Source organism: Amblyomma mixtum, chromosome 7 (genome assembly GCF_055824585.1).
Source record: "Amblyomma mixtum isolate Tamu chromosome 7, ASM5582458v1, whole genome shotgun sequence".
NCBI classification, from domain to species: domain Eukaryota; kingdom Metazoa; phylum Arthropoda; class Arachnida; order Ixodida; family Ixodidae; genus Amblyomma; species Amblyomma mixtum.
Window position 1 is genome coordinate 145168899 of NC_143018.1, and position 144179 is coordinate 145313077.

The following is a 144179-nucleotide window of genomic DNA, read 5'->3' on the forward strand; positions in this document are numbered from 1 at the left end:
AGTCATAGATGCACAAAGAATGGGGAAGACCAAATCTTTCCTAATCACCTTCGAAGAAGAGAAAGTACCACGCAGAGTAGTCTTGAGCGGAATCACTTTCAAGTGCTTTCTATACAAGAAACGCTATGAGGTCTGTTACAAGTGCGGAGGACTTGGCCACCGCTCGGACGTCTGCGACAGTGAGGTGACCAAGTGCCGCGGCTGTGGCATGACATCGCCCCCCGAGGGGCACCAATGTACACCGCAGTGCCAACTATGCGGCAAAGAACAATACACCGGGGACAAGAGGTGCAAATATCTCTTTCGCACCCCTTATATTGTCAAGAAACGCCAATGGGAAGCCAAACAGGAGGCTGAAGAAGCGAAGCAAGAATACCGAAGGAACAGCCGCTCCCGTAAGAGATCCGGAAGCAGAACGAGGTTTCGGTCAGAGTCCTTCCCCCGGCTACAAACCGGACAGCAACAGCCACGCAAGGAGCAAGCTGCAAAGGTGAGCTGGCCAACTAAAGTTTCCCAGGACTCCGAGACAGTTAAAGAATTAAAAGAACTTATTAAACAGGAGGCAGATCAGATTAAGACTTTAACTGATTATATTAAGAAGCAAGAAGAGCGGATCAAAATGCTAGAAATGACAGCTAAACAACCCGAGGAAAACAAACCGCAACAGGAAAAGGCAATGGCGCCTATGCAAATGGAGCAGGATAAAAAGGTAGAGACAGCGAAGGTTGAAAAACCCCCTTCAAAAAAGAAACGTACCAAAGAGTCGGATCTTGAGACCAAATTCGAACAACTAAACGACAAACAACAACAGGATATGAAACTACTGAACGGAACACTAATGCAATTCATGAAACAATTCACAGAAACGATCAGAGTAGAATTTGCAAAGCGAGACGCTGCTCTCACGGCGGAATTTGAGAAAAGGGACCAATGGATATACGCAGAATTCCAAGCAACCAAAAATGCCTTGGCCAAAGAACAATAATACTATCTGGCAGTGGAACTGTAGGGGCTTTCTGCGTAAACGGGCCGTTTTACAATCGTTCCTTGCAAACGGAGACAAACCCGAAATTACAGCATTACAAGAGTGCGGGAAAAACGCGAAGCTGCCCGGTTACAAATCGTACCCGGGCCGACGGGACAACACGCAGGTTGCCACCCTTGTCAAACGCAACGTTACCGCGCTGCAGCACGACACAGGGCACGTCCAATTAGATCACACTCTAATCGAAATGATAGCGCGTAAGCGGAGAGAGAAAAGCCTATTCGTCTTAAACGTATACAGCTCTCCGAAACAGAGAAAGGATTGCGGCTTCGACAGGCTATTCGCAAAAACGAAACAGATAGCGGGCAAAAACCATATCGTCATTGTCGGGGACTTTAACGCTCATCATCCCGCATGGGGATACAAATATACGCAAATCAAGGGCAGAGAACTCTGGGACAGTATTCTGCACAATGAGCTCATCTTGATCACTGACCCCATCAAACCAACAAGACAGGGCAATAGCGTGAGTAGGGACACTACACCTGACTTAACTCTCACCGGAGGCCAAATCACGGCAAGGTGGTGTAACACGGGGGAGGACGTAGGAAGCGACCACAAAATTATTGAGATCGTGGTAGAAGACGGACCGCCCACACCGAAACCGAAAAGGACGCAGCGGTAAATTGGGATCTATTCAGGGCGAACCTTCATACCCGAGACGCAATCAGGGACATAGAATCTTGGGGCACAGACATTCTCGCGGCAGTTAAAGAAGCCACCGAAGAGGTGGAAGCAGACGAAACGCAAGAAGAGGTAGACAGGCGTATGATAGGCCTGTGGCGCAAGAAAAGGGAGCTAGAAGAAAAACTTGCTCAAAACAAGGGGAACAGAAACATACGTAAGCTCCTAGCCAAACAGAATAGAGATATCGAGGAGCACGCGCTGAACTTAACCAGACAAACCTGGGGTAGTATCTGCGAGCAGATGAACCGCAGAATCAGCAAAGCCAACACGTGGAAAATGCTCGGACATCTCTTAGACCCGGACAAGACAAAGTATGAGGCACGACAACAACTATAGAAACTCGTATATAAATACGAAGGTACTAGCAATCAACTAATCTCTGCAGTGAGGGACAGGTACTTGAGGTGCACACCACCCACACCCCTCCCCGAGTACAAGGGCGCAGAGAATCCTCTTCTCGATGGGCCCATCACCATCGGAGAGGTTAGGGCGGAGTTGAACATACTCAGAACTAAAACTGCGGCAGGTCCAGACAGAATCAGCAATCGCATGCTGAGGAATTTGGATGATGCATCAATTAAAAACTTAACAGCGTACATGCAGGAATGTTGGGACAAGGGCCGGATCCCACCTTCGTGGAAAGAGGCCAACATAGTCCTTATTCCAAAACCAGGTAAGAAACTAAGTCTCGAAAACCTGAGGCCCATTTCGCATACCTCATGTGTAGGTAAGCTAATGGAGCACGTTATTCAAACGAGGCTAAACAGATTCCTAGAAGAACAAAAGCTTTACCCCGACACGATGATCGGATTCAGGACACATCTTTCTGCATGCGATGTTATGCTTCAACTTAAAGAACAAGTGCTAGACAACGAAACAGATGATACCAGAGTAATAGTCGGCCTTGACGTGGCCAAAGCTTTTGACAACGTTGACCACGCAGCCATACTAGAACGCTTAGAAACTCTAAATGTAGGGGAAATGTATACAACTACGTGAAGGACTTTCTTTCAAACAGAATAGTTACTATCAGCCTAGGAGGGAAGGAAGAGAAAGGCATAAGGCTGGGCAACAAAGGTACTCCCCAAGGCTCGGTCTTATCACCAACACTCTTCAACATTGCAATGATTGGCTTACCACAGAAATTCGCGTGTATAGAAGGGCTCAACCACACAATATACGCGGACGACCTCACCCTCTGGGTTACCAGAGGCAGTGACGCGCACATCGAAGGTACCCTCCAAAGAGCGATCGAGGAAATTGAGTCGTACCTAAAACAAATAGGACTCAAATGCTCTGCCGAGAAATCGGAAGCGCTCTTCCTCGGCCCACAAAAGAGACAAAGAAAGCCCTATGAACATGGGATAACGCTAACAGTAAACGGGGACAAAATACCCTCAGTGGAGATCATTAGAGTACTGGGTCTTAGGATACAGACAAACGGTAAGAACACCGAAACGATACGAAAATTCGGATCGAGTGTAAGCCAGACGTGTAGGCTACTCAAAAGAATAGCAAATAAACACGCGGGAATGAAGGAGACGAACCTATTAAGACTAGTTCTATCATTTGTAATCAGGAGAATCACCTACGTGGCACCATACCTACGGCTAGCCAAAGCAGAAAAAAACAAGATTGAAATCCTAATTAGGAAAGGCGTCAAAACCGCTCTGGGCCTCCCCCCGTACACATCCACCCAGAAAATTCTGAACATGGGGATTTCGAACACACTAGACGAGCTCATTGAGGCTACCAGAGTAGCGCAACAACAACGACTCCTACGCAGCCATTCGGGGCTAAAAATACTAGAAAAGCTAGGCTTCGAACCTCGAGCGCGGCTCAAACACACGGAGAATATCCCAACAGACATAAGGAACAAAATCAGAATCCCACCACTCTCAAGGAATATGGATCCGGTACACCATGAGGGTAGGCGAAAGGACAGAGCGAAAGCTCTGCAGAAAAAATTAGCCAATAGACAGGACGTGGTTTACACGGACGCGGCGGAATATAAAGGCAGAACGGGTTTCGTAGCCCTAGCGACCAGGGAAGGCGGAGACCGAGTCTCGTGCTGCAGCACCCAACAGAGAGATGCAACAGCGGCTGAGGAGGTAGCCATTGCGCTGGCTTTAACTCAACGGAATGTCAGGGTGATTATAACAGATTCCAAATCGGCTATCCGCAACTACAACGCAGGCAGGGTATCTGTCGAAGCAGTCAAAATTCTTACTGCCGGCCCGACACCGGCAGAACTAATTAACCTTGTTTGGACTCCGGCCCACGAGGGCCTCCGGGGAAACGAGACAGCGCACGCATTGGCCCGAGGACTCACACACCGGGACCTCAATGCGGTCTCGTCGAGCAGAGAGCCCCTTCAGACGAGCGAGGAGCTGAACACGTACCAAGATATTCTTAGCCATTACAGATTAGGAAGACAGACATTACCTGGAGCATGCAAGGGCCTCAGCAAAAAGGAAGAGGTCATATGGAGAAAGTTACGGGCGGGAGTTTTTCCGAAACCACTCGCACTAAGCAGATGGCATCCGGCGATCCAAGACCCCAGGTGTAAACAGTGTAATGAAATAGCAGACATGATCCACATGGTGTGGACAAGCCCTAGCCACAACGAACCAGACAGGAATATAGAGTCCTGGGAGGCTTTAATGGCCAGCCAGAAAGAAGAAGAACAAAAAGAAGTCATCCGTCTGGCCCTGGACACCGCTGAATCCCAAGGGATCCCAGCCTGCTGAAAGGGGAGGAAGATGACGGCAGTCAAGACTCGTCTTTTTCGCCCTCTGATTCCTTGACGGGTGCAAATAAAGTTATTTCATCATCATCATTAATATGTCATTGCTTAAAGCTAAATGGTTAGAAAAGCAGAAGAAAAACAACCACATGCCGCCGGTGGGATCTGAACCCACGACCTCCGAATTACGCGTCCGGTGCTCTACCTCTGAGCTACGGCGACGGCTGTCAAACCTTCTGCTTTCGGGGGTATTTACGTTTACAAGTAACCTAACCTTGAGAGTGTTCATCAGCGCCACCCACGTTCATAAGCAGCGGACGTAGAACGTCCTGATTTACCGCAGGTGTGACGTAGAACATCATCGAACGTAGAAGTTGGAAGCTCTGTGAGAACCCTCTTATGCTTCATATGGCATCAAGGCTGCCAGAATCGATGCCCTCGCTAAGCAATTAAGCAAACAAGGAAGGGGTAGAGGGGCTCGTTGTAAATATGACAGAAGCCAACAGCCACAGAAACCAAGGGGCACAGGTGATTTTTTTAAATAATTTATTTATTTTGTGGTGTTGATCAATTTAGAATATTACTTAATATGTCATCGCTTAAAGCTAACTGGTTAGAAAAGCAGAAGAAAAAACAACCACATGCCGCCGGTGGGATCCGAACCCACGACTTCCGAATTACGCGTCCGGTGCTCTACCTCTGAGCTACGGCGACGGCTGTCAAACCTTCTGCTTTCGGAGGTATTTATGTTTACAAGTAACCTAACCTTGAGAGTGTTCATCAGCGCCACACACGCGCCACCCAAAAGAATTTTGCTGAAGCCTCTAGGTGGTCCAGCTACACAAACACATTCCAAAAACACAAAGCAAATGCTGAAAATTAAAAACTTCCATCTGGAGCAGGCATTAATGAGGGCGACAGTAGCCTCTGACACAGCAGGAATTAAATAAGGTATTATGTTAGGCTAAAAAGACAGCACCAGGCCCAGATAACGTGTTTTACATTACGCTTGCCCATCGCTCTGAGAAGCATTGTTGGAATTCTTCAGCAAAATATGGATCACTAAGACTATACCTGATGAGTGGAAAAATCACTCATAGCACCTTTTCTGAAACGCAGAAAACTACAAATTCTGAGCAGTTACAGAGGAATAGCTCTCACCAGCTGCATTGCTGTGTGTTTCGAAAGTGTTGTAAACATTAGACTTACCTTCGTAGTTGAATCCTGGCAACTATTACACGTACGTTCATTTGGAGTTAAAAAACCATGCTTAACCAGTGGTCACCTTTTCCACCTGGAAAACACAATCCGGGAGGCGTTCATTCACAAGCAGCGCAGTATCGCAGTTTTCTTCGACCTGGAGAAGGCCTATGATACCACGCTGAAGTTCGGCATCCTCCGTGACCTAGCAGAGGCAGATATCCACGACAGGACGCTGAACTGCATGAACGACTTCCTGGCTAACCGCACATTCCAAGTCCGCCTAGAAGCGACTCTTCATGACTTCACCCAAAAGAACGGCGTACCGCAGGGGTATATTCTAAGCACGACACTCATCATATTAAGAATGAATTCGTCAGCTAAAGTAATACCCAAGTTCATAATATATGCGACTTATGTAGACGACCTTGAGATAGCATGCATTTCCTTTAGCACATCTACTTGTGAGAGGCAAATACACTAAATATACTGGCTGTATTTTCAGAGAAATATGGCTACAAGTTTTCTCCTGAAAAAAAAAAACCATTGATGTTCTGTTCTCATTGCGACGAGGCTTACAAGTCGTTCGCAGTCTGTCCCTAAATCAAACCGCACTAAGAACTGAGGAAGAACACAAAATTTTAGGCATCACTTTTGAAAAGAAAATCACATTGCTACGAAACATTAACAACCTTAAAAAAAAGCTCCTCATGCCTTCAATGTCTTAAATTTTTCGCATTTGCTGGTTTCATAAAATTTTCTACCATGAGTCTCTACATAGTGAATTCATTATGTCGCCTAGTTACCGCTCCTCACGTGTCGACCATGGCAACAAGGTTGCTCTTCCTAATTGCCACACTAACACATTTTAATGTTTATTCTTCCCAAACACATCTAAAGACTGGAACCACCTTCTGGCTGAGATCGCATCCACATCAGATTACACTCTTTTCAGGCAAGCATTGTTCAATCATTTTTGTGATGTCACCTAGGAGTTTATTAATGCCTTTTTTTTCCCTTTCTGCCGTTTTTTTTGTTATTGTTATTCATGTCGTGTTGCTTTTCGGCTTACTTTTCTTGTGCAATTATGTTCGTTTTCTCGCTGTTTAGCCTTTCACGCTGTATGATTTATTTTGTATTTTGTACTATATACCTGCCGCTTTCATGTTCGTTTGTTGGTTTTTGGAACCCACTCCCCTCCACAATGCTTCGGCGATTGAGAGTATGCGAAATAAATAAATAAATGTGCGCTCGGCAAATGGGGGGAGGGGGGTCGGATAGAGCATGCCTTTTACAAATCTATCGCTCTCTGGTGCGATGGAAGCTGGACTACGAGTACGTAGTATATATTTTAGCAAAAGCAGCCTAAGCGAAACGATTAAACCCTGTTCATGGTCTCACTATCATCTGGAGCCCACAAAACATCGCCGGTAGCTAGCCTTTGCGTTGAATCTAATGCGCCCGCTCTAGAGGATCGAACAGTCGCACTTACATTCACATCCGTCTCAAAAATCTATTCACTTCCCCGAAACATCTCTGCCATCCCATTGTCACCAAGGGTCCATCCAAAAGATTATTCATCCAACAAACCACATTCTGTCAGGCCATTATCACTGCGCTTTGAAGATAAATGCGAAGAGTTGGCAGTACTAGATGCCGTACCGAATATTGCACAAAGATATGAATATTCACCACCACGATACAGCTTCCCTTGACTATGTGACTTCACACTGGCACATTTACATAATAAAAAGAAAAGCGACATGAGCAAATACTAAAAGAATTCTTGCACTACAAGAAAAATATGACACTGCACTGAATTTTACACTGATTTTTCAAAAACAGAAACTCATGTTGGAAGAGCAGAAAATCAAGAAAAAAATGAAAAACTGATGCGACAACGAGAATGCGCATCGGTTTTACTGCCGAGTGTTATGCCATCTTCGTAGCTGTACAACAAGTAGTAAAAAAGAACATCAAAAATAGTATCATTTACAGTGATTCCCTGAGTATGCTCAAAGCACTGCACTTCAGAAGTGCCGCTGAACGTATAACAAGAAGCATCATATGTAAGTGAAAATCAGAAAACAAACATCAAATTAAATTCTGCTGGGTTCCTAGCAATGTTGGAATTGTAGCTAATGAGAAAGCAGATGCATGCTGCTGCACAAGCCCGGAATGGTCACATGAAACAAGTGAACATAACAGACAGAAATTCTTCGAGGTTAATGAAGAGTAAACTCAGATATAAGTGGTAAGTCAAAAGTAAATGACGTTTTAACTTCAAGTTGAAAACTAGAAGAACTAGGAAAAAATACTTCACAATTATTTACATTTAAAGCATTCCGTTACATCGTTGTTGCTTTTAGGTGATCCAGCACTGGTTGATTTTTATGTATTGGTAAGTTTTTTTTTTTCCAAGAATGTACTTTTAGAGAAACTAAGCATGAAAAGCTTCACCTTCAAAAAAACTCTAGCCTTGAGTTTGGTGCATCGTAGCCTATGTTGCTCTTGCGCCATTCAAATCAGTACAACTAACCATCTCAGAAATCTAATTATTGTGGCTGAATTGCCTAATTACTAATCAGCATAGCTATAATTAACTATGCAGGCATCACTATAGGTTCCTTGAGATACCGCAGCAAGTCAAGCACCACAACACATTCGCCAGGTCCGTACTTATCTCGCTCAAAACGAACGAGCGTTTCTGGTGTATGGGCAGCCCACTGTTGCTCATATGCACGGGTACTGCTGACGGCATGCGAGACTACGGTGACGTAATCGGGTTTTGGTAAACCTTTTCTTGCTAGGCTTAGGAGCGGATGAGCCGCATGTTTCCGGATTAAAAATTGGAGGGGACACTCAAGCTCCGCCTGACGCGATAGCGTTAATGCGAAATGGTCCATTCTCAACTTTCCGTTCGTAGATTCCAAGGAGTCCACTAATTCCTCCTGGAGCAGCACAGAGCCGCGGTTAAGCGACGCGCAACTGCACTGCGATAGCAGGTGCTGCCGATGGTGGGACGATGATGGATGGTGGGACGATGGTGGGACAATGGCGAGATGATGGTGGATGTTGGGACGAAGGCGGGACCATGTTGGGATGAAGGTGGGAGCAACCTCTCGCGACAAATCATTAATTTCACTGCCACCTATCACTGTGGTCAGCTTGCTTACAATCCGGTAGTTGATTGCCACCTGGGCTTGGTAGCCATGCTAGGTTGCTTCTCTGGCGATTTTGTGCTCATAACGCCGACTCCGGATTTCCTGCAGGATTGGAGCCTCAATGTTCTCGTGTTAAAACCATTCCGCTCGACCCCATATCATGTACGATGGCACTACACCTAAAGAGGCTCAGGTGGTCTAAATTAGTACGAAGTGCTCCACTACGGCATCCTTCGCAGACAACGCGTCGCTTCAGAACTTTATGCCGTAGAAAAAATAAATTTAAATTGGTTTATTGGTTTTGGAGCTTTAACGTCCTAAAGCGACTCAGGCTATGAGGGACGCCGTAGTGAAGGGCTCCGGAACTTTCGACCACCTGGGGTTCTTTACCATGCTTTGACGTCGCACAGTACACGGGCCTCTAGAATTTCATCTCCATCGAAATTCGACAGCCACTGCCTGGATCGAACCCGCTTTTTTCCGGTCAACAGCCGAGCGCCATAACCACTGAACCAGCGCGGCGGAAGATTTGAGCTATAAGGACTCCGGCAATAATAATTTTTTTTACCGCCACAGGAAGTTCCACCCGATGGAAAGAAAAATCGCATTTTGTAGCAGCAAGATACGACCTGCGCGTATGGGGGGGGGGGGGGGGGGGGGAGTCACTAGACCGTGGCAAGGAGCAACGCATTCTAAGTGGGAGTAATGTGTAACTAGCGGCTGAATGTCTTATAAGTAGGGGATGCTTAAAAAAATTACGGGATTGCACTTAAGTCTGCTTAAGAGCGGAAAATGCGAAAGCCTCTCGCTTTCCTCTCTTTCTTCCTCCCTTTGCAGTCGCCGACTGGATTAAGACGAATTGACGGGACTGCTGTTAGCTCATCTCCAGCCTCTCAAAGATATTCTGAGGCGCTACGATTAGTGAAACGTGGAAACGTGCGGCAGAAACGTGGAGGCTAACAAAGAGGGTGCAGCTTAAGGACAACGCAGCGAGCTATGGAAAGGAAAATAATAGGTGCAATGTTAACAGACCGGAAGCGGGGGGAGTGGGTGGGAGAACAAACGCGAGTTAATGACATCCTAGTCGAGATCAAGAGGAAGAAGTGGGCTTGGGCAGGGCATGTATTGCGAAGGCAAGATAACCGCTGGTCCTCGAGGGTAACGGAGTGGATTCCAAGAGAAGGCAAGCGTAGCAGGGGGCGGCAGAAAGTTAGGTGGGTGGATGAAATTAAGAAGTCTGCGGGGATACGGTGGCCGCAGCTGGCAAAGGACAGGGTTAGTTGGAGAGACATGGGAGAGGCCTTTGTCCTGCAGTGGGCGTAGTCAGGCTCATGATGATGACGATTAGTGAACCTCCGCTACCGGCCACCATATTGGGATTATGTATAGATTGCATCATCGCATTTATCAAAGTGAACCTCAGTGAGCCCAAGCAGCACAGGTAATCGGCCCAATATTGGATAATGCATTGGCAAAGGCCGGCTCTACAAAGGAGCAGAGTGAAACCATCCATTTGCAACACTGGGCTGATTACTTGTGCCACTTGGGAGGCTGGTCTTTTTTGTACTTCATTTACTACGTACATTGCTATGCAAGTTGCAGGTTGAATTCCAATGAAAAAAAACAAAAAAAAACAGAAAATATAAACGTAAAGGCAAGAGTAAACGTCGGCTTTAGCATGGCATAGAATCCACTATGTCGTCATGTCTCACGCGAGAGAGCCACAGTAGCGCAAAATCATATAACGTTCACTCAAAGTGTAGCGTTTCGTAACACGTCGAGCAGACTCGCGCAAAATGTCGCTGCACTACATTTTTGCATCATGGACCTTGAATGGAGCCTGCTGTCTTATCATATCAGCCTTGCTGGGACGTGCGAAATGTCTGAACAGATCTTGACGCGTGTTGAACTATTGCGTTGTTCATTTTATGTCTCTTTGCGTGCAATCGTTCACGGCAGTACCTAACCGCGCTATGACAGGCTAGCACAAGTCCTTTTCCGCTCGCTCTAGCAGCAGAGAGCGGAGACCGGCGCATGCACCGGCAAGTATGGCAACTATGTTGGTTCGACCTGTCACTCTCGTGCTGTCGGCGTGCAGCGCTTGAGTCTCAAGGCCGCGGTACGCACCTGTGGCCTCTGGCGCATCGGCGCCAACGTATACGCGGCTTGCCCTATTCCAAGCGCGCGTTCACCTATTCTGGCTCGTCTGCGCTGCTTTTGCACAGCCGGCATCTCTTAGGAGCGAAATAACGAAATATCCAGCTCTGCGAATCGGAAATTCGCCAAGAAACAGCCAAGCGCTTTTGCTCACTTTAAAAGCTTTAAAAGCAAAGTTGCTCCCAATAGGAACTAATATCGACTAATACCTAAAATGCGCCCTTCATCGTAATGCGATTCTTCAGTGATCCGCGCTTGAAGGTTATGCAATTCTCTACATTTCCATGAATCTAAAACCCCTGCAAAATACTTCCTGAATTTTCAACTGTTAGATGGAAATAGTCCTTCACGAGGACAGGCCATTACATTCTAGAATATATCTACTGATAGGGCCGCTAGAAACAAATTGCGTGGTAATGTATATACCGTGCTCACTGAACTCCGTGCCCTCATTTCCAAACTATTGCAAAATATTTTATTTTTTTATATCCTTTGTGGTTCACAAATTAGAAGCATCTCCCTGCGCTACAGAAAAAAAGACGCAAAGACGCGGCCTACACAAACGCTGGAGCTCACTCAAAATTTAATGGGAGCACGGCAGCAAACTATTCAGGTGAATGAACAGGTTTCTCTCTTTTTTTTCCTGTGAGCAGAAGCCATGACACAAGAACACGCTTATTACAGAAACCAGGGAACGATACTGCGTGAGCATGTCTAACGCAATGCACCCTTTATGGGTGTTGTTTGCTATAATTATAATATTAATAATTTGTTTATTTCCACTTGGTACAAGGAAATGAGCAGTCGTGACCATGCTAATATATAACCTTAAAAACAACGTATCATGCTAGCTAGAATGGCATGAACCTATCCCATTAAAATATGTGTGCGCATAAATATGGAAAGTTCTAGCTCACATCAGAAACCTCATGTTCACAACCACTGTGCTTCCGGATGACCTAAAGGCTGCCAGCGTTTGTCCCATTTACCAAGAGGGCGACAGAAACGAAATTACAAATTACAATCTAAGAGCACTTACTGCTGGGCTAGTTGGTTTGGTTCATAATTAATTAGTTTTAAGGCGCAAAAAACAGACAGCACACATAGGTAGGGGACAGGACAAAACGCCACGTCCTGTCACCTACCTATGTGCCTTCTCTGTTTTTTGCGCCTTAGAACTATTTAAATGTGTACAAATTACAGACCCATCTCTGTTCTTCCTATTTTATCTAAAATATTTAAAGGCGCCATCACTCGCAGATTACAAAATTTTTTCGCCAAATATAGGGTCATAATTGATTCACAGTACGGCTTTTTGAATAATAGATCTACATAAAAAGCACTGCCAACAATTAAAGGCAAAATTGTTGATAATATTGAAGCGAGAAAATACACGCTTTGTTTTCAGACTTCAGGAAAGCATTTTACAGCGTTAATCGTACTGCTCTACTTCATAAGTTCAATGTTTTGGCGTGCGTGGCATTTCCTAGGTCCTGTTTTCTAGCTATTTAGCTAACAGTTTTCTGTATGCCCACATTAGGTAATAATTCTGAGAACCTACCGATCACACAACGTGTGCGACAGGGCTCAATCTTAAGGCCGCTCTTATTTATAACTTACGCTCATGATATATCCAAAGTAAAAGATTCGACGAACATGTTAAAGTGCATTGATGACACAAACATTTTCTTTCAGTGATCGAGCTCTGTGCACACTTGTAGCCAAGGCAAATGCATACATAAATAATCTTCAATCCTGGTTGGTGGATGAAACTGCCGTTAAATCTTTCAAAGACACACTACATATATTTTTGGCCTATTGACACTATAGAACACCGTGTGCATAATGTTCAATACGTTAACTCTGCGATTGGAAGAGTTGCCAGTCACAAATTTCTTGGTGTTTGGTTCAACGGGACACTGTCTTTGAATACACATATTTTCAAACTTGCTTCCAGTCTCAGCAGAACAGTTGGTTGCTTTTACCCACTGACTGGCATTATACCTACATGGATAAAGATACTAATATTATGTACTTCAACATTCTCGCAAGGGAAAAACAGTTCGCATATGGTAGCGAGGTGCTGGAACTAACTGGTGAGCGAATACGTCTATTTAGGGCAGAAAGCGACCGGCGATCCGGATCATGATAGGGAAATAACTAAAAGAATAAAAATTTGGCTGAGCGTATATGGCAGGTTCTGAACGAAAGACAGTTTACCAATATTCCTTAAGAGAAAAATATACAATACCTGTATATTCATGGTACTGAACAACGGGGCAGAAACGTGGAGGTCAACAGACTGCGACATATTACTAGCGTTAAAATGCACGCTAAGGACAGAGGTCAGAAACACACAGGACAGACACTTCACTTCAACACCCGTTTATTGTACACGCATGTGAAGAAATCACTATGCACATTGGCGAATGCTCGATACAGAAAACATATTTTTTTAACACGATCGCTGGTTATCGTTGCCACGCAGAGTACAAAAATAAAACGTAAAATCACAATATATTGAAGCGCGTGCTTTTTGCCAGGTCTGCAATTTATTTACTCGTGAGGGCTATTGGAGGGGTGCTCACGCAGTTCTCTCCTGCTTTATCGATACAAAATTCCTCAGATATTTCCCTATCGTCTTCTGCTTATCGGACCGCTTCAACATGCGAGTGCAGCTAAAAAGAGGGGTGCACTCTTCCTCCTCTATTTCGCCATCTTTCTTTGTTTTGCCCTTGCGGCAACAGGCCGCCAAATGGCCACCTCCCATCAGAGCTGCGACTGTTGTTCGATGCTTCTGCAACCTTTCGCTCAGGCACCGGCCCCTCTGGCCTTTGTAGCACTTGCCACAAGACAGTGATATAAGGTAGACCACTCCATTGATGCAGTTGAAAAACCACGTGGCATGCTTGGTTCCGCAGGCTATGGCTTCCTTGGCGCTCTTCACCATGCGGCACATCCTGGTCATTTTGAGCGGCGCCGAAAAAGCGGTGCGTACGCCGCACTTTCCCGCCACCTTTTTGAGGCGATGGGAGAGGCCGTGCGTGTACGGCACACACACAGCATGTCCCTGGGGACCTGCGGACGGAGTCTGCGGATCAAAAGCACCAACTAGCCGAACTTTATTCTTTAAAAACGGGGAGGCAAAGGGAAAGGGTTCCGCTGAAGTTCAGAATAACGCTGCGATCTATGGAATGAAAAATGATAGGTGTAACCTTGAAAGACCGGAAGCGGGCAGAGTGGGTAAGGGAATAAGCACGGGTTAATGACATCCTAATCGAGATCAAGAAGAAAAATGTTGTATAGAAGGGGCATATGAAATCCGAAGGCAAGATAAACGCTGGTCCTTGAGGCTAACGGAGTGGATTCCAAGAGAAGGCAATCGTAGCAGGGGGCGGCAGAAAGTTGGGTGGGCGGGTGAGATTAAGAAGTTTGTGGTGATAGGGTGGCCGCAGCTGGCGAAGGACAGGGTTAATTGGAGAGACATGGGAGAGGCCTTTGCCCTGCAGTGGGCGTAGTCAGGCTGATGATGAGGACGTTATGTATTTTTAATGTGAAGTATTTCTTGTCTCATGAGCGGCGTGCACAGGACCTGTCGACAGAGTGTGTCGGCAGAGCTTGTCCACACGAAAACAATCAACGAAAACAGATATTCGCTGGCATTGCGGTCGAAACCAAGGCCACCTGTGTGCCAGACGAGCACGCTACGCATACGCCACGACGGTATTTTTTTCTTTCTTACATGGAAGTACATCTACCCTAACAGACTTCAAGCGCGACTAGACCAGGTGGCATCCCCGAACACATCACGCACAGTCAGAGCAGAGTCCTGAGATAGCATCCGGCAGGACGCTGCCTCCTGGCGTCAGATCGAAGCGAACACTTTCCCTCGTCTCCACAAACTTCACCTCATACACCGAACCCTATACCCTGGCACATGTTCATGATACCAGGCCCGTCCAACACTCTTCCACATTTGCAGCGATGCGAGACGCAGCCTAAACACTTACAGACGCAGTACACGTCATTTGAGACGTGGGAGGCGGTGCGAACCAACGATCGTATAGAGGGCCAAAGTGCCGTCATGAAACAGGTCCGTCTGACAGCTCAAGCCAGAGGAGCCCTGGAATGAGGACCCTACCTAAAAATTCTCAAGAAACATTCCCCTGATTTTAATCATTAAAATTCCTGCTCTCACTTTGCCCGCACATCAAAATTCCTGGAGGCACACACATGAACCGAATAAAAGCAGCTGGGCAGGAGGTTGATTCTGCGCAGCAAATACCACCGACGCCCCAGCACGCTTCTCTGTGAGCATAGACTTCGATGAATGAGGCGGCTCTTCGTGGTGATCTGTCATGTGGTTCTTCGAAGGCTACACAGGCCCATGGTGACTAAAAGATCACGTAGAACCTTATAACCTTCTGGTTTGGTTTATGGGGTTTAACGTCCCAAAGCGACGAAGGCTATGAGAGACGCCGTAGTGGAGGGCTCCGGAAATTTCGACCACCTGGGGTTCCTTAACGTGCACTGACATCGCACAGTACACGGGCCTCTACAATTTCTCGTCCGAAGAAATTCAACCACCGCGGCCGGGATCGAACCCGCGTCTTTCGGGTCAGCAGCCGAGCACCATAACCACTGAGCCACCGCGGCGGTTCCTTATAACCTTCTATTGTAGGGAAAAATCTTATAGTATGGGACGTAATCCCGATGTCCTTTTTGAGAGTCCGTTGAAGAATTTTCCGAGAAAACACGAGATCACGGCAAAACACAAAGCAGTTATCAATAGTTTCTAGCTGCTGACGCAAACGACCGTTCACAGACCAGGGCACAAAAGTTTCTTTTTCACGGAGCAACGTTCTGACAGTAAGGTTGACGTGTGAAGTTTAAAAAAGAAAGTCTTTTCGGCCGATTGAACACACATCCGTTGCATCCGCCGTAATACACTGTTGTCACCGTAGCGGTGGCCAAGTGGTGAGGATCCACCTCGCATGAGGAAGGTGCGGGGTTCGATCCCCACCGGCGATACAACGAGTACAAGCTTTCCCTTCTCCTGGTGCTTAGCTTATCTGGGATGACATTATTTGAAAACGGGTCTTTGACCCCACCTTCAGTAGTCGAAAACACCTTGTTCCATGGCGCTTTTCCGCCATGGAACAGGGTACATGGAAGGTACAAGGTACATGGAACAGATGCCCTTGAGCCAAAAAAATTTATCATCAGTACACAGTTGTCTAGAAAGGAGAGTTAAGGCGGACAATACAGCGGTACAGGAAAGAACGTTTCAATCAAAACTTTTGTCTTCTGTCTTCTATATAGACTTTATAGGAATTCTAAGGAAAACCGTACAGTGAGGAAAAGGAATGTGTCGGCTACTTCTTCGCAAGTTTTCACAAACTCACCGCGTAGCTTGAAACGCCTTGTAAGGTCATTTGGCGCAAAAAGATGACACATAGAAAGGCAAACTGCAGTACCGCGCGACATCGTGCCACTTCGGGGAAATTTTCAGGAGAAATGATCCAGTGTGAAAAGTGGCACTCAATGGGAAATATACCAGGTATTTTAAATATTCAAAATATATCATTTTCAATAAAGAGATTACTATTGCGGCACGTTAATGCCGCGAATCATTGTGGTGTTTGTTTTCTCATTCTTCATAGCTGTCGGCACGCCCGTGTAACAGTTCTGTTTATGATGCAAGAAATGACCAGATTTATCTTGATTGATCGCATCCAGGTGGAGCCGAGTCTACGTGTTGTTCCAGAATGTTCTAGTAACTTTGCACGCTTGATCTAGAAAGTTCGCTCTCAGCTTTAAATTCAGCACAACCTAGAGCGGCCGGCAATCGGTTCCACGACCGCTGAGCACGCCAGTTTCTACGCTCCACCGAGTAATTCAGTTCTTTGCGGGCTCAAGTCAGCCCAAATAAACAGTTTTGTTTAGAAGCAATTTTCGCGGTCTTCCTGCTCTCCGGACTGCAGTCACCATTACGGGATATTTGGAGGGGGTGGTAACGAATTTTCCTGTCGCCCTCAACCCCTGAGGGCCACCAAAGCAACCCGAGCCGTCTCGAAGAAGCAGTTCCCTTGAATTGCCGCAGTGATTGCCCCAACCGAATACGAAGTGCGAAGCAGCCATTGTCTCCAGGGGCATTCACCTAATACCGAACTACTAACGGACCGAACGCGGACAAAGAAGGACGTCAACCACAGCTACGAAACCAGCACCCATTATTTTCCACCAGCGCCGACTGCCGACCACGTTCAACGGTTCACCGGCCGAGGATCCTGAAGAATGGCTGGAACTGTCTGACCATGTCGCCGTATTCAACTGCTGCGATGGCCAGACAAAAGTAAGCCACGTTTTCTTCGCCCAAGAAGGACCACAAAAATTTGGTTAGAAAACCACGAAGCTTCTCTGGAGACGTGGGAATCTTGCAAGCGGTAGTTCAAGAAGGCATTCACAAGCATCGTCAGGAAAGGAAGAGCTCGGCTGCTTCTACAGTCACGCATCCAGTACTCGAATAATAGAGTGACCGCGTACGTAGAAGACATGAAGAGCTTTTTTCGACGTGTCGATCCTGGCACGACGGAGAAGAAGGTGGAGCTTGTGGTGCTTGGTGCGAAAGAGGCACTTTTCGATGATCTGATCCGCAGTCCACCGAAGACGGTCGCTGAATTCGCCAGCCAAGCAGCCACAATTGAGAAAACCTTGGAAGCACGAGCCTGCCATTTACGTCGACAGCTCCAAGTGTCCTTGACTACCCTCTCGGATGGCACACCATTCGGAGGAAGCCTGCGCGATGTCATCCGTGAGATTGTGCAGGAAGAGATGCGTCGCCTGTTACCATCTTCCAACCAGCCTCAAGTACCGACCCTTGACTAAACCGTCCGCGAAGTGCAGAATGCGCTTAGCTCCCAATCATCCACGCCTCCTGCTGCAGCTCCAGCCTTGACCTACACAGCTGCAGTACGCTGTCCTCCGGCCCAGCGACGCCCCCTAAGGCCACCTCTTCGACGTGAACCAGCTGTACCCGAACGCCGTCCCCCTGCTCTCGCCCGCTCGGCCTAAGAACGATGTCCAAGCCCAAGGAAATGCGACGCCTGGACTACTCCGGACAACCGCCCATTGCTTCGTTTGCTGTGAAGCCGACCATTTTCTTCTTCACTGTCCGCACCTACGTATCGGTCTTCGCGGATTTTCCAATGTCGCACCACGGCCACGCTTTGGCCAACGTCGGTCAGAAACCGAGAAGTACCTGCGTCGAGAGGAGTATGCGCTGAACCGCCTTGCGCACTCACCATCGCCGTAAGCCTCGCGCTTTGCGTCGCCATGCCGCACCTACGCAGCCTCGGTACTACGAGGAAGGTCTCCCATACACCGTCGGGGAAACTAAAAACAGCAACCTCTAGAGGTGAGGTTGCTCACTACCTAAACGATGAAAATCCTTCCTACCGCTTGAACGACCCTACCGCTTGAAGACACTGCCTCCTACACCCGACGCCACATACAATGACACGACGCGAACCGTCTTCAAAACTACGCCGCTACGCCCTGCCCACGATTCACATACACGACGAAGCCGTCGCCCGATGCCGAGGACGACGGGCAGCACAAGAGGCAGAACGTCCGAATTAGGAGTGGTTATCGACGGCTCGAAAGTTACCGCTCTAGTCGACACAGGAGCCGATTACTCAGTGATTACTGGAACATTCGCTGCGCAGCTGAGGAAAGCCATGACCACTTGGAACGGCCCAGAAAATCGCACCGGAGGGGACCATCTCAATTCGCCATCGGGACAATGCATAGCGCGACTGTCTGTCGCGGGACATACCTATCCTGTGACTTTCGTTTTTCTACAGTAATGTTCCCTCGAAGAGATATTCGGCATGAAATACCTTAATTAGCATCAGACGATCATCAACCTGCGATCCAAGCTTATCACGCTTTCGACGGACGAGGACATCCCTTTAATGAGAACTCTGGAACATCACGCTGCCCTGAATGTCCTGGTGGAACAATTGAGCGTTGCACCCCGCTAAAGCGTCATGGTCGCCGTAGGCACCATGAAAGCCGATAACACTGAAGCCATAATCGATGTGAACCCGCAGTAGCTTCTATACCGACGAGGAATCGGCGTCGCAAGAGGCATCGCACATTTCCGCAATGGCCAGGCTGAAGTATGGCTCACTAGCATGAGCGAAGAATACCGGCATATTAACTGAGGAACAACGATTCCTTTCATCGACGAAATATCCGACGGGCGAGACTTTTTCGCCCTCTCCGACCCATCCGTAGAAGATTCGCCAAGCATAGCATTTAACCTACCGGCACGCCCAGCCTATTCGCCAGAGCCCCAACTAAATGTCGCTGCGAGAACGACAAGACATACGTTACGAAGTGGAAGAAAAGTTTCGCGACGGCGTCATCCAGCGTGCAAAGAGTCCTTGGGCGGAGCCTGTTGCTGTAGTGAGGAAGACAGCGCACTTAGATTCTGCGTTGATTACCGCCGCATGAACAGAATAACGGAAAAGGATGTCTACCCCCTCCCTCACATCTACGACACACTGGACCGACTCTGGAATGCCAAGTATTTCTCATCGATGGACCTCAAGAGCGGCTACTGGCAGATTAAGGTCGATGAAAGAGATCGCGAGAAGACAGCATTCATCATTCTGGATGGCCGCTTCGAGTTCAAGGTGATGCCATTTGATGCCTAATCCGCACCACCGATATTTCAGCGACTAATTCATAGAGTTCTGGCAGGCCTGAAGATGCGTCGTTTGGTTCTCGAACTTTGAAGAGCACCTAAAAGGCTTCGAACAGTACTAGGCGCAGTCACGTCATCCGGCATAAACTTGAAAGCAGAGCAGTGCAACTTTCCCTATGAAGAGCTGCTGTTTGTATGCCACATCGTTAGCAAGGAGGGAGTACGCCCAGACCCTCAGAGAACAGCCGCTATTGCACTGTTTCCAACGCCAGCCGATAAGAAAGCTGTGCACATATTCCTCGGACTGTACGCGTATTACCGACGATTTGTAAAGAACATTTCGCGCATTGCCGAGCCTCTGCCCCAATTCACAAACACAGACGTGCCATTTAAGTGGGAAGCGCCGCTAGCGGAAGCCTTCACGGAACTTCAATGTCATTTACCATCCCCTTAGATACCAGCGAACTTTCATGAAAATGCCGAGACAGAAATTCATACCCTCGCAAGCAGCGTGAGCCTGGGACTAGAGAACGAGCGGAGAAGGACTGGAGAAGGTAACTGTATACGCTAGCCGTTCCCTGTCCAAGGCGGAGGCCAACTATGCGACAACTGAGAAGGAGTGCCTTACCATTGTCTGGGGTACGTGTACGGACCTACCTGTACTGACGACCGTTAAAGGTGGTCATCGATCACCACGCACTTAGCTGGCTTTTCAGTTTGTAGGACCCCTCCGGCCCCCTCGGTTTGTAGAGCCTGCGGCACCAGCACCTTGACGTCACTTTTTATTGCACTTTTTGACTTTTAGAATAGGGGTTTCCTCTACGCAGTGGCACCTGGCTTGGGTCTATTGACTGCAGCGCCATTACGGCATAGAGAAGTTATAATAAAAATAAACTAATTGAAATAGTTTTGTTACATATATCTGGTCACTTTTCGGTAGCTTTAAAGTCGCATATTATAACCAAAAGAAACGAGCCCTACAAGGAACGCTTTTTACCTTTTTTTATCGTTTGTCGCGTGCAGCACCATCTCGACCGGAAATCCCAGCGGCAAGTCTCGCTAATGAAATTATTTTTTGTTTTGTTTAATTCCGCATACATAAAAATTACCCAATAAATAAAAAAATTCGAGGGCGCTTAAGCTTCGCCTTCAAGACTGGAACGCGACAGCGTGTTGCAGCGCTGCCAGGGAGTACACAGAGCGCACCCTCCCGTCCGGCGCGACGCCTTACCTTGCCCGTCGAACAAAATCACTTGGAGTCTCTAGGCCTCTCGATGCAGCCCGTCCGCCGTGCGAAAAGATCACGAATGGTCTGCAGTGACGCTGCTGCCTGGAGGAGGAGGATAAACTATTTCCGCCGACAAAAGTAGCGAATGGTGTGAGGTTAAAGCGCCATCAATTGGCCATGAACCCGTGGCGTTCGGTGACTTCTAGGGCTCTTGTCACAGCCCGGATCTGTGTGTCCGAGTCGGAACTGAGCAATGCGGCCTCCCACTGGTCTGGATTCGAGAGCCACAAACATCGAGGAGGGGTGTGCCGAGGGCGATCCTAGAGTATGGGGAATACAGTGGCATATTGACCACATACTTGACTGGAAGGGGAGTAGAGCGTTGGGTATATGCGGGCATATATCGCGGGGTTGGGGAAGGTGTTCGTTTGGAGTTGCCTCCACGCAACTTCTTGGGGTTTGGTGAGAGAACTATGTGCGGGGGGATATAGAAGCCTACCTAAGCGGTAGTGCGTGGCTATGTCATGAAATATAACCATATGATCTCTCGCCGTCCGAAGGACGGGTGACACCACATCCCGGTCGACGAATCCTCGGGCATAATTGTTGGCCACCTCGTTCCCGTTCCGTGGATGGGATGAGTGCGCAAGGACACAGAGCAATTGGATGGGCGGAGTTGGAGGTTGGTGGAGTGGAGGAGAGTAGGGTGACAGTGGAGTCCCGGCCTTTGGCGAAATTACGAATCGCAGATTTAGAGACGGCCATCGCCAAGGCTTTGGCCGTTTCCTCGGCCTCTTCAGACTATCTGATGGGAATGGAGCACGCAACTAGCGGCCGTGCATAGTAGTTTAGAACCGCGAGCGAAAAAGCATCGCGATCAGGGTATTCGGCGGCGTCGACGTAGACCGCTGCCTGATCTGTGAAATACATTTTGTGCACTGACTTAGCCCGGTCCTTGCGGCGAGTGAGATGATACTCTGGGTGCATGTTTTTAGGAAGAGCGGTAACGGTAAGGTTACTGTGGATATGGTACGGAAGCTGGGCCTTGTCGGCGACGGTCCTTTCGAAGCTTATTTACAAGCTTGTCGAGTATGTGACGTCCTGTGGAGATGTGGGTGAGACGCTCGTACTGAGAAGTGAGATGAACTTCCGAGAGCTCCTTCACAGTGTTGTAAACCCGTAATGCCAGTAGTTTATACGTGGGAATCCGGTGAAGGAGATGAAGGCCCGTCTTGTAGGCCTGCCTGTCTAATAAGGCAGTCAATGCGGTCTCGTTCCTGGCGGTGTTTTTTTTTTTTCGCAAATAAAAATTATTACCCGAAAATTTCGACGCATTATCCATAAAATCACTAGAAGGTTTCAGAATTGTACATTTTACGGGAAATTCGTGAGTTTGCCGGTTTATATGTACTGCTGCTGCTTTGTAGGGGACGAGGACTTGTCAAGCTGCTATCGCAGCTTTTTGCCTCCCCTCCCCCGTCTTTGATGGAAATAAATGGAATATATGAGATCTCAGCCGCCATTTTGCTCTTGTATAGATTGTACGTCACTGGCATGGCATAGAGGCTGTCGCGTCTGATTCGCGAGCCCGTTTCCGCTGCTTTCAGAAAACAAAAACTGAACAAAACAGAGGCGTTGTGCACCTGCGCCATGCACAAGTGTGCATCACGTACTCTGTATCAAACGGCCAGTTCTCTGCGTACTGTGCAGCATCGCGTGGAATCCAAGCGCTCTCCAGTTTTTGCAGAGGCGATGTCGCAGGTATCACTCTTTGTTGCTACTTCAGAAAAAAAATTTATGGTTTTTTCTTTGTAATTTATTATTTTCTGTATTAGATGTTATTTCCATGCAATGAAATTTTTCAGATGCGGAGAGCTGAACGAGGCGGAGCAATAATTATTATACGTAGGCTCTTGTTTATTTCAATATATAGGATATCTTATCTGCTTCCTTACTGAAATAGTGCGGCTGAAGTTTTACTTAAATACAATATACCTTTTGAGATGTATAGAGGTCGTAGAGGCGGAGTGTATATTATGCCCGCGTCCTCACTGCACTCCAAAGATTTGCCGAAGTTTTATCAGCCCCAGCATGCTGCACTGAAGGAACGCCGTTCGAATGCCTTCCTTGCTGGATGTTTCGCAAAATACATCGAAGGCGCCTTATTTGTGCAGAAAGTTTTTGTGCACTAACAGTTGCTGTTCAACATTCAACCAAATTATGCATGAGGCAACACGTATACCGGTAGCTTTCCAGAGGTAGTATTTCATTCTTTCCCACTCTACCAGTCATAGTTGCTGAAGTAAGCAGATACAAGCAAACAAATAAAATCCTACACGCGCAGTATCTCAGTGGCGCGCGAGCGTATTACATCGGCGAAACCGCGCCGCTATGACCTCTCCCTGGTGGTCTGGAACTTTAAAAGTTCGGGTGAAGTGATATATGTTGTGTCAGTGCAGGATGCTCTTCAGAATTGCTAAAGGTGTACGATACCTCTACAAATGTGAGTCTTTAGGATACAATTCAGGCGCAAAAATTCGGCATCTTTATCATGTAGTATGTAGCCCCTATTCTCTGAGGGGCCTTTTTAGCTGAAGGCTGCTCGCTTTCGCACGTACTTACCGACCACCGTGTCGTTTGTGTGTTCCAACGTATCGACAACTTTTTAGCCCCTTTTAAATATTAACCCTAACTATAGCTTAACAGGTGGCGAGCGATATTTTAGCGTCTTATGTCTTTGCCACTTTAAATTTTACCACTGAAAACTCTTGTTTGCGGTTCTTAGATTGGATGTTGTCCTGCCATTAATGATCCGGACCAACTCTGTCGACCATGTATGCCTAGGACTAAAAAGGAGCTCCTGCCCTGTGATTCCCGCCACTCGAAGCTACTTAAAGAGGGGGATCGCGCCTTCAGCATTTAGGTCTTGCCAAATACTGCTTCAGTTAGGTTCAGGATAGTTTTCTGCACAAGTCGATCGCCTTCGGTCTGTAGTTATCCGTCTGCCCTTCTTCCTTGACGTCCTTGCGCCCCAGTCCGAGCTCTCTGCTGGAGGACACTCCGAAAAGGCGGGAGTTCCAGAGGTTTGCAAGAAAATTTGGTGCGAAGGTTCTTTTGTGCGGCTTGTAAGCTGCCTCGTTTGCACTCATCAACCAAGAAAGATAGACCAAAATTGGCTGTGGTTTAGCTCTGGTTAAACCTGGACGATTGCGAAAGCATCTCCATGTAGCCATACAGTGTTGCGTCAGCTACGTTGCCCACACTGTCGTTGTTTCGCGTGCTGTTGCACGACCATACTGCGCATGCGCGAGGAGCAAGTGACGTCACTACGGACGCAAAGCTGGCGTGCCGCGCCACGCGCGCTCGCCTTCCTTTCCTTAAAATGATCAGAGTGTAAAACGTTGACAACGCGAACGCCAATGAACACAAAGAACGCCGACGGCCTATGGCTTCAGAGCCGCGTTTCTGCCACAACGTTGTGAATGCTAACGCATGCAGCGCACACCTGTCACTACCGCTACTCAGCTTAAAGCATGGTTGAGGTGTCCACTGTTCCAAGAGGACAGTTGTGCACCTTCCCTCTGGTTCAGGTGTACACCGAGATGTGGACACCACGCGCTCACCTCACGCTACGTACATCCTAACATAGCACAGCTAAACCACTGCCAATTTTGTATACACCACAAACCACGCAGATGGCGATGCGTAACCGCTACTGCGCATCAGAGAGGGAGAGAGAGAGGGGGAGACTCGGTGCGCCGGCGGCGGCGGCTCCGGCGGCGGCCCCAGCGCGCCAGCTGCGCGCCGTGTGACGTCACCCGCTCCTCTCGCGTGCGCAGCTTGGTCTTTCCAGAGCTCCGCGAAATGACTCGGCGACTAGCGTAGTGTTGCTTTCGCAACAAAAGAAGGATGCATGTGGCACCAACCACAGAAATTAGTTTGCGTGTTGCAGAGCGCATGAGATTGCGCTCAACTCACGGCAAGGTATATGTAGGCCAGAAGGGCCGCTGTATACCAAGCGAATACTAGAGCATGCCAGCAGCTTAGATGCAGCACGTGGAGAGGTTGTCACTAAACACTACAAGTCTTGCAGGCATGACGACGTAGCATTCACGCTGCTTTTCATCCAAACAAAGAACATCTGGGGTGCGAGGGAACTACAGAAACACGAAATTCTTGAAGCCTTGAAGACAGCGAGAATTAGCCCTGATAGATGTGTAAATGGCGAGTTTATCCACTGGTAAAGTAAACAACTGGTATTCATTGCCTTGAGAAGATCATTGTGAGTTTCATGGCATTGTGTGCATGGTGCGCATACGCTTTGTTGTAAAGGAGGGAGGTGCAGGCGTAATATTTATTTATTTATTTAGTAAGGAACCCACAGCGCCGTGGCATTACAGTGGGGGGGGGGGGGGGGAATGTACAACAAAGAAGCACACATGACACCTCCGCTCGCAGGCAGAGTTACAAGCACAAAACTTTCACCATGTACATCTCACTTCAAAAGAACACATCACAATCGCATCACATCATTAAAGAACGAAAGAACGCATCATTGGATGTCACACTCACAACATCGCTCGGTAGTCTGTTCCATTCTCTAATGGTTTTCGGAAAGAAAGACATTTTAAACAATTCAGTTTTGGCCGCAAATTCGCGGACTTTAAAAACATGGTCAACACGGTTGGATCTATAGAAAGGCTCCTGCACATACCTTTCGCGTTCAACCCGAACAGTTGAATAATAAACAGCATGAAACAGCTTCAGACGCAACTTCTTTCGGCGCGTGTCAAGCAATTCCCAGTTGAGTGCATCCTTCGTACGCGATGCACTGTAACGAGCCCCGCGTGTGCCAGACACGAAACGAGAGGCAATGTTCTGCACCCTCTCCAACTTATCTTTATCTCTAGCAGTAGGCGGGTCCCAGACAGTGCACGCGTAGTCCAGAACCGACCTGACATAAGTCTTGAATAAAATGTCACGACATGACAGTGGAAAAGTGCTTGCATTTCGGCGAAGAAATCCCAAGTTTCTGCATGCTTTAGCAGAGATATAATCGACGTGACGGCGCCAGCTCAAATCAGGAGTAAAATAAACGCCTAGGTATTTAAATTCGAATACCTGTTCTAACATTGTGTTCCTAATAACATATGAATACACATCAGGGTTTTTCTTTCTTGTAAACTTCATATGGACAGTCTTGGACAAATTCAAATTCATATTCCATTTAACGCACCACTCTGAGATTCTGTTCAAATCTTCTTGGAACATTTCCGCATCTCGATCACTAGTGACAACACTATAAAGAACGCAGTCATCCGCAAATAACCGCATTTGAGATACTATTCCGTCACCAATGTCATTCACGTAGAGCAGGAACAATAGTGGTCCTAACACGGAGCCCTGGGGAACACCAGACACAACCTGCACTCTTTGAGACTCGGCGCCATTCATAACCACAAACTGCTGCCGTAAACATAGGTAATCTTTTACCCATGATACCACTTGAGGGCTAATATTGTAAAAAGACATTTTTTGAATTAGTAAAGAGTGCGTCACGGTATCAAAGGCCTTTTTAAAGTCCAAAAACACGCAGTCCACGCTAAGTCGCCTGTCCAGTGCCTCAGCCAAATCGTGCGCAAATTCAGTCAGCTGCGTAGTACACGACAGGCCCCTTCGAAAACCATGCTGACGAGGATTAAACAATGAATGTGCGTCCATATGTGCTGCTATACTGGTGAACAAAATATGTTCGAGTGTCTTGCACGCAACTGAAGTTAGAGATACCGGTCTATAATTTGATACAGTGTTGCGAGGGCCAGATTTGTAGATTGGCACAACACTTGCAATTTTCCAGTCATCTGGAAGGCAGGATTCTTCAAGCGATTTTTCAAAAATTATCTTTAAGTAGGGTGCAACCGACTCAGCACACAGTTTGTAGAATTTGTTTGGCAAGTCATCAGGACAACCAGCCTTAGCAATCTTCAGATTCTGCAACAGAGACTGTATACCGTTGATGCTGATCACAACATCATCCATAACACTCGCCACTGGCTGGAAACTCGGGGTATTCATATCAGCATGTTCGATTTCAGAGCTGAAAACAGAGCTGAAATATTTATTAAAGAACTCAGCTTTTTGTGCATCATCCTCAACAAAGGTGTCACCAGAAACAAGAGGTGGTATAGTTACAGAGTCTTTTCCATTTCTCTTTACATGTTTCCAAAATTCCTTTGGATTTTCTTTTAATTTCGTCTCCATTGAAATGCCAAACGAATTCTTTGCAGCTGCAACAGCAACTTTCATTCTTCCGGCAATTTCCTGAAGCTTGAACCAATTTTCACGCGTCGGATTTCCTTTAAATTTAACGTAAACACGTTGCCTTTTGCGCGTAATACTGCGTAGCTCCCGAGTAAACCATGGTTTGCTTTTACTCCTCCTCTTCGTTAATATCCATGCCGGAACAAAGCACTGCCTCAGTTCAAACATCTTATCCTTAAATCTAGACCATAGTTCAACCACTCCAGAGTTATCGGCATGCGTTTCAAAGATCGATCGGTACTTATTCAACTGGTACTGATTAAACGGTACTGATTAGTCAGCCCTTGTTCCGTGTGCGTCTTTTCTGTGTGCCATGCTTCGCACAGTTTTGGTGATTAAAGAATGTCGAACCAAGTAGCCCCCATCCCACTTTTCTGGACAGCGAGGACATATTTAGGTTGGCAAGTATCAGCTGACCAAATACTTTAATAAAAAAAGATTACTCTATCTGACAAAGATATTTTGTAAGCTACAAACGTATCACTGCAAACACTCGTTTTCGGAAGAAATCTTTCTTACATGAGTACACAAATTTTTTCATTGCGAATCGCTCAAGCGAATTATACACTCCTGTTCAGTTCCAAACCGTGGTCATGGATTCAGTTTCGGTCTTGAAGTCGAAACTTTGGGTCGTGGAACGGGAAGAAAGGAAGTGGTTTGCTGGTTTATAGGGTTTAACCTCCCGAAGCAATTCAGGCTACGACAGACGCCTGAGGGGAGTGCTCCGGCATTACTCAGTACACGGGCCTCTAGCATTTCGCCTCCATTAAAACGTGACCGCGTCAGCCGGAATCGAACTCCCGTCTTTCGGGTCAGCAGAAGAGCTCCACACCTCGGTTGAAAGAAAAAAGGTGATATTTTTAAATCGAATTTTCTCAGCGTCACATACGTCTTTCCATTCTCGACAAAGATGAACGTTGTGACAAAAAGGCAATCAGGCAATTTGGTACTCGAAAGAAATACTGAATGGAGTTGTAATCAGTGTCCATCTAACGCTTTGCTACGCGTTCACTCTGCTTGGTAACTGGGCGAGAGTAACACTGGAGGAAAAAGCGCTTTCATGAAACTGAGCGACATAATCACAGGGGAAGATTTCGTACCTGAATCTGACGTGATTCGTGGCAGCATTAGCGCAAAGGAAACGTTTTTCCCCTCTTTCATTCCTTTCGCAAAAATCACCGCACTCCAGCTTAACCGGATGTGTGCCCTCCATATGCGGGTGTAGACCACGCCCATGATAGAAAATTTTAAAATAACATATCCTTATGACACAAGGGTTCGAACACCTGGCACAAACGTTTGTTCGCGCAAAAAGTCGACCAACGTTATTGCCGCCTCTTGCTTTTGCGATCGTGCTGCGGATTCCTCTGATAGAACATATTTCCAATCTCGATGCAGCGTTCGAGCATCCAGAGCTTGACAAGAGATGAACTAATTTACAAGGAAAGTGTACACGGCAGAAAATCTAACTTCGGAAGTGACTTCGTTAAAAATTTTCCTTCTTAAAAGGATAACCATAGCGATTTAAAGAAAAATCTTTGTTTTCGAAGTTCGGCGTAGTTTCCCCACTCAACGTCACTACGACCATCTACATCGTGAAGGCACGGCAACTTTGTGTTTTAAGTGAGGCGCTTTGTGGCGAATCGTCAAGGCCTACGTGGATTTAGCGCAAGCAGTTTCCGTCGGGTCTTTGTATCTTTTGAGCAAAGTAAATGGCGCACTAACTATCTCATTTCTCGGTGGGCACCTCAACCGTGCCGTAAGTGCAGGGTGAAGGTAGGAGAGTTAAGAAGAAAGATAGAAATAGGTGCCGTAGTTGAGGGCTCCGGAATAATTTCGACCCCCTCTTCAGCGTACTTTCAACAAAGCGTTTTAACTCGACAGCTTCAACGCTCTCTTAGGCAGAAGACCTGGCGTCGGCGTTGGCATGGCTGGAAAAACCTAATTAGTCGGGGGATAGTGCCGTCGAAAACTAGTTTAGCTGAGCAGAAGAAATATAGTCAAGCGGAATCGAACCGCAGTACATTGGATCCCGAGCCGAGCGCGCAGCCTCTTCACCACAGAGGAACATTTCTTCAGTGGTACAAATGGAGGCCTGGTACGCGCACCTCAACCGCAGAAGTGAAATACATTAAAACACACTAATGGGTCACAAATCAGTGTCACCAGTTGGAAAGGCCGATGATGTCTAATAAAGAAGTACGTGATGGCAATAAGTGTGTCGATATCTGCGAAGGCTCCTGCTAGGGCATGTGCCGTGATGCAACGAAGGCCTTTGGTTCAGTTCATCACAGTACTCAGTTTTCATAGTTGTATGCCAGTTAATTTCTTAACCCATTCCTCTCTCATTACCGACTAGTTACATGCATGACCGTACGCAGTCAGGGTTCTTTCGAAATATTACCAGGCAATCTATTCAGATAAAGAATAGTGCAGGGAGCACACACCAACGGCGGCTGGTGGGAGCAATGGAGCAAGTACTCGCTGCAGCGGCTCGAGTCCCCAGAGGACGGAGTGATGGTCAGCATCGGTAACTTGGCTCCAGGTCTTTCTGGAGATGCGGCGACAGCTCGACCAACAGCTCCGGAAGGCGGGGTCGCCGTCAACGAAATACGGTTCTGAGAAGTGAGAAGTTGGGTCAGAGTGTGCGTCTCGCGGTCTTCATACTCGATGACCGTCGCATACTCGGCTTCAAATGTTGAGTCATCGCAGATGTGGAGTTCAGCTCCTCATTGTTTGCCTTTGAGCGCACGCAGAGGCACGTTAGTTGGATAAGTGTCGGGTTATTGGAAGTTAGAAGAGCACTTCACTCTTTTATAAGTCGGGTGTTCTGCGCCCGGCGGGCCCTCCGCTTGGGCTTCAGCCTCTACATGGGGAACCATGCCCAGAGCCCTCGGAAGCTCCAGGATTCATTCCCACTCCCTCTTCCGCGTTTCGAGAATGGGCCAAGGGCAGGCATTGAAAGACGGTTATAAGGGGCTTTAATGAGTGCACCATAAACCAAGATGGAGTCCAGAATGTCCCAGCGCGTGTCCCCTTTCGCACACTCCCAGCGGTCTTCCTCCTCTTTGCAAGCTGGGAAGCGAAGACGATGAAAAAATTCAACAGAGAGGGTTCATATTTGCCTCCCATTTTTATCTATCGGATATGTATATTGTCCAAGTGAGTCTCTTTCCTACTGGGTATTTAGCATGCCATCGCTGCTACCAGCATAAAAGAAGACTGTTAAATACTGTAAAATGGTTTTGATACAAATGGATATGCGTCAAGAGAAATAAAACCCAGGTTATATGTTTCCGCAAACCTCAAAAACAAATTCTTGTTACTATCCCTGTATTTTTGTGTATTCCTATATGCCGCCTTAGTGATTGCCTAGTGGCAAGGGAATACTTCCAGTTTGGGCAGGAAGTGACAGCAGACCTGAATCAGTAGAGCGAAATAATAGGAATAAGAATGGGGAGAAGAGCATATCGCATGAGGAGGTAGAGAGACTAATGAATACAGGAGAGGTCTGCCTGGACATATGGAGGCAGGTTCTCTCAAATCATGAATGCCAGTTTGTAACAAACGTGTATAACAAACGCGCATAACAACAAAAGTATACAAGAGCTGTGTCTTAACGGTGCTCACCTAGGGGGCAGAAACGTGGAGGCTAACGAAAAGGGTTTATCTCAAGTTAAAGACAACACAGCGAGCTGTGGAAAGTAAAATGGTACGTGTAACTTTAAGAGACAGGAAGGGAGCGGAATGGGTCAGGGAATAAACGTGTGCTAATGACATGCTAGCCGCAATCAAGCGCAATCAAGAGAGTACAGTCGCCCACTAACATGTCTAGAGCACTCGAACGGAGCACTGGGAAGTGCATTTCCATCATTTGGGACTATCATCATCATCATCAGCTTGATTACGCCCACTGAAGGGGAATTGGCTCTGCACGTCTCTCCAATTAAGCCTATCCTTTGCCAGTTGCTGCCACTGTATCCCCGCAAGCTTAAGAATGTCATCCGCCCACATACCTTCATGCCGTCTCCTGCTACGCTTGCTCTCACATGGAATCCACTCGGTTACCTTTAAGAACGAGCAGTTATCTTGCCTTCGCATTACACGCCCCGCCCAAACCCATTTCTTAATCTTCATTTGGACTAGGATGTCATTAACCCACGTTAATTCTCTCACGAGATCTACCTCCTTCCAGTCTCTTAACGTTGCAGCTACAAGTTTTTCTTTCCATGGCTCACTGCGTGGTCCTTACCTTAAGACCTTTTAGACAGCCTGCACGTTTCGGCCCTCTAGGCGAGTACCGGTAAAATACAGCTGGCTATACTTTCCTCTTGAGGGATATTGGTAAACTGTCGTTCATGATCTGGGAGAACCTGCCATATGGGCTGCAACTTATTTTATTCTTCTATTTATTTCCCACTCATGGTGCGTATCACCGGCCACTACCTGCCCTAAGTAGATATTCTCTTACTACTTCCAGCACCTCGCAACCAATTGAGAACTCCTGTTCCCTTGCTGGACTGTTGAACATAACTTTGGTTTCCTGCCTGTTAATTTTCAGACGCAGCGTTTTTCTGTGCCTGTGTAACTCATGGATCATGGTTTGTTTTTCATCTCCTGAGTGACTTAGCAAGGCAATGTCATCAGCCAATCAAAAATTTACTTAGGTACTCTCCATCAACTCTGATCCCTAACTGTTCCCAGTCCAGGCCTCGGAAAACCTTCTGTAAACCAGCGGTGAACAGCATTGGCTACAAAGTGTCTGCTTGACGCCCTTCCTTACTGGAATTTTATTACTAACAGAGCCTCTAGCAACATATTATCGTGCGTGCACATTCTCATATACCATTTTCATGCCTCCAAAAATTGAATCGGGGTCGCCAGGCAACGTCCATTGTCAGAAATACAAAACGGAGCACTCCATTCCAACGCTCCCGACAGGTATCTGGACCTGCACAACAGCAGATGTTCTCTTTCCGGGCTGCCTCCAGTCTCCAGAGTGCAGAGCCCTTTCAAATCGTAAGCGCTTGGCGCAGCCACTAAGGAAACAGCTGCCCGATTTCCGATTCGCTGTTCCATTTACAACGTTGGCATGATGTGGTGCGACGGCAAATCTGGCGCGACAGGTTACGTGCGTTTGGCGGCGGAGCCAAAAAAAAGGGCTGACTTCGTTGGAAACGAGAGCTTTATGCGCCGATTTAAGAAGATGCCGCAAGCACAGAAATTGAAATTGAACTTTATTCCGTCGAGGCGGAAAGGGACTCGAACAAAAGTGAAAGCATGTCACTTGACGCGGTTCGAGCCCCCCTTTACAACGCATACAGCAGTTGCATATTTACCTATATAGCAGCATAATTAAGACAACATGCACACATAGCCAGTGAATCAAGATTTTCTTGGTTGAAAAGAAAAATTAGTTGCTCGCAATGTACGTCATTCTTATTTTGCCCAACAAAAACATATCTTCATCATATCAACATTAGCATAATACACTTGAAAGAAAAAAAGCACCATTATACAATTCATAGCGAGCATAACCATCGCTGTTGTGTAAAAAAATTCTTCAGAGTTTAGGTGCTAACACTTTCGATATTTATATCGTGTTTATGGCGATAATTTAACAAGGCTGGGTGTGAATATTCGTGCATTTGACGGCTGATCGTTGTGCGCATGAATGGAATTTTTCAAATTTCAGAAGAGTAGAGAGTTTCGCTTGTTGGTTTACTATCATATTGAGAACAGCGCTAGCACAGGACGGAGCGAGAACACAACACAGGCGCTGACTAGCAACTGACGTTTATTTCAGAAATACAGATATATACACATACTGCAACTCCGCAATCAAGATAAACAGATTCAACAAGCTGCGCGAAAAGATGGCGAAGAAAAAGGCACGAGCTCAGGTCATGACGAAAGAAACTTAACTAGAGATGAACAGGCAAAAAGGTGAACTGGGGTAACAACAGGGTGACGGGGTGAAAACAAGCAAGAGAAAACAATAACAAGGGTAAAAAAATTCCTATCTGCTACAGGTGCACTTCAAGGATGAAAAGAAGGGATGAAATGAAAGTAAGTGACGAGGTAAATGGCACGTGCTCATTTCGAAAGGAGGAAAAGGGGCGATAAACTGGACCAAAAAAAAGAAACGATGAATTGGTGAAAACAAACGAGAACAACACCAACAGAGGTAAAAAACAGATCGGGGTGGCGGCTGGCGAGTATCAGGACTAATGCGCAAGGAAAGCGATTTCTTTCCAAAGTAATGAGATAGGCGCCGCACTGACACAATTGTGATCTTTTTTTATTGATGGTAAAAGCTTTCAAGATTTATCGAGCATGCTGGCTGAAATATTTCTTGATGATGCGGGTTTTGTAAAGCATGGGAGAGCATTCGCATTTGGTGCGGTGAATGATTAAGTTGGACCCCGTAGTGGCATTTTGAGAATTAGCGTGCTCGCGCAACCTTTCATTAATACATCTTCCTGTTTGCGTTTCGTAGGACCTGCCACAGGAAAGCGGAATTTCGTAGACAACATTTTTCTTACACCGCACGAATGGATTCGGCTGTTTTTTTTTTACATTCGTTCCGTTCAGTCTCTTCCCTATCCACACGTTTGCACAGAGCACCAAGTTTGTTCGGGGCAGAAAAAATTACACGAACTCGGACCTTAGCACCTATCTTGTCGAGCTTGTGAGACACACCATGCATATAGGGAACAACGACTGTGCGCGATCGATCGATGTCCGTATCATCATCATCATCATCAGCCTGACTACGCCCACTGCAGGGCAAAGGCCTCTCCCATGTCTCTACAATTATCCCTGTCCTTCGCCAGCCGCGGCTACCATAATCCCGCAAATTTCTTAATCTCATCCGCACACATAATTTTCGGCCGCCCCCTGCTACGTTTGCCTTCTCTTGGAATCCGCTCCGTTACCCTTAAGGACCAGCGGTTATCTTTCCTTCGCATTACATGTCCTGCTTGGGCAGGGCATGTAATGCCAGGTTGCGCAGCGGGTCCTCCGGGAAACCATCGGATCGAGCCGGCTCACCTGCTAGTTGAAGCTGGTGAAGACTTGGTGTTGGCAGCATCTGAAGAGGGCGTCTTTGAGTGCGGACGTGCCGATACCTCGTTTGATAAGCTTCGAGTTCGCGGAGGTGAACGGCAGCACGCACGTCTGCGAGCGGGGTGCGTACTGCCAGCAGATGTGGCCTAGGAAAGACGCAGCAAAAGATCCAGGAAGCAAAGCTTGAAGTAGCATGTCGCTGAGACCAAAGACAAAGCGACTGAACGCTGTGGCGAAGGCTGTTAAGAGAACGGCACCGGCGAAAGCAGCGAAGAAGACCAAGCGCGCTGCCCGGTTGGAAGAACAATAGTGGGTGAATGCGGCGACATGCCATGTAACCAAGGGATGTGACCGATACCTATTAAAGAAGTGCGACTAGCACCGTCTATTACGTTCTTAGACAGGGCTAAGCCAGTCATGCAAAGCAATGTGTGCTCACACGTACCCTGCAAAGCAACGCGTTGGAGTTAGCAACAGCGCTCTGAGAGGAGAGCAACAATATATTTCAGTAAACGAAGGGTACAGGATGAATGTTTGAAGGAGTATTTGGCGGTAATCATATTTATGTTATTGTTATCTTTACATAAATGAGAAGAACGTAACACCGGCGTTTACATAGCCTCGACTAATTGAAGAAAAAAAATGTATTCATTTCAAATATTTGCACTCATGAGAACGCTGTATAACCAAGCTGTGGGGGAAGCCTCTGCTAATATGCGAGAAAATATCTATTTTACCCAAACAGTATTGTTATAAAATATTGTATAGTGGCTCAGCGCGACGTGGAGCCCTATACGTTTTCACTCCTCAAGTGATCAAATTAGGGCCCTCACATGCCCTTCAAAGCTTTAGAGAAACCATAGTGTTGTCTTCCCACTCTTTCGCAACCGTATCAGCCGAAACACTGCCTGTCGGAACCGAACCATCAGACGCCGCAGCCGTAGCGACGAGGCGCGCGCCGAGCGGTCAGGAGGCGAGTAATGGCGGCTTGATCACGTGATCAGCGTGTATAGGGCTGTTTGCCTAATATGCGGTCATCGACTTCCAAGCGTACTTCCATCTCCGATTAACTTTGGCCCGAGTCAGTGCTCTCCTAGACAGGAAACTGTATAAGGTGCCACAATTTCAGGCACCCTCCACCAAGCCAGGCTCCTCTACCGGTGCTACCCTCGACTGTTTTCGCTCACCCCGAGGGTGCTTCAAAAGGGTTAAATGTCGGGCTAGTTGGTGTTCCGACTTCTACGTTTACGTGCTTCTGCGTGCTTCTACGTTTACTTCAGGCTACTTGCCCACACACAAGAATTCTTTCACGACGTTAAGTCCGGGCACTCTATGTTGAAGTGGTTTGTAGCGAACAGAAACCGCTAATAGCTGTCCTTTATGCCATCATCTATGCGTTACTAAAGATGACAAAGCTTTGGCTACCAATTATGTGGACAGATTGCCACAGCCCCATGAAGTAGGGACACGAGAAGACGCGCAAGACAAGACGGGCATTGACCCCCAACTATTTATTGCATCGAAACAAGAAGCACGTTTTATAGTTCTCTGCGTCCGTGTTTCATAGCGCTGTTGCAACCTGTCGAAGAAAACAATGAACCAACTAGCCGAGACCAAAATCCTCATTAAGAGTGTGGGCCCCAAAACATATCAATGCATTATGTAAGGAGCATATTCCAAATGCAACTTTGGTGACGCTTGCCTATCGCTATTCAGTATTTCCCGCTAGAAATTCCCAGGTTGCAGGGTTTACTAGCTCTCTGGTGTCGAGACTAGTTCAGATCCTTTCCGCCGACCGTTCCAAAGCGGGTTTATCTGAGCATAGGCTTAGTTCGCACAGCCGGGGGCCCACGTGAGGCACCGAGCTCTTCGGAACCTAAGCTAACGCGCAGTGGCTGAGTGGGACGCCTTTCGCACCGAGTGGGAGATCGTGCGGCCTGGCGGCTTTGATTACCTGCTGCCTTTTGAAGCGCGAATCACAAGTGGCGAGCGTAGACACCTCCATACCTGCCAGCGCATCCGCAAACGAGCAACATGGGCTACGGCTGGCACACCATGCCGCGAAGAGGGCGGTGTCAACTCCCCGAGAGTCCGCAACAACTACATGATGGAAACTGGCTGAACCAATCCAAGCGCAGGTAACGTACGCAAGTGGGTAGCCGCAACTTCACTCAGGGCCTCAAGCAGACACGCGGGACCATAGCCCAATCCACCCCCCCCCCCCCCCTCAGCACACGATATGCGTTAAAGTGGTGCATCGGAAATTGGTCCGCTTGAGTTCTATCAATCAACGTGAGAAGACAGCGCGGCGTGTGCCGCGTTAGCGTTTCACACTTTATACAGTTTCCGCCCCCTGAATTTTTGGTCGAGGTTTAGAATAGTGTGTGAAGCTGACGCCAGGCTATATGGCATCAGCTCTGCTGAGGGATTCGTGGTTGTGTGCGGGGAGGGCTTCTCTGGTATCTGTAGTGTTCAAGGAATGCACAGTGGCACGTCTATCGAAGAGGAACTGCGTTCGCACTGCTGCATTTACTATGTTACTCATTGTTTCGTGAATTTGAGAAGAACATTATAGCACATGTCGGTTTAGAGTAACTGAGCGTGTTCGTTCAACTGCAGTGTTTGGGCAAGTGTATCTTTTAATTGGCGTTAACGACCACTTGCACTCACCAGTTTGGTTTGGTTTATGGGGTTTAACGTCCCAGAGCGACTCAGGCTATGAGGGACGCCGTAGTGAAGGGATACGGAAATTTCGACCACCTGGGGTTCTTTAACGTGCACTGACATCGCACAATACACAGGTCTCTAGAATTTCGCCCCATCGAAATTTGGTCGCCGCGGCCATGATCGAATCCGGGTAATTTGCCCTCAATAACTATTTATGCAGTGCTGCACCCTTACTGCATACTCATAAAATCCTAGGGGTACCGTCCGTGGTTCAGTATTCTCTTGGCATTCTCATCTTTAAGTTCACGAAAGGATCACTTCCCACTCCGTTAATTATTAGTATCCAGTTTCCTAGGCGAAGTTTCACTCGCTTTTCTTGCCAAAACATTTTCTTGCTACCCAAGCCTATAACTAACTACGGCAAATTCACAATAAATATTTCTGCTTCATTTCGTGGAATTCATTACCACTTAGTATAAAGCAATCATCTAACATTCATACTTTCAAGCGGTTTCCGTACTTTACTTCTACCAAATAAATTTTTCCCTTTTTTTCCATAGGGCGTACGGAGCACTCTCTTGAATCGTTCTCCTCTATGCATTTTGTACATTTACCCTCCTTATGTCTCGTTTACAGTAGCATCTGTTTGCTTTTACACGTGTCTTGCTAATTATTTTTGTAATCTGTTTTTATTTTATCCGCTGTTGTTTGTGCATAGGGATTTTCTGTGAGTTTGTAACAGGAGGTCCCCTGTGCAGCCTTTTGCTTCGACACCTCCTCCTATATTTAACAAATATGTGTATGTATGTTAAAAGAAACTGATTCTGATTCTGAAAGAACTGGCGCACTGAGTTTCCTACATCAAGCATGGTACTATTAAAGATACAAGGAAATAATATTTACTCAGGTTAAGTAGCGCAGACGAGCGATAGGTATTCCCTCACCAGTAAAAAAAAAATAAAAAAGCAGACTGCTGCTGCACACCGCCCATTTAAACTTCAGGCGTCGCAACCGAGTTTGTTTATTATCGGTGGCGGCGCCCCCTTACTCGCCCATCGGAGCACCGCTGTCATCGTATCGCCGGCCCGGACCTCAAGGCGCGGCTTCTATAAGTTATCACCGCGATAGCTTCAAACATTACAAAGTTCCGTGCGTGGAAACCGGCTACTCAACGCCGGAGAGAGCAACAGTGGCTTGAAGCCCGGGCCAGCTACAGGTGGCGGCGTCAGAGATAAAGTGACTGAAAATTTTAGGATGCGTTCTGATTCTCTAGACGTCCGACAAGACGTCCAGTGTGACGTCTAGAAAGCCGTCTACATGTCTACATATTGGAACGTGTCTACATCACGTGCCGCCTTGCGGCATACAAATTGAACTAAAATTTACGAATAATTGCACTCCGGTGCTCTTGAAAATTGTTAACAAAAGTTGGAAATTTGTTGTTAGTAGTTTGCTTGTTTTTTGTTTGTTTTTTTGCTGCAATAATGGTGTGTTCATCGCTACCGCTTTAGCAGACGATCTCACCCGCATAGCAGACGATCTCATCTACACGATTTCCTTCCTCGTGATTCACACTTATAAGCTGCTGTAGCAATCGTTGGTCCCCAAAGACTGCTTTATTGGCCGCCAGTTCTTATAAAAATCAACTTAACGGAGTGACTCACACTTGAAAGATGGTGCGTCTCTGTGCCCGCGAAGAGCGCGGCTCGCTCAGCTCCGACTGCACCGCCATCTTTAGGCAGGAAGTTAGCCTGCATCGATCTTGACTGCGGCAAAGCAGTCTTCTTGGACGGCTTCGTGAAAAATGGAGCGTGTCTCAAAATGGTAGCTGTCCGGCAAGACGTCCAAGTAGACGTCTACTCGGGAGTATTGGAAAGCACCCTTACAGTACCGCAAAAGTGCTAGTTCTGCTGACAACAGCCGGCAGGTGCCATTTTCCTTCCAAGCCGCCAGACCGGCGCCGTCGGAATAGCAATTGACCGCGGCCGTCGGCTTGGAACTAGGTATAAGTTCAGCAAAACTTGAAGATTTCGTAATTTTTGTTCAGAACAATACCAGCCGTTATCGTGCGGTGTGCGGAAAGTGCGAAAGTGTGTTGGTGAAGCAGCGAAAAATGCAAGGCGTCTACACTCGCACATCATCGTTTCGGTCGCCTCGTCTTCTACTTGGAATGGTGTTTACAGCGACTGGATCTGAAAAGCAAAACAGGCCGTGTGGCCTGCCTGTAAACAGTAGGGGCGAGGATAAGGTGTCTTTCGTGTAGTCTTTGGATTTCGAAGTGCAAAGATGCTTGGAACTGCACTCGATATCTGTTTCTTTTTAAAACCTACACTGGGCTTCTCAAACTCACTCGCCACGAAATGTTCCTGATTTCGTCAACAAAATAAATAGAAAGTATTAATGCAAAAGACATCGCTAATACTTGGTGTCGATAATTTTGAAAGGAAGTGAAGGAAGTGAGGAAGCAAATGATGCTTAGTCGCGCACACAAAAGAAATGTAGTTAATTCGCCGGCTATTCTAGTAAACAACGGCATCAACCGCTCTTTAATAAGTCTGCTAGGAACTGCGGGAACAGTTAACTAAAATAAATAAATCTAAAATGTCTCCCTTCGGGTAGTTGAACCCCGATGAACCTATAAACCCATAAAATGTGCAAGTAAATTTCAGGTATATTCACATTCACAATAAAAAACCAACAATGAAGAACAGTGATCGCACACTCGCGCGCACATGCAGTCACGCGTGTCCATACTATGTGTATTTTTGTACGACTTAATACAGACGGGTTTGTTACCGGCTGGCTACCTAGTTCTCTTAATTTGTGGGTTTCGCAGAATACCACAAGCAAAAAGGATGCGGCCTGATGTCGCGAGCGCACGCCATACTTTGTTAAAATGTATACATCTGTTCCACTTATGCTCACCATGCACGCGTTGCCTATTTCCTGCCTCTAATTCGCGGCGGAACAAAGAGAATGTGTAACATATAACTGAACCCGCTGAGGAGCTTTTGCTTTTCCCTGCGAAGGGCTGCTTTGTCCTCACGTTGAGGAAAGGGCGTTGCGCTTGTCTGGCGTTAGCAGACTGAGTGGTCGTTCGAAACCGGGCTTGGCCCGCAAGGGGCACAGCGGGGTTTACGGAGCTTCTCCCAAACGTAAAGTAAGCCGAGCGCCAGGCCGGGGGACGCTTGTACCCATTTTTACCGGTGGGTGCCCGGCGGTGGGTTTCGAACCAACCACCTCCCGCAGCCGAGACGGGCGCTCAAACCACTGGACCACGACTCGGCCTTGCCCGATCATTTTTTCCTTCAGGAATTCGGAAAAACGCTTTTCCAGACTCAGTCTTGTTGCTAAACCCAAATACACAGCAGCCAGGCATGATGCCTTGGAATTTTTGGCATTTGCGCGTCCACGAACAGACTGAAAAAAAAAAGAAACTCCCGCAGAAGGCATGTATTCCGCCCGTGCGCTTGGAAGTGATATGGCAGCGCGAAGTCACGTGACCCGCATCAGGTAGACAGTGCGCCGGCGGCACGCGGAAAAAGAATGCGATACTCGAAACATTTTTCAGTGACTCTAGTCGGAGATCAAGAAGCGCACAGCAATGGAAGATCCGATCAGGAACGAAACAGGAAGTAAGCGTCTTTCCTCCTCCCTTTCAACCCTACCGCACCCGGCTGCCGGGGAGACGATTACACAGACCCGGAATATCGAGCTACCATGGCAAGGCACTTTGCTGTACACCTGCAGGAAGCGTACTCGGGACCCCGGACGTCTTACTAGCAGCTAATGACAGCGCACAGTCCTTATCTGCCGCCGTGTCATCCCCTTTACTATGCGCACACCGCTTGGCCTCGATTTTTAAACATTAATAATAAACTGCCGGCTCCGATACAAGAACTCAAATTAAGTGTGGGCACTCAAAAGCATTCGATCTGTAGAACGAACACATTGGCCAGTAACTTTGAATACACTGCATCGTCTTTTTATGAAGTATGTCACAGCGCCGCTTGAGCCCATCGTTCAATGAGTGGAATCAGCAGGGAACGAAGTGCGCAGGGAGAGGGAGTCCTTGGGTGCGAAACTATAAGGATAGCACAAACTTTGCATGCATAGATAGAAGCTTTTATAGAAACAAAAGAGCAGAAGTAGGTGTCAAATAAAAAGAAAATATGTGAAATCACTTTTTTTTATTTCATTCAACGATATCAAAATCGCGAGGGCAGCAATAAAAGCTGCCCATTACCACCTTGAAAGAGGCAGTTGCTCCTTTCTTTTGACAGGTTGAATTGGAATTCGAAAAAAAAATTTTAAACCTGAAAAAAAAAAGAGACGTGCATACCTATGATTAACGCGACAGTCTCCTCATTCCCATGTTGCATATAATGTAAGTAAACTCACTCTTGCAAGCTTCTTTCAAAAATGTGCAAAAATACAGATTCGAAGCAAAGAGATATTAAAACAAATAGAGAAAATACCCTTTCGTGCACATATTGCACACTGCCATACAACCTAACCATTGGAATACCACTGGCATTTGTATAATACACATACTCAAGAACGCACAACGCTTAGTTTCATTTCACGGAGGCACCTGCCGCCAACCGTACTCGCAGTATGTGCCAGTGGCGCATTCACCACGACGTTATGGCCAACGGTCGACGCCATTGTCTTTACGACCACCTTTGTGGCGTGTTGCTTCGATCTTGGCTTGTATCTATGTTAGAAGCGATGTGCTGGAAGCGGTAAGGGGATACGTCTATCTCGGGCAAGTGATACCGCTGACTCGGATCATGAGAGCGAAATCACTATAGCAGAATCACAATAGCAGTTTACCAATATCCCTCAAGAGAAAATATGCAACAGCTGTATCCTGTCGGTAGTCACGCATGGAGCAACAACGTGGAAGCTAACGAAAAGGGTACAGCTTAGGTTAATGACAACGCAGCATTAGAAAGCAAAGATTAGGTCCCTGGCCAAGTCAAAAACAAAACGAAAAGGATGTTTGGGGTCCCGTACGAGACCCTTGTTCACAATAAGACTGTCCCGGAAACGAGCGGCTTATATAATCGGCTTCAAGATTCCTCATAATCTTTTCCGTAGATATGATGAAGCGTGTCTTGATTCTTGTTCATCGTGTTCGCAGCGAGCTATGGAAAGAAAGTTGCTAGGTGTAACTTTAAGAGACCGGAAGCGGGTAGACTGGGTGAGGCAACAGACGCTGGTTAATGACGTCCTAGTCGAAATCAAGAGGTAGAAATGGGCTTTGGCAGGACTTGTAATGCGACGACAAGATAACCAATGGTCCATAAGGGTAGCGGAGTGGATTCCAAGAAAAGGCAAGCGTAGCAGGGGGCGGCAGAAAGTTAGGTGGACGGATGCCATTAAGAAGTTTGCTAGGATACGGAGGCCACTGCTGGGAAAGGACGGGGTTAATTGAAGAGACATAGGAGAGGCCTTTACCCCACCGTGGGCTTAGTCAGGCTGATGATGGTGATGGTATTAGATATTGGAGTAGAAAACACTACTTTTGCTCACGGAAGTATCACTCTTGGAACGCACCCACCGCAAAAATATCGCGCCACTAATGTTCTACGCTACCCCCCGAATTTGATATTTTCAGTTAGTGTCCTGAGAACATAGATGTTACGAGAATTTACTGCGGTTCCTTTCTAAAACGCTGGTAACCTTAGCTAATAGAAAAAAAGCAATAGCCATAACTGTGCCCTTTTTCAGGAAACTGTTGGACACTTTGCTGAGGATGTCGTCATCGAGGACCTCGTGCTCAAGTCCACTATACAAGACCTCGAGATACCAAAGGTGGACTTCGCCACCTTCCTTAAAGATGCGTGGCGGAAGGAACCGGACATGACGGCTGTCGTAAGTTGAAAAAAGAGCAACCTTTAACTATTTCTTACAATTTCTGGGCTTGGGAGGAGAAGCGGCCACTTGCTTCGCTGCCTACGCGCAATTGCTGTTCATGCTGAGAGCTGTGCGCAAAGGAATGCAGGTATTTTGTGCCCAGTGATGATCGCCGCAGCCAACGGCTGTCCTAAAATCTTTGGCAGCTTACTGCTGCCTAATGTGTGTTCTGAAGGTGAATCCATATCTAAGAGCTGATTCTCGCTGGCGCGAAGTGCGGAGCAATCTGAAAGCCCGCTTTAGTTGCTGCGTAGGTTCCCTACAAGCTGCCGCGGTGTTCAGGAAATTGGTAAAGCAGATGGTCCAGTATGGTGAAGGCTTCACGCTAAAGAAGATCGCAGAGTTCTGTCTTGGTTGCAATGTGTGCAGAGCATTGGCACTATGGTGTCCGCTAAATGGATGGAAGAGAACTTCAACGTGACGGGGCACAAAGGCCAACTGGCTCGTCGAGTAATCCAAGGCTAGCCAGCCCCGCATTCATAGGGTATGGAGCAGCTCTGCGGGTCCAAATATTAGTAGGCAGAAACCAAAGCAACGTTCAATAGTCGCGAAAGGTAACAGCAGCTTACAAGGGGCAGCGAGATGCTGGAAGTGGTAATGGAATTCGTCAACTTGGTCCAGGTAGTGGCCGCTGATCCGTATCAAGAGAGGGAAATAACTATAACAATAAGAATGGGACGGAACGCGTTTAGCAGATTCTCTCAGGTCATGAATGACAGTTCACCATTATCTCTCAAAAGAAGAGTATGTAACAGCTCTATCTTACCGGTACTCACTTGTGGGGCATAAACGTGGAGGCTAACGAAAACGGTCCAAATTAAGGACAGAGCAGCGAGTTGTGGAAAGAAAAATGATCCGGAAGAACTCTGAATGGGTCCGAGATCTAACACGCGCTAATGATGTCCTAGTCGAAATCAAGAGGAAGAAATGGGCTTGGGCAGGGCATGTAATGCGAAGGAAAGATAAGCTATGGTCCTTAATGGCAACGGAACGTACTCCAAGAAAAGGCAAGCGTAGGAGGGGGCTGCAGAAAGTTAGGTAGGCTGATGAGATTAAGACGTTCTGTAGGATTTGGTGGACGCTGCTGGCACAGGAGAAAGTTAATCGGAGACATACGGGACAGGCCTTTGTCCTTTAGTGGGTGTAGCCAGGCTGATGATGATGATTATGATGATGATGCGCTATTATTAGCGCAACCAACCCAAGCGCAGCCCTACGGCTACAAAGGTATACATTTCAGGGAAACTTCGTTGTTGGAAAATTCGTCGACGTTCAGGTTTTGAAGACGGTACCACCTTCTCACCGGAATGTTGCTCTTCCAAACGAAACGCAGTCGCCAGCCCACGGCTTCGTTTCTATATGACTGAACATGTGACCAGGTTTATCTGGAATGATCGGAGCCGCCCTTACGGACTTATACGGTATTTGAGATGAGAGTAGGTTACTGTTGCGGCAGATCTGAGAATTTCTTCGTCAGCTTTAAGCTGAGCGCTGCCGAGAGCGGTAGTGGTTCTGCGCCTACCGGCGAGCGCACATCCTTCTGTCACCGTCGCCGATTTCTTTCTGATTCCAGCCACCAGTTCTTCCAGTGAACAGCGTTAAAGTTCGACGCAAAACTGCCAGTCTTTGTTCGTACGTGCCTGCCGTCACAACTACGTGAGAATACTTTTCGTATATCTGGGAATATAAAATCCCACGATTGCTCGGGTCACTGGATGATTTGTTCCTCCTGGAGGAGGGTCATCCCAGATTGTTTGAGCTGTCTCGTCCGTGCTCCGCTATAGTGATCCTCGGTAGGAAGAAGGCATTACGATGGGATTTTATGGACCATACAAATCAAAAGGAACTAGAAAGTGCCTCAGGCCGCTAACAAGAGTACGGCAATTGAGGAATGAAAAGACTCATCTCAAAACGTTGGCTAGCTGTCTGAGCTGTCTGGAAAAGAAAACACGGCAACATGGCAAAACACAACGGAATGATCAATTATTTCTGGCTGCTGACACAAGCGTCGGTTCACAGACCATGGCACAAAAGTTCTTTTTCATGAAGCGCCACGTTTTGACAGGTAAGCTTGACGTGTGAAGCTTAAAAAAGAAAGTCTTTGTGGTCGCTTGAACACACATCTGTTGCACTCACTTTAATACACTGTTGTCTAGAAAGGAGAGGTAAGACTGCCAATACATCGGTACAGGAAACAAAGCCTCAATCAGAATTTTTGTCATCTGTCTTCTGGATAAACCATACGGGAATTCTAAGGAACAGTGTAGAGTGAGGAAATGGAATGTGTCGGCGACTTAAGAAAAACCCCACAAAGCCCGCTCGCTCTTATGACCAGTGGGCGCGAACAGAATACGCAAAGGAGCACTTAATCGTCTGTCAAACGCAGCAAAGAGGAAAGGGGGGTTTTGTGTTTTAAAAAGAAAAACCTCGAAGCAGGCTGGTGAACAAACAAGTGTCGAACACCAGCTCCACCAGCCTCCAAAGGGAGAGACAAATTGTCTCGACGCATAGGCCTCCATCGAGAGCACCACAAAAAAGTCGCAAAAATTTTGTGAATTGCCTGTACTTTTTTCCTTGAACAATGCAACTCCTGCATGACATATATAAGCCTCGAAACCAAGAAGACATTGCAAACGTGTGCTAGTGCAATCAAGACAGCTCCCTGCATATCCAAGTCTGGGTTTGTCGCCTAACTAACGAGATCTAAGAACCCCAGTAAGGCCCACATTACGATACTGCTGAAAGGGAACCACAGATACTGTAAATATTCGGAGGCCCACCTGATGCCGCCAAAAAAGCTTGGTTTTCTACCCCAATGACCTACCAGAACCTCTTTGACTTATCAAGGCTAAGAGACGCACCCGAACTATCTGCTTAGTTACACGCAAAGCCTCGAGCGCACTGTTTTTATCAGAACAGAAAAGGGTGATACTGGAACCTATAAATTGCCATATTTTTGATGATACTACAATATAGGGGCTCAGTATATAAAGCAAATAGCAAAGGTGATAGCGTGCAGCCGTATCGAACAGCTGTTTTAAGTGGAATAGGTTTGGTAAACTTTTGATTAACAATCAATCTTGTAGTGGCCGCTTTAAACATAGTTCTATGCCTTTGAGCAAGACATTGCCAATATTTTCACTCCTTAGTACTGCAAACAAAAAACCATCACCCACCTTTTCAAAAGCTTTTGCCAGATCAACCTGAACAAGAGCCACTTGACTGACCTCCTCTGACACTGTCTCTTACACGGAACGTGCGATATACATATGGTTTCGAATACTGCGGCCTTTGGTTCCGCGCACTAGGTGCGGCCCTAATAAATCTAATGCCAGAAGCTGTACTCGAGAAGAAAGAACCTTACCAAGAACATCTGCAAAGACACATCGACGTTTGAAGCTGAAAAAAGGCGTGTCCAGTGAATGCACAGTCCTTAAAAACCTATCTTCGAGACTTGTATTAAGGCATTCGTGAGTGATTATGAGCATGCTATTTACAGAGGTCGCAATCAAGTGACTACCAAATTTCTTCCGTTTCCGGTAAATTTCCTCCGTCCTTGGCATGCAGTAGAAGCGCCGTCATGCGGCACCCACTGAAAACCCCTCTCGCAACGTACGGCGCTCACCCAGCAGATGGCGCAGGTGGCTGACCGCGCATAGCTTCCGCGCCGCGTGAGAACGAGGCGAGAGGGGCTAGCGGGCCGAGGAGACGCCCCAAGAACGAGAGGAACGTCTCTGGAAGAGACGCCGCCAAGCTGCTGAACGACAACTACGAAAGGCGTGGCGGTACTAAAATATCAGCAGACGCAACTGTTTTCGCTATGTACATCCTGGCCTAGCTGAGCTAAGCCACTGCCAATTTTATTTGAAGTGTCAGTGCAGTTTACCAAGGTGGTTTTGCGGTGAGTGGAGAGTGCAGATATTAGTTCTCAGATCTGTGTATGTATTATCGCCACATACTGGATGGTGTACAATAGCGTGCTACACTAAAGTATGATGCTGAACTGCATGGCTTGTTCTTCTCTAGGTCTTTGCTAAAGATCGGTCGAATTTAGTAGCTGCGTTTTTGCAGCTCGTGTGATATTGTATGAAATTAGAGTTTGCGATTTTGTTTTTGTACATGACGAATCTGAGTATTCTGCAACATGCCTTTGTCTTGGTGCATGATGAATCTCAGTATTCTGCAACTTGTCTTCTTTGGAATCTACTTTCTTGAAGATTGAATAGCACCATGGCATTGGTTTTCAAGTTTGAATCATAAGTAGTTCCAATTGTTTGGTTAAAGGTTGAAGTGTGTCTTCTTTAATTGGTTCATGACAGTGTCTACACCTTTCTGAAAGGTGGTTTCGAGGCCCAAGCGTAACCCGCTTTGCACCGTAAGACGACATATCGTCGGTGTAGGTTTGATGAATGTTGGAGATTGTTAGCTGCCTGCGTAGCGCTGGAACACGTATATTAAAAAAAGTGGGAAGAAAACGGCGTATGTCATTTTAGGTGTTGTCTTTGAGGACACAAGTAAACGGAGCACGCTTTGGTTTTGTAACCGCATATGCGCGTTGATTAATTGAAATACGTAGACATAAATATGCATACAGGCCGGCAGTAGTTGCTGATGTGACTTCCCATCGGTGCGCATGTTGCACCGCTATATATATTAGCTAGAATACTTCTCCGGTTTCGCATTGCCGTTGCTGTCCCGTGCGCATACACCGCGGTGTAGGTAAAGGCACAGCAATAATAATAGCATTACGAATAAATTATACCTTTTTTCACATCAATTCGCTCAATGTATGCTCCCCCTAGCATAAGCTTTATCCCTTCTGTGCTGGGCTCGGATTTCGGGTTGTGAAGTACAGGACACTACATTAAAAGAAAAAGGAAAACTAAATAAAGATGCACACAAAGCTTGTGCGATGTAGAAGGGAACAAATAAAAACTAATAATGTATGAAAAGGTTTTCCCTTATGCCACGCTCTCATCGAGGAATAAAAAAAATCGATAGCATGTCAAAAAGTAATTTATCCCACGCAATACCACTGTGCAAAACTGATCGAAGTCATTATGTTATTTTAATCCGGTACTGTACTGGTCGATCTGTAATTTATTGAAGCAATACGGACCTTGAAATAAGCAATGGTAGATTTATATTTTATTGAAGCAATAAGGAATTTGACACAAGAAAACACAATACGGAGGGAGAAACACGCACACACACACGTGTGTGTGTGCATGCTTCTCCCTCCGTCTTGTGTTAATGTGCGCAGTTTTCTTGAATACGCCCTTATCTCTAGTCACCACCGAATAACAACTCAGACAACCGAATTCGTAACGGTGTCTCTAACACGTATGCAGAATATACTTGCAGTCTGTCAGGCATCTACCCAATTATTCATAGGTTACTGATCAGTGAGAAGTCAGTGGCAGTGTCGGCCATGTGTGGTGGTGATCAGTCGTTTTCTCCTGAGGGTGAGTGGCAGTAATGTTCTTGAATATTGCTAGGATTGACGTCTGCTAAAGGAGAACAAAGTACCTTGCTCCGTTTAGGTGCGTGCGCCCCTGTACGTGTGTTGCGCAAAGTGAACAATGGCAAACGAACACAAATAGCGTGAAAGTTACGCAACTTTCAAACAATTTACATTCAAGAAAACAGATTTTCCGCTTTAACTGAAGAAGACGACCGTAGTGTTGATACAATGAATCATAATCTTACAGCTATCGTTACAGAGTGCCCCGCAGAAGTAGGTGGTAGGATGGTTCGACAGGATACCAACAAGCTATCTCAGGAGACTAAAGATCTGATTAAGAAACGTCAAAGCATGAGGACGTCTAACTGCACAGAGAAGATAGAACTAGCAGAGCTATCTAAGTTAATAAATAAGCGCAAGGTAGCCGACATAAGAAAGTTTAACATGGAGAAAATCGAGCATGCTCTAAGGAATGGAGGTAGCCTAAAATCAGTGAGGAGAAAACTGGGTATAGGTAAAAACCAGATGTATGCGCTAAAAGACAAACAGGGCAGTGTCATCAGCAATATGGATAAGATAGTTGAATTAGCCGAAGAGTTCTACACAAATCTATACAGTAGCGAATGTAATCATCAAGTTTCTGAGGGAGGCAGTCGAGCACAGCAATGGGACATCCCGCCAGTAACAAAGGAAAGAGTAAAGAAAGCCTTATGAGCAATGCAAAGAGGGAAAGCAGCTGGTGGGGATCAGGTAACAGCAGATTTGCTGAAGGACGGAGGAGAGATTGTGCTACAAAAACTAGCCACCCTGTACACGCAATGCCTTGTGACCTCGAGAGTACCAGAAGCTTGGAAGAACGCTAACATTATCTTAATTCATAAGAAAGGAGACGTCAAGGACTTGAAGAATTACAGACCGATCAGCTTATTGTCCGTTGCCTACAAGGTATTTACTAAGGTAATCGCTAATAGAGTCAGGACAACCTTGGACTTTAGTCAACCAAATGATCAGGCAGGCTTTCGTAAAGGATACTCGACAATAGACCACATTATCAATCACACTATCCACTATCAATCAGGTGATAGGTGAAGGGACACCACACCATTCATGACTCAGGTCATGAATGGTGTGGTGTCCCTTCTTCATCTCTGTCCTGTCGTTTGCGCTGTAGTTATGGATTACGAGAAAGCATTCCACTGAGTGGAAACCTCAGCTGTCATGCAGGCATTGCGGAATCAGGGTGTGGAAGAGTGCTATGTGAAAATATTGGAAGACATTTATAACGATTGCACAGCTACTATAGTTCTCCATAAAGTCAGCAATAAAATTCCAATACGGAAAGGTGTCAGGCAGGGAGACACGATCTCGCCTATGCTATTCACCGCCCGTTTACAGGAGGTATTCTGGGGCCTGAAATGGGAACAGTTGGGGATAAGAGTTAATGGAGAATACCTAAGTAATTTGCGATTCGCTGATGACATTCCCTTGCTAAGTCACTCAGTACATGAACTGCAAAGCATGATCAATGAATTAGGCAGGCAGAGCAGAACGGTGGAGCAGTTCGCAATTGGTAGCGAGGTGCTGGAAGTAGTAAGAGAATAGGTCTACTTAGGGCAGGTAGTGACCGCAGATCCGGATCATGAGAGGGAAATAACTAGAAGAATAAGAATGGGGTGGAGCGCGTATGGCAGGTTCTCTCAGGTCATGAATGGTAGCTTACCAATATCCCTGAAGAGAAAAGTATTTAACAGCTGTATCCTACCGGTACTCACCTATGGGGCAGAAACGTGGAGGCTAACAAAGAGGGTTCAGCTTAAGTTAAGAACAACGCAGCGAGCTATGGAAAGGAAAATGATAGGTGTAACGTTAAGAGATCGGAAGAGGGCGGAATGGGGGAGGGAACAAACGCAGGTTAATGACATCTTAGTTGAAATCAAGAGGAAGAAATTGGCTTGGGCAAGGCATGTAATGCGAAGGCAAGATAACCGCTGGTCCTTAAGGGTAACGGAGTGGATTCAAAGAGAAAGCAAACGTAGCAGGGGACGGCCGAAAGTTAGGTGGGCGGATGAGATTAAGAAGTTTGCGGGGACACAGTGGCGGCAACTAGCAAAGGACAGGGTTAATTGGAGAGACATGGGAGAGGCCTTTGCCCTGCAGTGGGTGTAGTCAGGCTGATGATGATGATGATGATGACATTCAAGAGTGGTCATAAAAAATTCTTCTGTATAGCTGTATATTGCAGTATGACTAAACCCTTCACGTGCGTGCCCAATCCACCTGTGAAGTTTCCTTTCTCTGAAAAAGGAGAATCTCTGGCCAAGTAATTTGTGAAAACCTCTTAATAGCCTATAAAAATAATGAATTGGTATAAATTGTATTCATGCTTAGTGCCGCAAAGAATGTTAAAACTCCTTGCTTTAAATGTATGAAGAACATTTTATATTTCGTCCTTCTATTTCATCGAAAACCTTTATATAGATCAGCTCAATGAACATTTGAGCTAGTTTCTAGGTCACACACGAACGGTGCACACCATGAAATAAGAACGTGGGACACAAATGAACACGCAATCATGCCACGTGAAGCAAGAAATCAGTGTTAGAAGTACTGGTTTTTCATTTCACTTTTACACTTACCGCTTTTCACTGGGCCCTTGAATTAGTTTCAGCTGTTGCTTTTTCGTCCTGGTGCTGCTTCTGGTCGATGGAGGATTCTGGAATGTGCATGTCGGTGGAGCGCGCAGGCGTGTGGATGGGGGGGGGGGGGGGGGGGGGGGGCTGGCGACACACATAAACCGTTGCTTTTTCTCCGCAAGAGCATTGTGCTGCTAGCGCAGCAAAAAGAAACCAGACGAAAGTAGGTTTGCTTGTCCCCTGTCTTGCATAAGACCATTTTTCCAAACCTCGTAGCCTGTTAAATTGCATTGAGCCCCTACGCATGCAATATCAGTGAGTACTGAGGTGTAACCTACTGCAGCACGCGCAACGTAAGATTAGCGATATACCTGGCACAGCTTCGAACTTATGTGAGGAAACATCGTAAAAGAGAAAATCCGCAATGGCGGTGCTTACCTCGGATGTATCCCTGTTATAATGTAAGCTATATTTTTCCCTGAGCCACTGAGCCAGCTGGATGGCTCCAATGGAGCTCTCGACCACCTGGAAATCCTAAACCTGCACGAACTTCGCGAATACATTGGTCGCTTTGCATCAGCTTCTCTCGAAATGCAGCCGCCACGGAGTAGATGAAATTCATGCCTTTCGGGTCAGCAGCCGAGCCGCATAACCACAGAGCCATAGCCAGTGAGCCACCGCCAGGGGTTTTAATGGAGCTCTCGACCACCTGGGATTTCTAAACCTACACCAACATCGCAAAGTGCATGGGTCCTTTTGCAGTAGCCTCCATCGAACCGCGGCTGCTACGGGCGGTATTCGACCATGTGGCCTCGTTCTTAACTGCCGCAACTTATAACCGAGCTTCCGCAGTGGGCAAAAAAGCTAAAACAACAGGCCACGGAGTAAAAGACTGCCGGTAGAATCGGACACCGGGTAAAAGGCCGAAAATCCTCCGCCTCAAGTGATTTTCTCGGCTTCAGAGACACCCGCTCTAAGTAACTTGTAAAATGGCGGTCACTGGCGAGAAAAGTTTAAGAAATGTTCTTATTACTCTGCTTTCAAAGCATTGCGCCACAACAAGTTTCATGCGGCCGCTTTTCTTATACCACTGCAAAAAAAAAAGGCAGCAGCTATCTTGCCCGCTGTGGGCCTTCATGTTGCTTTTTCATGCCCTGAATAGATTAGCTGAAGAGAGCTTGTGCTGAATGGAGGAATTCCTTTCTTTACCATAGTGTCCTACGTATTAGTTTCAGCGCTGCATATTTGTGTAGAAGGGTGTTGTCTCTTGTTGTTAATCGTTGCTTGTATATTATGAGGCATGCAGGCATTAGTCTTCATCGTTCCCAGTTTTAGAGGCTCTGAGTTGTCTTTTGTTTTTTCTTTGTTCTACTATTTTGTGTGCGTAGTGCTTCTTGGTGCAACTTTAGAAATGTTGCTACTGTAGAGGATCATCTTGCATGACTACAGACCGTCTTCCGTCGTTTGTGACACCTTTAAAATGTTCGTACTTCACCATGTAAGTCATTCCACAGAAGTAAAGAAAAAATGTTGCGCCGAAGGTCCTCCACCGACCGGGAAGGCTTTAACCACTGAGATAGAGAGACGATTTTAATGAAAAGAAAGGTTGGTTCGAGGTCTAACGTGGGTAAGCCGGGCGGGTAAGGCCGCGCTACGTGTCACTTACCATGGAAGCCTCACAAGCGAAGCTCCACAGTGAGCCAGGTGTCTCTTTCGCCGCCGAGTGCGGCAGAATCCAGTTCTCAGAAGACGTCACTCACTATTGCGGAGCGATGCTTCTCCCGCATTGTCAAATCCCCTCGCAGTCCTACACAAGTTGCCGCAAATTTTGGGTAACTTCACTGCCACACAAGCAGCACTTCACTTGTGGCAGTGACTACGGGTTGGCTAGGTCATTCTGCGCCCGTCTCCACTACCATTACGCGACTGTCATCAGTCACGGCGTAGCCGGCTCTTGCTTTGTTGATGAAAACTTGAGCTCCCCGAAACAGTCCTCTATGCAAAGGGTCTGTATCATGGACGGCTGAAGTCAGGAGGGGTTCTCGGCGACGTTGCCTCAGCCGCCGTCGCTCCTCTTCAGGGCACTGCCGTGGAAGGCTCGGAATGGAATCCGTGGGTTGCAGTCGGTGATTAAGTTATGCCTCGTTCTCCAGCCAGTGCGCCCGCTTGTTGCCTGGATTACCGGCATGACCTGGCTCCACGCAAACAAAAACCTCATCGGCAAACGTTTGTGCTTCTCTTCTGATTGTCCAGATTGACGCTGCATCGGGTCAGCGCTACACCGGGGCAGACCTTGAGGACGCCTGCGAACGCATCGCAGCTGGACTCCAGGAGCTCTGCCTTGAGCCCGGGGACACAATGGCGTTCGTGTCAGCCAACAGTGTCGACCTGGTGAAGGCATTCGCGGCCGCCATCTTCGCCGGCGCAAAGATCGTCTGCGTCAAGACCGGTTTCAATGAACGTGAGTGAATGACTACTAAACCACTAACGTGGGAATTAAAAGATGTTAAAAATTTAGAGTACACTGAAGATCCGCCTGAATGCCATGACGCGATTGCATTTCTGGTCCCATCAGCTGCCTAGGTTCATCTCTACATATTACTTCGTGCACACAGAGTGTACCTTCTTTCTTTCACCATCACCTAACGCCTAATCTAACCACAGTGACAACATTAGTATGAGACTTTATTGCGACATATAACTTAGACGCCTAAGACGTCGATTAGCTGCTGGACGAGCAGGTGCTGTTCGTCTTTATCTTCAACTCCAATCCAGTTCCGCCAGTTCCTGATGAGAATTAATGGCAGGAGAGGTTGGCATATGGGGCAGAGTAGTTAGGACATAAAGGATTTTGACGGAATTGGTTCAGATAAAGCGATACAGATGTGACAAGTGTGTTAAGTTGTATCTGTCGAAGGATGTGAGACTATAGGATGAGGGTCGGAGTAAAGTTAACGTTCGCGGCGTAGAGCAATACGTTCTGGCGAAGAGCAAGGTATTTACTAAGGTAATCGCTAATAGGGTCAGGACCACCTTTGACTTCAATCAACCAAATGACCAGGCAGGCTTTCGTAAAGGATACTCGACAATAGACCACACTATCAATCACACTATCCACTATCAATCAGGTGATAGAGAAATGCGCAGAATATAAACAGCCCCTATATATAGCGTTCATTGATTACGAGAAAGCATTCGACTCAGTAGAAACCTCAGCAGTCAGGCAGGCATTGCGGAATCATGGTGTAGAACACTGTTATGTAAATATATTGGAAGGGATTTATAACGATTGCACAGCTACCATTGTTCTCCACAAAAGTCAGCAATAAAATTGCAATAAGGAAAGGTGTCCAGCAGGGAGACACAATCTCGCCTATGCTATTCACTGTCTGTTTACAAAAGGTATTCCGGGGTCTGAAATGGGAACAGTTGGAGATAAGAGTTAATGGAGAATACCTAAGTAATTTGCGATTCGCTGATGACATTCCCTTGCTAAGTCACTCAGTACATGAACTGCAAAGCATGATCAATGAATTAGGCAGGCAGAGCAGAACGGTGGAGCTAAAAATTAACATGCAGAAAACCAAAGTAATGTTCAATAGCCTTGCAAGGGAACAGCAGTTCGCAATTGGTAGCGAGGTGCTGGAAGTAGTAAGAGAATAGGTCTACTTAGGGCAGGTAGTGACCGCAGATCCGGATCATGAGAGGGAAATAACTAGAAGAATAAGAATGGGGTGGAGCGCGTATGGCAGGTTCTCTCAGGTCATGAATGGTAGCTTACCAATATCCCTGAAGAGAAAAGTATACAACAGGTGTATCTTACCGGTACTCACCTATGGGCTGTTGGCATTCAATCAATCACCTATGGGGCAGAAACGTGGAGGCTAACAAAGAGGGTTCAGCGTAACTTAAGGACAACGCAGCGAGTTATGGAATGAAAAATGATAGGTGTAACGTTAAGAGATCGGAAGCGGGCGGAGTGGGTGAGAGAACAAACGCGCGTTAATGTATCCTAGTTGAAATAAAGAGGAAGAGTTGTGCTTGGGCAGGGCATGCAGTGCGAAGGCAAGATAACCGCTGGTCCTCGAGGGTACCGGAGTGGATTCTAAGAGAAGGCAAGCGTAGCACGGGACGGCAGAAATTAGGTGGGCGGATGAGATTAAGAAATTTGCGGGAATATGGTGGTCGCGGCTGGCGAAGGACAGGGTTAATTGGAGAGACATGGGAGAGGCCTTTGCCCTGCAGTGGGCGTAGTCAGGCTGATGATGAGGATGATGTAGACACGGGCCTGTAGAATTAGTGACATGGGTAGAAGGAAGAAGATGAAAGAGGACTTGGCTACCGGAGCCTCAAGGAGCCATGTAAGAGTCATCCGTGTACGCCACTCCATGAGTATTTAAGGAAGGAGGATGATGAGAGGCAGCACCATGCTGGCTGCCAGCATGCAGGCCTGGTGACTTATTGGAGGGAAGACAAAGTATACGGTGGTTGCAAGCCTCCGGACGGGAGGGAATACGAAGAGAGGCAGTCTGGATAGGGGGAATAGCATCCTGGTTGAAAAGCGAGCGCCCGTCAGCTGTTCTTGAGAGGCGAACCATTTGTCGATCCCCCTGAAAAGAAAAAACAGAGTGCGAAAAGGATGGGGGGACCAGTGGCATAAAGTTTGTCGGTGGAGGTGGTTATGGAGAGCAGCTTTATTGAGGCTGTGGAGAGCGGCAGCAGGAGTGTTCAGTTGGGTATGGGTGAAGGAGACATGCCTCAAGAGAAAAGTATACTACAGCTGCACCTTACCGGTACTCACCGATGGGGCAGAAACGTGGAGTCTAACAAAGAGGGTTCAGCTTAAGTTAAGGACAACGCAGCGAGCTATGGAAAGGAAAATTATAGGTGTAACCTTAAGAGATCGGAAGGTAATGTTCCACATTAGCGAAATCTGCGCGCACTTGGTATTACATCTCGTTAGAAGATTGTTAGCGTCCAAACAGGGAAAGGACACAAACCCAGGACTGTGTCCGCAATGTCGTGTCCTCGTTTGCAAGCTAACGCTGATGAAACCAGATATGACGCTAACATTAAAAAATGGCTTCAAGAATAATTTTGAAAATTGTCTCGGATTTGGTTTATCACAAAGGATTCTCTTCTCAACCAAGCTATTTCATAAATCGCTAACACTTTTCACACCTTGCTCAAAAGCAGCGACGGTGGCTGAGTGGATATGGTGCTCGGCAGCTGACCCGAAAGACGCGGGTTCGATCCCGGCCGGATGTCACCAAGCAACTATCGCCCCACATTACTCGCTTGATTTTGCTCTAAGGTAATGATGCATCGGGTGCACAGCTATCACAGTCCTTCATAAAGTCATCAACAAAATTTAAATCAGAAACTGCGTCAGGCAGGGAGACAACACCTGTTTACAGGAGGTATCCAGACGCCTAGATTGCGACTATTGAGGCGAAAGCCTTTAATGCCTCATGCTGTCGTTAGCAATCCTTGTCGGCAGCCGTGTTTGCGTCCGTGCCGGCAGCCGTACCGATAGATGTGTCCGCGTTTTCAGGGGTGTCCACCGAGATATGTGAGACAGTTACTGCGTAATTTCCTTTCCGCAAATAGAACTATCAGTTTCTTCACTACGGCCCCTCTTTCTTCTTTCACTGCCACTTCCTCCCTTCCTGTACGGTGCGGTTAAGGTGTCCACCGAGATGACTGAGAATTTCAGCGCCATTTCCTTTCCTCAAAAAGCGTTGCGGTCAAACGGCAAGGCATCGCGCCGAACGGATAGTGGTGAAGAGTACCTTTGCTGCTAATTAATAACGCTCCACTTTTTGTGGTTTGTCCCAATGACAAAACGAACAGCCTTGTTTTCCTGAAAGGCATGAGAGCGCAAAACGGGGACACGGACGAGGGAGGGAACAGGACGAGCTCTGCAGCGCTCGTCCTGTTCCCTTACTCGTCCGTGTCCCCGTTTCGCGCTCTCATGTCTGTCACGAATACGCACCAACAAGCCTAGCTGCAAGTACTTCTTGGCCTTGTTTTGCAGTTTATCAAGTTTGTTTATGTCTTTCGCATAATAAGGGTCCCATCATACGCAATCATATTCGAGGACTGAGCGGACATGTGAAAAATATAACTGCTGCTTGAAATTACTACGCAGGATAATGAAACTGCGGCGCGCAATCTCAGAATAGATGCGGCTTCATTGACTACATAATTAACTTGAGTATTCTATTCCAAATTTTTCTAACAGATAAACCTAAATGTTTTACTTGCTCGGCGGTGTACAGTATAAAATTATTGACAATGTATTCATGTCTCTGATGATATTTTTTTGCTAGTGAACCTGGCATGTATATACTTGGTTACATTGGCTGACATTTTTCACTTCATATACCAAAATGCTATATTACTCAGGTCACTTTGCACAGCATCAAGATCAGTAACATTTGCTGTAACTCTGTACAGAATGTAATCATCAGCAAACATGAGAAATAATGAACATATGCCGTGTAACTTATTAAGAAGCATGGGCGAGATGCTAATCAACTGAGTACAAACAGCGCGAACTGAGTCTTGGAGGATGGAAACTCTTAAGGTGTATGCATCGCGAGAGTAAAAGAAGCATATGTCAGCCGAAGAGATCGGCATCCTCACGAGGTGGGTAAGGTGAGGGTGAGGGAGGGCAAGATACACGGGTGAGCTTAATGGTGTGTATGTGGGTACCTGCCCCGGCTTTTCTTTGAGTTTCCTGTACGGTGCGCAGCCCATTCCAGAACACGCATGGACGACTACTAAAGGGAAATTACTAAAGAAACCTACTTCAAGGCGAGGGCCTTCTTTGGACGACCTCGAGCGTGCTAGAAGCGTACAAGAGCGTATGACCTCGAGCGTACCAGAAGCTTGGAAGAAAGCCAACGTCATATTAATTCTTAAGAAAGGAGATATCAAGGAATTGAAAAATTGCAGGCTGTCTGGTGTTTATAAGCTATTTACTAAGGTAATCCCTAACACTGTCAGGACAGCTTTACATTTCAATCAACCAAATGATCGGGCAGGCTTTCGTAAAGGCTACTCGACATACGCCGTATTCGTACTATCAATCACGTGATAGAGAAATGAGCAGAATATAGACAACCCCTATATATAGCCTTCATTGTTTAAGAGAAAGCACTTAACTCAGTTGAAATGTCATCAATCACGCAGGCAGCGGAATCAGGGTGTGGAAGAGTGTTATGTGAAAATATTGGAAGATATTTATAACGATTGCACAGCTACCATAGTTCTCCATAACCTAGGCACTAAAATTCCAATAAGGAAGGCTGTCAGGCGGGTCAGCCCTGGTGACTCAGTAGTTACGAGGCTCATCCGAAAAACGCAGGTACGATTCTAGCTGCGGTGGTTGCGTTTAGATGGAGCCAAACGTTAGAGACCCGTGTACTGTGCCATGTCAGTGCATGTCATGTCAGTTACATGTCATTGCAGAACCTCAAGAGACAGAATTAGCGTCTTTCATAGCTTGGTTTGCTTTGCGACGTTAAGCCCGATAATCCAACCAAATCCACCAATATTCACGAAAATAAAAACGGCGTAGTGGTCTCAGCTAGACTTCGCTGATTTTAGAGCGATCTCATAGTACACAGTAATTAAGTGTTTCGGTAGTTTATTCTTTATTACGGACACTATCTTCTCCTTCCCTTGCTGTGGGTAATATTGCAAAGTATTCGGGGATGGGAGAGAGCATTTGAGGGCAGGACAACGGCGTCAGTTCATGGCCTGGCTGTCTGCTGGCCGTGTGCTATCTCATGAAATGGAAGCCAGCCCATCCACGAGGGCTGAGAGGTGGTTGTGGCGCGGGAAGAAAAGGCCTTTGTCCATAGGCATCACTGGATGGAATTTTCATGCAGTTGCCTCTCATTGTATATGCGTTTGTTTGTTTGTTTGTTTGTTTGTTTGTTTGTTTGTTTGTTTGTTTGTTTGTTTGTTTGTTTGTTTGTTTGTTTGTTTGTTTGTTTGTTTGTTTGTTTGTTTGTTTGTTTGTTTGTTTGTTTGTTTGTTTGTTTGTTTGTTTGTTTGTTTGTTTGTTTGTTTGTTTGTTTGTTTGTTCATACTGCCAGCCCATGTCGACGAAAAGCGAGAATGCATTATAATGGCAGTATCCATAAAAAGTGGCAGGCGGTGAAAAAAGACACAATGCGCTAGTGTTAAGACTATCAAAAACACCAATACATGCTCAAACGCATTCACATCATAGAAGATAACAGCCTCTAAAACAGCAGTAAAAGCACTGACAGAGGAACAACATGAACTGGTGGGCGAGTTGGTCTGACATATCTTAGTGAAGCAGCGCAACGGCACAAGGCCAAGGGAAGAAGAGGACAAACACAGCGCTGAACTGACAACAAATGTTTATTCCGGATGCTAACAGCATATATATACTCTTTTGCACCTTAGAAAAAACAAAGAAACAGAGAACCGCAGAAAGTATCAATCCCAGTCATTATGCGCATGCAGCTGTATCGCGTGTATATCGATCATTTGAAATAAGGAAGTTGTGCTCTTTCACCGAGATGGCAACGGAAGGAGTGCTGATACAATTCGCACCCAGCTTCATGATCTCAGATGCCTCAATAATCTCTCGTGTAAGCTTATCCTTGTAATCTCTCGTGTAAGGATAAGCTTACACGAGAGATTATTGAGGCATCTGAGATCATGAAGCTGGGTGCGAATTGTATCAGCACTCCTTCCGTTGCCATCTCGGTGAAAGAGCTCAACTTCCTGATTTCAAATGATCGATGTACACGCGATACAGCTGCATGCGCATAATGACTGGGATTGATACTTTCTACTGCTCTCTGTTTCTTTGTTTTTTCTAAGGTGCAAGAGAGTATATATATGCTGTTAGCATCCGGAATAAACATTTATTGTCAGTTCAGCGCAGTGTTTGTCCTCTTCTTCCCTTGGCCTTGTACCGTTGCGCTGCTTCACTAAGATATGACAGAGGAAGATTTGACAGCTCGATTTGGTAGTTTATTCCAAAATTTAATCGCCTTTGAAAAAAAGCTGTATTGCAAGCTATAATTCGGTTTAACTGTTGGCTGTATGTGTAAACTGTGCCTGTGTCTGGAGCGTTGGTCTGGTCAAATTACACAAAATTCTGATAAGTTAATTTTAGCGTTGCCATGAGTATTTAGAAACTAAAATTTTAATCTGTCAAACTAAGTCCTCACTTCTAAAGCGGGAAGGTATGCATGCCTGCATAGTTCAGTAGGAGACTGCACGCCCTGATAATTATTAATTGCGAATCTGGAAGCCCGTCATTGAACCCTGTACAATTTATGTCGCTTATTTTCAGTGTGTGGGTCCCATTCTATTTTAGCATATTCAATTATTGGCCTTATTTGCATCTTATAAGCAAAGGTTCTGACTTCAGGAGTTGCGTTATACAGCGTTGACCTGGGGCCCCACATACTTTTACTTGCCGAGCTATACACTCGTATTTTATTGATATGCGTGTTCCACCTCAAGTCCGGAGCAAATAATAGTCCTAATTATTTATATTCTGTTCCCCTTTTTACTTCGCGTGGACCAAAGCTGTAGTTATGTCTCAGGGACACCTTCTTTTCTGTAGTCATACATACTGATTTTACTGGGTTCAGTGGCATTTGACAATCATTGCACCAATTTAGAATTTCTTGCAAATTGTCGTTAAGGTCTCACTGGACACTTCAAGATTCGACCTTGTTATATAGAACGCAGTCGCCTGCAAACAACCTTAGTGGTACAGTTATATAAGAAGGCAAATCGTCAATAACGATAAGAAATAAGAGGAGCTACAAAGCATTGCCTTGAGGCTATTCAGATCGTCGTAAGAAGACTTTGCAGCGCCTTTCACGGCCGTGATTCTCCGGCACATTTCATTTTAGTTGCTACCAGGAGGAGCACCAGACTGACGCGGCCCTTGCAAGTGATCGCCTGTAGCATAAGTGTAGTCCCGCTGTTACTTCATGCGGCCATTGTCGGCTACTGTTAGCTCTGGAAGGCGAAGCTTAAAAGAGCCACGCGGCTTGACACCATAATTTTAAACTTCTTAAAGAATGTCTCGAGGTTTGTCAAAAAGGGATATATTTAAAACATTCATTTCTTACTCTCCCCCCCCCCCCCGTCCCCCGTGTATAAGTGCATTTCTGATCTGTACATTGTAGTACTGCTCCTCCTTCCAAGTTTCCGGCACGTTCAGGTGTGCCTCAGGGTTCTGTCCTCGGCTCCCTACATTTTCTAACCTATTTAATGACATCTCTCGAAATATTTCCTCTACTATTCGCCTATTTGCTGAAGAATGTTTCGTTATTATTACCCATAACATCGATGCTTGTGCCCTCCAGTCTGACCTTTTTCGTATGGAATTTTGGTGAAACTTTTATTATTCTCTCTTACTGAGGGGGAAGCTTTCCTGACTCATTTTGATCCTGACTCATTTTGATCCTACGGCCTTAGCTCACGCCAAACAATGTACTGCTGTGCCGTTATTTCCCCTACTTCAGTATGGTAGCGTGTCGGAATCGACATGCCTTATGATCTCTCTTGATCTGCGGAGGAAAGGAGTACGGAATGACAAGGCCGAACACAAAAGGGCTTCCAGGACAGCTGTTAACACTTTGCCAAAAGAAGCGCTTGTCCCTTGGGCTATTTTGTGTTCTGCAACAATTTTTGCGCTGCGGCCTCCCAGCGCCGTGCAATCTCAACAGCAATCCGAATCAAAATTCCAGCCGTTTTCTTGGTCAATCATATTTAAGCCATTACTAGCTAAGGTAATCATGTCCTGTCTCACTTCAGACGTGACTTCCCATTCGCTTCCTCTCTTAAGTTCCTCCCCTACATAAAGTTATCCATCCAAAACTCCATATGCATGCGAACTGTGAGACTCGCTCATTTCGTATTAGTTTTAGAGGTTTGAATTAGTTTAAAAGAGCCCCGTTAGAATCATCAACTAAGATTACTCTTATCGTACTAGTGTCACTGCCACAAAATCTGATGCTAAGTTGGCTGACCCGAGATACGGCGCAAAATCTGCCGACTGTCAAAATTTTATCAGCGTCAATTTTTTAATACAACGTCTACTAGCTTTGCACTTAAAAGGTAACATACCTAAACCTAATTACCGCTGAAGACGCTTCGTAAGAGTGATCAATGCATATGCATTAAGCTCTTCAACATCTCCACGATGATGCCGTGAACACAAGCAAAGGAATAGATTTTGAAAGGTTTTTTTTATCTTTACTAACTGGAACAATAATAACAAGACCCATTCAGAATTCTCGGAAGTGTCGAACTCTGTAAAAAGTGCTAGTTTAATCCTTAATAAATAGCAAAGATATTATTTAGGAATTCCAGACGTAGCTTTACCCCGCCGCAGTGGCTCAGTGGTTACGGCGCTCGGTTGCTGACCCGAAAGACGCGGGCTCGATCCCAGCCGCGGCGGCTGAATTTCTATGAAGGCAAAATTCTGGAGGCCCGTGTACTGTTCGATGTCAGTGCACGTTAAAGAACCCAAGGTGGTCGAAATTTCCGGGGCCCTTCACTACTGCGTTCCTCATAGCCTGAGTCGCTTTGGGACGCTGAACCCCAATAAACCAACCAATAAACAAAACCAGACATAGCTTACTGGAATATTTGGCCATTTATGTAGACATTTCGATGAAATGACTTATGCAATTCTAAGATTTTATCCGGTAACTAATTAGCACCCAGAGCAGGGCGTTCTCTATAAAGGTTGTTTTAACACTACTAACAGCAGTAGAACATTCATCAGTAACAAGCCGGTAGGATATCTAATGTTGCCTCTTAGACAACTTCATCGCACATCGATTTTGTTTTTTCGTGTGTTTAGATAGTGTTCCCAATTTCTTGTTATACCATGGTGCATGAGGATTTGAAAACATGGTTTAATAGCTATGTGACTACTCGAAGGAACAGTTGTGAGAGTGAGTCGCTTTCATTGTGAGGTAATTACTTTTATACTAAAGCCGCCTATAACTGCCCTCGTTACAGAACACATTGCCAAGAAACTAACTTCTGTGGTAGCGTAGAGCACAGACTACGAGCAGGCTGCTGTAAGTTATGCAATGCAATCAGACTGTATGCTTCGCAGGGGAAATGGCTCGCCTTCTGAAGATGACAAACCCGTCCGTGGTCTACTGTGACATGGCGAACGCAGAGAAGACCAAGGAGGTGTGCAAGAGTGTGCCTTCGGTTAAGGTATGCAAGCATCCTACGAGACACAAATGCGCTGACCTCGTAGCAGAGAGAACATTGTCACACCAGCTGAAGTACCACTCTTGATGGCGCTTGCGAGGCAACTGCGAGTGAGCGGATGTCTCAGTAGTAACTTAATACTAGAAATGATTATCCTGTTGGGAAGTTCGCGTCAACAGAAACTGATGTGCCTCTGGCAACAGAATTATGTAAAGGTGGTACTGCTAGGCATATTGACACTTAAACGCAAAAATTTCTGGAGCCCCAAAGTTCCTCTATATTCTCCTTTTTTTCTCCTCCTATTGTATATCTTCTTCTTATTCCTTTTCTTTTTTCTTGTCTTCTTCTTCATGCTCCAGTTCTTCGTACTCTTGGCATCGCTTGGCTTCTGTGTTCTTCCTCTGTTCGTTCTTTTCTTTCTTCTTATTTTTCTTCTCTCTCTTAGCTTGGCTTTTCGCTTGCCTTGACTTGAGCATTTCTATAGCTGCAGCTGCTGCATGGGATTCTGCTACAGGACCACTCGAGATGGGGTTCTAGTGGTGGCTTTTGCCGTAAAAAAAAGACACGTTTGACTAAACCACTGCTCAGAAGGCGACAGTGCAAGAAGCTCGAACTTGTGATCTTATCTTCGGAACAGCGAAAGGAGACGGACGAGTAAAGAAACACAGAGACAAGGCTTTGATTTCGAGCGCTGTTCAGATCTTGCTGTGTGTCAAAGCCTCATCTCTGTGGTTAGTTACTCGTGTCTGTCCTCGCACTGTTCCGAAGAGACGTCGCACCAACTTTCGCGACCTTCCACTTTGCACTCTCCAAGTACTATGACTTGGCATTGACTGGCAAGCAACAGTATACCTCAAAGAAGCCAACTCTATTTGAAACAGAAGAAACCACAGTTTATAAGTACGTGAATTTAAGAACCAAGAAATCTATATGAAATGCTCATTTCTTCGCATATTTCTATAAGTAGAATAAAAGCTGCCACCCGATGTCATTTGTCTGTGGGGTGGTGCTCTTTTTTATTAAACTGATCATTGAATTCCCGAAATACTTTTCTTTCAGGCTTATCTCAGCAACGTGACAAAATCATGCTGCAATTTTCATTATATATTCGGTTCATTAGTTGTGCAATTTGTGTTGTCCTAGCCCCCCCCCCCCTCCCCCCACTGCTCTTTTTTTTCCTAGTGCTCGTAGATGTGTGGCACCATCTGTTATTACTTTGTACCATCTTCCCTGTTGTAATGCTCCAGAGCTGCAGGGTGTTCTGTAAAAAAGATGTACATAAACATATATACTCAAATATCTTCCTCACAGGCCCTTGTGGTGTCGGGAGAATACGACGGAATGGCGAGCTTTGACAAGCTCAAGGAGACACCTCGGATTCAGTTTAAGCCCCTAGCAGCTATCGACCCAGAGGACGTGCTGCTCGTGTTCCAGACGAGCGGGTCCACCGGTCTGCCGAAGGCGGGTCTCATCAGCCACCGCAACTTCATCGCTGAACTGGTCACCTTCGGGTATGGACATTATATTGACATGTTTAACAACTTACACAGAGTTTTGGTGGAGTAGTGAGGCTTAAAAAAAGAAGAGCGGGAACTGGGTTGGGTACTTTAATACGGCTAGGAAGGCGAAGGGGCGTTTCTAGAGCAGCGGTACTTTCGTTACAGTGTAACCAGAAACGATGGAATTGTAACCCATATGCTTAGTTTTGATTTATTTTTTTTATTTACACAGTACTGCTAGCCTCTAGGTGAGGCAGTAAGCAGGAGTGGGAGATAAGAAAGAAAAACATAATGCGACATGCGTAAAACAAATCAATGCACAACAAGCTGCCTTCCCAACCAAAGAGATGGACTCACGAGCAAAAACAGATGTTGCGAAGTTGCGCGCAAAAAATAAAGCAATCGCAAGAACACTCCGCAGTCGACAGTTACAACTGGATTGACTGAAACCACGTTTATTCCACATTACAATGCGCCGAAGGCGCTACGGTGGAAAGGGAGGGGGTATTTTAAAATAGAAGAGGTAACGCTGCCTCCGTTTTATTAAAACTTCCTGGAGGCGGCTAAGTGGAGGCTGCATGCCCCTCGTGAGCACTGCGGAGCCGATCGACTGTTACAACAGGAGAGCTTTCATAAATGCTTCAGTAGAAGGGCTTCCTACAATACTGGCCGGAAGCCGGTTCCACTCACGGACAGTTTTCGGAAAGAAGGAGTAAGCAAATGTTTCAGTGTGACAGGAATAATCTTCAAGCTTTTTGCTATGATGCGATCGGGTGGTTCGTCGGTGCACAGGCTTTATGTACTCGTGTTTGCGTACGCCTAGTTTATCATGAAACAGCAAGTGCATGTATTTTAATCATTTCGAGAAGCTTGTTAAGTTTACAGAGTGAGGAATAAAAAACTGCAATTCATGTTTTGGTCGTACGGATTAGCACAAGCAGTAAGAGCGCCAACAATTTTAATGCACAAATGCCTTCTTTGGTTGTACGCTTCCGGCCAACAATGGTTTACGGCCAGCGGCTCAGCTCGAGAGGGAGAGAGTGTGGCTACATTATTTTAGAGAGAGCGGCCCCCTTCTCCACAAGCAAATAATTTGTCAGCTTTTCAAGGGTCTGTGCAAGCGGAAATGGCCGTCGCGGTTTCTCTGTAGCCAGTGGCAGGTGGGAACCGGGCATGAACTAACGTACGTAAGTGCACTTAATCATCATCATCATCAGCCTGACTACTGCCAAAGCAGGTCAAAGGACACTATACACTATATATACTATCTCTCTCTCTTTCTCTCTCTCTCTCTATCTCTCTCTCTATATATATATATATACTTGAAAAAGGACAGGCTCTGTCCGAAACGTCGACTCGCAATAAATGTTTACCTAAATGAAGCATTTCTCAATATGGCATTTTACCTCTAGCAACAGTATGTTTATCTTTTTGTGCTAATATATATCTATATATACTATCGAGTATATACTATCTCGGATATATTAAACCCTGGCATATGCCAACCCGGATCTAACAAATTTTCTTGCATTGCCGCTGGTATAACAAAGATAACTTCCTTTCATGGATACAATGAACTTTCGTGTCTAGACCACGGATGTAAAGAACTTATTGTGTCGACCCCGGATGCAACGAACTTTTGGCTGCTAACGCATTTACACGATCCGCCGGAGATCAATATTACTGCGCTAGCCCTAAAACCCCCGATCTTAGATTTCGCCGATGTTTCATCGATGTCTGAAGCCTCTCTCCACGACTTTGAGTTGCTCGGGAAGAGCAACCTTGGTCTGAAAAGCCGCACCGGTGGCAGCACCTGCCTTCGCAGGGCATCGCTTAACCGCCACACCACTGCTCCCGGAGTGGAATGAAGACTGGCAATGACCTGCGGATGTAAATGAAACCATTAAACTATCGCGAATATGTATAAGGCGGAGCTTTAGTCCGGTTATGAGCCTCTAACCGAAACTGTGTGAAAACAGAAGTGCTAGCGCACCTAGTCCGCATGGGGCCTAAGCACGTTGTTAAGGACAACGCAACGAGCTATGGAAACAAAAATAATAGGTGTAACTTTAAGAGATCGGAAGAGGGCGGAGTGGGTGTGGGAACAAACGCGGGTTAATGACATCCTAGTCGAAATCAAGAGGAAGAAGTGGGCTTGGGCAGGGCATGTAATGCGAAGGCAAGGTAACCGCTGGTCCTTAAGGGTAACGGAGTGGATTCCAAGAGAAGGCAAGCGTAACAGGGGGAGGCAGAAAGTTAGGCGGGCGGATGAGATTAAGAAATTTGCGAGAATACGGTGGCCGCAACTGGCGAAGGACAGGGTTAATTCGAGAGACATGGAAGAGGCCTTTTCCCTACAGTGGGCGTAGTCAGGCTGATGATGATGTTGATAATGACGCAAAATCATACGCTATTTTTTTTAACACCATTTCCTTCCACCTCCTGTATTCTTCCCCGCCCTATCTGACTACTGAGATTGCAACCAATGCCGGCTACGCTCTCTCTTACCGCAGGTCTGTTACCCGTTCTTTGTTTCTCTCCATAGCAGCCCGTTTTTCAGCTTGCGGCGCGTTAGCTTCCACCTCGCTTCGCTTTGTTCCCGCATGGTTTACCCCGCTTTACCCTACATGAGTTTTCAACTCTTGCTGCCTCGCAGGTACAGTGGGCCGAAAATTAAGTCTTTTACATGCATAACAATCAATAATGTGCCAGACGGTCAGCTGCATTAAGCCAAAATACGAGAAATTCAGGCACTGTTCCAGCGAAGCGCACCGTTTCAGAATACGTCGAACAAACTCGCTGAAAATGTCACCACACTGCACTTGTGCATGAATAGCATGCAGTGGAGAGATGGCCTGGGACCGTATTGTGTCGCGATCCATTTCCCTTACATTATATTTGGTCTTCTTCCATTCGTCGCTGCTCTCACTGCCGTACGGAGTCAGAGCAGTCGCCACCCTGGTCTTGACAGAAAAATGGCCGTGATGCCACCTCCTGCATACCCTCGCCTCAAGCCCATGTTGCACCGGCCCACCGGCGCCGATGCACAGGAGTGACAGAGCGCGACGACATGTTCGGCAGGTGTGGCGAGCTTTATCGCCGCTCACTCAGTCTCGGCATAGAAAATGCGCGTCGTTTTTGCAACCAAGTGGCGCTGCGTGGTTTGTGTGAATCAGCCGGACTGGATGTAGCGAAACAAGTCAGGTTAGCGGCGGCGCTGTGATCAGGTGAGCTGGGATAGTGAATGGCCATTTGCTTTCCCATGTGCTGTAGCTTTCGCCACATTGACGTCAGGTAATTATGAAATGAAAAATGGAATGGATCTATATAGAATACAGAGCCAGGCTTTTGTTTTAGTGTGAGAGCACTTGTAGTTGCCATTCCCCGCTTTCGACGTTGTCTGTCTGTCTCTCTGTCGGTCTTTTACACCAGTGCAGGATTCATTTTGTCGACAGGCCTTGTCTTGTGGATCCATCATAACACTGAACCGCTATATGCGCAATATACGAGAGCCTTATTCAGCTAGTTCGCTGTCAATGTCATGTGTAAAGAAGTCCATAGAATTATTGAACCCGCTTCGGCTTGTACCACAGCCTGAATTAACCGGCCAGCTAAAAGATACTTGTAATATCAAGGTACTAGTATTTATGAGGGTGCTGTTGCAGGCTAGTTGCTGTAACATGACAAAGTAAAGTAAGAAGAACGACACAGTCTCTGTCTAACAACTGAAGTTTATTCGAAGATGCACATATAGTAAGTATTTTTGAGATGAGTGATCAGCTGAGTGAACGTCATGGGGCCGTTGTAAAGGGCTGAATAAAAGCGATAAAATTATGAAATTCAAATAAGCGATAAAGTTTTCCAACCCTGGCCGATAATTTGAGACTGGGCGCAGTGACAGATGAAAACTGAAAACAAGGTATGTGGCGGAAGATGGAAAGTTGGAGGTTCGGTAAAAATGGGCAAAGAAGACAAGTGGCTAAAATATTAGGTAACAGGCAAAGATATATTTTAAGGGTGATAAGGTTACTCCTTTTCATGAAAGGCTGCCTCTTTAGTCTGTAGATCAATGGACGAACTGCTGACACACATGGCGCCAGGGTGTTGAATGAGGCGGGCTTCATAAATCTCTCGTGTGCCCTTTTTAGGATACCATGTTCAAATCTTCATCGTGTCGAAGGCTGGCAGGCAAGAGCATTTTTTGCAATGAATGTGCAAGTTGCTGCCTGTGCAAGCCTCGAGCGAGTTGGAATCTTGACGTAGACACTCGTTGATGCATCTTGCTTCTATCCAGTGTAGGACCACCACTTGATAGTGGTATCTCGCAAACGACCGCGGTCACATAGATTTAGGAATGGTAGTGTATGCGTTATCGCGCACGTTGTTTTTGGCTGATCTTCTTGGATAACTCTTTTTGTAGTGAACTAATTTATTGGGTGCCAAAAAGGCTTTGCAAACTCCGAGTTTTCCGGCTATCTTCAAAGTCTATGGTTCACTTCGTGGATGTACGGAATAAACACTGTTCTAGACAGCTCAGTGTTGCTTTTAGGCACATGGGTTTGCAGCTGCTCTCGCAGTAACATTTCCGCTAAGCTCGCGAGGAGCGACTTGGGGAACCGCGCTTCGGTAAACCGTGCGACTTGCGCCTGGTAGCTGGTCGGAACACAATGGGCGTACCAGCTTTGAAGTGCGTTTCTTAGAGCTGATGTGAGAATGCTGCGCTTCACCTGTTTAGAGTGCGCTGACGAGTAGGGTAGAACATACTTCCAAAAGATGTGACCTGAAGATGTTGTGAGGGCTGTGTCAAGGAACATAAGTTTGTTGCTTACATGTAGTTCTGAGACTGATGAGAGGCCTGCCAGTTTCGACCTAAACAGGCAATTGATGCCTTCCGGTGTTGTGAACTGGTTCCCACCGATCGATTTGAATAGGTTAGATACTCATCAGCATACCGCCTTATCTTGACAGCCCCATAGCTTTTCAAATCGGAAACTTGGGCTAGTTGAAAAGCGTTTGGAATCATATTTGCTAGCGCTTAGTGAACACACGAGACAAGAACGCAAATATACAGGACAGACGCTAGCGTCTAGCGTCTGTCCTGTGTATTTGTGTTCTTGTCTCGTGCGTTCACTAAGCGCTAGCAAATATGATTCCATAGCTTTTCACATGTGGAAAAATGATATTTACATTCGAAAAAGCCGCCCGTCTTAAAACACAAATAATTTCTGTGGGGAATCAGCGGTCCTATAAAAATCCTCAAGAGCAATAAACAAAACTTTAAGAACAAGAATACTCACGACTGACAAACAATAAAATAACATCACAAGATGCAAATTAGGAACGCCGGATTATTTGCCTTTGCTGGTTGTTAGCCATATTTTGGGAGATTACGTGAAACGGACGAATTATATTAATGATGAACGTTTATAAAACTGCGCTAACACGGAAACAGTGGTTACGAGGCGTTTTCTGAGATGTTGCTAATATCCGAACTACAATGCAACAACATCAATACAGTTCTAAGTGAAAGTACTGACCGTTGTCCTTTTCAAAAGAATATTCAGTAATGATAACTGAACGACATATGGTTGAAGTTCAAGTTGGAGTTTATTTCCTTTCTTACAAAGGAGCTGCCGGGACTAAAAGCAGTGGCAACAGCTTGACAATACGTCCTGGCTCCTTTAAATAACTGACAGCACAGGAGGAATACGAAGCATACATAGTATTGCATGGTATTACTTAATAAGGACCACAATGATTATACACCATTTCATAAATTTACATACTACGATATATACGGCAAAATAATATATAACCAAAGCTAAATACATTTGTTACTCCTGAAAATGTAAACAATTGAGCAATTTATAGACTCCAGTAGACATAGACATGTGCCTACAGGTGCACATACATATGTGAAGTGTGAGAAGTATGTGAAGTGAGGAGAAGAAAGAGGGATAACATAATGAATAAAATAAAGGCGCAAGTAATGAAAATTATGGCGCAAGCAATTAATTCAAAAACGTAAAACAGAAGACTCAAAGAAAAAAGTTTTCCCGACAGTAATCCCGAATTATGAATTTCGGTTTAGAGGTTATATCAAAATTGTCTTGGCTTAATCTGTTTAGCAGAACTGGCAGGTTGTGCCATAAGAATTGGTCTATACAGTAACCTCTTGGTGTTGGGGTAAACCAAACTTGCCTGAGTCTTGTGTCCCGGCAGCTACTGTTTACTTTAAGGTGTGCAAGCACACTGAAGGGATGATCGGAGTGTTTGAAATGAGATTTATAACAGCGTGTGTTAGGCCTTTACTTTTATGGTTTAAAACAATATAATGCAACTTTTTTCTTGGCCTAGAATAACCAAGTACTAAAGGTCTTTTAAGGAAATAATATTAGAAATCCGAGATGACACTTTGCTTTAAATCTTCGTCAAAGTTCGCCTTTCTGGGATTTTTCGAATTCTTGATGATTTTAACGCCTAATTAAAAATTAGCTCCTCATTCCTGAAGTACAAGTTTCGTCCGACCTTAGTAAAAAGAAATAAGTAATACTGCAAACAAAATTTCAGCCTGAGGTTTTTATTCCTTCTTTTCTCATTATCGTGCATGCATCCGAAACGCGGACACGTTTCCTAACACGTCTTGTTCCCGACAGTATGAGGCATCAAAGTCTTTCGCCTTAAAATTTCACTGAGGCACGAAATGATCATAGGACCCCGATTACCGTCCTCTGAGCACACACACATACCCATCGGGCAAACTGACCATCGTTGCATGCGGCAGTTGACTTACTGATTCGTCCTGAGAGTTTGCTCAGAGAGAGCAGCCTGGTTCAAAAAAGCCCCAACGACGACAGCACGGTGGTGGCCTGTCACTTAAACGCTGCACCACAGCGCCGGGAGCTGTATGAGGTCTCCAGGGATCTGTGAGTGGACAAATTTCTCACATATGCGCATTGACAAATTAGAGAGCTTTATTATAGCGTTAGCGTGATAGCCCACCCAAGGAAAATTACGTTAGCGTGCCGCAAGCGACTTATCCCCAACGACAGTTTTAGTATAGCGTTCTGGGAACGTTAAACGCGATCTGCTTTACATGGTGGAGAAGGATCCTTCTAAAATGGTCGCCACTGTCGCTAACTTGCTAAAATAAAATATTTAAGAGCCGTTTAAGCCAATTAATACAGCAGCACTTATTTTCGCCGGTAAATTAACCCAAGGGTGGAAGAGCGGGCTAGTTGGTAGTTCATCTTGAGGAAAAATACAACGCTGTATCGTCTTGCCTTTCTTTGTCCGTGTCTTAGGAGTGCGCTGTGTTTTCCTCAAAATTAACCCACAGGTTGAAATAAAGAGAAATAAAAAAATCTATAGCAGTGACGCCATCTACTCAAGGCAATGTTAACTACAAACCGATCGAGCAAGAATATTTTCCATCACATGGCGTCTAATGTTCAAAAAACTTTTGCAAATTTATTATAACTTGTTGTGTTACATCATATAAGTACATGGAACACCGCAATAAAGCTAGAAATGTATTTTTGTTTCCTTTCCGACGTTTTGTTATGTTCTGGGCAGTTGCAGACGGTAGCAGTGCAGCTTGAGGTCCCATTAGGCCTTAGCGCTCCACAATCGAGAGCGTACCTCAAAAACTGGGCTTAATTACAGCTTATAAATTTTATCGTCGAAGCAAGGTAAGTCATAGCGAAAAGCAACAACACCAGTAGTTGCCGGTAAACATGCCGACTGGAATCTCAAGGACTGCTGAATCGGCTGAAGCGGGCGGCTCTCGCTTGGAAGGACGCCGCCTTGTTGTCACGCTAAGGGCGCAAAAGCCGCAACGCTGACTTCTGAAAATTGCGTGCGTACGCTAACGCTGTTTCCCCGTTAGCGTTCTGCGCATGCGCACTCTGAACCCGCTATTTCGCTATGCACGCAATTACGCAAAGCCCGCAATAATAACGCTATCAGAACACCTACCATCCGTGAACCATAAATGCGAACTCCGAAACCAAAATTAAAACCGAAGTTCTAGCTCACGTAATTTACCTTTAGCCTCATAACGCAAATCTACCGTATTTCTTTGTTCGTTTGGACACTTAGGAGCTGTTAAATCTATGGCTTTTTAAGCAGTTTATATCGATTCTCGTTTTTTCACTGGAGCATTGCGAAGAACTTGTGACATATTAGAGAAACCAAGAATTTTGCTACCGTCTACAGAGAAGCAGTTCAAAAACTACTAGGTATTATCAAGAAACATCACTTGGTGAACCCAGCGCATTACCCCCCTTTTTTATATACACTGGTAGTGGTGGCAGCACATGGTCCTAACGGCGGTCGATCAGTAAGCGTGGACACAATAATTGCAGCTGATGTCTCTTTGTAATTAGTCTCCGAGGCAAAAATGGTTGGTCTTCGGCGAGTTTAGGCAATGCCATCTTTCAGATCTTTCAGGCTTCTAATGCTGTGTATTTTCTTTTTGAGCTTGCTTCCCTCAATTTTTTTTATTTCTTCCTGTAACACCTACACCTGAAGCAAGCAAAAATTATAATGGGACGAAACTAAAGATAAAGTAAGGACACGTAATAATATCTTAATAAAAGCACAGCTTAAAGTAAAGTATGAAAATACCTCTAACACCCTTCCCGTTCTTTGTTTCACACGTTTGTCTGGTTATTATTCTTGATTATGACGTTTGCGTTGCATACCGCAAACGATATTGGTGTGTGAAACTGATTGATTAGGCTTAGTGGCTGATGTGACATCGCTGCCGCCAAGTTCGAAAGATTGAATGCGGTAACATGATCACACTGGGCATCCGTACATTTACCTAACAATGGTCTACATGTGGAGGGGAACAAAATGCGTTTTTAATATGTGAGCTGCACGCTATTTGACGGTTTATATTTTGAGGGCATTTATTTTCTTAACTATATTTCAAAAAATAGTAGGACAGTTATTTCACTGAACAGGTGTCGATACCAGAGGCAGTAAAGGACAAATAGAGGAGGACGAAACGCATAGCGTAGTAGCTAGATGGTCAACAACAGTCAAAACGTTTCTCTTTTGGGGTAAAGTCAAGACGAACACACGAGATGTTAAACGATTGCAGACTTGCATAGTTCTGGGCAAAAAAAGCCTGCATGTTTTCTTTAGAACTGCAGCTTTTAAAATGCACGTGAATGTGTGGCATCTTTGTTGTGGGAGGTCTGATAAATTTTGGAAGTTTTATTTTATATTGATTTCTTCATTCTCTTTATGATCTTCATCTTCATTATTGCTTCGTACCTGCGATTTCTTTACACTACTTTCCCGACCCACCTCCTCGCACACTACAACACCTTCTCATACTTCACAGCACCGGCAAAATGACTTGCCAAAAGATGGTGGCCCCGGAGAGGGTGCCGGCGCGACGTATGCCAAAGGGCGTCACCATCCCGCACGGCGGCGCTGACATCGAGGCACTCTAACGTGGATGGATGATATGGATGGAAGATTGGAGCGTCCCCTTTTAAATGAGGTGGTGGCAGTTGCCACCATGTTTGGCAGTTTTTATGTTTGTTTAAGTGGGCTTATCAGGCACTAAAGCTCCAGGGCCTTTAGCAGGCACCTTTTCGCTGTGCCATCTACCGCCCGCCACAGAAAGCTGTCCCCTCCCACCTGTCTACTCTCATGTTAAGAGGTCGCTCGCGCCGGTCGCAGGCATTTGGTGCTTTCTCCTCTTAAATTGTGTCTTTCAACTCGGGTGCAGGCTTTTTAAGCAATATGCCACTTTATCCTTTACTTTTCTGCACGCGGAATATTATTGCATGCGGTAACCCTTTGAAAGAATAGGTTGCTGCTACGCGTGTCTCACTACGGGGAGAGCTGTTACTAGAGCATTTTTCCACCATATTTTCTTTGCTTAGAATGAGATGGCGCTCCAAGTCTTATTAAGCATAGAAGGTGCCGTGACACTTCGCGCAGCAGCAAGATCGCGCTGTTAATTCATTACGCTGAGGAATGCAGAGAAGTCAAAAGAGAACTACATAAAAATAGCGCATATAGCAGCCGACGTAGAGAAAGCAATAGTGAAGCGCCGCATGGAAAAGTGGGAATATAATCAGTAAAATCTACTCATCAGTACAAAAATGAAACAAGTAAAATGAGTTAATCGTGGTAGGGAAAAGAGGAAGCCACGAAGTCAGTGGAATAGGGAAATTAAGGAGGCCATCGAATAACGACGGGTGCTTTCAATGGAGCACAGAGACGCAAAGAGGGCGCAGTCATCTGAAGAGGAAATAGGCCGAAAATGGGAATCTTAGCGCTAAAATAAACACCAAGTGCAGGTCCTCGTCCAGGCTAAAATAAAACAGTCCTATGATCACTGGCTGGCTTAAGTTCGCGAAGCAAACAAAGGGGGACCAAGAAAATTCTGCAACAATATAAGCTGATTGGGTACAACCAATCGAAGAAAGCAGGAACAGAGCCAAGATGTTGAGGGAACATGTTTAGGCGACGCTGTGACCTACACTACGCCAGTTATTCTGCGTCATTTAAGAAAGACGATGGGGTAATCTCGCCAAATGAGGGAGCAACACCGAACAGCACAATAGAGAACAGCTTAGAACTGATTAGTCTTAACTGGAAAAAGGCGGAAGCAAATATTCCTAAAGCCACATCCGCCGGAATAGACAAAATTCCAATCAAGCTGATAAATGAACTTAGCCCAAGAAGCAAGGAAACCTGATAAAAGCATTGGAGACAGTCATAACTGATACGCAAATTCCGCACAGCTGGAGACAGAGTAAAATGAATTGGATTTTTAAAGAGAAAGGAGATAATATGGACATAAAGTCCTTCCGACCGATTACAATAACATCTTGTATGTTATGTTGACAGATATTAACATCTGTTAACATCTCTCTGGCAATGCAGGCGGCGAAATTAAATATGCAGTCATGGGCAGAAAGCTATACTATAATCGAAGAACTTCAGAACGGATTCAAAAGGGGTAGGGGCTTAGATGATAGCCGGTTTGTGCTTACCCAATCCAAAGAAATAGCTAAGGCGGAAGACAGACCTCTGTATTTAGCCTTCCTGGACATAAGCAGTGCATACGACAACGCGAACAGAGAACTCATGTGGAACATATCAAAAGGTGATGGTATCGGTCATGAGATAACTGATTTTGTACAGGAAATATACCGAGATAATAAAGTTCAAATTACTTGGGAAGAGATAACTCAAGGTTGTCGTACATCACCACTGCTCTCCATGCTTAATGAGATAAATATGTAAAAAAGGCTGCAAGGAAGTAATCTGCGTTACAATCTCTCGTACAGATTGCACGAAAATGTCGTTGAGCAACGGCTCCCGGGTTTAACGAATGCGGACGATGTTTAACTGTGGGAAGATAGCTAGGAAGATTTGCAAACTCTGGATAATTGTTGCGGAGACGAAAGAGACACTCTTGGTTGTAGTTATAGCGCACCGAAGTCAGGTGTGATCATTTTTAAGGACACAACTGGTGAGGTGCTTGCAATACAAGGCCACGAAATATCCAGAGTGCCCAATACAAATACCTTGGGATATGGATAAACGAAGGGCAGATAAACACGGAAAAGCCCGAACAGACTCTTAAGCCAAACGGAGGACGAGATGCTGGGATAATGAAACATAGGGCATTATGGGTGTACAAGAAACTGAAGTACTGAGAGGTATTTGGAAAGGAATAATTATGTCGGGGCTTGCTTTCGGGAATGCGGTTCTGTGCTTAAGCAGAAGTTCAGTCGAGATTAGACGCAAATCAGAGAGCTGTTGGAAGATTAGCACTAGGTGCCCACGGCAAAACCACAAACGAGGCACTACAGGTTGATATCGGTTGGGCATCGTTAGAAGCACGTGAATCTCAAAGTAAAATGCTATATGAAGAACGCCTGAAGCAATTGGACGATAAGAGATGGGCAGCTAAGATATTTAAATACTTATACAGAAAGGGAGTTGACACACAATGGCGGAAAAAAAAACTAGGAAACTAACTAGTAATTATGCTGGACACAAGAGAAGAGAAAGAAAGAGCATTAAACGACAGGTTAAAAGCGCAAGAGGTGAAAATTGCACTATTTCAATGAAAAAGGAGTATAGTGTAGAACTATGACGATACTGTAAAGGGCAGATCAAAAAGAAATTGTTCTATTATAACTCAAGAGGCAGTGCCCTACTCTTGGAGGCTAGGTCAGGGTGTCTTACAACGCGCTGCTACAAAAAGAAATTTAACTAACATGATGACACATGTGCAGTGTGTGGTATATCTGTCGAGACAATTGAACTCTTCGTACTCAAATGTGATGGTATCCATCCGGATTTCGATGCAGGCGCAGTCACTCTTACTGACACCTTAGTGTTTATCAATTTAGAACGCAGTTATACAAAAATAAAGAAAGAAAAGCCGTGCAGGACAGCAACTGCCAACACCCCGTTCCAGCTGTTTCCGGTGCTGTATGGCTCAGCACAAGTAGATTAGATTCTTTCTGATTCCTTCCTAAGGAGATAAGTTCATAATTTCGCTGACGTACGGAATTATCTTGGGAAATCAGGCACAAAACTCCTTCTCCTAACGAGAGGATAAAGGAATAGGAACACGTGCAAATTTACTAACGCACAGCAAAAAAAGGGACATTAACACCCACCCGCTCATGAAGCATCGTATGATGCAGAACGAGTTAGTTAACACTCTTTCTGAGAAGAACATTGCTTGCAGGCAACGGACGAGGACAAGATGAACTTGTGTATCTTCCGTGTTCTCGAAGTCCGTTATCTGCCAGCGCGGTTCAATTCACAACGCTCTGCAAGGCCAAGATATTAGGACTGTAGCCTCTGTGTTCACTGGTACAGAAGCCGAAAGCTCTGTGTCGACGCCTGAGAAGCACTGACGAGCAGTGCCGTGAAGACGAACTGACACCTTTTTGATTGTATTGCCCACAACCGACCCCCATCCTCTCAATCTGTCTTGGTTCTCTTGCAACGTCATTAACGGTGCTCTGATGGTGTCGCATGCAGCTACAAGAACCAGGGATTCCACAAGGGGTCGGTGTACCTCGCCTACTTGCCGCTGATGCACGCCTCGCCCCTCTGGCTACTCTTCACCATGCTCACCCACCACGTCGAGGTGGTGCTGGCCGCCCCTACGGACCTCACGTCAGTGCTTGCGCCCATCCCTAAGTACAGGGTGAGTAAGGGCATGGAAAAGAACGTTGCCAGTCGCCAATCCTGCAGGAAGATCCAAATTTCCCTACAAACCTTTCGTATCCGCTCTCTGGTCTTAACATTTGCCCTCCCCCTGTGATTTCAGTTTTGCAAGATTAATGGCATTTTTATTGAATGTGGAAGAATTCTTGTTATTAAGACCACCTTAAACACCTCATCATTAAACACCTTTGTAGCCCTCGTCGAACACCAACTGGGTACGGAATAAATACTTTACGTACTTTTGCGTATGTACCCGCCTTCCAGTTAGGCACCGATCGTGTTCATTGTGTGCGCATTTCTACATGTTCTTCCGTTGCATTACCTTCCATTTTTGCCTATTATTTTAAAATATTGATTCATTGGCTTCCAGTGTCTGTTCTCTGTTCCATGATTACTGTTCTCTGTTCCGTTCATTTGAAAGTTTATACCCCTTTACTACTATTCTTGAGTTCTTGTTAAACGCCTTGCCCTCACAACGCTGAGTGTTTACCTTTGTGTTATGCTTCCTTGCCTTATTGTGCTTACTTATTTAGACTGTTCAACTTATGCCCTTCCTGTTATAATCCCATATGGGATTGACAGTATGTACCAATAAATAAATAAATAAATAAATAAATACATAAATAAATAACACCATTGAAACTCTCAAGCTAAGCAGTTTAGTAGTTTACTGTGGACTCATCGCCATCGTCAGCCTTACTACGCCCTCTGCAGGACAAAGCCTTTCCCATATCAGTCATATTGAACCCGTCCTGTGCAAGCCGCCGCCTCCCTATCCCCGCAGAAGTCTTAATATCTTATCCGCCCACCTAACTCTCTGCGGCTACCTCATACGCTTGCGCTCTGTTGGAGTACATTCGGCTACCCTTAAGGACCATCTGTTAACTTGCTTTCGCAACTTCTCTACCCTGCCAAAGCTCATTTCTTCGTCTTGATTCCGACTAGAATGTAATTCACCCGCGTTTGTTCCTGTCATCCTCTTCGTATCTGTTACAGTTACACCCATCATTTTCATTTACACAGTTCGCTGCATTATCCACCATTTCGGATGAACTCTTTCCATAGCCTCCACGTTTCCACGAAATAGGTATCTGTAAGATACAGCGGTTGTGTGTACTTCTCGCGAGGGATACCGTTAAACTGCCATTCATGATCTAAAAGGACCTGCCTGATTGCCGAGAATGTTTGCAGTGTTTGTTCATTATTCAAAGTTGTTAGCACGCCGCTTTATCGCTTTGTTTGTAATACAAGACGCGCCTAAATTTATCTCGATTGATCGTGTTCGCTATCAGTTCGTAATCAGCTTTAAAAAGAGCTGGAACGAGAGCAGCGAGCATTCTGTTCGACGACCGCCGAGCTCGCCTGGTGCTACGCCGCCGCCGAGTCATTCAGTTCTTTGCAGGCGCAAGTCAGCGCAAATAAAAAGTTTCTTTAGAAACGATTCTCGCTGTTTTACTGTTCGCCGGAATGCAGTTAGTTAGTTAGTTTATGGGGTTTAACGTCCCAAAGCGACTAAGGCTATGAGAGACGCCGTAGTGGAGGGCTCCGGAAATTTCGACCACCTGGGGTTCTTTAACGTGTGCCGGGCGCGAGCGTCTCTTTGGCGCGCGCTCTGCACACTTGCAATGCGCACGTCGCTCACATCCCAACGTGCAAACTGAGGCAGGAGTTGGTGACGTTAAGGACAGACTGAAGAAGTTTCATGGCGCCGTCTATTTCATTTCATTAATTTTCCTTAAAGGCCCGGCGAGGGGCATTACATAAGGGATGGGTACAATATTCGTTGGTGGCATGACCTGCGCAGACGGCAACTATTGTAACATAAGTGAGAGCGGGAACGTGTAACGTGAGACAACACAAGAATGACATCACAAATAAGGAGGTTGCATCTGACGTGCTTGCGGCACACGGGAAAACCGCGTCACTCGAGATAGCCTAGGAATTTGCATCAGTCCTCCAACGCAGATATATGGAGCTGACAGCGCTGACGGACGGGACTGAAGAAAAGACAGACACATGCGCTGACAAGAATTTGATACGCAACAAAAATTCCCTCAAACCTCGCGACATACAGAGCAGCAGAGCAAAAGAGCGGGCAGTAATTAGCGAACTGGGAATAAATATTACGTAATTCATCCCTCATGAAACGGCTGAAAAATTGATAAGAGTCAACGTACTCTTAATCCGGTCGCGCCTCCATCTCTATGGCTACATCAATAACATACAGGGCTGTCCTCAAACACTGTCGCTTACTTTAGCCATATAGTCGGCCCACTAGCCCTTTTTCCTTCTCCCAGCATGAAGTAATTACCTCCCGTACCACCGGCTTGACGGGCAACTAGTCCAGTAGTGGGGCACTCGTCGACGCCTGGGCGATGGGTTGCTACTGAAGACTTCGACTCTTCAATGACTCTTTCACGATATTTGCAGACGAGAAACGCAGTCAGCAAAGCGAAGTCGTCTGCAAACAGAAGCAACAACATAAAAAAGCACAATTGAGTTAACAAAACCGGCTTTGCTGCGACCGTACGCTCGGACGCTGTCCTGACGCAGATGACCATCCTGATACTGCATACCTGACACAAGGAGAACAACTGAAGCGGAGGGTTGGACGGGAGCCAATCTGGCGGGGATGGATCCGAAGCTGAAGAGCAGCAACGATTAAAGAGCAAAAGTTTCTTCTTTGATCGGTGTTCACCTTCAAGGAGAAAGTCTTCCCGATCAAAAAGCACAGGCTTTTCTGTCGCACATCTGTCGTGCGACACAAATTTGTGTCGCGCGACAAGCGTTCTTGTCGTGCTTTGTGTCGTGCGAAGGAGGCTTGTGTAGTGTGTCGTGTCGTGCGACAGAGGATCATGTCGTGGTTCTGTCGCAAGTCAAGGGTGCCTGTCGCAGGTTTGTCGCGAGATTGATTTCTTAGGCAGTATAAACAAATGCGGCTTTCTCGGACCATTTGCTCTGGCACTGTCAGGACGCTATGCTGCCAACGCAGGTGACCACGCTGATACTGTACCCGACACACGGGCAGCTGATCGCCCAGCGCGGCGTGCCGCCCTCGCTTGACGTGAGCAGCGTGCAGGCGGTGTACATTGGCGGCAGCTGCGTGGCCCCCAAGGTGCTCAGGGGACTCTGCCAGGCCTTCCGCGGCTGCATCGTAGTGTTCGGTGAGCTCTACATTTTATTTGACACTTTGCTTGAGGTTCATGGTTGGATGTCGCACCGCGCCATCTGTGCGCGGCGTATCAACACATGTTGTGACTTTCGCGGAGGCAACGCTGGCAGCGTGTTGCAGTCGCGCTGCCGTAATGCGTCCGAAATGCATCCGAAATGCTGCCGTTGCGCTAAGGAATCCTTAAAGGTGGTGGTATGAGAGCTCTACTAGGTGTTTTAGGGAAGCCTAATTTTGTTTAATTATTCTGGATGTAAAGAGGAGCTTTTCGTACCACTGTTGTCGGACCACTGTTGTCGAACGTCAGAAAACAGGCGAATCACGTAAAGTAGTAAAATGATCATCTAGATCCTTTTAACTTTTAACTTTTACCGATAGAGCGACATTACACATTTGTTGGTGGCCGTGAGAATTAAGACATATTAGGTTTTAGAATTTAGAAAACACAGCCTCACCGCTGTGGCTCAACCAGTTTGGGTCTATTTCTCTTTCCGTTACAAAACCGCCCGCCTGCGGAGAGCGCACAAGTGCTTTCATCAAATAGCGCGGCATGTAGCAATAGCGTAGCAGGTAGAAAGCGCCAGCGCGAAGCAACTGCAGCCACCCAGCCGCCGGCCTACGCCAACTTCGAAACTGGGCCGTTGCCTGGTTTAGCTAATTTTTTTCTTTTTTTTCTTCTGTGTACTTTTTTCTGTATGTTTCGGAAATTCCCGCGTGTATTCTGAAGGATGCGTTCTCGATCAATTGCCAGTTGTAAGTGAGCGCTACTTTCCGTCTTTCTTTTGTCCTCGGGCCGTCTCCCTGTTCAACCCTCATGCCAGGAACTCCCTGATATCGGCTTTGCCAGCGGTGCCATGTGCGAGATGTGTGCCACATTCAGAGCTCGAACTTGGTAGTAGTCTGTCCCTGTGAAGACGTCGCATGAAGCGGCCCTTGCGGTATGGTTGCTCGAACTTGGAAAAGACAAGTTCCGTCACGCAACAGTAACGTGCGAACCCGCCTGCTAGCGTAATTGCGTGGTAGTGCTTTACCAACCACGACGAAGTCACAGCCGCGAAATGGTCGACATAGTGTCTGCATAAACTGCTTGCTGGTTAGCCTGCACATTACTGCAGGACTCACGGTGTCTAAATGACTGCGCGAACGTCGCTTTATATAGTTATCCCAAGATCCTTATCTTCACTTCAGGCACGGTGGTTCAAATTTACATTTTTTTAGGGCTCATATTCTGTGCACGGAAAGACATCAGCAATGCTTGAAATTTGGACTGTTGGTTCTTCACAATGATTCGGCAGGATGCGTTGATAAGGGGGCAGTTACGGAGCGGAAGGCGTCGGTGTTTAGCCCTGCGCGGGCCCCGGACCTCGGTGTCCGGCCGGTGCTGGCTAACTGGACGTGAAAAAACGCCGGGCTCCAAAAGGACGTGCACAGCAACACACTGCCATGCCTGTTTTGGCTCTGAGCTGCGACCTTTTGATGTGCCACGTGCCCGCCTCGCATGCAGCCGTATTTTCTCGTTGTCCGCCCGGCACCACGTGGCGACGCATCCACATCCTTATATATGTAGATGGGCCATTCTCTACTCCTCATTCATAGGTCCCTGGGAGTCTTCACAGCAATACTGGCTCAGTGGTGCAGCGGTTAAGTGATCCACCACTGCCCTGCGATGGCAGGTGCTGCCACCGGTGGCGCTTGTGCGACTCAGGTTGCTCTCCCCGAGCAACGCATCCCGACCAGTCACTAATTTACGAGGTCTGTTAGAAAAGTATCCGACTTTTTTTTTTTTTTTGCGAACACCTGATGGATATGAAACAAGCGCGCTTACAGCAGCCGACCTTGAACCCTCGTGCGCATGCACGAATTTTTCCCCGCCTGCCGATAGCGTCAGTCGCTGGGAAGCAGCGTTTGAGTGAGGGAGTGCGCAGTGCTCTCGTCGGTTTTTTGTTACAAGGAAAATGGCGGAGCGAGAGGAACAGCGCTACTACCTCAAATTTTGCCAGAAACTTGGCGATAGCCAAGTGGAAATTATTCGAAATGTTCAGACGGCTTTCGGTGATGATGCTATGGGCAGCACACAGATTAAGCAGTGGTGCAACTGGTTTAAAGAAGGCCGCACATCCGTGGAGAGAGAGCCACGCTCCGGCCGGCCATCAACATGCCGAAATGACCAGGCAATTGCCGAAGTGAACGCTGTGGTGATGCGGGACTGTTGTGTGACTATCCGAGAAATTGCGGAAGAGGTGAACATCAGCAATTTTTCTGCACATTCCATTATCACCGAAGATTTGGCCATGGAGAGAGTTGCGGCGAAATTCGTGCCGAAGCTGCTGACGATGGAGAAAAAGCAGCTTCGTGTTGAAGTCTCACAGGAGATGCTGGATTCCACAAACAGTTACCCTGACTTCACCGACGCCGTAATCACTAGTGACGAGTCTTGGGTGTACGGGTACGACCAGGAAACCAAACCCAGTCGTCACAGAGGACGCATTCCAGGTCACCAAGACCAAAGAAGGCCCGACAAGTGCGCAGCAATGTCAAAGTGATGCTGACTGCTTTTTTGACTCCCTCTGTGTGGCACACCACGAGTACGCACCCCACAGGGTCAAAGAATGACTAAAAAGTACTACAGAAATGTCCTCCATCGCCTACGTGGTGCTGTGCGGCGCAAGAGACCGGAATTAAGGTCAACAAAAAATTGGCGCATCCCTCGCGGCATTGCTCCTGCACATTCCTCGCATTTGATTCAGACTTTTCTGGCGAAAAACCAGACTCCTGTAGTTCAACAGGCTCCTTACTCTCCTGATATGTCCCCCTACGACTTCTGGCTGTTTCCTAAAATCCAGAGGTCATTGAAAGGAGCGCGATTTCAGAAAAGAAAGCACATTATGACTGCAACGACAGCAGAGCTAAATTCCATTCCGAAAAGGGTCTTTTCGGAATACTTCCAACAATGGCAGCACCGCTGGGAGATGTATATGGAGCCCCAAGGAGACTACTTTGAAGGTGATTAGGTTTCTAACGCTCCAGTTATGCCAGTTTTTTTTATTCGGCCAAAGGTCGGATACTTTTCTAACAGACCTCGTAGTTCTCACCCGGTCCGGGCAGCACAATTGTAATTCTTTTTCTCATCCATTCCACTCTTGATTGTGATGCGACAAGTTCACGTGACCTTGGTGGCCCATCTGCTTCCTAGGTTGCTTCTCGGGAGATTTTTTCGCTCGCGGCCAACGACGTCGACGATGGCTTTTCTGCGACACGAGCTCCTTAACGCTACTGCGCTAAAGATACACACTTGTCCACCTTTCACAATGGCGAGGAAGTGACAACTATGGGTGTGCTGTTCTCCCGCGCTCGCATTGTCGCCCAGTTATTATTTAGAACTATAATACATCTGAGAGAGGCGGAATATCTGTGTACGCGCTAGAGCTTCTTGAATCATCCCGGCAGCGAAGAGGCACCCACACACACAGAGAAGGAAGACTCAAAACACGGACGAACACTACTGTGTGTGTGGGTGCCTCTTCGCTGCCAGGATGATTTAAGAATGTTACCAACTTGCCCAAAAACGTGTTTTACACCAGTATAGCTTCATTATCAATTTATGCATTGCCCACGCATGCCGCGTTCACATAACTGTTTCTGCTCACCTTTGCATTTTCGCCACAGTAAAAAGCAAAGCTCAAGCACATACAGCTGCAGTGTCTGCTGAGCGAGCATAATAATTAAATAAGGGAACAGGAAACGAAACGCGTAGCCTTTGCTGCCCTGCTACCTACTGGTCATCGTTTATATCAGCTGCACTGGAAACATTCCAGCGTGGGATACGCACGACTTTTCGCCGTGTCCTGATCAGGTGACGGATCTGGACGGTGTTCTTCTCGCTGCTGGCGTGTCGATGGTCGAGAGGTCAATTCCGACTTCGACAAGCACACCTCAGGGCCTCTGATTATGATCCTAGACAGTCAGGGCAGCTTGAGTCAATCCTGTATTCTCATCGGCAGCAGCGAGTTCCACCTGCTTTCGGGCTGGAACAGACGAAAGCCTGGACCTCACGAATGATATCACTCACGTCAGAATACTTTTTGCAGACGCAGACGTTCGGAGAGTAGAAGGAAGCAACCACCGCTTCCTGCCCTAGGGTGGCCCACTGCAGCGCTCCGCACCGCCCCCGCAGCCATATGGCGAGGCCGAAGACGACGATTTCCATGCATTCGCCTCCAACTGAAATGGCAACGCAACGCACAGAACTTGTGGGCATTCGTAGTTGCGATCCTACGTATCATTTCGCGCGCACTGTAAAAACCTTTTCTTGAAAATACAGGTATTTTCGCGCAGCTTCGTAGCCAGAAAATCTTTGGTGCTGTGTTTTCTGTCTTGTGCATTGCGCTTTTTTAACACGGTTGTGAACAATCTGTTTTCTGTTTTCATTCATTTTGTTTCTTCCAGACTTTCTGTTTTCGTTTTTGTTTTTTTCCAGACTTTCTGTTTTTGGCTGACTTAAATTTCTTTTTCTGCCTTACATTTTGTTGACCCCGTTCATTAAACGTGCATGATGAAAGCCAGGCGGTTTGTGCAAAATTATGTCCATTTGAACAAAATAGCTCGGGGAACTTTGAAAGCACGTTAGTGACTGCGACATTGCAACTAGCGTGGAAAGCACAAGGACAAAGACAAGGGTGGCCAAGGGACAGAGAGCTTGAAAGCACGAAGCTCTGAAGTGGGATTATAGAGCGGCAGCTCCTGGTGGAAGGTCCTGCGAGCCTGTTCTTGGTGCCGTTGCCCAAAATCCTAACCTTGATCGACTGCTGGAATGGAAGGAACGGCTTAAGATTAGCATACTAATTTTATCTACACTATTTAGGTCAGATAATATATCCATAACAAACACAATCATACAACAACAACAGAAAGTGGTCCAAAGGCTCTAAGTCACAGTTATATTGTAGGCGGCTCTTCGAATAATGCATGAATCTAACAATGTAATCGCTTATAAACGCTGTCTCTGGTACCCGGAAAGATATCAAATAGCGAAGTTTATAAATTTACGTGCAACAACTAACTATTGAGGCCCATCTGGCTAACTACAGCACCTCAGATTCAGTGTTAGCGCTATTGTTGTGCACTCGTCAGCAGACGTCCGCTGTGGGGAATATTGAAAGTACACACGTGAAAGCGCGGCACTGCTGGTCGCCCACGCGCCTGTCATAAGAACGACGGGGTTCGCTAAAATTACAATAATTTGCTACCATTCCATAAACAGCAGTGCGCTTTGATCGAGGCCTTAAGGATGTACTGCCGCCCTGCTTTCTCCAGTAGACAACAGGCGGCTGTGACGACATCATCCTCCGTCCTTAGAGCAGCCAAAGGCACGCGGTTGGCTAGCAGCGTCACGCAGTTTTATGCTAACTTCCATAATGCACGCATCTGTTTCCGTGACAAGACGGCGTACAATCTCTGATCGGCCTGACGGCAGCCTCACACAGGCTGGGGCCTTTTAAGAGGAAAGCCTGTAATGCCTCGTACTGTCGTTAGCAGCCGTATCGGCAGATTTGTCCGCGTTTCGGCGTCTATACCTAAAAAGAAACAGCGTCAAGGCTGGGAATCGAACCAGGGCTTTTGGCGTTTAAAGCGGAGACGCTACCACTGCGTCACGATGGCTCAAGGTTTGAGCGTGAATAAAGGCGCATCTAGTGAATGCATGGCTCTCATAAATAAAATAAAAGGAATTAAAAGTAAAAATAATAAAATAAAAACAAAAGTAAAAACAATAAAAGAGAACAAAGGAAACAAAAATGAACCATAAAAAGAAAATGAAATATAAAAATAAAAAAATAAAAACAATAAACAAAAAACTAACAGTGCGCCAGGAAACGCTTTCGCCTTGCAGCACTTTAGAGAATCAAAGTGCCCCCTGAATTTTTTAAGTAGCGTCTTCATCCAGTGCATGAATGCTTACCGCAAGAAATATCTGGCAATGGTGACGACAACAATGTCTCAGTATGCACGCATGTACTAAGTGCTGGTGTGACCGGCGGCGACAAATTCAACAGGGCAGAATCGCGCGTTGTCTACGCAATAACAGGACCGCCGGGCTACGAACCACTCATAAAAATAAGTATAGCACATTATCCATAGCAAATAGGAGGAATTGGCACCGCATCCCTTCTTTAGCAAGCAGTCTGATCGATAAAACAACGCAGAAATGGATGTCCCATGCAGCCATCTTCGAGACACCAGGACCACAGCAAAACAAAGAACCCCACAATACACAATACATATTAATAAGTGCGGAAAATTGCCTGTGCTCTTTGTTTTTGTGTACAAATATATAAAGAGAATTGTAATGAGTTGCATGCACTTTTGAAGCAATTTTTTTCTAAAGCGGAGGGCCACGTTTCTGATGCTTCGTGTGCAACTGGGATAAGAACAGAAAATGTCTGTTTATTCGTGAACAAGTTTCTGTCCTAGGTCTTTAGGAGTTATTTTCTGTGGGACAACTGAAATTTCGTATAAAACTTCTGTAATTTTACACACATTTCTTACAGTGCACGCAGAATAAAGTGAAGAAATTCCTTGTCAGTTCGTCACGATTCCGCCGCGTCACATCACTTTTCCACTGGCCGCCGCAAGGGGCGTCTGCCGCTTAAAGGTGCACTGAAGAGGAATCTGAACTCCTATTTTTACAGCTGGAACACGATCTACACGTTCCGAGCGTTCTTGCAAACTTCAAATTGTAGTCCTGTGCGGCCGATTTTCTTAATTTAAATCGGATTAACGTACGGGTCCCGCATTTTTTTTTAATTCCCCGCAAACGGTGGAAGGAGTCGACCAACCTTTCACCCACTCCCGTGGCGGCTTGCCGCTCTGCCGTCGGCGGAGTGATACGTAGTGATCAGCGATGGCAAAGAGTCCACGGGTATTTTTATTTCCGTGGGCCAAATTTGCAGCTATGTAGACTCTGAATAGGCGTATAGCTATGTAGACTTTAATAGGCGTCACAGAAACCTAAAAAAAAAAATAAAACCGAAACCAAAGGCACTCCATGCGTTGGTCGACTCCTCACAACGTATACGGGGAATTAAAAAAAGTGGAATCCGGATGTTAATTCGTTTTAATTAGAGAAATCGGCCGCACAGGGCAATATATCGTAGTTTCTACGAATGCTGGGAACGTGTAGATCGAGTTCCCGTGGCAAAGAGACCAGTTCAGTTTCCTCTTCCGTGCACCTTTAAGCCCCTCGTGACTCCTAGCGCCGCGGCGTGATCACTCCTGGCAGTCCACAAGCACTCCCATAGCGTTACGCGCAAGTTTCATGATCAGGAAGCCATTGAAAAGCTGTGATGAAACGGTTCAAACTGTATCCGCAGAAGTCATATTTTCTACAGCGGCAGCGCACACGTCCACTGTGCTGAGGCACACCTCTTAAAGCGGTTAGCTTACGGATGACAGAACAATGCCGTCAAAGCCGAAGAAAGGGGCTCTACAGCCACTGCTGTAAAAATAGATGGAAACACTAAAACAGAGATTACAGCTTTTTTAATCATCTCTCTGGGTGCGAAGGCACTACTCCAGTCGTAACAACCCCGAGCAAGGATTTTGTCTTGTGACATTGTGGCGTCCTGACAACCTGGCCACCGGATTGTGAGCAAAATGACTAGCGTGGCTGGCGGCAGATTAATGGTTGGTCCGGATTGGTCGCTCGGGAACGACATGGGTCATACAGTCACTGCCTGTGGCTGCGACCGAAACAGCCTCCTGCTAGTGCAGTGGCCCTCTGCTTCATCTCTTAGTCCTGCAGTGGGCGTAATCAGGCTGATGAAGATTTTTTCTCTGCGGTTCACACAGGATATGGCCTGACCGAAGTGTGCTGCGCCATCTCCCACACCCGAGGAATGTGCCACGATTTTAAGACGGTCGGAATCCCAATGCCGTACGTCAGCGTGAAGGTACGACAGTTAAACATCTTGCATTACCGCGTTTAACAAGCGCGTTTAACGCGCGCGCGCGTGTGTGTGTGTGTGTGTGTGTGTGTGTGTGTGTGTGCGTGCGTGTGCGTGTGCGTGCGTGTGCGTGCGTGTGCGTGTGCGTGCGTGCGTGTGTGTGTGTGTGTGTGTGTGTGTGTGTGTGTGTGTGTGTGTGTGTGTGTGTGTGTGTGTGTGTGTGTGTGTGCGCGTGCGCGTGCGTGCGTGCGTGCGTGCGTGTGTGCGTGTGTGTGTGTGTGTGCGTGTGTGCGTGTGCGTGTGTTTGTGTGTGCGTGCGCGCGTGTGAGTGTGCGTGTGTGTGCGCGCGCGTGTGTGTGCTCGCGCGCGTGTGTGCGCGCGTGCGAGTGTGCGTGCGTGCGAGTGCGTGTTGCATCCGCTCATATATAGAAAAAAATGCTTAAAAATACGTGATTTGAGAGGACAGCGCACATTGGAGTAAGCAGGAGTAAAGGCCTGGAAGGTTATGTCGAGACTACGAGTAGGGCTTGCGATAGGGATAGTTGGATCCTCATTTTTAGGAGAGCTGCGCTGCTTAGAATGACGGGGACGCACTTAACATTTGCGCTTAACCGTTCCTCTTTGTCTGCGTTAAGCCTGTCTCTGTCATTCCAAGCAGCACAACTCTCGTAACAAAGAAGATCATAGCCGCATGCGAGCCGTGCGAGAAAAGAGTCTTAGGTTTCTTTTTTTCTTTTGTGCCGGAGGTTGTCGACGTGGAAAGCGGCGAGAAGCTGGGCCCCGGCGAGTGTGGCGAAATCTGCATCAAAGGACCGACCTGCTTCAAGGGCTACCTGGACAATCCCGAGGCCACGGCTGCCGTATTCGACGCAGACGGCTTCGTCAAGTCAGGCGAGTGTGGCCGATTTGGGTGCACGGCGGATACGCTGTGGGAAGTCAACGAACTAACAGCTAGGATGTGGTACAGGGGCCATGGAGGGGTAGAAAGCAGCAGAAAATCCAGAGCTGGAAGAATTTTTTTTCTATAAGTAAATAATTAGCATCCTATAAATAGCGCAATTGTAAGTATATTACGTTGTCAAAGTTACTGCTCACCAAAAAGTAATAACATTTCATTGCAGTGATTCATTGCAGTTATTTCCAAATTAACCCCTTTATCTTTGACATATACAAAAAGTACACTGGTGCCAGCTTCGATAAGAATTTTAAGTTGGTTAATTTATTTTGAGGCAAGCGAGAATCAGCTTCAAAATGAACGTCAAGACTTTAGGCCTGGTTTGCCGGCACACAGCAGAAAGCTTTGCCGACAAAAACAGCAGTGTGACTGTTTTTTTCAGTGGCAACATGGAAAGGAACCAATCAATTTTGCTGCGTTAGAAGAGCTCCAAGTAACTTACCAAACTAAGATTTATTGGAAAAGTTCTTGAACTACTATAATTTATTTGAAGTACCCCTTAGTGTAAAGTAGGATCGCGCTGCGGCACGGAGAGAGAGCCAGGACGAACGTCATCTTGACTAGGATGGTTTATTTCCCGGTTACATGCCAGCTGGATGGGGCGACCAGCTCACCGGTCGTAGACGCGTTTCATTTCGTTTGGGGATGGCTGGTACATGTACCGCCTCGCTGGTTTACTTGGTTCCTGTCCTGAGTGGCTTAGCAACACAGTGTCATCAGCGAATCGCAGATTACTTAGGTATTCTCCGTTGACCCTTATCCCAAACTGTTCCCATTTCAGGCCCCGGAATACCAACTGTTAACAGGCAGCGAATAACATTGGCGAGATCGTGTCACCCTGTCTGACAACTTTTCTGATTGGAATTTTATTGCTTACTTTATAGAGGACTATGGTAGCTATGCAATCATTATAAATATCTTACAATAATATCACATAACAGTATTCTGCACCCTGATTCCGCAATACCGGCATGACAGCTCAGGTTTCCACTGAGTCAAATGGTTTCTCGTAACTAGTAAAGGCTATATATAGGGGCTGGTTATATTCTGCGCATTTCCCTATCAACTGTTTGATAGCGTGATTATGGTCTATTGTTGAATATCCGTTACGAAACCCTGCCTGATCATTTGGTTGATTGAAGTCTAAGGTTGACCTGACTCTGTTAGCGATTACCTTAGTAAATACCTTGTTGGCAATGGACAGTAACTTGATCGGTCTGTAATTCTTCAAGTACGTTGCGTCTCCTTCCTTATCAATTAAAATAACACTAGCAATCTTCCAAGCTCCTGGTACGCTCGATGTCTCAAGGCATTGCGTATACAGGGTGGCTGGTTTTTCGAGCACAATCTCTCCTCTGCCCTTCAATAAATCTGCTGTTACCTGATCCTCACCAGCTGCTTTCCCCTTCTGCATTGCTCCTAAGGCTTCCTTTACTTTATCCTTCATTACTGGCGGGATGTCCCATTGCTGTGTTCCACTGCCTCTCTCAGTAACTTTTTGATTACATTCGCTACTGTATGGATTTATGCAGAACTCTTCGGCAACTTTAACTATTTTATCGATAATACTAATGGCATTGCCCTCTCTCTCTTAGCGCATACATCGGGTTCTTACCTATGCCTAATTATCTCTTCACTGCTTTTTAGGCTACCTCCATTCTTTAGAGCATCCTCGATTTTCTCCATGTTAATCTTCAGAGCATTCTGTCCTGTGGGCGGAAACTTAAAGGGACCAAGTACGCAATAAGAGAAGATTTTGAATTTCCAAGCCGGCAGGTATGTTCCAAACTACTTCACTTCATTCGCCCAAGAAAATATGCCTTTAAACAGGCTTTTTACAAGCAATGCAGAAAGTTGGGCGAGTTGGTAATACATGTTGAACTTAGCAAAGCGCAATAAAGAGACAGGGACAAGAATAAGAAGAAGCACGCAGGACAATCTTTATGTACGCAATAAATGCTATATTTACGACCCGACCCCTGAAAGCGTGATAGAAAACACCAACTCGGCAACCAGCACGCGATGGAACGCAGGTCCTTCATCCGCAAGCATTTCTGAAAGCAAAACATGACGCTCCAAAAAGCAGGTGCCATGTTCTGTCACCATCCGGCGCCCTCCGCCATGCCTTGATCTAAATGTCGCGTTCACGAACATCCGAAGCGTAATCCCAAAACGTGATCCTCTTGAAAGTTTCATTACTGATGTTGATGCCGATGCTGCGCTATTAACTGAAACTTGGCTGAACGCAGATATCATAGCTTCGGAAATTTTAAGGCGGAAGCCTTTAATGCCTCATCGTTGTAAGCAGTGGTTGTCGACAAAAATGTCACGCATTTCAACTGGTCGAAATGGTCGTGGCGTCACAGTGCGGGAATTTGAAACTGAGCCAATTGTACTTTACCTAGTATCCATGCAACCAATTCAAGGGATGGCATAGTAATGCTCCAAGTAACTGGGAATGAATATAGTTATTTAGTTAATTAACCAATTACCCGAATTAACCTTTCTAGTCCGACCAGACAAATAAAGAAACCGAGTAGGAAATTGTTCAAGTTGGGGAATCGAACCAGTGTCTCCGGAGTGCGAGACAAGCACGCTAACCACTCCGCCCTGCCAGCTCGATTGTCTGGAATGAACACAGGCACGTCTAGTGAATGCGTTGTCTTCGTTCACTCTCATCTTCCTCTTTTCTCTTATGACGAGGTTCAGATGTCCATCGAGATATGCGAGACAGATACATTTCCTTTCCACAAAAACAAATTTACCGATGAGCAAGGCGTAGAGCCGAACGGGCGATGGCGTTCAGTGGACTCCCTGGCAGCGTTTCAAGAAGCTGTCGTGCTTCACTCTTAGAGGCGAAGCTTAACATAACCACACATCACTGACCTAAGCAGCAACATCGCGCCCCCCTGAATTTTTCCCCTAACCTTAACTACACTATATACCGGCATGACGGGAAAAACAAAAAAGGTGACGGCGTCCTCATAGCTATCAAGAAAGCCCTATCATCATCTCACATTAATAGCGACGACACTCTTGAACTCACGTGAGCATGCTTGGACGACGAGGCAAGAAAAATTGTTCTTGGCATTTGCTACAGTCCACCGGATAGCGATTCAACATTCTGTCACGCTCTGTATTGCTCTTTAACCAATATCAGAAATAACTTTTCAAGGTCCCTCATGTATTTTCTCGAGATAACAGCTCAAAAAAATTGACAGGACACATAGAATAAGAAGAGAGAGAGAGAAACAACTGTATTGCCATAGATTGGCGGGATTTAGGGCAGGTGGGCTTGGTGTGTCCCCCAGGTGGGGGCGACTTCCTGGGCCCACGAAATGAGTGCCAGTTGGATGCTCTTGTCTGGCCTTCTGAGGAGTTGGTTCCATCGTTCTTCGGAGGGAGCTGGCAGTAAGGTTCGAGGGGGCGGATTTCCCGCGCAACTCCAGAGGATGTGCGCCTGGGTGCCGATTTCTCCCTGGTAACAATTTTGGCAGACGGGGTCGTATTCCCCGTCTGTGATGAGTGAAATTCTAGAATGGCTAAGGATCGAGTGTGTTTGCAACCTGCGGAGCAAGGTGGCTTGCGCTCGATTCAAGTCGGGGTGTGGAGGCGGGAACTGGCGTCTCATTTTTCGTTTGTCTTTAGCTGTAGGAGGCCTAAAGACAAACGAAAAATTGTGGCCCTCCCTTACATCCACAACATCTCCCACCGTCTCAAAAAGATTGGCCGAAGAGCTGGTGTTAATGTCGTGCTCACAGTCCCGAGAAAACTAAAAAGCCTTTGCCGGCGCGTGAACGCCGAAGAGCAGGAAAAACTGCGCGGGTGCACAACAAACCACCAGACCCGCTTCGTGGAATGCGCGCAAGGCGTTGTTTATTCTCTTCCGGTGAAATGTGGGAAGAAGTACACAGGCCAGACAGGCAGATGCACCAACGAAAGGCTGAAAGAACATAAAATTAACGACGAACAAGCACGCAGGCATATTGGAATTCATGTAAGGGATTTCCTACCAAAAACCTCCTCGGCTGAGTATGCACAGTGCAATGTGATAGAAAAGCACACCGATCAGCTCGTTCGCGAGATAATTGAGGCAGCCGAGATAATGAAGCTTGGAGACGACTGTATAAGCACGCCATCTGTACTTTTGACAACAAAAGAACTGGAGCTGTTGTACGCGCGGTGACTCTGGGGGGAAGTGAAGACACGGGCGGCAGAAGTCACGTATCTGTGTCACGTGCTGAGTGTAAGCAGCATATCAGGCAATCTTTAGCTCGAAATAAACTTGTTGTAAGTCAGCGCTCGTGGTGCCTTCTTATTCTATGTGTACGGTCTGTGTTTTTGCGCTGTTACCTGGAGATGGATCACCAAAAAGCCCAAGCTGCTGTTCTGGCTCATGTATTTATTTGGCGATTTTAACTTCCCGAACATTAGCTGGCCCCTACTCTCAGTGCTTAATGGATCACCTTCCACCGACGCAAAACATTTCCTCGACCTAACACTTGACTTTAACCTACGATAAGTCATTACAAACCCAACAAGAGGAAACAACATTCTCGACCTACTCCTTACGACTTCCCCCAACGGCGTAAAAGGTGTAACCACGTTACCTGGCATTAGCGACCATAACTTACTTCACATCTGCCTCTCATTGCCCATTAAAAAACGATCCCCAATGCAAGAGGTAATAACCGACTAAAAAAGGCTAATTTTGACGTCATCAACCATGCGCTATCAGAATTCTACAGCTCTTTTCAGAATTTTAATCATTCTCGCTCGGTCAGTGCCAACTGGGAACTTTTTAAGACCACTATGCTAACCCTGAAAAACATGCACATTCCGTCCTTCATTGTAAAGTCCGATTCTAACAATGAATGGTTCAATAGACAACTTAAAAGACTTCTTAATAGGAAAGAACGACTTTATCGAACAGCTAACTTGCATAACCATCCCGTAGCGTGGGAACGATGCGCAAAAGAATATAACGAAAAATTGACCTCCACCAAGGAGAAGTCTTTTCCTTCGATTTACACTCAATCCTCCTAACAAACCGCAATAAATTCTGGCGCATTCTCTCCCCTAAGATACGATCCAATAGAATTGAGCTTCTGGAGGTTAACCGTGAACCAACAGACAGTGATAAGAGAGCGACAATCATAAATGAAAATTTCTGTTCAGTGTTCTCTCCAGCAGCTGGCAGTCCAAATCCTTTTCCAGCCATCTCAACAGCAACCATGCCCAAAATTACAGTCACCCCGGCAGGCATAGCTGATCTAATTAGTTCACTCAAGACTTCTTCATTGGCTGGTTACGACCAGATCAACAGCAAACTCCTAAAAAACACCTGTGTAGTATCATGCCAGATACTGCATTAATATTTGCCCAATTATTAGAATCCGGAAACGTTCCTGACGACTGGAAAATAGCAGAAATTGTACCGATGTTCTAAAAAGGTGACCGCACAAATCCTCCCAACTATCGCCCTATTTTTTTAGCCAGCATTCCTTCCAAATTACTTTAGCATGTTATATCATCCAGCCGAATGAGCGACCTTGATTCCATAAACTTCTTTTATCCCCATCAACATGGTTTTCGAAAACACTACTCCTGCGAAACTCAATTGGCTGCATTCACTCATGACATCCTTCACTTTATGGACGAAAACTTTCAAATTGGCGCCATATTTTTAGATTTCTCCAAGGCCTTCAACCGTGTTCCGCACTCAAATTTGCTCGGAAAACTTTCCTGTCTAGGTATCCCTGATAATATAACCTGGATCAATCAGTTTCTTCTTGGACGCAGACAATTCACATCAAGCAATGGCTACCGCTCATCCCTTGCTGATGTTACTTCAGGTGTCCCCCAGGGCGCCGGCTTATCCCCGCTACTCTTCCTCATTTACATCAGTGATCTCCCAGCTAATATAGAAACTAAACTAAGACTGTTTGCGGACGACTCTGTCATCTACAATCCCATTCGCCATCTCAGTTATAGCCACCTACTACAAAAAGAAATTGATACAATAGCCACATGGTGTGACACCTGGCTCATGCCTTTGAACCTGGACAAATGCCAACTCTTGTTGTTCTCCTGCAAACGAACGGTAATTCAGCATTCATACACCATCAACGCTACCCCGGTTGCCAAAAGATGATCCTACAAGTATCTTGAACCACATCTTTCATCTTCGTTATCTGGGGTCAATCACGTCGAAACAATATGCTCGGATGCCTCACGTGTTATGTAGGTTATTTACGGCGAAACCTCAAATCAGCATCCTCTGAAGTGAGAAAACTGGCTTATCCAACTTTCATCTGTCCCAAACTAGAATTTGCATCATCGATCTGGCACCCATCTCAAGCCTACCTCACCGCCGAGCTCGAAGCCGTCCAAAATCGTGCAACCTGCTTCATCACTTCTGAATACTCCAAAAAAATCAGTATCACTGCACTTAAACGCTCTTTCTCCCTGCCCACTCTAAAGTCGCGCCGCACCATCTCCCGTCTTTGCCTACTGCACAGCTTCTTTTGCCACCCTGCTTCCAGACACCCTTTGCTGCAACCACCACTCAGAACGTCCAGTCGCCTAAGCCATAGCCCCCCATAGGAGGTATCAGGAGCCGCACTTCAGCTATGAACAGTTCATTTTTCCCCGACGCGATTACTCTCGGAATGCCCAACCTAGCGACGTAGTTTTATGCGACGATCGCGAATCATTTCGCACAAAACTCGCCAGTCATTTCCACGATGTGTAAGCATTTCATCAGTAAGTTCTCATCAATCATTCATTGGCTTTCAACTTTGCTTGCCGCCGCACGTGCATTTCTTGCTTTTTTCGGCATCATCCCACGAATACCTTGATGCTCTTTATTTATTTATTTTTCTTGTCTTTTATAATTTGTAGTGTTTGTGCTAATTCTGCCTGCCTTCATCATGTTTGTATTTACCCCAACTGTAACCGCTCCTTATGTAATGCCCTCAGGCCCTCAAGGATAAAATAAATGAAATGAAATGAAGTGAAATTATATAACCAGACCTGTCTTTGATGTCTGTTTCCTGCGACCAGAGCCATCACACTCTCTCATATTGTCACGTGGTGGTGACGGCACTCCAGAGTCAGAAAGGCAACCAGAAGCTTGCGCCCAGAAAGAAATGAACAAATCGACCACCACCAAGCAGGCATGGTACTAATGCGGGCGCCGATTTGTGCATTTCTTTGTGGGCGCAAGTTAGCTGATCACAGAGTCCATTTTGGAAGACGTTCGGTGCTTTCCTGACTGGCGAATTGCCTTCACCACTAAGTGACAGTGCGATGTCGTCTCTGGTCGTATGGATAGCTCACAAAGCTGGTCTACATGGTTACACGATTTCGTAAACACTGCGATTTTCGGTCTTTATCCGGCGGAGAACAGCGGTGGCACCAAGAATGAAACCACATGCTTCTTGCACGCAATGCAGATGCTTTAGCACGTCAATCCTTCACCTGTCCCCTTTGTGCAGGCGTGTAATAATGCTTGTCTTCTTCCCCCTTGCAAGTGCGGAGTAGCGCATTCCGGCACTTTACTAGAAGCCTCTAGCAGCAGGGCTTCACGAGGAATCGAGTTAGGTCGGAGGCGATTTCCCGCTTCTTCAGCCTCACCTTTGCGTGCAGGCAACGAAAATCACCACTGCAGATCATTGCTACGATTCTCTGCACCGGCGTGAAATGCATCTAGTCTACTTGATCATGAAGTCGCTGGCTAGCTGACAGATAAGGTAGTTCCACCAACCTCCTATACCGTTATCACCGCTGAGCACGTGTGCGTAACGAGAAAATAAACCGGATGTGAAGAGTACAAGGCTCCACCGTCCATTTCTCGCTCAGCCGCTCATGGAAAGTTCTTGCTTCCAATATCTTACAATCATTATCGTCATCGATGTCTCCGTTTTTCTGGTGTCAATATTTGGAATGCTATTCCATGCTCAGTCATATCTTCACCTAATATATTTAGAGCACTGAAAATTTTTTTCCTTCAAACAGAAGCGTCTCAGTGAAGCGACACTATATGCGTCTGTGGCGTGGCATTATACCACTAATCTATTGAACGTGGCAATATGAATGTAGAATGACATTTATTTTTTAGTTGGTTATATGAATGTCATACGATAGTGTTTCAGTCTGTATTTTGTATTGTATTTTGTATTGTATTTTGTATTGTATTTTGTATTGTATTTTGTATTGTATTTTGTATTGTATTTTGTATTGTATTTTGCATTGCAATTGTTTCATTCTACACCGACAAATGTGTATGTTTTTTTCTTCTTTCCCCCTGAATCGTCAGTAGACTTATTTGTATTCATTTTGGGATCCACAACTAGCCTCTGGCTAAGGATCCTTCAGTGTCTTCATGTAATTCATGTAAGAAGGAAAGAAAGAAAGAAGGAAAGAAAGAAAGAAAGAAAGAAAGAGAGAAAGGAAGAAAGAAAGGAAGAGAGAGAGAGAAAGAAAGAAAGAAAGAATGAAGGGAAGAAAGAAAGAAAGAAAGAAAGAAAGAAGGAAAGAAAGAAAGAAAGAAAGAGAGAAAGAAGGAAAGAAAGAAAGAAAGGAAGGAAGGAAGAAAGAAATAAAGAAAGAAGGAAAGAAGGAAAGAAAGAAAGAAGGAAAGAAAGGAAGAAAGAAAGAAAGAAAGAAAGGAAGAAAGGAAGAAAGAAAGAAGGAAGGAAGGAAAGAAAGAAAGAAAGGAAGCAAGGAAGAAAGAAAGAAAGGAAGAAAGGAAGAAAGAAAGAAGGAAGGAAAGAAAGAAAGAAAGAAAGAAAGAAAGGAAGGAAGAAAGAAAGAAAGAAAGAAAGAGAGAAAGAGAGAAAGAAAGAAAGAAAGAAAGAAAGGAAGAAAGGAAGAAAGAAAGAAGGAAGGAAAGAAAGAAAGAAAGAAAGAAAGAAAGGAAGAAAGAAAGAAAGAAAGAAAGAAAGAGAGAAAGAAAGAAAGAAAGAAAGAAGGAAAGAGAGAAAGAAAGAAAGAAAGAAAGAAAGGAAGAAAGAAAGAAAGAAAGAAAGAAAGAAAGAAAGAAAGAAAGGAAGAAAGGAAGAAAGAAAGAAAGAAAGGAAGAAAGAAAGAAAGAAAGAAAGAAAGAAAGAAAGAAAGAAAGAAAGAAAGAAAGAAAGAAAGAAAGAAAGAAAGAAAGAAAGAAAGAAAGAAAGAAAGAAAGAAAGAAAGAAAGAAAGAAAGAAAGTGACAGATCATAAGGACGCTAACTTATGACCTTCGTCCCGGCTTGTAAAGCCACCTTTCGGCCAGTCAGACGCGCTCTCAAAGTGACTTTGTCAACAGTTCAGGATGATGTTGGACCAGTTCTGTGAATCTTCGTCGAAATCAAGCTGTGTCTACTGCTCAAAAAACGGCCCTTGCATTGAACTCCAGTTTGACCCGATCTAGCGCTAGGTGTGGCCCCCTTATCCGGCAGACTACGCCGCGCGGCTGACTATGCAGCCCCCTGCTAGGCTTGTCTTTCCTTGGATTGCACTTTGTTAGCATGAGGAACGACAGGTTGGCTTCTCGCGCGTTACATGCCTTGTCCATGCCCATATCTACTTCTTGGTTTCTTCTAGCATGTCAGGAACTGAGGTTTGCTGCCTGGCCCACTCTGCTTAGCTCTTGAGCGGGGAAGGGTAAGAAAATGAGGGCTCAATAAGACACACTTATGAAAGAATCCAACAGTCATTGAAAACTACTGGAAAGCAAAGGGGAATGCATTTATAATTATTACTTTTACGGTTTTCAACGTTGGGAAAAGTACTCATTTTATGGATAAAAGTTAATTGATTAAGCGCAGAAGAAAAAACAAGCATGTGCAGCTGGTGGGATCATAACCTACTACCTCAGAATTTCGCGTATGGTGCTCCACGAACTGAGCAACGGCGGCGGCCGTCCGATCGTCTCCTTTCGGGGATGTTTTTGTTGCTTGTTGGCTAGCCTTGAGGGCGTTCACCAGCGCCACCCACGTAAAAGAGCGGCGGACGTAGGTCCTGTACTACCACTAGTGTTCCGTTTAAACAGATAGAACGGTGAGGGCACGAACTGTGCGAGAACCCCCACATGCTGTTCACAGAATCAAGGCTGCCAGAGCCAAGGCCTTGGTTAATATATTGAGCGTACAAAAGCAGGAACTTGGGGGGCTCATAAGACATACATATATAGGAAGGCAACTGTCATCGCAACCAAAGTAAGCAGGAGAAAATGCTTCTATCTTTTATTTACTTATTTTATGCTGTTGATTAAAGGAAAAATAAATAGTGTAATTTTACCGACGAAAGATAATATATTGTCACAGGCCAGACGGAGGACAGTCGTAGACGTAGAGGGGGACCGCAGAACGGCCGAGGGTTTTAATCACAAAGAACAGAGCCAGCTCGAGCGCGCCTCACGCGAACGCGACCACTTCGTCCTCGTCACGGCTTAGCGCGCAGGTAGCTCGAGCCAGGTCCGTGGCATTAGTCCCCCGGAAAAGGAGAGCATCGTCCCGATGCGAGGGTATGTACAAAGCAGAAAACGAACAGGAAAAGCAGGAAGGCAATGTTAAAAAAAGAACAAAAAGAAATAAATTAAAACGCAGAACCCGAACACAGTTTAAAGTGGAGCGTCATCGCTCTCACGGGAGAAGTATGGCTTAAGTCGCATTACATGCACAATGTCAGTCCGGGGTTGCCGGCGACCGGTAGACACAGTTCCACGTGGAACAACCTCATAATCCACGTTTCCAACACGACGGAGCACCTCATAAGGTCCGAAATATCGGTGCAGCAGTTTTTCGGACAATCCCTTTTGGCGGACAGGGGTCCACACCCACACACGGTCACCGATGTTGTAGGTAACCTCCCTGTGGCGCCGGTTGTAACGTCTGGAGTCCGTGTCTTGTTGAGCTGTTATGTGCAAACGAGCAAGCTGGCGAGCTTGCTCGGCTTGTTCGACAAAGGAGTCCACATCTGGTGTCAAGTCATCATCCACGCACGGGAGCATGGCGTCCAGCATCATCCGCACTTCTCTGCCGTAGACTAGACGGAATGGTGTAAAGCGGGTTGTTTCTTGAGTCGCAGTGTTGTACGCAAATGTGATGTACGGGAGTATTTGGTCCCAGGTTCTGTGTTCCACATCCACGTACATGGAAATCATGTCGGCCAGTGTTTTATTCAGGCGTTCTGTGAGCCCATTTGTTTGGGGATGGTATGCTGTCGTTGTTCGATGGCTGGTGTGACTCAGCTCAAAGATGTCGTGGACAAGCTGAGCTGTGAATGCCTTCCCTCGGTCTGTGATGACGACGGACGGAGCGCCGTGTCGAAGCACTATTGCACGCATAAAGAAGTGCGCAACTTCGAACGCTGTGCCTTGAGGGAGAGCCTGCGTTTCGGCGTAACGCGTCAGGTAATCGGTGGCAACAGCTATCCATCTGTTTCCTCATGCCCGTGGCATTAGTCCGGGGGACTAATGCCATGGACGGGGACTACCTGCAGACAAGCCTCGGAATCCCAGAGGCCGATATGGACACCGCCGGAAGACGTGACCGGCCTCGCCACAATGGTAACACAGGGGACGTCGGTCTGGCGCACGCCAAATATCGGTCTTTCTCGGCGCCTGTCCTCGAGCTTGCCAGTAGGTAACCGGCTTCTCGGCGTGTACTGCGACTACCGAAGGGGCATACGGTGGCGCGCAGGGAACCGGCGCAGGACGGCGCAGCACGTCCGCATACGTCGCTGGCGGCCAAGCAGCTGGCTGTGGTGGCGGCTCTACTGGAGCGACGGGTGGTCTGAGCGCCTGCTGAACTTCCTCCCGAATGGCGCTAGTCAGAGAGTCCACAGGAAAAATCCCCTGAAGTTTCTGCAGCTCCTCACGGACCACAGAACGCACGATGTCCCGAAGGGAGCTTGTATTGGCCGCCGATGCAGCATCCAGGGGGTGTAGAGCCGAGATAGGGTTTAGCTGCCGGTCGTAGAAATTGTACCGTTGCTGGAGCGCCCTCTCCATGAGCACAGCCTCGGAGAGGAACTCGGCGACTGTTCTGGGCGGGCTTCGCACAAGACCGCAGAACAATTGCTCTTTCACGCCTCTCATCAGGTGTCTGAGCTTTTTGTCTTCCGTCATGGTCGGGTCCGCTCGGTTGCAGAGGCGCGTCACTTCCTCCACGTACATCGCTACGTTCTCATTTGGTAGCTGAATGCGAGCGGTCAATTCACGCTCGGCCCGTTCACGGCAATCGCTGCTGGTGTAAGTCTCCAACAGCTGGCGACGAAAGTCCTGCCACGTCGTTAGACTCGTCTCGCGGTTTTCGTACCAGATCCGAGCGGCGTCTTCTAAGCTGAAGTAGACGTTCCGGATCTTAGCACTGTCGTCCCAGCCGTTGAAACGCGCAACGCGCTCGAACTGATCAAGCCAGTCTTGGGCGTCCTCCGAGTATCCGCCGTGAAAGGGCTTCGGGATCCGGGGATTTTGCAGGCTCACAAAAGAAGCAGGTGTGAACGGGGCGCTGTCTGACCTTGCTGCCGTGGTCGTAGCCATGGGTGCGCTCTCTTGAGGCCGGAGTCCGAATTCTGGAGACAAGCCGCGGAGCCTGCGGCTGACACGATGGACGGGGGTTCGCACAAGAGGCACCGGGCTTGTGCTTCGGCTCTCCGAGGAAGGATGGAGCATCAGCCAAGAATACCCCGCACCTCCACCAGATGTCACAGGCCAGACGGAGGACAGTCGTAGACGTAGAGGGGGACCGCAGAACGGCCGAGGGTTTTAATCGCAAAGAACAGAGCCAGCTCGAGCGCGCCTCACGCGAACGCGACCACTTCGTCCTCGTCACGGCTTAGCGCGCAGGTAGCTCGAGCCAGGTCCGTGGCAATATTATTGTAATATCCTCCCATTTAACAGCACTATAAATAAAAGCAAGTGATAGAAACATTCCCCTTTGCTTTGCATGGTGTCTATGACTGCTGGCTTCCTTCACACCTACTCGATTCTAGCACTGTCCTCAATGTCTTCCTTAGCGTCCCTTCAATTTGACTCGGCGAAGATTTCTTGACGATGTTCGACTGCGATAAAGCGAAGCCAATGCAATAACTGATGTGTTTGCACCCATAGGCGACACGGGCTACTACTCGGAACGGGGCGAACTGTACGTGCTGGACCGCATCAAGGACCTCATCAAGTGCATGGACCAGCAGGTGGCGCCCGCCGAGTTGGAGGATCTGCTCCAGGAGCACTCTGACGTCGCGCAGGCAGCGGTGGCCGGGGTGCCGCACCCGGATTATGGCGAGGCACCCATCGCCTTCGTGGTGCTCCACCAGCGGCCCGCCACTCCAGAAGACGAGCGGGCCAAGAAGGTGGCCATCGCCGCCTACATCAAAGGCAAGTTGTTCTCCGGGAAGCGAGGAGGCACTAGTTCCATTTTGATGACGCGTATGAAACAGTGAGAATGCGGAGCACACACGTTACGAAAAACGTGCTAAAATCTGCGTGCTTTTGAGATGTTTTACCCATAGCCCGTGGTTTGTGCGATGTTGGTGTACGTTAAGGATGCCTAAGTGGTCGGAATTATCTGGAGCCGTACACTGCGGTATCCCTCATAGCCTTTTTGGGACGTCCGACTTTATAAACCAACCAATCAGTCATATAATATTCGTATCACTTGGGCGTTTCGGTTCATTTTGGAACATGAAAAGCGTAACGCAATAGGACCAAGTTCTCTCGCCCACACAGAAAACTTGCTGAATTCTTTGCATGAAACCATTAAGCAGAGAGGGCTGTAGTCTCGACCTGCTAACGCGGATTTGCCTCCTTATGTTACAGGAAATTCCCCTTGGAAGTGCAGGTAGATGACAAAAAAAATAATAGCATAGCGATATCCGTGTCACTAGAGAAATCACAGTAAAGTGCAGGTCATACAGCGTGTGCGCGCGTAGAGCTGCCTGTACGTAGTATACTGTCAGCGCCGCCAGCTCCGTTATAGACGCGTGAAACTTCATGCCGCTGTCTCGGGGCCCGTGTAAGCGCTGGTTTTAAATTACTGCCACCTCTTTCAGGTACAATAATGGAAAAGTTGGGGCCTCACGTAGGCACAAATAATTGTTTCTGGGTGTTAATAGATAAGCAAAGCTGCAATTCAACAGAAGGAAATGTGAACTGACCATGCGGCTCCTTCGCCACGATAGACGCGGGGCATTCGGAATAGCCGCACTCAGCAGCCGAATCTCGTGAGCGTGACAAGAAGCGCCGGAGTCGGTGAAACACAGCCGTTTTTTTAAGGCGCAAATCGAAGCCACTAGGCTTTGCTGTCAAACCGACCATCGTCGCTAGATCAATATGGATTAACTGCCCCCTTGGTCTTCCACGTAGAGTCGATGGAGCCGTCGCCTGCTAAACAGGTTCTATTGCATGAACAATGTCCTCGCAAGGTCAGTAGCAGATAGAACGACGCCGATGGGACTGGTTTAGACTTAATTGTTCGTGCTTAGCTTACTGCGTCAAAGCTATAATCATTGTTCTGCAAAATATCACCGTGTGCGTGCGCGTGTGTGTGTGTGTGTGTGTGTGTGCGTGCGTGCGTGCGTGTGTGTGCGCGTGTGTGCGCGCGTGTGTGCGCGCGTGTGTGCGCGCGTGTGTGCGTGCGTGCGTGTGTGTGTGTGTGCGTGCGGGCGCGCGTGTGTGCGTGCGTGTGCGCGCGCGTGCGTGCGCGCGTGTGCGCGTGCGTGCGTGCGTGCGTCCGTGCTTGTGTGTGTGTGTGTGTGTGCGTGTGCGTGTGCGTGTGCGCGTGTGCGCGCGCACGCACACGCACGCACCCTCCTCAGGTGGTTGCATATCCGGGCACCCAGCACCAAAAAATGCATCTTTTGTGAGCCTCCGCCCACCAGAAGACCACTTAGCACCGGAATTAAAAAGCGACGGCGAAATCAAAATTCAACGGCGCAATGGGACGGCACGGATGCATAAGCTGAATGTACAATGAATACCGCAAACACTATTTGTCGCATCAGATTGAATGATCGCTTCTGTAGTTTTTCTGTTGCTAAAAAGTTGGTTTTGAGAAAGCCGTAAGTGCAGTTGGTTTTGTTTACAGTCTATGGCCAGGAACAGCCGTGCGTTCTTATTGATTTTCAAACTTCATTCATTTGCTGATTCTATCACACACATTCGCCTTTATGCCAAAAAACTTGGGGGACACAAGTTCTCCCTAAGAGTACGACGCAAGAGCGTTCAAGTGTCCCTAGGATCGCTTCGGGGTCCCTTGGCGCACCCTTTCGTAGACACTGACACGCATGTCATCATCACATACGGCTTTATTGCCCATCATCGTCCATATAATAATTAGTAATGGGAGTTACTAGATTGCAGCGATTACCTTGAAAGTCAAGTTTACAACAACGACAAACACTACTTACCCAATACCTCGGCCGCCGAAAACTCCCGTGACAGGCAAGCTGAGAGCTGCTCTATAGCAGTTGTCGGCTTGCCTATTTAGCAACGGAAAGCCTATAGCGTTTCCGCTGCTATAGCAACACGAAGCATGCACGGGGAGCAGTGGGGGTGAGATCAAGTGCGGAACACCTCTCGCCAGTCCACGCCGCAGCACGGAGTAAAAAATAAACTCAGAATCATAAAATTAAAAATGACAGAGTGAGTACCCCACTTGACACTGCTGCGAAATCCTAGAGTGCCGTGAGTAATTTCCTAAAAAGTAGCTACCAGTTTTTACCCCCCTGCGCGCAAACATGCCCGAACAAGCGCGGCTGACTGCCTTGCTCTAGACGCCCGCGCCATGGGCCGCTCTAACGCGCGCACATACCGAGTATGAAGGACTGAATAGGAGAGCGAAAATATGCGGAGGTTTAGCGCTGGTTAAACACAGTGGCACGAGCGCTAGCTCTGTTGAGCATGGTCACGGATGCTTTGGCTTAGTAAATAATTTATTGCAAATCCATTGGCGTGTCTTGGTTTTTGCTGGGGGGATTCTGGTGTGGGCTAGTTGGTTCATACTTAATAAACAGATTCACAACAGCGCTACGGAACGAGGACAGAAGGAACACGAAAAACACAGCGCCCGTCCTATGCTGGGGTTGCTTGTTTGTGGTTTACGATTTATGGAGGCTTAACGTCGCAAACCGACTCAGGCTATCAGGAACGCCGTAGTTGAGGGCTCCGGAAATTTTGACCGCCTGGGGTTCTTTAACTTGAAATCTCGATGGAACTTGTTTTTAGCAGACGAACATGCAGCCAAGCACATCCTATGGTCGGTCAACCGGTTGTTAGACACAGTGTTCATCGACTCGGTTTCACCGGCAGCCGATGCTGTCGTTGACAATCAGGTCGAAGCTGCGGCAGCGTCCGCTATCAATTTCTCCTGTCACCTTTCACGGGCATACTTGCGTTATTCTCTAGTCGAGCTTCTCGCTCGTCATCGGTGTCAGCAAGTAGTTAAGCACGCTTCTTCAGTGCCTCTTCCCGGCGACATAAAGTCAGTAACACAAAGTCAGCAAACAACGACCTTTAGAAATGATTTCTTCCCTTCAGGCCGCCGGGGTGGCTCAGTGGTTATGGCACTCAGCTGCTGACCCGAAAGGTGCGGGTTCGATCCCGGTCGCGGCGGTTGAATTTCGATGGAGGCGAAATTCTAGGGGCCCGTGCTCTGTGCGATGTCAGTGCACGTTAAAGAACCCCAGGTGGTCGAAATTATCTAGGGCCCTTCACTACGGCGTCTCTCATAGCCTGAGTCGTTTTGTGACGTGAAACCGAATAAACCAAACCAAACTATTTCTTCCCTTCCTATAACACGAAGTATAAACATCACTGTATAAACGAACTGGCCGCCAGCCGCTTTCTCGCTGGCCCTATTTATTAAGGCTACAGCGTTAAAGGCCTCATTTTTCAGAAAACAGGGTGTCGGCGTTGTCGGCGATGGCCCTGTGAGCGAGAAAACATGGGCACTACACAGACAGGTGGGCCACCTAGGTCACATCATTTTGCGGCGTCCTCACATCCTGCCCACCGAATAGAGAGTAAACTCTCCACCGCTTCGGGTGGCAGCTAAATTGTTGAAACTTGGCCCCCAGAAGGCGCTCCGCTGTGAGCACCTTCCTTTGCAGGTCAATGGCGCATCGCTTAACCGTTGCACCATTGAGCATTGAATGGTTCAAGTACTCCCAGCGACCTGTGAATGTAAAGTACAGAATGACATTCTGCATATATGGGAATTGACCAACTACGCTGTCGCGTCATACCATTAAGGCGGAGCTTAAGTGTCTCTCCAATTTGTCTGCCTCTCCACGTGTGCTCCAACCACTAGAGCCCCCTCATCCACTTCAATCAAACCAAGCTTTTAAGCACTGCTTGCTGGCTAGCGTGCATTTGCCTTTTTTTCTCATTCCTCAGTTGTGGTATCCACCGACAAAGTGAGCAGTTATGTACCTTTCCGTCTTTCAAAAGCAAGATGCGGTTTAGACCACGAATAAGATCTGACTGGGAACTCTTCTGGGAACTCTTCGGAACTCTTCGTTTAGTGCAGCCATAGATACATGGCAACTTAATTCGGCAAAATTAAGACAAGCCGCAGCGCGTAGACAGCGCGCAGGCTTTACGGTGTGGACGGCCACCTGCGGGGCGCAAATTTGCAACACGTATTTCACGGCGCCAAGCTGGGGTTTATTGCACTCACAGACTAACAATTTTACACGTCTTCAAAACGGTGAAATGCAGTGCCTGACCAAGTTGAAGATACAAAATGTGCGTTTCGGCGACCATAATGTTCCTTGTTCACAACTGTGCGCACGCAATTGTGTGCGCATTTTTGTGTGTGCACGGATGCGTTCAATGCGTTCAATTACGTTCTCAGCTGTGTTCCCAAATGCGATCAGTTAGTCCCCAACTGCATTTCATCGTTTCCGTTACGATAGCTGACCAGACGTTATTTCGTCGAACTCTTCTAGACTTTCCTCACATTGTGACCAAGTCGACAAAGACGGAATTGGCGCTTCATAGCTCACACAACTGTTCACAATTGTTAAAAAAAACTGTATGGGCTCCGCAACGCCAATTAAATTTTCATAATTTGGTCCGCTACTTCATTTCACCTTTTCGATTGCAATGCTTGATCAGATGGCATTTGGTCAATCTTTTTACTCTGCAGACCTTGTGGCTCCCCACAAGCAGCTCCACGGCGGCGTCGAGTTTGTGGACAACATACCGCAGACCGAGACCGGGAAGCCGCATCGCCGCCAGCTCAGGGACAGCTACCTGCAGAAGAAGGAAGCCCCAGCTGGCCATGATGATTAGTGGCGGCGCTGCTAATCACACCGCCGTCGATTGCCTAGCTTTCATCGATTGGCGCGGTTTTGTATGGCCTCTCGAAAATCCCCAGCACTGCACATATAGCCTCTCAAGACTTCATTACGGGCTACAGATAGAATTCGTGCCATGACGAACAAGCAGAAGAGATCACATGCACAAACACTTTCTTGCGTTTGCTTGCGTCGGCTACTAACCCAGCAAGTAATTTTGGCTCCTAAAGGTACCGACTGAAAAAATCAGAAGGCACTCGTTGTGTCCGGTATAGTTAGCACATTTTACTACAGTATTGGTTCTGCTACAGAATTGATTGGCACATAAAAGGATTATACCACTAATCAGCGCAGTCCTGTAAGTCATGCGTACAGGCTGTTGCGACAAAAAATCTGTTCTACAAGTGAACTAACCTGAATTTGAAAAAATAAACCTGAAATTTCTAGAGAACCTTAAAAGACACATGCAACACAGCAGACAACTGTAAGGGAAACGTGCAAAGTGGATTTAAAGCCTAAAGCAATTACCAGAAAGTAAAATTGTTCACGTTATCCACGATTATTTTCCTGCACATGCCCTGTAATTTTTCTGAATAAAAGCACCGGGTCCTGTTCTCCTGCCTGTTCAAATCAGTAGGTTGCAAGCAAAAGCCGGCTAGATCGCACTAGTTGAAGTTTGTCACCCTACCTTGGAGGGTTCGGCTACACTTCACCGCATTTGAATACGAAAGCATTACTATAACGACATTATAATAAAAGCCGGCGGCGCGTGCGTCTTAGTGCGTGTGTGTATTTGCAGATGGTACAAGAAATCCCACCTATGACAATAGGGTCACGTCATCAATCGCCCGTATGACGCACACAACAAACCGAGCACCGCCACTTCAGAAAGTCATATACGAGGTCTGTTAGAAAAGTATCCGACCTTTTGCCGAAGAAAAAAAAACTGGCATAACTAGAGCGTTGGAAACCTAATCACCTTCAAAGTAGTCTCCTTGGGACTCCACATACTTCTCCCAGTGGTACTGCCATTGGTGGAAGTATTCCGAAAAGGCCCCTTTCGGAATGGAGTCTAGCTCAGCTGTCGTTTCAGCGATAATGTCCTCTCTTGTCTGAAATCGCGCACCTTCCAATGGCCTCTTGATTTTGGGAAACAGCCAGAAGTCACAGGAGGCCATATCAGGAGAGTAAGCAGTCTGTTGAACTACAGCAGTCTGGTTTTTCGCGAAAAAAGTGTGAATTTAGTGCGAGGAACGTGCAGGAGCATTGTCATGATGGATGCGCCAATTTCCTGTTGACCTCAACTTCGGCCTCCTGCTCCGCACAGCACCACGCAGGCGACGGAGGACATCTCTGTAGTATTCTTTTGGTCAATGTTTACTTTGTGGGGTGCGTACGCGTGGTGTGCCACACAGAGGGAGTCAAAGAAAGCAGTCAGCATCACTCTGACATTGCTGCGCACTTGACGGGCCTGCTTTGGTCTGGGTGACGTGGAATGCTGCCATTGTGACGACTGGGATTTGGTTTCCGGTTCGTGCCTGTACACCCAAGACTCGTCACCAGCGATTATGGTGTTGGTGAAGTCGGGGTAACTGTTTGTGGAATCCAGACTTCAACACGAAGCTGCTTTTGCTCCACCGTGCGCAGCTTCGGCGCGAATTTCGCCGCATCTTTCTCCATGGCCAAATTTTTGGTGATAATGGAATGTGCAGAAATATTGGTGAGGTCCACCTCTTCCACAATTTCTCGGATAGTCACACGACGGTCCCGCGTCACCACAGCGTTCACTTAGGCAATGACATGGTCATTTCGGCATGTTGATGGCAGACCGGAGCGTGGCTCTCTCTGCACCGATGTACGGCCGTCTTTAAATCAATTGTATCACTGCTTAATCTGTGTGCTGCTCATAGTATTGTCACCGAAAGCCGTCTGAATATTCCGAATGGTTTCCACTTGGCTGTCGCCTAGTTTCAGGCAAAATTTGATGCAGTAGCGCTGCTCCTGTCGCTCCGCCATTTTCCTAGCAATGAAAAACCGACGAGAGCACTGCGCACTGCCTCACTCAAACGCTGCATGCCAGCGACTGACGCTATCGACAGGCGAGAAAAAATTTGTGCATGCGCACGAAGGTTCAACGTAGGCTGGTGCAAGCGTGCTTGTTTCAAATCCATCAGGTGTTTGTAAAAAAAAAATAAAGTCGGATACTTTTCTAACAGACCTCGTAGATGTCGTTCGTCTATGTATACTTCCGACTGGCAGACCTAAGCGTGCCACTACGTTTCTCGCGAGCCCGGGCAGCGGCCGACGCCACTGGGGTCCCGAACTAGGGACCTCCACCTAGTACTTGTGAGGGCTGGCCCCCTTTGGGTCAGCTCATGCCTCACCTCCCGAAGTTTATCTGTAAATAAATGTTTTCCACCACCACCATCTCGACAACATTCGTACCAAAACTGTGACACAATTACCGTACAGCGTTCGGGGTGGTGTCATACGATTTCGCGTTGCACATAGCTAACATATGCTGCTCCAGTCGGAGGCTAGCTTGCGAGAGCGGTTCGAACCGACGATATATGTATATTCAATTTTATGCCTTACCGGACTCCCTTAAGGTGCGGTTGAGGTGCCCATCGAGATGTGAAACAGTTACTATGCTATTTTCTTAAAAATTGAAAATTAGCTTTTGAGGAAAGAAAATGGCGCAGCATCGGCCTCACGTACATCTCGGTGGACACCTGAACTGCTCCGTCGGGTAAGGAAGAAAGAATGGAGTGATAGAAGAAAGGAAGAAAGAGGTGCCGTAGTGGAGGTATCCGGAATAAGTTCGACCAATTGGGATCTTTGAAGCGCACTGACTAAAAAACCAAATTTAGTATAAAGTTGTTATAAACCATTAATCGTACAGCGTTCCGGGTGGGGTCACACGCGTGTGAGTGGGTGGTGTGTGGGGGAGTGGGTGGGTGGCAATACACCGAGGGACATTAATGCTCTTGCATACCGTTAGAACGTTAGCGATCTTCGAACATTAATTTACCAGAATTTCTGGTGGGTCGTCTGGGCTAAAAGCTCCAATCAGACAGCTTGACGAGGCCTAGGCAACTCTTACAAGGGGCAGCACTGATGAGGTCTCCAAAAAAAGTGTGCATGATAATATGTTTCAAAAGAAACGGGGCAAATAATACTAAAGAACAAGGTCAAAATTGTATACAATCGTTGCTGAACTTTAGGAGCGAAAAAATTGAACAACACAATTACAAGTCATCACCGTCAGGAAATGCCGGAAAACATATAAAGTAAAACGCAGACAGAAACAACCTCAGGAATGGAAATTTAGAAAAATCTGTAGCAGTTCAACAGGTTTTGTGAAGTGCACGTGTTGGTACTTCTTTAAAATGGAGGTAAGGTCATTACGTAAAGACTGCGCAATGTCACAAACAGTGCACAGGAGCAAGAAAGTTTTTGACAGCGCCGACAGCAGACTCAGACAGAAAATGTAAGAAACACGTTTTAGTACTATGGGGATCTTCCCATCTAGTCCCCTGTGCTTGGCATCCCCGCGATGCACCCTCCCTAGCTTGGCCAGTTACTTTAACTAGTTCAGGAGTGCAAAGTGCGGGGCTAGTGGTGGTGGTGGTGAAAACTTTTTAATAAACAAAAGGAGAGTTTGCAGACCAAAAATGGCCCTTTACATAGGTGGAGTCCTTAGTCCGGGACCCCGCTGGTCAAGGCCGCTACTCGTGCCCGTTGGACTCCAGTCCCGAGCAGTTGAGCAGGGCTGCCTCCCATGCCTCTCGGGAAGGGGAAGGATTGGGGGGAAGGGAAGGATTCTTTCGACAGGGCCAAACCATGTGGAAAGTATCGGATAATTCCCCACAGTGAGGGCAGCCCCCATCAATTTTGGGGTCGAAATGTTTCACTATTGCAGGACACAACAGAGTGTTGGTCTGCAAGCGCCTCAGAGTTCGCTCATCAGCTTTACTTAGGCCCTTAGCCGGGACCGGGAAAAGCCGATGGCGTTCGCAATAGTCGTCCAGAATTTCTCTGAACCGCAGAAGCGGTTGCACAATGTCCGAGCCGGAAGAACTTGGATGAGGTGCCCGGTAGGTAAGCGCTCGGGCAGCCGCGTCGGCAGCCTCATTTCCTCTAACGCCCTGATGGCCAGGAGTCCAGACTATGCGTTTGGGCGAAGGGTCCGATTCCCTCACTGCGCGCTTTAATATACTGTAGGCTAAAGGTGAAATCTCCTCAGCCAGGTAGTGTTGACAGGCACGATGCGAATCTGTCACGATTACCTTCGAATTCAAGTCCAAGGCGGCAAGCGCAATGGCTATTTCCTCGGCCTGTGCTGAATTTCGAGCTCGAAAGGAGAGCCCGTTAACGCATTGATCCTGGTGAACTACTGCGGCCGTGTAGAATCCATTGGGCGACGGCCCTGCCACGTCAACGTAGTATACACCCTGTTTGGATCCGTGTTCGTGTTCGAGTGCCCGAGCGCGGCGCCTCTCGTCTGCCTTCGTGTGTATGTGTGTCCATGTTGCGCGGGAGTGGAGGGACCCAGAGCTTGTGACGCCATAGCTCCGGAATCCGACACGTCTCCTCTGGAGTGCACTCGGGTTGGATGTGCAAGCGGTCTAGCAGGCGGCGCCCTGATGCCGTCTGCGAGAGTCGCGTGTATTGGTTCACGAGGTGGGCCTCCCGAAAACTCCTGGTAGGAGTTGATCACCCCCAACGCTGACAACTTAGCATTGGAGGTGGCCACTGGGAGACCCAGTGCTCGGTTTGTAGCCTTCCTAACGATGGTGTCGATTCTTATTTCTTGTTGTTTCGTAGTGCGAAGGTAGGGAACGGAGTAGAGGATCCTGATGGTCACGAAGGCATGGGCGAGCCGAAGCGCGTCCCTACCTCGCAACCCGCCGCGCTTGTTAGAAACGCGATGGATCATGCGTCCGACCTGTTCGCCTACGCGCTTGAGTTTGGCAATAGTGGATTCCGGGCTGAGCCTGTTATGGATGAACAGACCTAGTATGCGGAGCTCCCCGACCTCTTTGATAGGACCTCCCGTCAGAGAGATTTGCAAACTCGTGTTGTCTCTAGGATTGGATCTGATGTGCAGAAGTTCCGATTTTGCGGGAGCACGTTGGAGACCACAGCCGATAGCGTAGCTATCGGTTATGGTGGCGGCCCGCTGAAGGCGGTCCTCCATTTCCCCAAGGCTCCCTTCGGTAGTCCAAATTGTTATGTCATCCGCGTAGAGTGCGTGATGAATGCCTTCCACCCGGGCCAATTGGTGCGGAAGCTGCATCATGGCAATGTTGAAAAGAAGGGGCGACAAGACCGCCCCTTGGGGTGTACCCCGTGTACCCATCGTGTATGGTCCGTATTCGTCGTCGTCAATCTTGAGGAAGGCCTGACGCTTCGAGAGAAAGTCTCTTACATATGTGAATGCCTTGCGCCCACAATCGGTGGTACTCAAGTTAGCCAAGATGCTGCCATGACGAACGTTGTCAAAGGCCCCCTTAAGATCGAGTTCAAGGATGGCCTTGTCGTTGTCGCGCATGGAAGTGGGTCGCATTATGTGGCGGTGTAACAGGAGGAGGACGTCCTGCGCAGATATATGCGGTCGGAACCCGAACATAGTATCTGCAAAGAGGCCCTTGGTCTCTATGTGTGGAGAGAGGCGACCCCTAACCATCGTCTCCATAAGCTTGCCCACACAAGAGGTTAGTGAGATGGGCCTCAGGTTGTCGGTATTCACTGGCTTGCCTGGCTTAGGGATGAAAGTGACCAAGGAGGTCTTCCATTCGGGAGGGAGTGGACGCCCGTCCCAAATCTGGTTAATGTACACTAGCAGGTGGAGGTAGGCCGAATCTGGGAGGTTGGCCAACAGATTGACTGTTATGCGATCCCGACCTGGAGCCGTACCTCGCCGCATTTTAGTTAAAGCCGCCTTAAGGTCGTGTAACTCAAAAGGGGCATCAATGTCGGGATTCGGCTTTCCCGCGTACTCGTACTCGGGCCCAACTGGGTCCTCTATGCGGCAGAGATATTTGTCACACAGGGTGTCCGCGAGTTGAGCTGTTGTACCTTGGTACCCGTGCAAAGCCCGCCGGAGCTGTCTTTCTCCCCTCCCCTCTCGTTCGAGCGGGGTCGATGAGACTGCGAAAGAAGCGCCATGTTCCTCTCGAGCTCATCTGACGCGCTGCCGAATTACACTTCTCTATCCAGTTTGAATCGATGAGCTGGGCAGCATACGCCGCAGCCTGCTCCGTGAGGTCGACTATGCGAGCCTTAAGTTTGCGATTCAGCTTTTGCTTCTTCCACCGTTTGGTAAGACTCCGGCGAGCCTCCCGCAAGTGCAGGAGGTGATTGTCCACTGCAGGGATCTGTTCGGTGGTCTGAAGTGTCATGACGTGTTGTCTTTGTATTGTGTCTAATTGCTTTGCCCACTCCGCATATCCGCCGGAAAAGAGCACGGGAGGTTCGAAACTTATGCCAATCGGTCAATTTAGCGTGGCTTCACTTTTTGCGAGCCGCCTTCGCCAGAAGAGTAACCCGGAGAAAGCAGTGATCGCTACCAAGAGTCTCTCCCAGGTTCTCCCAGGTAGCGTCTCTGGTGTTCGTAACGAGAGTCAGGTCAGGGCATGTGTCTCGCGTAACCGAGTTCCCCACACGTGTGGGACAACACGGATCCGTGAGGAGTGTAAGACGAAGTGTGGAGATGAGCTCCGCCAGCTTGCGTCCTCTGGCCTTCTCAAAGTGATAGCCCCAATGTAGGCTGGGAGCATTGAAGTCCCCAACGATCACTAGAGGTTCCTTGTCAGCCGACTTGAGCGCGCGGTAGAAGATTTCGTTGAAGGCCACGCGCGGCTTATGCGGGGGGCGGTAAATGTTAAGGACATGTATTGATGGGTCGCGGCGCTTAAGCGGGAGGACCTTGACCATACTGTATTCCTGTTCAGTCTCCAGTTCGAGTTCTACTGGGACTGCGGTGTACGCCTTGTTCACCAGGATGCACGTTGTAGGACCCCCTTGAAACGAGCTATACCCTGTGAATTTAGCATCTGCGCCGGGTTCCTGAAGAGCTAGGAGCGCCGGTGCGGTACCGAGAGACTGCAGGTAGAGCTGGCGGTGCGACCGTTTCTTCCAGCTCCGTAGACCTCTGCAGTTCCACCGTATGATCTCGAATTGCTCCGAATTGTTGTTGGCTTTCCGCTGGGGTCGGCTAGCCATCGTTAAAGTGATTGTTTAATTTTGGGGGGCAGGTCCCACCCCCCGAAGATGATGGGGCCTCAGGCAGCGGCACCAGCACGTCCGGAAAGAGAGCGGCCGGAATGTTTTCTAGTGAGCCTGTGGCCTGGCGAAGGACCACCTTCCGCCTGCGGAGGTCTGGTCGCGGAGACCGCGAGCGGGAGCGGCTTTGACTGAGTTGAGCTCCAATTTGGTCCTTAACGACAGAGAGAGCTGTCTCAGCAACCTGTGCCCCTATAGCAGGCATGATTTTTGCCAATTCGGCCTGTAGAAGCTGCTGAATGGAGCCCGGGACCACTTCCATGATTTTACCTGGCAGAGCATCAATTTCGCTCTCTAGATTGTACAGGCGGCTCTCCACCATTGGCACCCTACCAACCACTGTGCCTCTGTAGGGCGGCTTCTGTTGGAGAGAGAGAGGGGGAGAGAGGCCCGGAGGCAGCCCTAGCCCAATCGCTCACCTTGTTTCGGGCGGTCGCTAGAGGCGGGAAATCCCCAGCGCTGAAGTTCGGCGACCTCGCCTGCGAGTATGTTTTTGCAGGCTAGTTGGTGCCTAAGCATTGTGGGTTTTTTGCGCAAAAGACACGACACAAAGAAACGAGGTAGACAGGACAAGCGCTTGTCCTGTCTACCTCGTTTCTTTGTGTCGTGTCTTTTGCGCAAAAAACCCACAAGACCTCGCCTGGGTCCCGGACTTCACAGCCGTCTTGACATGCCCGGACTTGCCCGGCGCAGAAGTGGACTTGCTGTCCTTGGCATTGGTGGGCGGAGCTTGCTTCTGAGCCGTCTTCCGCTTGCTTTGACTCGGTGATGGTCCCGGCTTGATCGGTTTCCGGTACTTGCCGACGCAGCCGGCAGCACCGGTGAAGTGGGCACCCGCGCACAGCAGACATCGGGGGTGCACTCATGTTGTGCTATGCCCTCGGGTGTGGTGGCCGCCTGAGAGCCGCAGAGGCCGCAGCGTCCCGAGTGCGGCCGCGGGCAGATGTCAGCCCGGTGCCCCACCGTGCCGTGGTTCATATTGCATAGAAAGGGAACCAGCGAAAACAGACGCAAGACAAGAACAAAGAAGGCAAACACCACAACGCTGGAACAAGGAAGGCACACACCAGCGTTGTGGTGTGTGCCTTCTTTGTTCTTGTCTTGCGTCTGTTTTCGCTGGTTCCCTTTCTGTACTTTAACTAACGAGGGAGGGCGCTAGTTCCGCAGCGGCAAGAAAAGCTGAGCATGGTGGCAATTGCCACCACCCCGTTTCAAAGGGGGCGCTCCTATCCATCCATCCATCCATCCATCCATCAAGGAGCGCCACGGATGCAAAGATTGCTGCGCGCGCGCGGCGGTGAGACGGCTCCCTTCGGCTCGGGAACGTGGACGCGCGCTGACGTTGAGGCGTGATGCTCCGCTGTCCTTCAGCGGGGCGATGCCTCGTGGGGAAGAACGCTCTCCCGCAACTCGTCCCGTCCGGCTCTAACATGGCCGAACATTGGCTCGTAACCTTGCTGGGGAGTTGGACGACCTCGATTCCTTAGCGCATTTGTTGCTAGATGGTGTTATTCTTGTTCTAGCAGCAAATGCCTGTTTGTGTCAGCCAGAGTGCCGTTCCTTTGCTTCCCTCAGAGCAAGGCCCGCCGTGGTAGGCGTGCGCTCGGTGGCGTACGCGATCACGGGGTGGGGTCCGACTGTTTTTAATTCTGTCAGCCGTGGTTAAGCGAGGAGAACACATTTATCCCCCCAAGTAAAACTCCACAGTACTAACCTGTAGAGGAAAGCAGAGTTAAGTCTGATATGATGTGCACAGAAGTACCTTGCCGCTGCCTAGTGTTGCCGCTGTTGTTGTTGTTAGCCTTTGAAAGGATGGCACATACCCACACTGGGGGATCGGCCAAGAATTGGGAGGTAAAGGTTCCTATTCACCTGTACATAGTAAAGACAAAAGAAAAGCACACGCGAGAGCCACACCGGGGGAGTCTACCACAAGATGGGCAGGGAGTGAAAAAAGGTAGGAGTTTGGATTGGAGAGAGAGAAAAAGAGAGAGAAAAAAAGAGAGATTAAGTCGAAATATAATAGAGCATAAAAAAGAAAATAGTGCAAGCTTTAGCAAGGCAGTCGAGATTCCAGCAAGAAATTTTGAACAGCGTCACAAACAGACCTGTGGCTGAACCCAAGCGTGGTGGCGCCAAATGATAGCAAGACTGGGCTGCTCAAACTAAGGCCAAGATGCTGTAAGGGCAACTCCTGCAGTCTTCTTCTCAAAGAGGTGAAACGACGACAATGGAGCCATAAAGGATCGATAGATTCAGGCTCACGGGAAAATGCACAGAGGGGTGATAACACCAAACGAGACCTGTGCAGATAGAAATTTAGAGGGGGGATGCGGCAGCGCAACCTCGTCAGAGATACTTCTAGCTGCCGAGATTGACCAATTTTCCTGCTCCAGGAATATTTCAGATGGCGATATTCCGCCGATGTTAAAAGTGCTGTGTCTTGCGCGCTTAATAACGCTCGTCGCCGGAACCTAGACGCTGTGATATACGCTGTAGCCGGGATGATGGGCAACACGGGGCCGCGTACTGAAAGCCTTTGCGAGGTTATCCGCGATCTCATTTACTGTCACGCCGCTGTGACCGGGTACCCATATCCAGTGAACAAGGCTCAAATGAGAAGGAAGGAGCGATAAAAAAGTGCTTAAAGTGAGACAGTCAACATGCGATGCGAGGGACGAACACAAAGATAAAGAATCGGTAATGACTGACACTGCAGTAATAGAATGATCAAGCTTACGCAGAGCAAGTACTGCTGCCAGAAACTGCTTGGAAAATGGGGGTGAAATCCGGAATACGCAGCGAAAAGGACGAGTCTAAACTCGGACAGAAAATTCCCACCGCTCCCTTTTCGTAGCACTGAGAGGATTCGGTTGCTATTGGCATTTTTGTAGGTAGGGACCTTAAATGATCTTGCCGAAAACAATGTGCCGAAAAAATATTGCCGAAAACAATGTGTACAGAGGACCCACAGCTTAGTGCTGGAAGGATGTTGTAAATCCGCACGTTTAAAGGCACAAGTAGTATTTGCACGAACACAACCTGTGGGGTATGAAAAGAGGCCAGTGGACACCAAAAGAGGAGGTCGGCTGGCAACAGAAAATGCTTTGCGAACGGTGAACTGCGCTGTCACTAGCTGGCTTCTTTTACATCCTCCTCTTATCGACATTGACGCCCCCACTGCCGGTAGCAGGCCCGCCGATGATAAACATTTTTAGACGCTGTTGACACGAGTCGGTGCTCACGGGGCGGTGCGCTCTCAATGAGGTTCTAGGCACTCGATGCGGCAATGCACAAGTGTTTCTACCCAAGTTTTTGTTGCGAAAGCAACACTACGCCAGCCAGCTCGGCTCTTCGCGTGGTCGTATTTCAGCCGTATGCCATGGCCCACGAACGACCTTGAGCCGCCGTTGCCTAGCAACTGAGCAGCCACGTTCCAACAGATGGCGCCGCCGTCGACGCCGCTGCCACTGCCGTCGCATGCGTATCATAGGCGCCAAAAAGTTAGGTGGGCGGACGAGATTAAGAAGTTCGCGGTAAGGATCAAGTAACAACAGATTTGTTGAAGCACGGAGGAGATATTGTGCAAGAAAAACTAGCCACCCTGTATACGCAGAGCCTTGTGACCTCGAGCGTACCTCATCATCATCATCATCATCAACCTGACTACACCCACTGCAGGGCAAAGGCCTTTCTCATGTCTCTCCAATTAACCCTGTCCTTTGTCAGTTGCTGCCACTGTATCCCCGCAAACTTCTTAATCTCATCCGCCCACCTAACTTTCTGCCGTCCCCTGCTACGTTTGCTTTCTCTTGGAATCCAATCCGTTACCCTTAAGGACCAGCGGTTATCTTGCCTTCGCATTACATGCCCTGCCCAAGCCCATTTCTTCCTCTTCATTTCAACTAAGATGTGATTAACCCGCGTTTGTTCCCTCACCCACTCCGCCCTCTTCCGATCTCTTAACGTTACACCTATCATTTTGCTTTCCATAGCTTGCTGCGTTGTTCTTAACTTAAGCTGAACCCTCTTTGTTAGCCTCCACGTTTCTGCCCCATAGGTGAGTACCGGTAGGCTACAGCTGTTGTATACTTTTCTCTTCAGGGATATTGGTAAGCTACCATTCATGATCTGAGAGAACCTGCCATACGTGCTCCACCTCATTCTTATTCTTCTAGTTATTTCCCTCTCATGAGCCGGATCTGCGGTCACTACCTGCCCTAAGTAGACATATTCTCTTACTACTTCCAGCACCTCGCTACCAACTGCGAACTGATGTTCCCTTGCTAGGCTGTTTAACATTACTTTGGTTTTCTGCATGCTAATTCTTAGCCCCACCGTTCTGCTCTGCCTGTCTAACTGATTGATCATGCTTTGCAGTTCTTGTCCTGAGTGGCTTAGCAAGGCAATGTCATCAGCGAATCGCAAATTACTCAGGTATTCTCCGTTAACTATTATCCTCCACTGTTCCCATTCCAGTCCCCGGAATACCTCCTGTAAGCAGGCAGTGAAGAGCATTGGCGAGATCGTGTCTCCCTGCCTGACACCTTTCCGTATTGGAATTTTATTGCTGACTTTATACAGAACTATCGTAGCTGTGCAATCGTTATAAATATCCTCCAATATTTTCACATAACACTCTTCTACACCCTGATTCCGCAATGCATGCATGACAGCTGAGGTTTCCACTGAGTGAAATGCTTTCTCGTTATCAATGAAGGCTATATATAGGGGTTGGTTATATTCTGCGCATTTCTCTATCACCTGATTGGTAGTGTGAATGTGGTCTATTGTCGAGTATCCTTTACGAAAGCCTGCCTGATCATTTGGTTGACTAAAGTCCAAGGTTGTCCTGGCTCTATTAGAAATTACCTTAGTAAATACCTTGTAGGCAACGGACAATAAGTTGATTGGTCTGTAATTCTTCAAGTCCTTGACATCTCCTTTCTTATAAATTTAGATAATGTTAGCGTTCTTCCAAGCTTCTGGCACTCTCGAGGTCACAAGGCATTGCGTATACAGGGTGGCTAGTTTTTGTAGCACAATCTCTCCTCCGTCCTTCAACAAATCTGCTGTTACCTGATCCTCACCAGCTGTTTTCCCTCTTTGCATTGCTCCTAAGGCTTTCTTTACTTCCTCCTTCGTTACTGGCAGGATGTCCCATTGCTGTGCTCGACTGCCTCCCTCAGTAACTTGATGATTACATTCGCTACTGTATCGATTTGTGTACAACTCTTCGGCTAATTCAACTATCTTATCCATATTGCTGATGACATTGCCCTGTTTGTCTTTTAGCGCATACATCTGGTTTTTACCTATGCCCGGTTTTCTCTTCACTGATTTTAGGCTACCTCCGTTCCTTAGAGCATGCTCGATTTTCTCCATGTTAAACTTTCTTATGTCGGCTACCTTGCGCTTATTTATTAACTTCGATAGCTATGCTAGTTCTATCCTTTCTGTGGAGTTAGACGTCCTCATGCATTGGCGTTTCTTAATCAGATCTTTAGTGTCCTAAGATAGCTTGCTGGTATCCTGTCGAACCATCCTACCACCTGATTCTGCATCGCACTCTGCAACGATAGCTGTAAAATTATCATTCATTGTTTCAACACTACAGTCGTCTTCTTCAGTTAAAGCGGAAAATCTGTTTTGCAGCGAAATTCTGAATTCCTCTACTTTGCCTCTTAATGCTAACTAGTTAATAGCCTTTCACTTCACCAGTTTCCTCCGTTCCCTCCTCAAATCTAAGCTAACAGGAGACCTTACCATTCTGTGGCCGCTACAACGGACCTTACCGCGGACCTCCACATCCTCTACGATGCCAGGGTGTGCACACAGTATGAAGTCTATTTCATTTTTAGTCTCACCATTGGTGTTCTTCCACGTCCACTTCCTGTTTGCTCGTTTGCGGAACAAGGTATTCATAATCCGTAAATTATTTCTATCTGCGAACTCTACTAATAACTTTCCCGTACTGTTCTTAGAACCTATGCCATAGTCACCTACCGCCTTGTCTCCAGCCTGCTTTTTACCTACTTTTGCATTAAAGTCACCCATCAGTACAGTGTACTGTGATTTTACTTTGGTCATTGCCGATTCCACATCCTCATAGAAGCTTTCAACTGTCTGGTCATCATGGCTTGATGTAGGCGCGTAGGCCTGCACCACCTTCAGCTTGTACCTCTTATTAAGCCTGATTACGATAGCTGCCACTCTCTCGTTAATACTGTAAAACTCCTCGATGTTTCCAGCTATATCCTGATTAATGAGGAATCCCACACCTAGTTCTCGCCTATCTGCTAATCCACGATAGCACAGTACATGCCCGCCCTTTAGTACTGTATACGCCTCATCTGTCCTCCTTGAAGGACTTGAAGAATTACATACCAATCAGCTTACTGTCTGTTGCCTACGAGGTATTTACTAAGGTAATCGCTAATAGAGTCAGGACAACCTTGGACTTTAGTCAACCGAATGATCAGGCAGGCTTTAGTAAAGGATACTCGACAATAGATCACATTCACACTATCAATCAGGTGATAGAGAAATGCGCAGAATATAACCAACCCCTATATATAGCCTTCACTGATTACGAGAAAGCATTTGACTCAGTTGAAACCTCAGCCGTCATGCAGGCATTGCGGAATCAGGGTGCAGAAGAGTGCTATGTGAAAATATTGGAATATATTTATAACGATTGCACAGCTACCATAGTTCTCCATAAAGCCAGTAATTAAATTCCAATAAGGAAAGGTGCCAGGCAGAGAGACACAATCTCGCCTATGCTATTCACTGCCTGTTTACAGGAGGTATTCCGGAGCCTGAAATGGGAACAGTTGGGGATAAGAGTTAATATAGAATACCTAAGTAATTTGCGATTCGCTGATGGCATTGCCTTGCTAAGACACCCAGGACATGAACTGCAAAGTATGATCAATGAATTAGACAGGCACAGCAGTGGGGCTTAAAATTAACATGCAGAAAACCAATTTAATGTTCAACAGCCTAGCAAGGGAACTGCAGCTCGCAATTGGTAGCCAGGTGCTGGAAGTAGTACGAGAATATGTCTATTTAGGGCAGGTAGTTAGAGCTGATCCAGATCATGACAGGGAAATAACTAGAAGAATAAGAGTGGGGTGGAGCGCATATGGCAGGTTATCTCAGATGATGCATGGCAGTTTACCAATATCCCTGAAGAGAAAAGTATACGACAGGTGTATCTTACCAGTACTCACCTATGCGGCAGAAACGTTGAGGCTAACAAAGAGGGTTCAGCTTATGTTAAGGACAACGCAGTGAGCTATGGAAAGAAAAATGATAGGTGCAACGTTAAGAGATCGGAAGCTGGCGGAGTGGGGGAGAGAACAAACGCGCGTTAATGATATCCTAGTCGAAATCAAGAGGAAGAAGTGGGCTTGAAAGCAAGATAACCGCGGTTCCTTAAGGGTAACGAAGTGGATTCCAAGAGAAGGGAAGCGTAGCAGGGGGCGGCAGAAAATTAGGTGGGCGGATGAGATTAAGAAATTTGCGGGAATGAGGTGGCCGCGGCTGGCGAAGGACAGGTTTAATTGAAGAGACATGGGAGAGGCCTTTGCCCTGCAGTGGGCGTAGTGAGGCTGATGATGATGATGATGGTGATACGGTGGCCACAGCTTTCAAAGGGCATGGTTTCGCTCGTGTTTAGCCCGTACCTGTTTGGTGACGCATCGCATAAAGAGCGGTGATTCCGCACCTCTCCACAGACGGCCGTACGGAGTGTTCAGCGCTCAACGCACCGTCATAAATCAAGAGGTAGACAAGATGCCAGCAAAAGACATCATCGACTGGTGAAACCATTCGGCTTCACCAGTCATTCTGGTAAACAAAGAAGAATGACAGGTGACTCTTCTGCGTTTATTAAAGGCAATATAAGAACAATAAAAAATGCGCAAAAAGGACGGAGCAAGAGACAAGAAGCACACGGGACAAGCGCAGACTTACAATTGGTTTATTTGCACGAACGCCTCCTCCCTTCAACAACAAAGCGCATGTGCACCAGCAACAAAAAGACAGGAAACCGTAATAACCTCGTCAACCCAAGAGATTCCAACTCTTTGCGGTACTAGTGGATAGGAGCCTCACTAAAACATTTTGCAATGCTCTCTAATCTCGCGATTTCAAAAGCTTCGATAATTTCGTTTACTTTCTTTCGCTTCGTGAGTCCGGTAGCCTTGTAAGACCTGGAAGCATGATCAGCAAGAATGTGCTCCGCTTTTTGGGGCGAATAAGGTTCTCGTACGCGCGAGGGAAAAGAAAGAACGCGAAATTATCGGAGCTTTTGAAATAGCAAGATTAGGGCCTGACAAATGGGTTACTGACGCGTCTATCCACTTGTACCGCAAGAAGTTGGAGTTTCTTTGGTTGATGAGATGAATAGGGTTTCCTGGCTTAGTGTTGATGGTACTCATCCGCTTTGTTGTTGAAGGAAGTAGGTGTTGGTGCAATAAACCAGTTTTCAGTCTACACTTATCCCGTGTGCTTCTATCTTGTCCCGTCCTTTTTGCGCAGTGTTTATTCTTCTTACAATGCACCAACTAGTCCCTTACCGCACCCTTCTAGATTACCGGCATCTCAACCACATCACAAATTAAGGATATATTCTCTCTCCAGGATTGATGACGCATTGGATTGCCTCCACGGCGCCAAATATCACGCAACATCCAAATATCACGCAAATATCCGCGCAACATCACAACAGTCAAAAACCGTAATTTGAAAGATTTTGTGCGACAACGCAAATATAGTAACTTTTTAAATAAACATTAATATATAACAACTGTCATTTTGTTTACGAAGTTATAAAAAAAAGTTTTGTGGTAAAGGTGCTAAAGAATTTGGTGCTTAGACTTAATTCTGTTTCCAGCATAGATGCCATTCCTGCGGACGCGTTTCTGGCTGAGCATGATTATGCATCTGCCGTTCCTCCGGCTGCTTCGTCGAGCTCGCGTGCATCGACTGTGCACTCATCAGGTGCGCACTCGGGCACTCCAGGACAGCGCGACGACACCGCAGCGGTTGTTCAAAAAGTACAGCAGTCGAAATGCCCTCAGCAGTGGCGCTCAGTAAATCGTGCTGAATGTTTGCATGAATCGAAAAGAGGAACTGAAGGCAACGATCACGGAGGTCGGTCTTCGAGAGGGTGACCTAGTTCTCTAGCCGGTGTGAGCTTACGCAAGATTTTTGATGTCAGGAGCGCTGCGAGAATTTCACCACCGAAAAGCCGAGAATCAGGCCAGGCGATAAGGTTTATGGTTTATGGTTTAGGGGGGTTTAACGTCCCAAATCAACTCAGGCTACGAAGGACGTCGTAGTGAATGGCTCCGGGAATTTCGACCCCCTGGGGTTCTTTACGTGCACTGCCGTCGGACAGCACACGGGCCTCTATAATTTCAGCTCCATCGAAGTTCGACCGCCGTGGTCGGGATCGAACCCGCGTCTCTCGAGTCAGTAAGCCAGGAGATAAATTTTACCCATTGTATCACCGCTGGGTACCCAATTATGCCACCTCTAGAGCCTACCTGTGCATCACCAACCACGTTGGAGACTCCTGAAGCACAAGCTAACGTCACAATCGTGTGCTGGAAGTCTCATCGTTACCATATAAGACGCACTATGTGCTGTCAGTGGTGCCCCTGCGATCGCTCTCAGTGCGGTGAGAGATGCAACTGTAGGAGAGCCCAGCATGCCTGTTTTAAGTGATGTTCAATGTTCTATGTTGCTTGGTGACGCTGGCCCATTGTGATCATATCCGCTTTGAATGGTGCGCACTAACAGTGGGCAGTCGCTGTAAATGTAAATGCAATGTAAATGTAAACGTAGAACAGTGAATGCAGTGTATGTGTATCTCTTCATATGATATCATCCCAGTCTTACGCAGGCTCTTTCATCTCCCCGAACCCACTCAGCCTCTGCTCTCTTCACTGGAATCGCCCTGCATAACACCACAATATTGTTTAACTGGAAGAGTAAACCTGTGGTCTTTCTGCTGTCCATGTCTCATAGATGTTTTGCTCAACTCGAAACACTGTGTTAATACATACAGCAGTGAAAAGTTGATCCAGCAATGTTGCGTCATGAACTTCTATGTTATGGTGCTCAGCTAAACCTAGCAGTTTTGATGCAGTAGCTGATTAATAAGCATAACACGATCATACCACCCAGCTGCTTACTGCATCGAACCAAGGAAATATTTTGGGCACAAGAGCTTTCAAAATCTCTAATCATATGCAGCGTAATTGTTAATGTGCAGCAGTATAAACTATACAAGAATTTTCTCCCAGTGCTCTGTGTATAGACTTTACTAATCAAGCATACTATGCCTTTGACATTGGGTGCTGCTATCACCATTTCTACTTGCTGTTACGTACAGTATGGTACGGTATGGTAAAATATCCCGAAGCTGCACATGGTCTAGGAGACAGAAATGTCTTGTGGCACTTTAATATCAGGCAATGTTCGACTACTGTATGAGGCATATGTGGTCCCAGGACTTTTGAAAAGAATTCCTCCTTTAAAATTCATGGTTTCAAATCAATGCCTGATTTGATCTGTAGTGCAAGACAGCATCACCCATTTCACCTCGTGCAGTTAGCATGGCTCTGCTCAAAGCTGTACAAAGGTTTATTTCAAGCATACAAGAATTGGACGGCAACTACAAATCGTCAAACGCAGCTCACGACTCTGACGTCGCAAAGTACACGGCCGTGTCTTGTTTCGCCTCCATCGAAACGCGGCCGCCGCGGCTAGGATTGAGCCCGTGATAGGCCTCAGCAACCGAGTCAACAAAACGCCCGCAATGACGGCACTCACATTTGCTCAGCGACCAGTTCGGACAGTACCCCAGCATAGCGACAGCGGTTCTTCAGTGCCGGGCCGACCTCTCCACCTATTCCTCATTAAAATTCCTTTCTCTCTCTCTTCAGTGCCGCTGTTGAACACGAAATATTACTACAATAAAACGTATTTTATATTGCCACGTATCATTGTAGTGTTTGTTCATTCACGCTCAAGGCTGCAGGAAAGGGTTGTTATCACTTTTGTTCGTGACGCGAGAAGCGACCAGACTAATCTCGATTGATCGCAGCCATGAAAGGCTGCATCTAGGTTTTTCTAGATTACTGTAGATGATCTTGTCCTGTTATCTGGAAGTTTCCTTGCCGCCTTTAAATTGAGCGATACCGCGAGCGGCGGACATTCGTAGTTCGACGACCGACGAGCATGTTTGTTGCTTACGCCGCCGCCGAGTGATTCAGTTATTTTGCGGGCGCAAGTCAGCCCAAATAAAGAGCTTCGTTTCCAAGACTGGCTGGTGTCTTCCTGACCACTGGACTGCCGTCACTACAACGTGACATCTGGTGGAGGTGCGGGGTAGCCTCCCATGTTCCGGACACCCCCTACAAGTCGTGATGCCAGCCCTTTGAGTCATCTACCGCAGGACCTGAGTCCAGTCCACCGCGCAAGCCGACGCCTGCAAGGGGACGAACCTGAGTTCGGGATTCTGCCGGACACTACCCGGAAGCGAAAGCCAGCAGCAACGTCTACCATGAGCTTGCCCCAGACGATGACTCCAATCATTATTCAGCAGCCCCGGGTGCCACCAACCTTCGACGCTTCGCCTGGCGCCGACCCCGAAGAATGGCTGGAGCAGTTCGACCGTGTGGCTATCTTCAACAACTGGGACGATGCCACGAAACTTAGGTACGTGTTCTTCGCCTTGGAGGGACCAGCAAAAGTGTGGTTTGAGAATGAGGAAGCTAACCTCACGAACTGGGAAACCTTCAAGGAGCAGCTTCTAAAGACCTTCACGAACGTCGATCGAAAGGAGAGAGCCCAGCAGCTGCTACAGTCTCGCATAGAACACCCAAACGAGACCGTTGCTGTGTACACTGAGGAAATGAAGCGTCTCTTCCGGCGTACCGACACAAACATGAAGGAAGAAGAAAAAGTAAAGCTGCTCATGCGAGGAGTTAAAAAGCAGCTCTTTGCCGGCCTCGTCCGCAACCCACCGAAAACTGTCGCGAAATTTGTAGAAGAGGCATCCACGATGGAAAAAACTCTTGATGCCCGAGCCCGCCAGTATGACCGCCAGCAAGGCGTTTTCTCAGCAAGCTGCCTGGACGCCGCTAACAGCAATGACCTGCGAGAGGTTATACATCAAGTTGTGCGAGAGGAGCTCCGACGATTGCTCCCAACGGGAACGCAGCCGCAACCTTCATCGCTCACTGACGTCATCCGGGACGAGGTTCAACAGGCCTTGGGTGTGACGCCTACACCCATGCAGCCTCTGCAGCCCCCAGCCATGACTTACGCCGCAGCTGTGCGTCGTCCTGCACCTCGACCACGGGACCCAAGCCCCTATCGCCCTCAGCCAGCTGCGCTGGACCGCCGCCCACTCGCCCCATCCCGCCCGTCCTACAAGCGACGCGCGCAGCCGAGGAAATACGACGAGTGGAGAACTCCCGATCAGCGCCGCCCACTATGCTTCCACTGTGGCGAAGCCGGTCACGTCCTCCGGCACTGCCAATACAGAAGACTGGGCATCCGAGGGTTCTCTTACGACGCTCCACAACCCCGACCCGGCCAGCGACCAGCCGAAATCGAGGAGTTTTTGCGTCGGGAAGAATGCTCTCCGCCCAGCCGCCTATCACGTTCCCCGTCGCCTTCGTCTCCGCGCTTTGTATCTCCTAGCCGAGGCTACGCAGTGCGCGGACGCTCCCCCAGCCCCCGAAGGTTAAACTGAATAAAGCAGCCTCTGGAGGTGAGGTTGCTTCCGAGCGCAAGAACAAAGATCCTCCATCGACGAAAACCCAAGTCCATGCCTCAACTACGACGACAACACCGACGACAGCACCGACAACGACGACAACGACGCGGCCAGACCTGAAACTTTTACCGCTGCCCAGTGAAGTAACGTCGGAGTACGCCCACCGCAGCCTCACTACTCGACGAAGCCGAGATCGGACACCGAAGACAACGTACAATACGAGAACGCGAACAAGTGACCTTGAAGTTACGGTCGACGGTCACGCGGTTACTGCCTTGGTCGACACTGGAGCTGACTACTCTGTCATGAGAGGCCCACTCGCTGTCCGGCTCAGGAAGGTAACAACAACTTGGGATGGCCCGCTGATCCGCACCGCCGGTGGTAACCTGATTACGCCGTCAGGGCGCTGCACCGCGAGAGTTACTGTAAATGGGAGAACCTATGCGACAACCTTCCTGATCCTACAGCAATGCTCGCGAGACGTGATTTTGGGAATGGACTTCCTGAATGAACATCAAGCGATCATCGACCTTCGATCTAAGTCGATCAAGCCTTACACGGACAAAGCCATACATGTTGCGACGAGCGCGACTCATAACGTTGCCTTAAACGTCCTCGACGAAGCATTGAGCGTGCCGCCCCGATCAAGTGTCCTCGCCTGCATAGGTACTGGAGACATCGAAAATGCCGAAGGCGTCATCGAGGGGAACACCCAGTTACTCCTGGATCGAGGATTGAGCGTCGCAAGGGGAGTCGCTGAAATGCGAAATGGCCAAGCCCAGGTGCTGCTAACCAACTTCACCGAAGAATACCGGCATCTGAACAAAGGTACGACGATTGCCTTTCTCTACGAGCTGCCAGACATCAGAGACATATTTTCCCTCCCCGACCAACCAGCAGAACCATCTGACCAAGGCCATCAACCCACGTTCAACATCAACCCGGCATTACCCCGGAGCAGACAAGACCAAATACGCAGTCTTCTTCAGAGGTACAGCGATTGCTTTTCATCAGCATCGAATGTGCGACAAACCCGGCTTGCCATGCACCGCATTGTAACAGACGAACACACCCGACCACTGCGGCAGAGCCCCTACCGCGTGTCGCCGATAGAACGCCAAGCTATCCGCAAGCAAGTAGAGGAAATGCTACGTGACGACGTCATCCAGCCATCAAGAAACCACTGGGCAGCACCAGTTGTCCTAGCGAAAAAGAAAGACGGCACCCTTCGCTTCTGCGTCGATTACCGCCGCCTGAACAGCATTACGAAGAAGGATGTCTACCCCTCCCCCGCATCGACGACACATTGGATCGGCTATGCAACGCTAAATACTTCTCATCGATGGAACTAAAGAGCGGCTACTGGCAAATTGAAGTCGACGAAAGAGATCGCGAGAAGACTGCGTTCATCACATCAGACGGAGTCTTCGGGTTCAAGGTGATGCCATTCGGCCTCTGCTCTGCCCCAGCGACGTTCCAGCGAGTAATGGATACGGTGCTCGCAGGCTTGAAGTGGCAAATTTGTCTAGTCTACTTAGATGACGTTGTTGTCTTCTCCTCAAGCTTTGAAGACCATCTCTGAAGACTTCAGATAGTGCTGGAAACAATCAAGTCTTCAGGACTAACACTGAAACCAGAGAAGTGCCACTTTGCCTACGAGCAGCTGCTGTTCCTTGGTCACGTCGTAAGCAAGGATGGAGTTCTCCCAGACCCTCAGAAGACGGCTGCGATCGCAGAGTTTCCACAGCCTATTGACAAGAAAGCTATACGCAGATTCCTTGGATTGGGCGCTTATTACCGGCGATTCGTCAAGGACTTTTCGCGCATCGCTGAACATTTGACCCAACTTACCAAAGCTGACGTGCCTTTTAAATGGGAAAAGCCGCAAGAAGAAGCTTTCAAAGAGCTGAAGTGCCGCTTACAGTCCCCTCCTGTGCTCGGGCACTTCGATGAAAACGCCGAAACTGAAATCCATACCGATGCAAGCAGTGTGGGCTTAGGAGCGGCCCTCGTTCAGAAAAATGGAAGAGAGGAGAAAGTTATCGCGTACGCTAGCCGTTCACTGTCGAAAGACGAGGCCAACTATTCGACCACCGAGAAAGAATGTCTCGCCATTATTTGGGTCACGTCGAAATTTCGCCCCTACCTGTACGGACGACCATTCAAGGTTGTGAGCGATCACCATGCTCTGTGCTGGCTAGCCAATTTGAAAGATCCCTCCGGCCGCCTTGCTCGTTCGAGCCTGCGCCTTCAAGAATTCGACATAACTGTAGTCTACAAATCTGGCCGCAAGCATTCCGACGCAGACTGCTTGTCGCGAGCCCCCATCGACGCAGCACCGGAAGAGGAAGACGGCGACGCTTTCTTAGGACCGGTAAACGCCAGCAGTTTCGCGCAGCAGCAGCTCTCGGATCCTGAGTTGCAAAGCCTAGTTGATTACCTGCAAGGCAAGACCACATCACCTTCCCGAGGTTTCAAGCGCCAACTGTCGTCCATCGTCTTTCACAATAATGTCCTCCTGAAGAAGAACTTCGCGCCCAACAGGACAGTGCATCTTCTTGTCGTGCCCAAAAATCTCAGGCAAGAAATTATGCAGGCATGTCATGATGAACCGACTGCGGGGTAACTCGGGATTGCTCGCACGTTGCACCGCATCCAGAAGTACTATTGGCCGCGGCTAACTACCGACGTTTCCCATTACGTGAAAACGTGCCGTGAGTGTCAGCGACGCAAAACGCCTCCGACTAAACCAGCCGGACTCCTGAACCCCATACCACCGCCAACTCAGCCCTTTCAGCAAATGGGGATCGACCTCCTCGGCCCCTTTCCGACTTCGTCATCAGGTAACAAGTGGATCATTGTGGCCACCGACTACATGACCCGCTACGCCGAAGCAAAGGTGTTGCCTAGTGGTACCGCAACAGAAGTCGCAAAATTTTTTGTCGAACAAATTCTTCTGCGACACGGAGCCCCCGAAGTGCTCATTACAGACAGAGGAACGGCATTTACAGCTGAGCTGACGCAAGCCATTTTAAACTACAGCCAGACAAGCCATCGGAGGACAACTGCCTATCATCCACAAACCAACGGACTCACAGAGCGTCTGAACAACACCATCGCAGACATGCTCTACATGTACATCGACGCCGAACACAAGACGTGGGACTCCATTCTGCCCTACGTGATCTTCGCCTATAATACTGCCATCCAGGAGACAACCAGGTTTACCCCATTCCAGCTGGTATACGGCAAGAAGCCTACGACAATACTCGACGCAATGCTCCCGCACGTTTCCGACGAAGACAACCTTGACGTCGCCGCCTACCTTCATCGCGCCGAGGAAGCCCGAAGACTTGCGCGCCTTCGCATTCAAGACCAGCAGCACACCGACGCCCGACGCTACAATCTGCGCCGACGAGACGCGCATTACAAGCCAGGTGATCGTGTTTGGATATGTACGCCAGTTCGCCGCCGTGGATTAAGTGACAAGTTGCTGCGACGCTAATTTGGCCCGTACAGGGTTGTCCGTCGCATCGGTGACCTCGACTATAAAGTCATCCCCGACGGCACGACAGCATCTCAGCGACGCCGCACACGCCCGGAAGTCGTACATGTCGTACGCCTGAAGCCATATTATGAACGCTAAAGGACTCGAAGTTTTCATTCTCCGTGTTTATTTTCATTTTAAAGCATCGAGACGATGCTTCTTTGGAAGGGGGGTAATGCCACGTATCATTGTAGTGTTTGTTCGTTCACGCTCAAGGCTGCAGGAAAGGGTTGTTATCACTTTTGTTCGTGACGCGAGAAGCGACCAGACTAATCTCGATTGATCGCAGCCATGAAAGGCTGCATCTAGGTTTTTCTAGATTACTATAGATGATCTTGTCCTGTTATCTGGAAGTTTCCTTGCCGCCTTTAAATTGAGCGATGCCGCGAGCGGCGGACATTCGTAGTTCGACGACCGACGAGCACGTTTGTTGCTTACGCCGCCGCCGAGTAATTCAGTTATTTTGCGGGCGCAAGTCAGCCCAAATAAAGAGCTTCGTTTCCAAGACTGGCTCGTGTCTTCCTGACCACTGGACTGCCGTCACTACAACGTGACAATATGATGACCTTAACAGTATGAATTAACGGCATGGATTTTATGATGGGGTGTACGCACGGGCACAATTGGGCACAAGTGCGTAGAGTGTAGTTGGACTCCTCGATCAACAGCACATCTCATTAAAAAGAAACTAAGTTCGAAACAGCTAATAGAATACACTCGAAGATTCGGTTTAGACAGCGAAACAAGGAGCACTACAGGACTTTCTGTGTGCACTTTACATGGAAACACTTTATTACGAATCGTTCACGCAGTGAAATTGTGCAGTGCTTATGGTGCACAATCTATGTGGTGAGATCAGCATTTAGGGTGGCAAGTAAGGAACTGCAATGATGTTGAAAATACTGGCTTTTTTCACTTCAGCTATTAGTTTTCAGGTTTCACTTGTGATCGAAAACTACGACGAGGGAAAAAATGACCTTCGCACAACTAGAGGTAAAACGGGCTCAGCAAGAAGCCACTACGAAGCGCCAGCGATTAAATGAGCTGTACTGCGGCCATTTCAACAGTGAAATGTTGTGCGTTTGTGAGTGGACACAGGCCACCAACCACCGCGGGTTCGAGCTTCGCGCGAGCCCAGGGCCACGATCAGCCGTCACCACACGCACCCTGGGGCCCCGCTGCGGCGCACTCAACCTCCGCAGGGAGGAGAGCAATTCGCCGCAAGGAACTAGGCCTCCAAGTTCACAAAGGAGGCGTTTATTCACGTCGCCCTCCAGCAGGTACACACACTCAACCATCACCCCGCCCCGGGGGCGCGCCAGGAGCAAGGCTCCGCTGCGCGCACGAGGCGACTAGAGCAATGCGCGCCGCTAGCACGCCGCTGCAGAAGAATGTCACCGCGGCACCGTTTGATCTTTCTCTCTCTCGTGTCGACCGTTGGGCCATATGCGAAAGAGAGTAGGCAGTCAACGCAAGGTACGCCTGTCGGAGGTCGCTGGACCCCGCTGGACAGGCTCGAGCCGCTGCAGGTCACAGGACCCGTGCTGGCGAGCTCGAGTATGCACTGGTCCGAACGGAAAAGGCGGGCTCAGACAAACAGTAGCTTACGCACCTTACGCTGTCTCGGAGGGATCTCTCTCTCTGGGCTCCGCTCGGGCGGTCACGCCGTGCGCGGCCGCCCAAGCGGGTCCCGAAATCCCGCCAAAAGGCGCCAATGTCAAAGGCCCTTGGGGAGCCGGGGCGGAGCTGTGGCCAAATGACAGTGATTAGTCACTTAGTTGCCTCCCCATCGCCTGAGGCGGCAACAAGGGAAAGAGATGAACAACGCGGGAAGCCGGGAACAGCCGTGCAAAGGCAACGGCGGGAAGCCAGGATTTCCACAATGTTTAAACACTTTACACTTTGTTCATGTCTGCTGTACATGACGCCGCTTCCACCGAAGAAAACACTCAACAATAACAGCAGACGGTGCAGAGGACAGTGAACGTGAAGTGCAGTATCAAGTACGACACCAATTTGAAAAGTCGCATGACGTCGATTTTTTTTTTTTGCTTCTGTGATTGGCAGGCGGAGCAACACAGTGCGCACGCACTTTGTGCTCAGGGTTAACAACTGCTGTTGTTTAAGTTGTATCTCACTATAGACGATGTTGTGACTTTCTCGCCTACTTTTGCAACGCACCTCGAACGCCTCACCAGTATTCTGAGTGTTCCGTAACGCCGGACTCCAGCTGAACTCATCTAAATGCAAATCTGGTCGTCACCAACTCACTATTCTCGGACATCTTGTTTATGCTTCTGGTGTTCGCCCAGGTCCAGTCAAAATTAAAGCCATCAAAGACTTTCCTCTTCCAAGGTAGTCGAAAGATTCGCGCAGCTTTGTCGGCTTGCCCTCGTATTTGCGCCGTTTTACCAAACATTTCGCTGGCATCGTTCGTCCCCTCGTCCTCTCGTCCGCGGCGCCCTGCCTAAGAGAACTTATTTTCCTCCCTCTTCCATTTGCTGACCACTCCGCCCAATTTCGCCCATTTTTACCCGTCACCACCCACAGTATTTCCCACCGGCGCTTCCGGATGTGGGATCGGCGCCGTGCTTGCCCAACGCCAACAGGGTCAAGATCGAGTCATTGCTTATGCCAGCCGCCTACTTTCCACCGCAGAGCGAAATTACTCCATTGCTGAGCGCGAGTGTAACGCCCTTGTCTTGGCAGCAGCTAAATTCAGACCCTACCCGTTCGGCCGTTCATTCGCTGTTGTCACCGATCACCACGCTCTCTGTTGGCTGTCTTCACTAAACGATACCACCGGTCGCCTTAGCCGCTGAGCACTGCGCCTCCAAGAATATTCATAGTCCGTCGTGTACAAGTACGGGCGCCACCACAGGGACGCCTACTGTTTTTCCCGACACCCTATGAAGCCACCTGACCTAGAAGAAGCTGAGACCCTGCCCTGCCTCTTAGCGATCTCTGATCTCAACGACATCGCCAACGAACAGCGCCATGACTCATTCTTATGACCCTTCTTTGATAGCCCCAGCTCTGCAAACTGAACTCTGTCTCTGATACTTTGTGCGCTCGAGATTGGCATTTTAAAGGGGTGGAGACACCAAATTTATGGTTAGCGCGTTCTTTGTTTCAAACGTTTCTTATGGCTCCAGGAAGCATGATACACACTCAAAGATTCATATATTCACAGGAAATAATTTATTATCGTATTTTTAGTTGAACGATTTTCGGTTTCGGTTTCGGAACGCCGAGTTGTACAGTGACGTCACAGACCGGGAAGATCAACTACTTCGCCTGGTCACGTGAACCCACAAAAGTTGTGACGTACCTACTGCTGCATCGTCTGCTTTCTCACACACGTGCTGACCAGCGCATGGATAACAACGGCATGGCTAGTCCCAGCAGCTCGGATTCCGACGGATCTGATTCCAATGAGGACATCAACTTTTTTTTTGACGGCAGCAGCGAGGACGACGATGAACGCGGCTCCGTTGAGAACCCTGATAATCATTTTAGATTTGATCCTCTTGCCAGCGACGACGACGAACAGAATGCCGCGCCGCAGGCCGTCAATGAAGTTCACCGGAGGGGCAACATCGACTGGTAAGTGGCGATGATTAACGTTCTCGAAAATAATGCTATGCCAACGCAGGCATCGTATTGATCATGACAGCTAGGGTTTCCACTGCAGTAATACATTGTAGTTTGTCCTTTCTCTCGTTGCGCTGTTAGCGCCTGACGTGCGCCTGACGTGCTATGCGCTTTTACGCTTATCTTGCACTTACGCAGCCAGAACTTATGACCAAAACATAAATTATTTCGTGCCGCGAGCGATCAAAGCAACGCAACCTTTCGGCAATGTTTACTTCCGAGCGTGTACACAGGCGGGTGGTAGGGCGCATGCACGTGGGTTTTATTCCGAAGTTTTCTGGCTGTGTGACATGGTATACTACGAGGTACAGTGATATGTATATTTATTGCAGGTGCACCTGTGGTCGCTGTAGGCCTATGGAGACTGAACACGAGTCCATATGCTGTACAGAAGTCCCTAAGGTGGCCGCCCAAGTGCCTGAGGGGGCCAAGTGTATAACGAATCACCCCGGGTTTGAACCTATATGCCTCAACCTTCACGCTCTGGCGGTGGCTTACTATGCCTTGAGAGAAGACAGGCCTTCTCTTGTCGATGCCCCCGATATCCACACGTACGTATGAGGACTTATTTACGATCAGGGTGCCTGTGAAATGTGACGTGCGGCACGACTAATTAGCGAGTTTTAACACCGATAGAGAAGAAAGCCATTTCATGAAAAAACTGAAAATTTAGCCGGTGTCTAAAAACCTCTGGCACCGCCGTACGGTAGACACGGTAGCTGGCAACGGTAATGCGTTGCCGTGCGGCTGTCCCCGGCTGCGCTAAAGCTCTCCGTTATCACGGGCGCGTGCATATTTCCGCGCGCGCTCTAGAAACACAGTAGTAGTAGTAGTGAAACTCTACTGCATTAAAAATGCAGCAGTTAGCTTATATGAGTCTGCATTTACCTATTGTTTTGTGCAATCCAGAGCGCCATGCAGTGCCATTAGATTCCTGCATGTACACACGTGCTCTCTACATATAGACTAAATGCGCCATTCACGAGATAAGTGCATCGAGTCGAATCATGTGCATATTCACCGTCCGAGATTTTGTGTGTATATCCGAGAGTATACATTTGGTATCAGCAACAATTATGCTATCAATTTTCTGTTACCTACTGTTCAGAAGAAATAGCAGCTGTTAGCATTTGTCATTGACATGAGGCACTTGTAAAGTGGTACCAGCCTAGTACCAAATTTTTGCTAATTCATTCTTTTTCATTCCTTTAGCAGGTACAGGTACACTGCGTACAGGCAGTTTGTACGCTGGATGTGGGTCTGGCTCGGCCGAAAAAATCGCAAAGTGCTCCCCAGCTGTGTCGTCAGCGAGATAAGGAACGCCTTTCCTGCCGCTCGCTATGCTGGGTTTAAGTACCCCGAGTAGTTGTGTAACACATGGAAGAAGAGAGCATGTTTGGGCGTGTTGGTGGTTCACACTTCAAAAGGAAATAATAGTGCACTATTCAAAACAGGACGAACGAGAAGAAACGGCCATGCACTAACATTCAACTCAGGATTCGATAAATTCTGAGTTGAATGTTAGCGCTAGTCCATTTCTTCTCGTTCATCCTGCCTTCCTTTGTGCACTATTATTTCCTTTTTGAGGTGTGCAATGATCGACTGGCCTGAAAAAAATAATGGTCATAAAAACTGTAGTGCTTTATTCATATGCACGACAATCAGCTTCAACTCAGTATACAGAAGAAAAAAGGTAGCCAAAAAAAGCCCTTGAGGTGGGAGTAGGAACGGTACACATTTCGGCAAGTTGCTTACATGTTTTGCACAGATTGTTGAAAGGTGATAGGGATACTGAGTTCCACGTTACATTTCTACAAGCTGTGGATTGACCAGTGGTGAAGAAAAATGGAGGTGTGCGATCAGCATGTTCGAGGTTATCTGCTGTATGAGACTTTGACACGCACTTTTAAGAAGCCTTTCAATAATGCCATGCCTTTAGATACATTGTTGTGAATGAATGCATTGCCAGGCATTTGTTACATAAGCTCAGAGAGCTGTTGCACCCTGCTGCAGCTAGGCACATAGGCTGCATGGTAAGGTCTTGAAGGCAGCCATAGAAAATAACAGCAGCCATACATGTGGCCACATAGCCGTACATTTCCAGGTTTATGATGAAATAATTCCAACTCATACACTCGGAAGTTGAGACAGAGGTTATCCCACACACTGTCAAACAGCAACGCGTGACAGCAACCTGTGCTCTTGCCGCATTGCAATGCATCCACAACCAGGAAGTTGAGACGGAGGTTTTCCGACACACTGTGAAACAGCAACGTGTGACAGCAACTGTTTGTCATTGCTCTTGCTGCATTGCAATGCATCCACATTGCTGATTTGGTGCTCGCAAATAACAAAAAATGGGCTCCATGCAACACGTCCAAGCATGCTTGATACTGATTGTCCCACAACTTTTATGCTCCGTTTTACACATAGCAGACAACACTGCGGAGGCCGCGGAAGCAGTGCATCCACTAAACCACATTACTCCGCCATGTATCATTTGTCGATCTAGAAACTGGTGAGTGTATGGATAAAAACCGCTATCAAAAGATGTGGTAGCATTGAAATCACCGTCAAAGCTACGAGGCACTCAGTGTCTGGGCCCTCTGGCTGTAACTTAACTGTGTGTGGACTACTTTATGGGCGCGAACTTAGTAGAAGCCGTTTACCCTACTGTAAGGAGATAGCGCCACCCAGCGTCGTTTGTGAGGAGAAGACGAAGAAACACGAGGAGCGCGTGCGGAGGGGTACGCCGGGCCAGGTGGAAGAGGATTACGTGGCAGAGAAGAGCACGGTGGGCGACGGACGTGGACGAGTTCTGCTGGCTCCCCGAGCTCCGGGCTTGGGCCTCAGCCGCAATGGGACCCGGGTAGAAGTTCCGTAAGCGGAGGTGGTGATTTCTTCACCATACTTCTCGGGTAAGGCCATCGCGCGGTGCTTGTCTACACCCCTGTACGACATCATAATAGGCAATGTCCCTGGCGCTAAGCCTCCATTCTCGGTCGACCCGCCAGTTCTAACTGATCAGGCAGTTTCCCTTGCCATGACGAGTTCGGTCGATGTTCCTTCCCTTACGGTGACAGCAAAGGTTTCAGAGAGTAGTAAAAGCCCCACTCTGAACACACTCCACTTGTCACGGCCGGAGTTTCGCCTCAAACAGGAAGAAGACCCGACCTTAGAGGTGTGTCGCAGGAAGTTGGGGCAAATATTTCGTGGCAAGGGACAGACCGCCCACTCTTTTGGTACAGATGACTGAGTTCTTTTCCGAACATACCAAGTGTGTCCCGGCCGAGTCGTTGAACAAGCGGTGGTACCGAAGTGCTTACGCACGCAAATCCTCATGTCGGCGCATGACAGCGCATTATCCGGTCATCGAGGGATACACAAAACGATCGCTAAGGTGCTCAGTGAGTTTTATTGGCCCGGTGTACAGGCTGACATTAAAAGTTATGTCAGATCGTGTGATATGCGTCAACGAACTGTGTCGAAGGCAAAGGAGAACAGGGTAAATAACGCCGTAGGACGGGAACATTTAAAATCATGGTGGAGACCGAGGTCGGTTTGGAGAAACTGGTTTCACAAAGGAAAACAGAAGTACTAGCTGAAAGAGTTCTCGGGACGGTGAAGTGGTTTGATGTGAAGAATGGAATACGGAAGAATGTAGCCCACACCTGTTCTTGTTGCCATTGTCTTTGTTTGCTCATGTTTGCTTTTGAGTGTCGGCTACCTACTTTTTATGCCTTGCGTGTTTCTTCAGCCTCTATGGACGCTTTACTTTACGTTGACTTTTCATATACTCTCTGTGTTGTGTGTGCGATTGTCTGTGTACGCTTCGAACATTGACAACCGTCGTATTGTGTGTGGCGTGTAGTGTGCGCGCTGTGGTGTGGTGTTCTGTGGTGCGATCGTCGAACGCGTCTGGGGTCGCTCTCCTGAAGTTGAGTTTTTTCCCTTGGAAAAAACTTCCGAAGAGGGGTCCTTCTGTAAGGAGATAGCGCCACCCAGCGTCGGTTGTGGGGCAGAAGACGAAGAAGCACGAGGAGCGCGTGCGGAGGGGAACGCCGGGACAGGTAGAAGAGGATTACGTGGCAGAGAAGAGAAGAGCGCGGTGGGCGACGGACGTGGACGAGTTCTGCTGGCTGCCCGAGTTCCGGGCTTGGGCCTCAGCCGCAGACGTCCGGGCCACCAGACCCGGACATCCATCGTCGAGAGCCTCAACCACCAGGCCCAGGCGCCACTCTTCTCCGTCCATCCGTCAGCTGCTCCACACAGGCCGCCTCTGGCGCCTACGTGGCCTTTCCGGGATACCAGACCTGGGAACCGTGCTGGGAGCCCGCTGACGCTGCAGTAGCGCTGAAGGCCAATGGGGAAACGCCCGCAACAGTGCATCGACACTGGAACGCCCAGAGACTGCCTGACTGCCCGACACCCAGCCAGTCCTCCCCGCTCGATGCTCGCATGAGAGACAAGTAGTGTGCCTTTCCTTTTTGACTTTCTTTTTCCTGTATTTGTCGCAAGGATTTTGTTCTGTTCCCCCCGTGTGTGCGACCCAGTTGATCGTGCCAGTCCTGATACACCCAGGGATAGGAGCGGTGAATTTTTGTCTGTTGTTTCGCACTGGCCTGCCTGGCCCTGCCATGCTCATTCGCCTTGTCCGCCGCCACGACCACAGCGTCTTCGCACAGAGGCCGGCCACCGAAACGCGTCAAGGTCCAAGTCTTCTACCGTGTGTTGTTGCGTTGCTCTCTTGTTTCTTTCCTTTTTTGTTCACGCCCATACTGAAATTGGTTTCCTTTCCTATAAAAGCCACCTCGTTTATTGCTTATACCTTTCGTGTTTGTGTTAAATACAACCTGCAATCTCACACAATCCTCACACCTACCAACCACGTATCATACCGCCACATGCAAGTTTACTTCTCGAAGCCTTGACGAGTCGCAGGATGAAAATGTGGCCAGTCACGGCACCTTAGGCTTCTCGCAACGATATACAAGGTGTGTCCGGAAAGTAATGCAAGTATTTTTTTCTAGCTCTGCTATCAGCCCTACTGCGCTCGGATTGGTTGGGTTAGGCGGGGGGACTTTCAACTTTTCATCACTGCGCAGTCTGCCCCAAGCTCTGGGAGTGTCAGGATCGCTGATTCCATGTACCTACTGATAGTGCTGTGTCACGACATGCGATGGCATCTGCACGCGAACACAAATCCCCTTGCCCCAAGAAGGCAAGAATGAGAAGTCGAAAACGAAAACAATACTAATTGTCTTTTTGGACGCCAAGGGTGTGGTTCACAAAGAATTTGTACCCTGAGGACAAACAGTCAAAGCGCTCTACTGCGTGCGTGTGCTTGAGAGACTGAGAAAAAGGGTCCTGCAAGCGCAAAGGGAGATCGCTGATACATGGCAGTTGCATCCCAACAACACTCCCAGCCACACTACTCTGCGCGTATGGGAGTTCCTGGGCAAGCACAACTTGGCGATGCTGCCCCAGCCCCCCTATAGTCCTGACCTTGCTCCAGTAGACTTTTCCTGTTGCTGAGACTCAATAGTGCCCTGAAAGGAGTCTGTTTTGGCAACATCGAAGCGATCCAAACCACTGTGACAAAGGCTCTAAACGAGGTTCCTGTCGACGCCTTCCAGGATGCGTGCAGTGCATGGCAGATTTGCAAGCAAAAATGTATAGATGCCAAAGGGAACTTTCCAGAATTTTAAACATTTGTAACAATATCTTCAATAAATATTTTTCTACAGATAAAATTGCATTACTTTCCGGACATACCCTGTATGCTTGTGTTCACTTAGGTTGTATGGCAGATTACTTTTTAAGCACGGACTTAGCCTGTGTGAACAGGCACACTAGCTTTGGCAGTGTTGCCTGCTATGTATGAAATAGAGTATACACACAAGCAAGAACTCCATATACCTTCATCACTGGTTTAACTGTGAGGATGTAACAAATGCTTTGGCTAGACAATATTCCAACACACACCCCAACTGCTTTTCAGGCAATTATTTCCAAACTGGTGTTGACTTCTGGAATAAAATAGCAAGACTTTTCTTGGTCACCCCATACAACAACAAAAAAAGGGCACTGTGACATGGCACTTGCTTGAAGCTCAAAGCGTGACATGAAGTGCAGCCAGTCTTCCTCAGCAAAATAACAATAATAGCCATCTCAAACACTAATCCGACAAGAGTAGAACTAAACAATAATCTTGGTATACCAGCCATAACATGCTGACATAAGCAAAGGAACAGAAAGGCAACGGAACAGTTCTTGGGGTCTCAATCTTGTCACAGCAACATCAATGTAACAGCAGAATAGACCACTCATTTTCCCCCACAGTAACAAGTTGTGCCAACTCCTGACGCAAACAAACATCTGTAACATTAAATACTGACTGATAGCTCGATACCCCTTGGCAGCAATGCACAAAACAAAAAATGACAAAGCAAATAGTGACATAGGCACAAACTATGAGGCTGATAAAAAGCAAGCAACAAGAGCTTGCATGTGTGCCATATACAGCAGGACATGTTGCACAGCAAGTAGCTTTGTAGCATCCAAGCTAGTGGTTGTGCAAAAGACATTCACAAGAGGGACAACCAGGACTAACACCTGCCCCATGCTGCCTGCACGTCCCTTGGATTGCCAGTTCAGCAACTGGCCACAGTGATTCCCATGCGCAGGTACTATTTTTTCAAGCACTCACTGATGTTCTTGCTTACTGGAAAGTAATCGAACAATTCGCGGAGACCACAGCTAAAGGTGAAAAGTTCGAGAAGGTGCGAACACTACTCGCTAACGCTGAGGACATGACTGTACTTTTTGCAAAGTGTGATTACTCGGCCAAGAACGTCCTGCCAATAATCACAATACAAAAAGCCTTCAAGTCTGAGGAAGTGCTTGTCTGCTACGTGCCTTGAAGCGTGCTTGGTCTAGAGTCCCCCTCGTTAGTCAATGCCTTCCTGAGCAGCAAGAGTTTGTCGCGAGCACCGACACTCTTACACCCGACCAGCTCTGATGTCTGAGAGAAATGCGCGCTCAGCTTTCATGAACACTCGCTTTTTCATAGTCTGACGTCTAACTCAGGTGAAGGTCAAAACTGGGCACCTAGTGATCGAAGCACGAAGTCCCGTAGTGAAGATTTTGCTTCATAACTCTTTCCCATTTACGGACGGCATGGGTGACAACAATGATGGATGGGAGAAGAGGTGTGCCGCATACACAGGACATCCCTCAAAAAAGGTCCATTCCAGAAAAGCTTGCTGTTTGCTCTAAAAGACAAAAAGTATTTCCATACCTCTACTGATGACTGTGCAGGAAGGTGGCATTTCCTGCAAAACTTCACAAGGTCCAGGAGGCTTTCCTCGAACACAATGATTTTGCGAGGACGTGGTTCAACAAGAGAACTGTAAAGCAAATGTATGTTCCATTTAACACAATTGCTTTGTTTCCATGCAGCATCTTTCACACCTTTCCTTCAGATGTCAAGGTTTTTAAGAGGTACTACTTGAAAATTAACTTTCTGAAGTGAATATCTCGAAAAACTTTTACAGTTAAACTACCTATTTTGACCAAAAATTTTGCATTCTGTAAGCCATGCATGCAAAGAAAAATCAGCTTCGAGCCATGAGGCACACTTACGCTGCCGAATTCTCCAAAGATGGCTCATACGTAATGTCCATTGGGTCATCCTCAAAAGTCAGTGACAACTCCGGTGGCTCTGGTGTTGGTGGCTGTGGGGTTGAGCACCTCGGCTGTTGGTCCTCCGAGAGCACAATGTCCGCAAAATCACACTCGGTTTGACATTCTGGAATCGAAGGTTAGGCGGGCTATGGATGTGCACATGTTGATACTGAAGAATGCAGGAGCACAACAGCTCTGTGAAAAGCGTGCATTTTGCAACAAGTACAGTCATGAAATTTATGAGCGTGAACATGGGAGTGCGTGACAGATAGCCTCGAACCCTACTTGTGGTGATATGTGGCAGCCGCTTTCATAAACAGAGTGGAAAGGGAGGTGTGTCTCACAGCTCGCCAGAAGCAGGCAAGGCGGCATTACCCTTTCCATCAAGTTGCGGAAAGCAGCCGTCGCATATCGCCACAAGTAGCTCTCAAGGCTACTTGCCACATACTGGAGAGTTCACGGTAATAAATTTTATGACTTTACAGTTGTGGTGCTACTTCTTTAACACTTGCTTATAAAAAAAGTTTTCCACAGCAAAAAGAAACATCTGCACTAAGCCTGTTGCTTGAGAGAACTGCACACTAAAACAGTACTCTCTATGGCCACATTACAATAAAAAAACCTACCATCAAAGTCATCAGTTCACAGATTGTTCAAAAAATCGACTAAATCACACTCCCTGGCCAAAGCTATTCAGAAATAAATTGTCCACATCCCTTGATACTTCTCTTGCACACATTATGGAATTAAAGTGGAAACAAGAAGATGTGTACTGTCAGGAGCAAAAGTAGTATACAATACACAGCCACCGCCAGATTTTCCCGGAGAGATTTCATACTCACCCACAGTCCGGGTTGCACTGTCTGTC

The 144179-nt window shown here is 47.4% G+C and overlaps 3 protein-coding genes across 3 annotated transcripts in view; 2 read left to right on the forward strand and 1 right to left on the reverse strand.

Annotated features, from left to right (window-relative positions):
- Positions 1–17554: 17554 nt before the first annotated feature.
- Positions 17555–108920, forward strand: LOC149337781 (putative 4-coumarate--CoA ligase 1). The gene is made up of 11 exons (XM_089554520.1): positions 17555–17869; positions 42697–42876; positions 53269–53476; positions 63158–63264; positions 64573–64772; positions 77799–77967; positions 80980–81151; positions 89002–89102; positions 89843–89987; positions 103147–103413; positions 108185–108920. Exons 1-11 carry the CDS (start codon positions 17555–17557, stop codon positions 108328–108330), a joined length of 2010 nt encoding a protein of 669 aa, XP_089410646.1. The 3' UTR covers positions 108331–108920.
- Positions 108921–135298: 26378 nt separating this feature from the next.
- On the forward strand, positions 135299–136513 carry LOC149337782 (uncharacterized). Its single transcript, XM_089553513.1, has 2 exons — positions 135299–135577; positions 135958–136513. The coding sequence occupies exons 1-2, from the start codon at positions 135348–135350 to the stop codon at positions 136184–136186; spliced, it is 459 nt and encodes a 152-aa protein (XP_089409639.1). The 5' UTR covers positions 135299–135347; the 3' UTR covers positions 136187–136513.
- A 5827-nt stretch (positions 136514–142340) lies between these two features.
- The window catches only part of LOC149337783 (uncharacterized), a 3342-nt gene continuing 1503 nt past the window's right edge, over positions 142341–144179 (reverse strand). The window contains exons 3-5 of the mRNA XM_089554947.1: positions 144154–144179; positions 143270–143435; positions 142341–143034 (exon numbers count right to left, since the gene is read on the reverse strand). The exon at positions 144154–144179 is cut by the window's right edge and continues 154 nt beyond it. Coding sequence (XP_089411073.1) covers positions 142794–143034; positions 143270–143435; positions 144154–144179 — 433 coding nt within the window. The 3' untranslated portion in view covers positions 142341–142793. The remainder of the gene's footprint in view (positions 143035–143269; positions 143436–144153) is intronic.

What these genes read in the sequence shown, in the direction of transcription:
- LOC149337781 (XM_089554520.1), top strand. Translation starts at nt 17,555, where the DNA reads ATGAAGAGCTTTTTTCGACGTGTCGATCCTGGCACGACGGAGAAGAAG. An exon ending in AACCGGACATGACGGCTGTC is followed by an intron (nt 42,877 to 53,268) that starts GTAAGTTGAAAA and finishes CTGATTGTCCAG; the next exon opens with ATTGACGCTGCATCGGGTCA. An exon ending in TGCCGTACGTCAGCGTGAAG is followed by an intron (nt 89,103 to 89,842) that starts GTACGACAGTTA and finishes TTTGTGCCGGAG; the next exon opens with GTTGTCGACGTGGAAAGCGG.
- LOC149337782 (XM_089553513.1), top strand. Translation starts at nt 135,348, where the DNA reads ATGGATAACAACGGCATGGCTAGTCCCAGCAGCTCGGATTCCGACGGA. An exon ending in CGGAGGGGCAACATCGACTG is followed by an intron (nt 135,578 to 135,957) that starts GTAAGTGGCGAT and finishes TATTTATTGCAG; the next exon opens with GTGCACCTGTGGTCGCTGTA.